Genomic DNA, 113,894 nt, shown 5'->3' on the forward strand with positions numbered 1-113,894 from the left:
ACCAGAAATATCTATGATTGGCACATCGAATGCTTTAAGCGATTACACTCCCCCTTCCTCTTTTTGCACCACTAGAATCATCGGACATGAACTGCTGGATGCTTTGATAAATCGGAGGCGATGTGAAAAAGTCTACCCTCGCAGGAGAGGCCCAGACTACAGCAGATGGCTGAAACCCAATCCTCCACAATGCTAGCCAGACCGGCTCGGTATTTTTCCTCTTCGCAAATGTACCATAGATTTGGAAATACAACAACGATGGAATCCTGGTGTCAGCAAAACATCTGAGAACTGGAGCATGGGAAGCACACAGGAGAGAGTGGCCAGGTTGGCCGTGTTCGCCACGCTGTGGTTGTGTGGGTTGGAAAAAAAATTCAAGTGAGTCTATTCAAGTGAGAATGTCCCTTGTGTCTTTTTATTCACTGAGACAAGTGTGTCTCCACCAGACCACAGGCATGAGCCTTTACAAGACATCACCCAAAGGGTTTATTTCTGTTATGTATCTTTTCCAAAATGCTAGTAAAGACAGAAAAGACATCAATCAGTAAAATACGACCCAAATGTTTACATGTTTCGTAATGATTTTTCACTCATTCAAGCATTAAAATAGCCATATCGACTGGCATTTGTCTTGAGTTTACATGTAATGCATTAACGCTATCAGATTAGATTAAGTACTTTCTACTGTGAGGATCAATGTATACACGGTACAGTCTGAGGCCACATTCGAAATCTAATTTATTAACAAATTTCAGGATTTGTAAACAATCAAACAAAGAAAGGGAACGTGAAGCAAAATGGGAGAAAATGGTTTCACATTCTGTCCTAGATGTAGCGCACTAATCAAATAAGTACACTGAAGCAAAATCTTTCATTCAGACATTAAATTCAATCAGACATAAATTAAAAAGACACAATAAGTATTACTGAACTGAAATTTGAAGTTTTCTGAGGTAAAGATAGACATCGTGTTTTCTTCTAAAACAGGGGTGTCCAAACCCAGTCCTGGAAGGTCGGTGTCCGGTATATTTTAGCTCCAACTTGCCTCAACACACCTGTAATGATGTTTTAGAAAGCCTAGTAAGAGCTTAATTAGGTAGTTCAGGTGTATCCGGTTGTGGTTGGAACTAAGCTTTGCAGGACACGGACCCTCCAGGACCGTTTGGACACCCCGTTCTGTTTACACCTTTGAACAAACTTTTTTTTTTGCAATATACATAGTAACACACTGATCATGTGATACTTAGAGACATGTTGATTTGATTTAATTGTTAATTTTGTCATGGCCACACGTTGATGTGTTTGGTCTTGGTGGAATAAATCTGCTACACTGCTGCAGCTGCTTTTATTATGGACCTTTTTGTTATCATAATCTTTAATCTTTGAAAGTTTTTAATATCTTGATTTTTAAAATTGTATGAAGATGTATATGTATTCACGAATGTGTTATATCATGTCTGCGTCAAATTACAAAAAAATTTATTACAGCTTATGCGAGATGTTTCTAATGCAGCGTCTATGGGGCTGAAAGTAAATTTGACATTATTCTCTCTTCTGGCTGCCGTCACAAAGTTTTTTTTATTTTTTATTCTTTTTCTGAAAGTCTTGACAACACCATTGTGCAGTTTTTCTTATATTATTTTAGAACATAGGATTGTAAAAAAAAAATATGTGTTGTACTCTCCAATTCACTGCACTCTGTTTACCCAGGTATGACACCTTTCACTAGAAATGAAAAACCTAGAAATATGAAAAGAGTCCATTGGTGCACAACAAGTGCAGAGACTTGATACTGCCAGTATATTCACAGACATGCTGTCTGAGAATATAACACAATACTGCAAACATAACATGCATGAAACTCCCATGGCAGATCTATACACAGGTGGAGCTGGGGTGGACGAGGGTATGGCGACAGCAACCAATCACCTGCACTATAAAGATAATGATGTGATTGGAAGCAGATTGGATTGGATTCATGAGAGAATTTTGTATTTATTCAGCTTTATTCTCAAACTTCATCAAACATTTATTTAATAAAAACATAATATGTATTCTTATTATTGTAATTTTTTTAGCATTTTCATTTGTGATTTTCAAATTTGACGTCCAAATTAATTATATAAATTATAATTTCTGTTTTATGCATAACTTACAATTCCCTGCCACAAATTCCGATAAAGTTTTTGTTTGAGTTGTAATTATTTAGTTGGTTTGTTTGTTCGCTAAATAAAATAATATGTATTTTCACTAGTGGTCTCAGAATTTTAGTTTCCACTACACTGTAACAAAAAAAAAGGTTGACAACTTAAAAATTTAGGGTAACCAGCATCAGGACATTTTTGAGTTTGCTCAACTTAAATCGAGTCAATAGCAGTACTTAGGTTGAAAGTTGAGTCAACTCAAAAATATCCTGAAGCTGGTTGCCTTAAAAGAGGTTTTTTTACAGTGAACAGAATGCGTATGTAATATTAAAACAAGGGTTTTTCATAACCTCATTTTCTGACTGCTTAATTTAATTTAAAATACATAAACATTTGATTTGCTGCAAATCATGTTAAAGTGATATTTGTTTGTTAAATGTAAAATAAGTATTTCCAATTGTGGTCTCCACCTTAGTTTATAATTGCATTTATTTGATTTACAATTATTTTGCTGACAGTAAAGCATTCAAAGTGAAATGCTAATGGTATTCTGCATGTACGCACATACAAACTTTAGTTTGCTTTTTTAATCTAGTCAGCGGAGAACAATTCTCAAGCTATAGAGACACCAATAATGTCTAAGCTTCAAAGATATATCATCTCAAACCTCAGCTTTTACATGAAGAGTGGAAGGAGAGGTCACCAAAAAGGTGTTTACTTGTCACCCATGTCCCCGGGGTGGAGAAGGCAGCAGGGTGTCAGGCGCAGTGTTTTGCTGCTTGTTATTGAGAAGACAGCTGGAGTACAATGGCACACTCACCCCTCGATTCCCACAGGTGCGCCAGTCTGTCACAACAATCCCTGCACTCATTCACTCAGGGCCAATGACCTCTAACATTTTTGAGAAACATTCACCTCCCTTGTCTTGACCACTCAAAATAGCATCTGACACAAACTATTCAACAAAGCATTTGGGCATTTGATGGCATCATGTTACATGTTTCAGCATTCCCCTTAAGAACTGCTTTTTTTATTGCTTTCGCCAGTATTTTTCTTTTAAGAGGAAAAAGGTAGCCTATATCTATAATTTACACTTTGACTCCACCCTGTGTTCAAAACAAACATTGCAACAGGGCGAACATTCAATTGAAGAGCGTTAATCTAAAAATGTTTTTCTATTTTGATCCACGGCTGAAACACACATAAGGTGAACATTAGATATCCTCGACTTAAAGAAAGAGTTCAGCGAAAAACTAATTATTTTGATATATTATCTCAATGTGGTCCTTGGTGATAGCCTCAAAATGAAACCACTTCAATTTACACACCAAACAAATTAAATGGGAGTTTTAAATATAGACAACCTTACCTGAGGCGATCTATATTAACAAAAGCGCGCGATATCATGTCACATATGAAAAAAATATATAGTCTGAGTCACATATTTACAGTGAGCCTGTGTTGTTTACTAATGATTTCATTAGTGAGAAATTTCTGATCTGATATGCAGACACAAATCATTCAGCATGCTGCAACATAATGTGTAAAAATATCTAGTTACAGCTAAGTATAATGTATTACGTGACCGGAAGCTTATGCTGCATAATGTTGTGAACACATGTAATAATGTTGAATCATAAATAATTTTAGTTTGTTGCAATCATTGTTTTGCAATCATAAAGAGCCGAGTATCAATTTTGTTGCACTTGTGTAGGTTATTTAGTCTTTAAAAGTGCAGCTGCTTTATTGAGCACAGTTACGCTAAAAATAATTTTAAATGTTTCCTCAACAAGAAAGTAACAAGAAAGTTTTGGGTTTACAGTAAAACAGAAACACTACATGTTTTGTGTGTGACACAACATGTTTAAAATAATTACTACTTGACATTAGCAGAAAATTCACTGAAGAATGGAAATCCCCTAGTGAAATACTTAATCTTATATGGAAATGTATGTTCTGAACCCAGTCAGTGTCTTGCATTTGTAAGCATGTTGACACAGGCTTTAATCTTTACGTTAGCCATGTTTCCTGTGCTGTCAATTCATTGTATCCTGGGACTGGATCCCATTATACTCTCACACTGCAATCAGATTTTTTTCCCTATTATGTCAGTGAATGCTGCAGGTATGCATTAGGATTATCCAGTGATTACACAAACTAAATGAAATTTTAATTAAATAATTTTTTGCATGATCTGTTTATTACTGGATTTGCAATAATTTGCATATGCACTTATTTGTTTAGAATTTAGGATGATTATTTTTCAGTGAATCTTATGCCAGGTCTTTGGCTGAAATTTACAAACTTCCCTACCCAGACAGCAGAATCATTTTAACCGAAAATCGACAATGATCACCGATGTTGATTCAACATTGTTTTGCTCATCACGGTAATGTTGAAACAAAGTCAGGCACTCTATTAAAATCTAACCTTAAATCGACGCAATTGTTACTTACCCAAGGTTGAATATGTGTTGATTTTCAGCTATTCGAAACAACTTCTTTTGACTTTTGTCTACCTAATATTGAAACAATGTTGAATCAACACATATTTAACATCAAATCAATCTAAATGGTTTAATGTTGAAATAAAATTCTTCTTCTCATGGGAACCCCGCCAACATTTTAAAGTGTTCCACTTCATCAGGTAAGTAAGGGAATCTAATATGGACATTCCCTCGACCCCTCGATTTTGCCCGAGGAAGCAAGTCTTCTTCATATGTACCCTCTAGCACATGTCCCAGAATGTTAGCTGATTATTTGAAAAAGTGGCAGAAGGTCGATTTTTCAGACGAATTATCTGTTGAACTGCATCCCAATCATAACAAATTCTGCAGAAGACCTAATGGAACCCTCATAAACCCAAGATCCTGAAAGAAATCAGTCAAGTTTGGTGAAGGAAAAATCATGGTTTGGTGTTACATTCAGTATGGGGGCATTTGAGAGATCTGCAGAGTGCATGACAACATCTAAAGACTGAAATTTCAAAACATTTGTGCTGCCCATTACATTACAAACCACAGGAGAGGGCAAATTCTTCAGCAGGATAGAGCTCCTTCACATACTTTCCAGAAGACTTCATTAATAAGTTATTTGAGTCATTGCAGGGTTGTATGGATGCAGTCCTCCGAGTTCATGGGAGTCATACACAATAATAATTCTTTTTTCCACTGCACCATGACTTTATATTCTATACTGTACATTATTTCTGTTCAGTGACAAGACTTTCTAAGCATGATCATATTTTAAAATAAACATAATCTGAGGCCTTTGCCTTTCATATAAGCCACTTCGGATACCTAATGATCAACTAGAAGTCAAGTTATTATTTGTAGTTCCTAAAACTTGGACAGGCGACAAGGCTTTTGTCAGGTAGTGTAGGTGCTGGAGTAGACATATGAAGCCGACTTGCTCCTTTGGTCAATATTGAGAGAAAGTCCATGTACACTTACATTATGAATTCAGATGTTCCAACAGGGGTGTCATGGTGGCGCAGTGGGTAGCACATTTGCCTAACAGCAAAAAGGTCAATAGTTCAAGCCTCAGCTGGGTCAGTTGGCATTTCTGTGTGCATGTTCTCCTCGTTTTCGTGTGGGTTTCTTCTGGGTACTCCGTTTCCCCCACAGTCCAAAGACATGCTATAGGTGAATTGAATAAGCTAAATTGTCCGTAGTGTATGTGTGTGGATGCAAGAGTGTATGGGTGTTTTCCAGTGTTGGATTGCAGCTAAAAGGGCATCTGCTGCGTAAAACATATGCTGGAGGTTCATTTCGCTGTGGCGACCCCTGATTAATAAAGGGACTAAGCTGAAAAGAAAATGAATAAATGAATAAACGTTCCACCAGTAGTGGACACTTGTGTAACATGTAAAATGACAGACAACCGAGTCAAGGAGATGGAAGGAACTTTCTGCAGGTTTCACCAAGTTAAATTTAAGACGTTTGTAAGACCATTATGAACGAAATTTTAGACTTATAGAGAGCTAAATGCTAAGGATTTTTTTGAAAATCCCAGTTAGAAAAGATTTTCATTTGCTCTTTCAAAAAACTATTAAAATTGAATAAAATTCATAATACAATTGTTGCTTTTTTTATTATTCATTTTCAAGTATATCCATTCACAAACCCTGTAGCTTTTACTTAGAATAGAGCAAACATAGCTGTCAATTACTTCAGTATGCAATAATGATAATTTAATAATACAAAAATTAGGTGAGGTCAGTATCTTCAACAGCAAAAAAATTGAGAAACATTTTTAATTTTTTAAGCAAATGTCACTGTAAGAAGAGTAATGAAATGCTATTTTCACATGAAAAGTTTATTTGAGGTGGATTGTTTGTGATTACATGGGAGTTATTGGCCAGATTGGGTAGCTAGCATGAACAAAGGAAAATTAAGACCTGTTAAAAAAGACCTACAGCACAACATTTCAGTAGATTTAAGACTTTTTAAGGCCTTAAACTTAGCTTTTAAGATTTAAGACTTTTTAACACCCCACCCTGAGGTCATTTTGCACATCATTCCCTCATAGCAAACTAATGGTAAGAAAGATTTGGTTGAGAATATTGTGGCTTCCAACCGTCAAACTGACATCATCAGGACCGCCAGTCCAAATGTGAAGCAAAAGGTTAGTCGTTGATTGAAGATTTGTCAAACCTATAAAAATAATAATATATGATTCAGTGGATACACAGATAAATTGCTCACCTAAAGAATAACAACGTGTTCTAGCAAAATAAACACTGTAAATATTAGATTTCAACTTTAGCTTTGCTGTGTAGCTGGAGTGAATCATACAATTAAAGATAGATCCGTAATTTGATAATTACGCAGAGCCTTTCTACACCGCCAGTCATTAGGAAGCCACAGTCAATGACACAGTCCCTGCTGATGTTCGGTAATTGGGGTCCTTTCAATTATCAGAGTTCATTGTGCTAGTAACTCTCATTTGAGTAAGAACCATTGTTCATTGACTCAGAACAAGTGAACCAAATGACATGATTCATTCATTTACTCCTCGGTCTCTACAAAGATGAGTGTATCAACTCACTTTATGAATTTTCACAGCTCACAGTAGGAGAGTGTTTTCAGAGAGACCGCAGTTCTTAGAACATCGTGCCATGCCATTAAGACGTAAACGAGTGAGGGGAGACCGTGAGACCGAGTTTGTGTTTAACATTAATATGTTCAGGTTGGAGAGAGCCAAGCTTCCACCACATGTTGCCACCCAGCAAATGTAATTACCTCCCTGCAGAGGGACACGGTCAGGCATGTAAAGTGAGAAAAGCAGGTTCATGCTGTCTGTAACTCATCAGATGTTCCTGGCATCATAATTAATGAGTTCCCTCTGGATTGTGATATGAGTCCCTGCGAAAATTGCATTGATAGAAGGTTTAATAGATGGGGGAAAACAACAGGCTCTCCATTCAAGGCAAATACCTTTGGGAAAATGTTTCTTGGGAGCAGGTGGAGACATTGGGGCAGTAATTAAAGTGTTAACATATAGCATTCTTATTCATCAGGATATACAGGTGACATTTTTCAATGGTACAATTTGTCATGCTTCATTTTTTAAACCTTTATGAGACTTCTTCCTCTGTTAAAGACAAAAATAAAAAGAAAGCTGGAAATCATTGACTTCCATAGTATTTGTTTTTCTTACTATGGAACTCATAAAGGTTTTAAACCACTTGAGGGTGATTGAGGGGTGAACTATGCCAATATATCAAGCACAAATTCCATGTTATATTATAACTGTCAGGTCTGTTAAAAACATATCCTGCAAAAATGAACAATAAATGATATCAAATAAAGCATATGTGTACAAATATGTGTTGTAGTTCGATGAGGAGGAGCAGCAGCTCTACTTTAAGCTTCTCCCGGAAGACAGAGCTTCTCACTCTATCTATAAGTGTGCTCTCTGCCACCCTGCAAAGGAAACTCATTTCAGCCACTTGTATCCAAAATCTTGTCCTTTCGGTCATGACCCGAAATTCATGACCATAGGTGAGAGCAGGAACGTAGATTGACCGTTAAATTGAGAGCTTTGCCATTCTGCTTTGTTTTGCTCAGCTCCTTCTGTACCAAAACGAACCGATACATCGACTGAATTACTGCTGCTGCTGCACCAGTTCGGCTGCCAATCAGCCACACTAGTGAACCAAACCCCAAGATACTTGAACACCTCCACAAGGGGTGAGGACTTTTCACCAACCTGGCTCTTGGGACATGTGTTGTAATTGTAGAGGAAATAAATAGAAAATTAAATATTAATAGAAAACTATAGTAATGAGGGAGGGGGGTGCACGGTAGTGCAGTGGGTAGCACAATCACCTCACAGCAAGAAGGTCATTGTTTCAAACCATATTCTCCCCGTGTTCACATGGGTTTCCTCCGGGTGCTCCAGTTTCCCTCAAAGTCCAAAGACATGCGCTACAGGTGAATTGGGTAAGCTAAATTGTCCGTAGTGTATGTGTGTGATTGAGAGTGTATGGTGTTTCATAGTGATGGATTGCAGCTGACAGGGCATTCGATGTGTAAAACATATGCTGGATAAGTTGCCGGTTCATTCCGCTGTGGCGACTCCAGATTATTGAAGGGACTAAGCTGAAAAGAAAATGAATGAATGAATTATAGTATAGGTTATAGTAAAAATTCTATAATTTAAATACAATTAAATTGAAAATTAATCAGTCCATTTAGGATGAAAAAAGAGTCACCACCTGGATTTAACAGGATTAGACTGGATTAGATGCTCCCATTGGATAATTACAACATCATGTTTTAGCTGGTAACAACTAGTTATTTATAACAAGTATGACAAGTAGCTTCTCATTTCTTAAACAACCATGTCAGAAGACACAATTGTGCGATCATGAAAAAGATCTGTCGTGTCTGTTTCATAAAAGTCAAATTGGGCACTTAATAGCACTTGATCAGGTAATCATCTGAAATCAAATGGAATTAAACAACAGTAGAACTCACTGCTGTTTAATATTGAAAGTAAGAGTATTTCCACATGTGCAATATGAAAGAAACTCAAGGGATTCAGACTAAACAGCGGTGTAGCCTTGTATTTGTAAACCATGTATCAGTGAAGCTAATAAGAACAAAGATTGGACTCTAGAGAAATGGAAGAACATCATGTGGTCTCATGAGTCTAGATTTACCTTGTTCCTGACCGATGAACACAACAGGGATCTATTCTTCATACACAGATAACTCGATTAGCTGGATTTGGATTTGCTATCATGGCAACAGTTCTGGTAGCTCAAACCTGCTTGTAAGCAGGCTTATTTCATATAAACAGGATTGGATTGGGTGATTTCAAGCAAAGATAATACTGAAAGTAGGCTATGTACCAAATGCTGGTATCTTCTTACAGTAGAAGTAATAATATACACTTGGAAATAGAATAAATAGTTAAAAATATATTTGCGACAGCTAATATGATGGTGATATGATGCTTTGCAAAAGTTGCAGACACCATTACCAAAATAAAAGTGCTTTTTTGATGCAAATTTAATTTAAAAACAGCCAGTTTTTCCTTAGGCTTGAATAGGCTTAAGCTATTATAACAAAGAAAATCTGCTAAAACTAAATAAATTGCTAAATACTCTTGACACATGAAAGTGTAAAGCCTGTAGCCCACAACAAATGTGTAAGGTTATTGCGTATCATATTTAACAATCCATTTACTGTGAATTTTATTTATTTTTGCTCACATGGTTAATTAAATATTAATCAGATGATGTCATTACCCTGCTATGCCGTCAGCCAATCATTGCATTTCTGATCATGATTTCAAGGATCGATAGATCAGTCCTTCACAACACACGCAGCGATCTCAGATCATTTCATCCAGACATTTTAATCTGATTTGCAAACTTGTTTGAAGAACCAAATTAGCTAGAGATCAGTTATCAAGATTAAAAGGATCTGCCAAATCATCTTAGATCATTTAAGCGAGATAGAATGGACCCAAGGGTAAGACGAGATGTTAGTAAAGTGGTGCACCCATCATAACAAGTGCCTACCATAAAAGCCTGTGGTGTCAGTGCTGTGATCTGGGGATGCTGCACTTGCTCAGCTCTAGATTAAGCAATGTTACGTGTGCAAAGAATGAGGTCAGCGAATATACTGAATGACAAGGTTATTTCAATGTACTATTTTAAGTATTTTTCTTCCCTGATGGCACACGTATATTCCAAGATGACAATACCAGGATTCAACAATTGTTAAAGAGTAGTTTAGAAAGCAGTAGACATATTTTTTACACATGGATTGGCCATCACAGAGTCCAGACCTTAACCTTACTGAGAATCTTTGAAATGTGGTGCAGAAAACTTTGCGCAGATGTCCGAATCTCCAACCATCAATCCAAGATCTTGCACAAAAATTAATGCAACTCTGGATGGTAATATATATTTGTGACATTGTAGAAGCATGTTGAAAAGTTGCTATGAAAAAAGCATGCTGTAAGACAAAGCTTAAGGGAGTCCAATTAATTTAATATTAATTTAATATAATTTAATAGTGTGACTTTGTTTGAACGCTGTTTATATAAATGCTGAAATGAAAAAAACAATGTAAATAAAATTTCATTATTTGCAACTTCTTAGTATGTTGATGTGATTTGGTGTGTGTGTTTTTTCAGACAGTTAAAATAATTCATTTCAATCAAGCACTTAATCAAATCCTATATGTGCAGACTAATAATTATTTTGCGCTAGTTAACTGACCATCACCATTAGTAAATTATGTTTTGTCCTCAGGGTGGCCTCAGGTAATGGTCTGCCTCTCTGGTTTTCCAAGGAAGCTCTGCATGTGGCATGCAGCACTTAAAAGAGTTGGGACATAGTCATCTATGTTCATTAGGATAATGCAGTCTGAAATAATGCAAGATGATCAAATCTATTCCTGCTTTACTGTGCTGCAAAAGACAGAGATGTCATCTGTAAACACAAGTAATATATTTTACGCCTCACTTGCTGTTTAGCCTAGGGATGGATTATGGACCGGGCTCAAGAGACGATTTCTCCAGGGATTCTCAAAAACTCAAAGAAAAAGCTATAGATGTGAAACTGAGCCTGATGTAGAAGTAAAATAAAGTGACAGCCTGAACATTTGTTTGGCGCACAGAGAGGGAGAAAAACTGACAGACAGTTAGATAGCTGTGTATTTGATAAGACACATTGTAGAAAGGTATGATTTTCAAAAAACAAGTCACTTTATCTACTATAAAACGGCTGGATTTTACTTATTGTAGAAGAAGTATAGGTTTTATATAGTATAGTCTTTATATAGTTGTTTTTTATATATACAGTGCTCAGCATATATGAGTACACCCCTCACAAATCTTTCTTTTAATTCATATTTTAATAGGAAGCTATACAATGTCATATTTGTGCATATACATTAGATTAGTCAGTACTGAAGCCAAATCTGAAGCTTATCTAACAAAATAATTTACGATAACGGTCTAAAAACTAGTACGCCTAAATGTTTATGTTATAGAAAAATACTGAATACAAATTTTAATAAGAGTAAAAATCAAGAGAAGCAGAAAAATGTAAAATAAAAAACTTTTTTTTTTTTGCAATATTTTGCTCGAATTTAATTGTATTATCTTTCACATTCTAAATATGTTCGGTGACTTAATATTATTTTAATAAATATATCTGCTTAATAAATCTGTTTTGTTCCAATGCACCTAAATACATATATTCACAGTCACCACACTCAATCACTATCCACCACACACCATACCCGTGAACCCTTACCAGACTATTAATCACCCGCACCTGCAATCACCAGCACACTTAATATACTCAACTTACTCATTCACTGACCGGCTGGAATAAAGGTCAGATGGTTCTCCTCGACGGCTCTCCCAATTTCTCCTGTGCTTTTTTGTGGATGTTCTTGTTCTTTTTCTCCTCCTCCTCATGTGGATGCAAATACACCTGTTTCAGGAAAGTGTGTGTCTGTGAGATCGCTCACCCTCTGCTACACCATTCACCTGCTTCACCTATCTGCTGTTGTTGCATTGCTCTAATAAATGCCCTCGAAGTTTATCCTGCTTTGTCTTCCTTGTGTGACTGTGACAGTCTGTCCCTAAATAGCAGTGAATTTTGTAAGCAATCTTTGAGTATATCATGATTTGTAATGTCAAATACTTAATACTTATATCAGTTAAAACCAATAGTGAGATGCAGTTGTCCAAAAAAATATATTTTTTATATACTAGTTGATATTTTGAACAAGTGCATTTTTCTGCTTCGATGGGAAATAAAACCCAGCTAAATCTCTTGATGAAACTGAATGAATTATTTTTCTGTAAGAAAGAGCCAACTAATTTTTTTTTAATGATCCAGAGACAAAGACAAATAAAAAATATTGAGAGAAGCCTCTCCTGCTATAGGCCACATTTTTTTAGTTTAGTTGCAATTACATCTACTGAACACTGAACTGGTTTAGATGTAGATATCAGCTAACGTCATCCGAAAGTTCCAAAGCATTCTAGTCGATTTTTGTGGTTAGATAGATAGATAGATAGATAGATAGATAGATAGATAGATAGATAGATAGATAGATAGATAGATAGATAGATAGATAGATAGATAGATAGATAGATAGATAGATAGATAGATAGTCAGCTGTAGATCAAATATGGCTGCTGCCGGAAGTTAACAACAATTATTTCTATTATTTTATACATTTCCAATTAATTGTATTTTATTGACCCAACCATCACAGCAATGTAAGAGCAGATCTGGATCTGGAGTCTTCTCTATTAGTATAGCGGATTAACCATGTAGATGGATGATAACAGCCTTCTGAGCCTACCAGTAGGCGCAGAAGGGCTCTCTACTGGCCCATATCAATCAGTTGATAACTACTGACAACGCCCATTTAATCGAGTGATAACATTTTAAGTGAGTGGAAAGATATGGATGGATGGAAGGATTGATGGATAACTTATCAATATCTGAAAATTTTATGAGTTGAACCATAATAGATGTTCTGTATCTGTCTATATAATTGTATATTTTGTTGTTGATTCTTTGAAATATCTGAAATGTTATTTCTCTGATAGTGAGGGGGATGCATCACAAACAAGCTGACAGGGATCTTGAACCAATGACTTCTGGAAGTTGTACAAAAACCTCTTTGAAGATGTAGCTGACGGCACATAAAAGAGCCCTCAGGCTTTGTGTATACCCATCTTGACACAGAGGGACTGATAAGGCGAACAGAATTCATCCCTGTTCAGAAAATTGAAGCACAAGCATAATAGTTTGTGACTCAGTAATCTCATGCCTGTAATCATTCTGCACTGAATGGCTTGTATCTGTCTAACATTGCACTTCTAAATGATTAACATTTCACAAATGATCTTATTATGCATAATTGTCATTCACTCAATGTTCACAAAAGTATTTTATCATAAACCAAACAGTTGTAAAAACTCTTATGTACTCCTGTTGTACTTTCCTTTGTAGGTGTCCTCTTAAAGGCAAGACACACCATGCTGATGGGCAGCATCACGCCATTGGTCAGCATCTGTCCAGCTAGTTGGTTTGGTTTGTTCTGCAACATCACCTCTTGTCAGTTAACACAATTCAGTATGTACAAACGCCATCGGCCATCAGTGAAAGAGTGCTTTGATTGCCTGTTCAGCTACAAATCGGAGCATAAGAACAAAAACTAAATTGACAAAACTAAGCAAACAACACAAGTAATGAAGTAGTACAAAGAAGCTAACTGTCACTTCACAGCATTTCTTATTTATTTGCAAATAATATGGATTAGCAGAGGCGTCACGGTGGCGCAGTGGGTAGCACATTCGCCTCACAGCAAGAATGTCATTGGCTTGAGCCTTGGCTGGGTCAGTTGGCATTTCTGTGTGGAGTTTGCATGTTGTGGGTTTCCCCCACAAGTCCAAAGACATGCACTATAGGTGAATTGGGTAAACTAAAATTGTCTGTAGTGTTTCCCAGTGATGGGTTGCAGCTGGAAGGGCATCCGCTGCGTAAAAAAACGTACGCTGGATAAGTAGGTGGTTCATTCCAGATTAATAAAGGGACTAAACCAAAAATAAATAAATAAATGAATGGATTAGCAGACATGTTTGCAAATGTCATAGGACAGGGGTTCTCAACTGGTTTGGCCCTGTGACCCACATTTTTGCATGGTCATCAACCCGCGACCCAAATTTTTAGAAACTATAATATAATTTTAGGAATTATAATTAATTTGTATTTATTTGTTAACATACACAAGTAGTGACAGATAAATCATAAGAAAATCATCAAGACTTACAAATAAACAATATTTTATTATTGTCATTTAACAAAACGTCTCAAATTATACAAATATTACAAAGTAAAAACGACAAAGGTTTGGTTTCTAAAAGTGCTCTTTTGAGCGCACATCACTACATATGACACACATATGACATGCATATGAGGTTTTAAGCCTTTTTTGTCATCAATATATGTAAATCCATACTTAACATATTCGGGGTCGTACTTGCGCTTCGACATATTTGTTGCTATAATTAAATTAAATTTCACATGTCAAACGGTACAGTTGCCGCTCTCGCATTTTAAAATAAAAGTTTTGTATGAGCAAAATAAGTTAAAAATTAAACATTTGTTTTTTTTTTGACCACACTCTGCGACCCACTGAAAATGTTCCCGAGACCCACTTTTGGGTTGCGACCCACCAGTTGAGAAACACTGACATAGGATATTAAATTTAGCTATAATACCAGCCCTGTTATATTTTGACACTTCATTGGCTAATTCGTACAGGTACAGTTGTACAATTATGTATGATTTTTAAAAGGAGGCGTTGCACCTATGCCATCGCAAACAAACCCCTAAACGCAAACATCATTGGACCATGAGGAAATTGTATGAATGGGATTGTTGGATTTCGTACAAATTATAGCCACTAAATCAAAAGTTACGATTTGCCATGAGATAGCTTCGATAATACACAACATCACTTTTCACTCTGAAATGGTTTGTACAAAAATCTAGAATCTCTAATGCCCTTTACAAAAGTCTACTTCTTTTAGTTGGGTCTGATGGTCTAGTCTTCTGTGATTGGTCGACTATTTACAACACATACTGGCAACTTGAACCTTATTGGACACCTGAATCTTGTTAGAAACCTGAATTTCAGTTTCACCTCAGCATTTGTAAACACAATAATATGAGTAGTAACAGCAGCAATGATGAATGTATAGATTAGAATACTCATACTTATGGATGAGATGCATGTAAAATGGGTTTGCTTACACTCAGAACTTTTCAGTGTGCCAACAAAATGAACCAAACATTTCAATGTCTCGAATACAACTATACACTTTTTGTGATAAAATCAAATATTGTAGGCAGCCAATGACAGTGTTGGGTGTAACGCATTACAAGTAACACAAGTTACGTAATAATATTACTTTTAATTAATGTGTAAAGCAACGCATTACTCAAAAAAAAAAATTATAATATTTAAGTTACTTTTTTGAAAATGTAATGCAAGTTAATTTTTAGTTTAATTAAAAAATAAATTGCTGGATTAAAATGAAAGTAGTCACATTAAATAATGCAGTCAATGAGAGAATGTGTTCATTATTTTAAATGCTTCGAATAAAAGGAAAGGGGGATTATAGTCTCAATGGACAGTGATTTTACTTAAGACACATAGTACAACAGTAGCAAACACATTGCTTTAAACATTCAATAATCTGTATATATGGCATGTATAGCTCTGGGGTTCTTTGATGACATTATCCTAAAATATTATTTTTTGATATGTTTTTTAAAGGTAAATGTAGGTGTAGGCTATACAGTGTGTTGTTCATTGCAGAGCTTCTCTATTAAGTTCTGAAAGAAATCAGGCCTCAGCCAGGTAATAAAACGTAACCCCGAAGTAACGTATCACATTGCTATAAAAAGTAACTAAGTAACGCAACTAGTTACTGTTTTGGGGGGAGTAACTCACTATTGTAATGCATTACTTTCAAAAGTAACTTTTCCAAACACTGAAAACCATATTATGTGAATTTGTTACAAACTGACACGGAAACCACTGATGAATCATGCAGTGTGTTTAAAATACATCAATATAGTGTTTCTCAACCACACTCCAGAAGGATCATCAACACTGAATGTTTTGGATGTCTCTTTTGTCTGTCACTCACACCCATTACAGGTCTTTTAGTCTCTGCTAATGAGCTGATGATATGAATCAGGAGGTTTGGTTAATTTTGGTTAATTGATCCAAAAGACATTTAAACTGATGTGTTTTCTTACATTAGCAAAACATTAGCAAATTTTGGGTTGTCAGAAAATCTAATTATTGTCTAAATATAGTGAAGAAAAAGAAGTTAATTTGTTAGAAGTTAATTTGATTTTCACTGACCCAAATTTATCCTTGCTTTAGCCAAGATGTCTGTTTGGACATCTATTATACACACACACACACACACGCACGCACGCACGCACACACACACACACACACACACAATGCTTGCATGGTTCTTTTATTCAGGAAACAAAACAATATTTACCATAAAGGGCAACTATTTTACCCCTTTTTCAAGATTTAAGATATGTCTTTTGATGTGTCTGTAAAGTTTCGGCTCAAAATACACATCATATCATTTATTCTACCTTTCAGAATATTGGATTTTCTGCTCTGAACACAATGTAGCTGTTTTTGTTGCCTGCACCTTTAATGCCAGTTCTCCCCCACCATTCCCTCATGCCTGTCAGAGTGTACCTCAATCTCCAGCTCAGATAAACAGCACAGTGACAGACATGAAGGAAGCAGATTTCACGTAACGTTTGTGAGAAATACTACAGTAAGAAAGCATCCCAATCATTATTTGATGTATTTGTTGTGGAGTGAATTCAAGCCTTTCGATGAGTCACACACAATGTTGTTAAGTTAAGGCATACACACACAGGCACAGACACACAGCGTGCGCTTTTAACTTTGCACTGTTTTTGCATGGCAAATGGATACACGTTAACATCCACTGCTGTATGGACATCCGTTATCCGTTAAAAAAAACAAAAAAAAAAACAAACTGATTTATCATCCACAAACTGGGATTGAAGCATCTTCTTTTATAATTGTACTGAGATGCGGCTGTGGTGATAAAGATGGTAAAATCATTGTAATTCAGTGCAAACATGCAATGTTTTAAAAACTTTTAAACTTGTAAAACTCTTTCTTGATCACACTTGATGATAAATGATGATCACAGAGAGCTGAACAGATCTTTTAATTCCAGTTGCACATCCTGTCTTGTGGATATGATTATATGCGTTATTACAGAGACCTATTAATACGCGGCTGTCAATCAATTCGGTTGCCGGAGAAACAGCACTCCTTACTCACTTTGCGGTGGGCTTCAAAATGGGAACGATTTGGATCCTATTTTACCATCAGGAAATTTAAAAAAGAGAATTATTGTCTTTATGTCACCCCAGTATGACTGTGGACACACTATACTTACACAGTTCAGTTTTAAACAGCTTAAAAAGTTAATTTTTATCATAGGTACCCTTTAAACTTAGATTTTTAAACTTTTCCAACCCTTTACATTCATAAACAGCTGTAACAAACTACTTGAATGATAAAATTCAAACAGCATAACACGTTTTGGCATTATATCATACAGCCATATCATCTACAAATCTATTAGCACTACCTTTATTTAAACAAAGAAGTATATATATATATATATATATATATATATATATATATATATATATATATATATATATATATATATATATATATATATATATATATATATATATATATATATATATATACACCATGACCAAGGGTATTAAATATCTTCACAGTACTTCTTGATGAAATCACACAACAGACGTCTCATCACAGATCTTGTTAATTCTTCATTATTCTTGGAACTAAAATTAGACTAATGAGCACTGGTGTCATGGCTGTCACAACGGTTTGAAAACAGATGAAATGAGCCATGTCAGGAACCATATGTCCTGTGCTAGCTAAGCATCTGTCATTGATGGGTCTCCTGATATTGATGCTGTCCACATGTGTGACAGGAGATGAACAAGTGTATAATGTGTGCATTACGCCTGACGTCTGAGCATGTTTCCCTACTGTCCACCACACTAACCGTCTGCCTGTGTTAAACACTGGTGTATGAAATGTTCACCCATGTCCTTATTTGTCACTGTTCCTTAAATCATTAGGATGTTTGTGTTTCTTCAATGTTTTTATATGTCTCCACTTATATTTTAAGGCAATGTTGTATTTTGGCTACACTTTACATTCATTTATTTTCCTTCGACTTGGTTTCTATTTCAAAGGTCGCCACAGAGAAATGAACTGCCAATTATTTTAGCATATTTTTATGCAGCAAATGCCCTTCCAGTCGCTACCCAGTATTGGGAAACTCAATCACATACATACTCATACACTACGGACAATTTAGTTTATTCAATTCATTTATAGCACATATCTTCGGACTAGAGGATCCTGGAGGAAACTCCTGTGAACACGTCACACTTTACAATAAGATTTCATTAGGTAATGTATTTACTTACATGAACTAATAATGGACAAAACTTGTACAGCAGTTATTAATCATTGTTCAACATTTACTACTGCATTATTAAAACCCAAATGCATGCTTGTTACCATTAGTTAATGCACTGTGGGCTACCAAGATCTAACAACAAACAACTTAATTTCCATTAATATTAACAAAGATTAACAAATACTGTTATAAATGTATTGTTCATTATTTGTTCATCAGTAAATACTTTAACAAACAATAACTAATACAACCTGACTAAAAAGTGTTGCCATAATTTTAACCAGAGATGGCAAAAATACACACATCCTTTTCTGTGAGTACAGATACTCTTGTTTAAAATGACTCTAGTAAAAGTTGAAGTACTGACTACACTACTTTTTGTACTCAAGTAAAAGTAATGAAGTACAGCCTGAAATATGTACTTAAGTAAAAAATTATTAATTTGCTAATTTAGTTTCATGGTAACTACACCGCACATCATGTATATCGATAGAAAGTAACTTGCATTTATGATTTTTTTGTAAATATTTTAATGCCAATTTGGACACAAAACTTAACTTAAAAGAACAACAGCTGCCATTCCCATTTGTATATTCTTACATAATTATTTTGCCTATGCTGTATTTATTACAAATAAACATCTTAAATTTAACACTTCATTTTGTCCAAAACATTATATATATATATATATATATATATATATATATATATATATATATATATATATTTTTTTTTTTTTTTTTTTTTTTTTTGATAAAATAAAAACTGAATTTAATTAACTACAAAGTGTTGTTTGCATTATGCTAAAGCTGCTTCATTTTCTTCAAACAGCAACAATCATGCAGCTCATATGATTTGTTTGTTTGTTTTAATGTTATTAATTCTGTTAATACATTTCTGCATTTCTTCCTGATCCTTAGCCATATATTTTTATTTATAAATGACCAGTATAAATAGTTTTGATGTTCTAAAACATGTATCTAACAACAATCTATCTAACAAATTTAAATGAAGACTACAGTCTATATAATATACATGTTAAAAACATTATACATTCTGTACTAGGAAATATAAACTCGTTGGAAACAAAGGAAATAAACGTAATTGAATGTATTCGATATTGAATTTAGTTAGTATTAACTGTACAAATTCTGACAAAAAAGCACATGATAGATGTTTTTGTTCGAACCCAAGCTCTTTCTGAAAACGTAGCCCCGCGGACATTTCTAGAGACCGCGATTTACAAAGCCGGAGGTATGTATGGCTGTATTTCATTTTTTCAAGCAAACGCTACAGGGCGTTGTGACGCCGCTCCTCTTCGCGCTCGCCGGGTGATGGCTCACCTCCGTGTGGAGGGCTTTCCCACCGTAACCAGTTTGTCCGGTTAGCTCGTCATGTTACGTCAGCGGAGGCCTGGAGGGGAGCCGGCCACGATGACCGGGTTCGAGTCCGGGGAAGAGCAGTGCCAGAAATCAGGTAAGACAAAAAACAGAATCCAAAAATTAAAGCCAACGAGTTTATAATGGGGCGAGAATGTGGTAAAATCCGAAAACGCGGTCAAAATCAGACGAGGGCTATTCTTTTTCTGGACGGCTTTTGTAAATCGTTGCTTACGTTTAGGGAATGAGGAGGAGAAAGAGGAGGCAGTCAATCGTTCAGTCATTCAGTCAGTCAGTCGGACAGATGGTTGCTCGACAGCAGCTTTCGGCGGCTTTACGTGAGAGAGGCATTCGAGATGCAAAATAGCACGCACAGCGGCCTCTCGCAGATTCCCGAAAACAAAAACTGCACAAATACGTACCTCCCGGGACGTAATTCGCTGTCTCCAGAAATGTCCTGTGGGGCTACGCTTCCAGAATGAGCCTGGGTTCCCCTGTGGTAGTAGATTGAGAGATCAGAGATGTAGCCTACACCACATGGTCGCAAGTAGACAAAAGCCTTTAACCCCATTTAAATGCCAGATTTAAACAGAAACGCGTCTCTTGTTTTAGCTATGATCCGATCGACCAAAACGCATCTTGAACCCTGGATAAACATGACATTAATCACAGACTCCCTTTGTCTCGTCCACCGCTCCCATGGTAAGCTTAAGGAACAAGCCTTTTTACCGTGCGCGAGCAGAGGTTGAAAAGGCCACGCAATGCCGCGTTCAAATAGTGCAATGACAAGAAATAATATAGATCGTGCCACAAAACACTTTAAAGCGAAAGTAATGAGCCTGATTTAAAATGTAAAGAGCACAAAAACAGATATTTGTGTAAAAATGTAAGAAGTAAAAGTAAAAAGTTGTCAGAAAAATAAATATTGGAGTAAAGTATTGATAGTATTTGCACTTCGTTACTTTCAATCTCTGACTTTAACAGTCAAGCTAATAAAGCAATTTTGAGTTGAATTGACAAACTGAGAGAGAGAATTGTTGAAATTTAATACACCTTTATTTAAAGGGGTGATCCAGAGTGAATTTTAAAGGCTTGGTTGTGTTTATAAGATGCAAAGCAAAGGGGGATTGGGGTTAGATGAGAGACGGTTATGAGCTGAAGGGGGGTGGGGGCAATTTAGTTCATTTTTGAAGGGCACTTTAAAAGAGAAAAAAAGGGCATGTGCACTGCAAAGTTTGAGCCCTATCTGCAGCTAACATGAAAACGACTATCATATTTCCTAGTTCCTCCTAAAGGCCTGCTCTCAAGAGGCTCTGATTGGTCAGCTAACATAATGTGCTTTGATTCGCGGATCGGCTCCACGACACCATGAAAAGTGACATAGCATGCGCTTTACCTCTGTTGTGTAAATACTGTCAGTCAGATTATCTGTAGATGTATCAGTTTAAGCCTGAATCAGACAGAAAATGACACAGAGGACACATCTGAACCTCACGCCTGCTCATCTAAAATGATATCATAGTGGACCACCCCTTTAATACTAAATTTTAAACTACAGCCTGTTTCATCGATTAAAACAAAAACATATTTCCAAATCACACAATGTTTTCCTCAAAAAACAATACACTATTTTCAACCCAACACAACATATTTTTACACCCCAAATGCCTTCAGACTTGTCCAACTGTTTCATTGATAAATAGATATTAAAATCATGCCTTATTCTTGCTCTTATAAGTCCTGTAAAAATCAGCTGAACATTAAAATTGGTCTCAAAGAAACGCCTCCTACTAATGTATATTGCCATTTTTGCTTGTAAAATTTAACAGACACCCCTTTCCTTTTTCTCCATATTTATTATAACTGAACACAAACACAGTCTTTGTAAACTGAGAGAGAGAGAGAGAGAGAGAGAGAGAGAGAAAGGAAGAGGAGGAGGAGGAGGAGGAGAAGGAGGAGGAGAAGGTGGTAAAGGGGTGGCTAGTGAACAAGTGTCCGCGAAGAAAGGAAGCTGTGGTCATATTCTTCTCTGGATCTTCTCCCTGATAACAGCGGGTTGTCTTTTTAACAGTAGGTGCAGGCGGTGATTCTTGTTCTGGTTAAAGGATTACAAATCTGCAGCAACTCTTTACTGACTGCATCTCAAGCCCTCGTGAATAAAGTGAGTGACTTTTCACTACAATTCATGGTTTTAATAATTGATAATACTTCTTAGAAAGAGTCAATTTCTGGTAAGCATCACATTTAGTGTTCTGGATGCTGATGGCATTTCACTCAGATTAGGACTTGCGTTATGTTAATATATTCGGTGAATGTACAGTGTTCTTTTTAATTCAATATCTATTTAGAAGAACTTTAGAAGAACACTGTACGTTCACTGAATATATTAACATACTGCAAGCCCTAAGGATATATTCAATGCTCAGCATATATAAGTACACCTCTCACAAATCTATCATTTATTCATATGTTTAATAGGAAGCTGTTCAATATCATATTTGTGCATATACATTAGATTAGTCAGTACTGAAGACAAATCTAAAGCTTATCTAATAATTTATGATAATGGTCCAAAACCACCCAAATGTATGTTATAGAAAAATATTAAATACAAATTTAAAAAAAAAGAGGAAAATTTAGTTGAAATTTAGTATTTAGTCATTTCTTTTTGCAATATCTTTCTTGAATTTAATTGTATTATCTTTCAGTTTCTAAAGATGTTTGGTGACTAAAATATTATTTTTATTAAATATATCTTTTTTTTTAAATGCACAAAAAATGTCCTAATTAATAAGAATTCATAAGAATCACTTTGTCAATGTAAAAAAAAATAACATAAAAAATAAAAATAAAGTAATGAATAAAAACTTAAATTAAGTGCTAAAATTACAAAAATATATTGAACAAACATGTTAACCCAGAGTGAAACAAAACTTATGTTTGGTTATATATATTCTTATTAGCTAAAAAAATAATAAAAGCATTAATATTTTTTTTTTTGTAATTTATATTATAATATAAAGCTAAAATTTATTATAAGTATTAGATAATGACAAAAAATTATTTTTTTTTTTTTGGTACGAAAATGACTTAATTAAAAATAAGACCAAATTAATTATAAAATAACAAAATAATACAAAATATACACTGTAAAAAAAAAAAAAAAAAAAACAGAAAATAACGGTTGTTAAATTACAGAAATGTACCGTAAAAAACAGACAATAATTTACAGAAATTTACCAGCAATAATATATTTAAGGAAATTTATGTAATTTAATGTCAATTTTTTTCCGTTTCATTTTTTATCACCACCCCAGCTGTCGGAAATTTAAAAAAAAACATAAAACTACTTTTTTTTTTTTTTTTTTTTTTTTACAATTTTTTAAAGTACTTAATTAAATTAAATTAAATTACTTTTGTTAACATCTGGTTCCATCATATACATTTTGAATGTTTATTATCATTTTTCTGCATTATTTTATTAATAGGTTATTCATTGATAATTATTATTTATTAAATAACTCATTCATTTTATTATTGTTGAATTTAAAAGGAAATTTAAATTGTTAAATTCAAGGTAGGTAAAACAATAAAAATGTAATTACTGTAGATATAAAGAAAATAAATGAAAATACCAGTGCTAGACAACTAAAATAACAAACATAAAATACATAGAGAATAAAAATGTTAAAAGAAAATACCTACACATAAATTATATACAGTAGAAGTCAGAATTATTAGCCCATCTTTGAGTTTTTTTTCTGTTTTATATATTTCCCAAATATGTTTGACAGAGCAAGGAAATATTCACAGTATGCCTGATAATTAGTTTTCTTCTGGAGAAAGTCTTATTTGTTTTATTTTTGAACAAAAGCAGTTTTAAATTTTTTAAAGCCATTTTAAGGTCAAAATTATTAGCCTCTTTAAGCTATATATTTTTACGACAGAACAAACCATCATTATACAATTACTTGCCTAATTACCCTAACTTGCCTAGTTAACCTTATTAACCTAATAAAGCCTTTAAATGTCACTATAAGCTGTATAGAAGTGTCTTGAAAATATAAAATAATATTTACTGTCATCATTCATTCATTCATTTTCTTGTCGGCTTAACCCCTTTATTATTCTGGGGTCGCCACAGCGGAATGAACCGCCAACTTATCCAGCAAGTTTTTACCCTTCCAGCCGCAACCCATCTCTGGGAAACTGTCATCATGGCAAAGATAAAATAAATCAGTTATTAGAAATGAGTTATTAAAACTATTATGTTCAGAAATGTGTTGAAAAAAATCTGATCTCCGTTAAACAGAAATTGGGGAACACATAAAGAAGGGAGCTAATAATTCAGGGGGGCTAAGAATTCTGACTTCAACTGTATCTACTACACCCCCAGTCACTGAAACTGTATGCAATATTAGTAGATTAAACAACAACAACAAAAAAGACACAGCAAGAAAATTTGGCCAAATCTACAATAATGTTTCTTTTTTTTTAATCTTTTTTGAGCTACTGTAATGGCCACAATGTCTCACAGAATATAATGAGAAAATGCTAATTTGTTCTTGCACCTGAAAGAACAGCACAAAAGCATGATGAACCAGAATAAACCACCCTTGAACATCACGCAGATATCAGAAGTTTCCCATTCAGCAGCTTCATTTCACAGATGCACTTGAGAGATTTCAAATAGTTGAGAACACTTGATGAGGACGCACAGTCATTGAGACTTCATAATGTGCATCTCTCTCTCTCCCCAAATGAGCCTTTCAATTATCCGAGCGCATGTGTGCTTGTCTTTTGTTGATGTGACTGCTCCATCACTAATATCCTGATGAATTGCTCATGTCATCTTGCATCTGTGAGAAAATGCCCAGATTCACTTCAGGGAAGAATCGCATTGTCCTGTGGGGTCTTTTGAAGAAGATGTCATTTTAGGCTTTATCTGTTATGCAGCGGTGAAGTCTGAATGGGCTTGGAATAAATTACACAATCTGACTCTCAATGTTGCATCTGTTATATGACTTCTGAAATGAAAGCAAACATGTTATAAGATTACAGAAGCACAGTTTAGTTTAACAGCCCCTAATGTCCACTCAAAACAAATACAACATATACAGTTGAAGTCAGAATTATTAACCCCCCTGAATTATTAGACCACTTGTTTATTTTTCCCCCAATTTCTGTTCAATGGAGAGAAGATGTTTACAACACATTCCTAAACATAATAGTTTTAATAACTCATTTCTAATAACTGATTTATTTTATCTTTGCCATGATGATAGTAAATAATATTTGACTAGATATTTTTCAAGACACTTCTATTCAGCTTAAAGTGACTTTTAAAGGCTTAACTAGGTTAATTACGTTAACTAGGCACTGTTATTGTATAACAGTGGCTTGTTCTGTAGACTATCGAGAAAAAAATATAGCTTAAAGGGGCTAATAATTTTGCCCCTAAAATGGTGTTTAAAAAATTAAAAACTGCTTTTCTTCTAGCCGAAATAAAACAATATTATAAAAAAATATATAAATATAAATATTATTAGAAATACTGTGAACATTTCCTTGCTCTGTTAAATATCATTTGGAAAATATTTTAAAAAGAAGAAAAAAATTATAATAATTCTGACTTCAACTGTATATTATAAGATTATTGATGACAAATACTTTCCATTTTTATTAATTCGATCAAAAACAAAACTGCATTTGATCACACCGTTCATGTCAAAACCATCTACGGTGTTCAAATATCCAACCCTTTATGACTGACAATAAGTGGTCTAAATTTGGATCACTGGCTGTACTTCTTAGAGTTTTCTGTGGCATGCTGACCATTTTATTCCAGGCTCGTTCTATTAAAGGTTAAAGTATTTTGAGTCCAGGGCGGTCAAACAGACCTCATTAAAACCGCCGACTTTCTTTCTCGTTACAAAATTGGTGTTGCCCTCAAATTGATTAAAATTATGCACATTTATATTTGGCTCTAGAGAATTCAATCGGAGAAAGTCATAGTTACTCTAAGTAGAAACTAAAGAGTCAGTCAGATATGCACTGATTGCCTAGTCAAGGTCATCATTTTCACCCAATTTTATTTCTCGTTAATATACTTCTAATCTTAATGGATACAAATTCTATATCTAAGCATCTCAGTTTTAAATATATGGTAAATGCTTCACAGCATATACAGTGCATCAGGAAAGTATTCATAGCGCTTCACTTTTTCTACTTTTTTTTTTTTTTTTTGTTTCTGCCTTATTCCAAAATGGATTAAATTTATTTATTTCTTCAAAATTCTACACACAATAGCCCATAACCACAATGTGATTTTTTTTAATTGTTGCAAATTCATAAAATTTTTTTTTTTTAAATTATAAAAAAATCACATGTACATCAGTATTCACCAACACAATCTCACGGCAATTCGTAACTTTTTCATTTAGTGGCTAATTCGTACGATCTAATTCGTACAATTTAGTACGATTTGCTTATCCCCCAATGACGGTTGGGGTTAGGGGTGGGGTCAGGTGCCACGCCTCCTTTTTAAAATCGTACCATTTCGTACGACTGAACTCGTACGAATTAGCCACTAAACTGGCAATACGTAAAATACTTACGTTTTCTCGTGAGATCAGGCTGGTATTCACAGCCTTTGCTCAATACTTTGTTGATGCACCCTTGGCAGCAATTACAGCCTTATGTCTTCTTGAATATGATACCACAAGCTTTCACACCTGTTTTTGGGAATTTTTTGCCCATTCCTCTTTGCAGTACCTCTCAACCTCTATGAGGTTGGATGACAAGCGACGGTGTACAGCCATTTTCAGATCTCTCCAAAGATGTTCAATAATATTTAGGTGTGGGCTCTGGCTGGGCCACTCGAGAACATTCAACAAGTTGTTGTGAAGCAACTCTATTGATATTTTGGTGGTGTGCTTTGGGTCATTGACCTGCTGGAAGATGAACCATCGCCCCAGTCTGAGGTCAAGAGCACTCTGAATCAGGTTTTCACTCAGGGTGTCTCTGTAGTACATTGCTGCATTCATCTCAAGAATGATCAGTGGAAACAGAATGTACCTGAGCTCAATTTAGAGCTTCACGGCAAAAGCTGTGAATACTTGTAATTTTTTATTTTGATTTTGTAATTTTGATTTTTTTCAGGTTTTTTATTTTTAATAAATTTGCAAAAATTTCAAAAAAATCTTTTTTTACATTGTCATTATGGGTTATTGTGTGTAGAATTTTGGGGAAATAAATTAATTTAAACCATTTTGGAATAAGGCTGTGACATAAAAATATGTGGAAAAAATGAAGCGTTATGAATACTTTCCGGGTGCACTGTACATTAAAAAGCATGGGATATTAGATTTATATTTGAAACATCATTATTCACTACTCATCATTATTCATGATATACACTATGATATTGCAAAAGAATCTAAAATTGGTAAAGCAATGATGAGATTCTTTTTTCTTTTTTTTCCTTTTGACACCCATTAACACTCTGTCAGGGTAGAATGATCGCTGTTCACCTCCTTTGACAGTCTATCTTTCTGAAATCAAAACACATTATTGTGGCACAAAATCAGTTTCGATCATAATGTTATGTAGAGTAGTGTGAGAATCTATTTGTCTATCTCCATGAAGCAGTTGTTCAGCCTGAGTGTTTGCTGTTTAATAGTTGTGAGTTCAGCACATGGGTCTGACAGCTCAGGGTGCTTCAATGCATCTGTTTAAGACGCTTTGCATTTTAATCAGCTTTTACACACTCAATCCTTGAGGTTAATCAATTAAAAAAAACTGTTATGAGTGCTCCTATCAATTACAAAAGGAGAAATGTAATATTATATAACGTAATGTGCATTAATTAAATTATTGAACCAAACACTTTCTGTCATCATTTGCTTAGCCTCATGTTTGCATCTATACGCAATTAGTATAATTGCGTATAGATGCAAACAAGATTCAAAATCTCTCTCTCTCTCTAACTTTCTTTCTCTTACACACATACTTGTACAGCTGTCTTTATAGGGTCTTCCAAATGATGTAAAGATTTATACTGTACACTGAGTTTATACCCCTAAACCCAACACTCACAGAAAATAATCTGCATTTTGACATTTTTAAAAATCCACAGGGTAACAGGGTGGTTCAAGGGGTTAGCACTGTCACCTCACAGCAAGAAGGATGCTGGTTCGAGCCCTGGCTGGGTCACTTGGCATTTCTATGTAGACTTGGCATGTTCTCTCCGTGTTCGCATGGGTTACCTCCGGCTGCTCCGGTTCACAGTTGAAAACATGCGCTATAGGTGAACTGGTAAGCTAAATTAGGCCATAGTGTATGTAGTGTTTCCCAGTACTGGGTTGCAGCTGGAAGGGCATCCGCTGCGTAAAACACATGTTGGATAAGTCAGCGATTCTTTCCACTGTGGTGACACCTGATGAATAAAGGGAAGGAAAATTAAATAAAATAAAATACAACATTTTGGATGATTTATAAGCAGTTTCCTAACAGGGACAAAAATGTCCCCAAAATGTCTAAATATATTGGTTTTGCCATATTTGTATTACTAATACAAGTACACTTACAAATTGTGAACACCCACTCGGAGCAGTGTGCTGCCATGAGAGCAGATGGGGGTTTGGTGCCTTGCTCAAGGGACTCACCTCAGTCATGGTATCGAGGATCAAAGAGACTTTTCACTCCGTATTTGTGGTGGTGCCGGGACTCATGCATATGACCTTAGGATAGCAAGTAAAACTTGCCAAATAGTTAGCATGCTAACCATTATGTCACATCTGCCCCCATTGTTCCGAAATTGTATGACTTCAGTAACTTTCACCCTTACAGGTTTTATATAACCAGTAAATTCTCATAAAGAGATCATGTGGGAGCAACCCCTTTAACAAAAAATACAAAAATATTTTAGCATATTTCCCCTCATAGCAAATATTCTCTGGCCTAGACAATCAGCTTTTGCTTAACCCACCTGCCACAGTGAATTACGGTACATGATTGGACCAAGTCTGGCTTGCATACAAGGGCCAAACATGGACCATATCTATGCCAAGTCTCAGCCAAGTTGATAACCCATAACTGGGTCTGAACTGGTCTAGTTATGTTAGTGTGTCAGGACTGCAATGAATTTGATAAAATCATGAAGCATTTTGCTTTAGGTGCATTATGGGCAAGCTTTTTCTCAAAGTGACCTGGTCGATTTTTTTCTTTACTCAAAAAATAATTTAAATGTATTTTAAAAGTAGGTCAAGATATGCCAAACATATCTGGTACAAATACTACATTTGATATCTAGCTCAAGTTTTAAAGATGATGCCACCTCTGCCAAACCTGGGCCATGTTTGGCCCACATGCTGTAAGCCAGTGCTGGACGAATGCCTATTATTCCAGCTTTATGCCAAATCTGGGACAGAATTCTTGGTTTTGTATGTACCTTGTATCCATAAAATTTCCCGTAACTGTTACAAAGACCTCTGAGAAATCTGTATGTGTGAACATAACATGCCTTCAGATGCTAGGGGCAACATTTTCTCATGTAGTTCAGTATTTTTCAAAAAGAAAGTGAGCTGTAGTGCTGTTTTGGACACACTTTTGAGTTTCACTCTCTGCAGTGGCACTGCTAAGAAGTCTGAGTTCCATGAACAGGTTTGTTCTTCAACAATGAAAAAATGCATTCTGTTTTTGGTCCACTTGCTAAAGTTCACTTTCAGGTGATAAAACAAATTCAAGCATTATTCAAAATGAGTGAAGTCATACTGGTTTGGACTGAAATGAAGATGAATAAATGATGGCAGAACAAAGTTTTGATTTTTGCGTGAGGTATCCTTTTAAATCAGACTTGACCAAACCTCATCCTAAATGTCCAATGACCATTAGATTGTAGCTCCCACCCAGGAATGTTTAATCCTATTTCTGAAGAGCCACTGTCGTTCAAATTCCAACTTTAACTCCTACAAACTCCAAACATAATTTCCTGTAATTTTTTAGTGTGACCGAAGACAGTAGATGTGTTAGGCTCTAAGCTGCACTGCACAGACCAATCAGTGAATGACATCAAAATACAACAAGAGTGATTTAAAAACATACATAGCCATCTGCTCTTCAATTGCTCGTGTGGTACTTTGACGTCATTGGACTGTGGAGCATCGCTTTAGGTCGACAGACCTCTTGGTTAACTGGCTTAGTTGTGTGTAATTAGGATCAGAGATATATTCTGCATTACATTAGCTATGCTTTCATGCAAAGATGCGAATTAGATTTATAGGCAAAACTGGAATATCACGTAAATTATTTGCTGTGGAACACTGTGGTCCTTATTGTTATTACTGTTATTAATTATATAATAAATTAATTGCATCAGAAAAGATTACATGCAATGAACGTGTTGTGGCTTTTGGAGGCACGAGAGACAGAGAGAGAGAGAGAGAGCACAGCTGTATAAGACAGTTCACATGACTTGAACATGGAATTTATTCAGTATTTTATTCTTGTATGCTAAAAACTTTATCTTACTTACAAAGTTGTAGGACAAACTATGTGCATCTTGGTGTTTCCATTAAGCATTTTATGTGATTTCCTCAAATGCGCATATAAATAGGTGGATGGAAACAGCTATTGGCTCTTCAGGAAGTGGTTAGGGTGCCCCATCCTATCCTAACTACCAGTGAACTAGGGTCATCAGATTTAGTGGAAACGTCTGGGCATGTGTGTTAGAGTTAAAATCTGCAAAATTCTGGCAAGATTAAACAACTTTCCAATCTTGATCTAATGATGGTAATACTGTATTTTAATATTGTGTTATTTCAGATATTATTTCCATTCTCTTTCTCTTATAACAGGTGTTGCAGCTGTGCTGTTATTGGTAAGACTAAAAAATCATGCTCATGGACTGGAGGAAACAAGACTGCGCTGGACTAAACACGTGTGAAAAACAAAGCGTGCAAAAGAAAAAAAAGAAGCAAGATCCCTAAGGACTGACTCTAGGTGTTAGTGCCATGGATCACACAAGCCCAGGCAGCCTCCATAGCTGAGAGACTGCCATGAAAATGGAGGTCTTCAACCCAGGCTCCATCTCTAGAGGCAAATCTTCATGGATGGCATCTACCAAACATTAAGCATACATCAAGTTGCCGTCACAATGCGAATGCATCCTAAATGAAGGACCCTCATTACAAAGTGAACTGGGCAGTGACACAGATGAAGTATGTAGCACCTTTTACAGCATCTAAAACAGAGACCTGGTCAGCATGGAGGAGCAGACTACCAATGTGATTCAGATTTATGTGAATGGCACCGAGCAGTTCAATGCTTCGTTTGACTTCAACATAACTGATGTGAAAGAAAGCACAGACACCTATGAGTTTTACATCATCGGCCTGTTTCTCTCATGCCTGTACACCATTTTCCTTTTCCCAATTGGTTTCATTGGGAACATCCTCATTTTGGTGGTCAACCTCAACCACAGGGAGAGGATGACCATCCCAGATCTGTACTTTGTCAACCTGGCTGTGGCAGATCTTATTCTGGTGGCAGACTCTCTCATTGAAGTCTTCAATCTCAACGAGAAGTACTACGACTATGCTGTACTGTGTACCTTCATGTCGCTTTTTCTCCAGGTAAACATGTATAGCAGCATCTTCTTCCTGACATGGATGAGTTTCGACCGCTACGTTGCTCTCACCAGCTCTATGAGCAGCAGTCCATTGCGAACCATGCAGCATGCCAAACTCAGTTGCAGCCTCATCTGGATGGCCTCCATCCTGGCAACTCTGCTTCCTTTCACAATTGTGCAGACGCAACATACCGGTGAGGTGCACTTCTGCTTCGCCAATGTCTTCGAGATCCAGTGGCTCGAGGTGACGATTGGATTTCTAATACCATTCTCCATTATCGGCCTGTGCTACTCCCTGATTGTCCGCACTCTCATGCGTGCCCAGAAGCACAAGGGATTGTGGCCTCGACGACAAAAGGCCCTGCGCATGATTGTGGTGGTTGTCTTGGTGTTCTTCATCTGCTGGCTTCCCGAGAATGTCTTCATTAGCATCCAGCTACTCCAAGGCACAGCCGATCCATCGAAGCGTACTGACACAACACTATGGCATGACTACCCTTTAACCGGGCACATTGTCAACCTCGCTGCATTCTCCAACAGCTGCCTAAACCCAATAATTTACAGCTTCCTTGGGGAGACCTTCAGGGATAAGCTGCGTCTCTTCATTAAGAGGAAGGCAAGCTGGTCTGTGGTCTACCGCTTCTGTAATCACACTCTGGACCTGCAGATCCCTGTCAGGAGTGAGTCTGAGGTGTAGCACAACCAGTAGTATTGCAACTGGATGGTAAAGAGAAACATGGTGCACAGGGTTAGAGTGATTTCACCAAGTAGGACATGTTCCTGGATCAACATTTTTGTTTATCCTGGAACGACATTGGATTGGATTTAAGGCAGAGGTGTCCAAACTCAGCCCTGGAGGGCCGGTGTTGTGCAGATTTTAGCTCCAACTTGCCTCAACACACCTGCTAGGATGTTTCTAGAAAGCCTAGTAAGGCCTTGATTAGCTAGCCCATGTATGTCTGATTGGGGCTGGAACTAAACTTTGCAGGACACTGGCCCTCCAGGACCGAGTTTGGACATGCCTGATTTAAGGGGTACATTTGCAGTTTATGTAAAGTTTAGACTATCACTTAGGGTTATGTGATTCTACATTATTGTTATCCAACTAATACTGTCCTCTGATTTTGGGTTAGGGTTAGGTTTGGGGGTAGGGATAAGGTATGGATTATATTTTTGAATAGGATTGATGTTTCAGGATCAACATAGATGTTAATCTAAGATTGCATCCTACTTGGCAAAAATCACATAAAGTACAGGGCATTATGCTTGGAGGAGCCCACAAATGAACATTATTTAAACAGGTGGAGCCAGAGCAGAAGGCTATCCATAGGGCACAGAATCCCTCGCACCACTAATGAGCGCAGACTTGGCAACCTGCCGTTCCTGAAGTTGGCATCTGCTTTGCCTCACTTTCCAGAACTTGATCAAGTAGTGACATGGTTTGACGTAATGAACACTGCTTAATGTTTAAGGTCACCTAAGTGAACCAAGGATTATTCAGGCTGAATCTTCTTCTGATGAAGTGGATTACAAGATGTGAGTGCTTGCCCTGCAGCTGGCTTTTGCAGATAACTGAAACGGAGATGTCATGTCAAAACGAAGACTTTCATAAGAACGAGCCCATTCTAAGGGAACAAATAAAGTCATCAAAGCACACGTAACCCCTTTCATATATATTCTCCTGCTCATATATTCATGTTATTGAAACTGATGCAATCGACGACTTGGTCTTTTCTGTTTTAAGGCTAAATAAATGCATATTTTGTAGTATTCTTTGTAGATTGTGAATATCTTCACTGAGATGATAAAGCATGAGAATCTTTCAACAGTTTTTAGAGTGTTAGATCTACTTCAAGCCACTTTTAGGGATTCCATAAACAGCTGTAAACACTAAAGATGTTAGAGAATATGAAGTTCATGTGTAGTCTCCCTAGGTTTACACAAAAACATCATTAGGGAAACATTAAAGTAAATTCACTTTGGTGCAAACATATTTGGTGGATTGCTGCTCATTTGGACAAGTGTTAGTGACACTAAACCCAGGTGTTGGCTCCTGTTTCCCTGAAGTTGGATTCATAGGGCAGGTGGTGTGCAGAGAGCATAGCGCCATATAAACACATTATTCAAGACTTCAGAAGTGCGGTGTCCAGAGCTGCTGTTTACTCAATCTGCTGCATTCCCATTCCTGTCACTTTATCATGAGTGCACTCTATCAAAGATGTTTGCGGTAGATTACTTTGAACCCTGGGAAGTAATTTCTCAATGTCTAATTAGTTTAGAATCAAATCATCTATAGTCAAGATGGTGTGGATATTAATATGGATGAAGAGTAAGACTGCGGTTTGGTTTCACTGTCTGTCGGAAATGTGTCAGAACGATTTGAGTAGGCTATCAGTTAAAAATACATTATTTTTGTACACAAAAACGGCAAATGATTATGAAATAATATTGAGCGTCTTGATAACAGGAAGCTGAAATTCTCCCCCAGACAGAGCCCTCTCATGCCCAGGGCTAAAACAATATTTGACTGAAATTATTCATAAACACAGTGGCAGTCTGAGGGCTCTTTCCCAAGTTAAACAGAACAAACATCAACAAATACAAGGAAAATGAGAATTGGAATAATAATTCCAGGGTTGGTCCCATGATGTTTCATCAATACAAAGGTCTGGGTTAATATGAGGTAATGCATTTGGGTATGAAAGTTTACATTTCATGAATGGTTGAATGTTTTTTCTCAATAAAGTAAATGAGAAATGAGAACACATTTTGTAATGAGAGCACAAGGTTTTCAATGTCAGTTTGGAGACAGCTGTCTGGCATGCTAAAAAGGAGGCAGAAAGGTGAGGGGATAGTGATGAATAATTGATTTTTACCCTTCATAGAGGGAAAACAAGACCACAGTACAATCAAACATTGGTTAGATTTTACTCAAAAGATAAATCGCCTAACAACTTTATCTCTGGTAAATGCCACAGGAAATTGGCTGGCCTGCACAAACATTTTACTTTATGCCATATTGTGAATTAGGACTACTTTTTTATAACATGACAGGCACTGATTTAGCTCCATATTTATATCTGGACATCTTTTGTAATTTTGGTCAATAAAAGGTCATATTGTTTATAATTCTGTTGGCGGTGATAAAGTAAAGTCTCCTCTCAGGAGACAGTAATCGCCTGTAAGACAGCTTTTGCTCCACAATAAAGAACCTTTTGTGCAATAGAAAGGGTTCTATGGATGTGGAAGTTTATTCATGGAACTGTGCCAATACACAACCTTTCATTCTTTCATTTGAAGTGTGTAACGAGAACTATTACAAATGTTATAAAATTGACAAAAGAGAATAACAAAAGCACTGAAACTTGAAATCAAAAGAAAAACGAAAATTTAAAAGTTAATTAAAATGAATAATAAATGCTATGATTGGAACTGTTGTGGAGCCACAGAATGTCAGACCGTTTTTGATAAGAAATCCATTTGCTGAGGTGTTTTTGGCTTTACTTTTTAGGCTTTTTCCAAATAACAAAGTTATTTATTCACATTGGTCGATACTAAGCACATTTCAAGATTGTGAGTTGGGTGCTGGTACAGAGAGATTGGTTTATTGGATAGGCTAATATGGACCAGCACAACAGAACATGCCGTCCATGCAGTCTTAAAAAAAGAAAAGTAAAGAAAAGATACAGCCTGGCAAAACCAAGAACTGTTTTTCCAGCTGTGACAGTCCAGCTTGGGAAAAATATGTAGGCTAAGTGTAGTTTGAATGACTATTAATGAAGTTTTTATGTGCAACATCAGGAAAATTATAAGAATGTTATCACAGAAGACAAGTGACATGTAGAGAAAAGACACTGCAAGTAAATAAGATAAACAAATCTTTAAGAATTAAAAATTGCTACTAGTACTAGTAACTATGCGAAATAATTTGAACGCTAGATAAAGTGAAGGGTTCAAATTCAAAATACTTGTTTATACTTTTTTTTACATATTCCACATTACCTTTTAATGGATTCTGTGTATCTTTTTTAGCAACACTTATAAAAAGAAACAATGCTGCATAATGACAGTTTAAAGGATTTTGTTTGAAATCTTGTTTGAAACACCTTTGGCACCAATTGCAACCTGATGTTACAAGTTTGGTGGAGCTGTTTTTGGCCAGTTTCTATCATTTCTCTTTGCAGTACCTCTAAAACATCAGGTTGGAAGAGGAGTGTCACTGAATAGCCATTTTCAGATCTATCTACGGAGGTTCAATTGGGTTTAGGTCTGAACTTTGGCTGGGCCATTTAGGGCCTACTCACACTATACTATCCGAACCGTGCCCAGGTCCGTTTCCCGGATTGTTTGAGAAGTGTGAGTGCTCTAAATCGGGCAGTTCACTCTGGCGCAGTACGCTTGCAGTGTGAGTGCAAAACGCGCCTAAGCTCGAAATGGATTTATTAGTCAATCTTACTGTTCAGTGAACGCAAACTGACGCCGTTTTTAAAGAGGCAAACCCCTCACTGCATGACAGCTGTGTACCTTCAGCAAACCTCCTAATTCCTGCAGCACGAGTACTCTATGGTTGTTTATGAGCTTCAAAAGTGGCTGATCTGTTCAGCAAAATATTTGACTGTGTGTCACTGTGTATCAAACGACTTAGACAACATAATTAAAGAAATCTCCACAGTGCTGAGCGAGAGCGCTTACTGAACAGTGCAGCATCGATGACGTATCCGTGCCCAGGCCCGAATGTAATCGTGAGTGCGGGCCTTCGGGAGAGGGTACAAGCGTGCTTTGGCCCGGTTCAAGGCAACTGTACATAGTGCGAGTACGCACTTAGGGACATTCACAGAGGCTGTACCGTGGACACTTCTTTATTATCTTGGCTCTTGCTTACGGTCTTTGTGCTGTTGAAAGATGAACTGTTGCTCCAGACTAAGGTCCAGGAGCAGATTTTCATCAAGGTTACTTCTTTGCGTGGCTATATTCATCTTTCCCTTCAAACACACTACAGAGGTCTGCTGGTTTCTGCTTCTGGAATACATAACCACAGCGCTGGACCACCATGTTTGACTGTTTGGTATTGGTCTGGTGATCAGTGGTGCTTGTTTTTTTCCAGGCAAGCAGTCCAAACTTTGTTTCATCATCCCAGAGAATTCTGTTGTATGATCCAAGAGTCTTGCCATTTTTAAAACTTGTCTTGCTGTCATGTACCCCTTGTTTTACCTGCATGAACCAGTGATTAGTTTGGAGCCAGCGCTATTGTCTAGCTAGCACATATTTAACCATGGGATATTTTGACAGGTGTGTGCAGGGCTGAACTAATCAATGGGCATTATGCTTACCCATAGAACTGCCTTAAAGCAAGAAACAAAGAGAAGCTCTAACAGACAGGGTCTGAGTAAGTTTGTTTGTCTCTAATAAAAACTAAAGGATCTATGTTGAGAACAGCGTTAGGATGTGAGCATCAAAAAGACACAGGAAAGTGAGATGAATGAAAAAGTGGAGCTGAGCAACAGACCCCCACAGTAGATCCCTCGGGAAAGAGCCAGTGAGACATGATAATTTTGTATCTGTATAAATACAAATAAATAGACATGGGATGACTCCGAGAACGATAAAGTCCAAAGGGTGAGGAAAAAGGTTGAGACAGAGCCTGTGAGAAGAGTGTGTGTCTTCAGCTGGGACTGAAACGGGGCTCGGGGTTGAGGAGTCTGACGTCATTGCGTATGTCTGTCCTGTTGGTCTCTGAGCTCTCTCTTTTGATGCGGTTTAATGAATCTATTTATCGGAACTCTTGCTGTCTCATAGTTTTCGGCGTTAGCATGCTTACTGTCTGCATCCACACACATAAAACAAACATTGCAAACCACAAATATACTTTGTAATAAATTTGAGCAAATAAAGAGTTCTTCTTAATCAAATCAGTCCATTAAAATGATACTTTATACTATTTGTGGTTGGGAAGATAAAGACCAGCTGAAAGGTTATAAAACACAAGACTTACAGCATTCAACACCAAAGGTTGGCTGTCTTTTGTCCAAAGTAATTAAGGTAGTGAGAATTAATGCATGTGCTTAGGTAATATGGGTTTGAATAAAAAATCTGATTCACAATTACATTTACATATTAAAATCTTTCCTGTGAAAAAAGGGAAAACCATGGTGAGTTAGGTAACAACAAGATTGATAAATGATGGCGTTGCACAAGAGTGTTTAAGTCTGTTTTAGGCTTTAAACGCCCTATACCTTAAGTACTCGGGTTACTAAATCAAAAGATTATTATCATTTATAAATCTGACAAATGCAACGTCTCTATGGACCACGAGAGGGCGCCAAATTTGTCAGTTAATTGTTTATACTAGAGACATCCGATTCATAACCAGCTTAAATAACTAAAATTAAACAGTGTGTGTAGTTATAATAATAGATTATTACTATAACAAAACCAATTCAGCCTAAAAAGCAGCATAATAGCCTGTGGTATAGGCAAAAAAAAAAAAAAAACGAGTAACACCGGATTCCTCTCAGGTTACAAATACTAAGAAATTATTCTATTCATTTATTATAATAAAATCATGGTTCATTTTCATAAGGGAATTAAAGGGATAGTTCACCATTTTTTATTATAATTTTCGCAGTATACAATTTCTTAAGCAGTTGCAGATCTTTACATGTTTTCTTCTTCTATTAAACAAAAAGAGATATTTTGAAGAAAGCTGGAAACCGTTAACTATAGACTTAAATAGTAGGAAAAGAAAACACTGGAAGTTAATATTTACATGTTTCTATTTCTCTAAATATTTTTTATATATTCATGTGCTGATGTTTGTGCATATAACTGGCACTGAATGGGGCGTAAATAATGTACATGCATAAAAGCAAGAGGTTGAAGGTGATTTTCTTTGTTATTTTTTTATTGTATAAAAGAAATTATTTACATTCCTATATAGATTCTTCAAGTGAAATAGTGAAGCATTTTTTAAATAGGTCTATCCTCCATTTTGCAACTTTTCTTAGCAAATGCACAATATATTGTGGTGAAAATTTCCCCAATTTCCAGGGGCCAAAACTAAACTTTGGTTTTATATATATATATATATTTATATATATATATATATATATATAAAGATTGAGAGAGAGAGAGAATTCCTTTAAAAGGAAATGATCAGTGTGGCATCATGTTTTCTGTCTCTTGAATTCTGAATTAGAAACTAAATTAATTTCTAGCAATCTATACAATTCAATTCAGCTTTTGTATTTTATATTATTTGTATAGCGCTTTTACAATGTAGATTGTGTCAAAGCAGCTTCACATAAATGGTCATAGTAACTGGAGCAGTGTAGTTCAGTTTTTAATGTTTAAGTTCAGTTCAGTGTGATTAGCTCAGTTCTAGTGAGGTGGTAGCTTGCCATCCACAACACAAACTAAATATTAAATTTATCAACAATCCTAAACAAGCGTTTTGCTAAATACCAGTCAGTGTTGAGAGATTATTAGCCATGCTATAAGTTTAAGTCAAATAAGTTTAAAGTCATGCATCAACATACAGGGCTCATACAAATTTTTGCTATTAAAATTCCATGACTTCTCCCCACAGGCCATGTCTGGAAAACGTAATGTCAAAAATTCCAACTTTTTCATGACCATATTTTGTAGTGTAAAACGACAAAAAAATAAATAAATAATAAAAATATATATATATATTTTATTTATATTTGACGTGGTTTGTACTGGGTAAGGGCATCAAGCTGCTTGGCTTTACATGTTTACCTCTGAGTAACTTAGAAAATGCCTCCAACTTTTAAAAATTGATTAAATTAAAATGGCTAAATGCATCTAGGTAAACAGTTTCTAAACTCAAACAAATCAGCAGACTAAACAATATGCTGTGAGTAAAAGTGTGTAAGAATGATGAACAACATGCAGGCCACAACACCAATTTACTCAATTACAAACCTTTATCTCTCCATTTATGGTAAACAAAAAAACTCAATCTTTGTCATTTTTAAATTAAGCTGTACAACTAAAACCAATGCCTAAATAATAACCCAACAAACAAGCATTGATTTGAGGTAGAGTAAATTTTATTTACAACCCAATGATCGATGGAAAAAGAAAAGAAAAAGGAAGAGATAAATACTAAGCATGCAACTAAAGCTGCCTTACAATGAGCACTACAAATGTAAATCTAGACACACTCACTTTAAAAACCTGAGTCTGTAAGGAATGCTTTACAAAATGACTCCAATGTACAAATCCATTGCTTTTACTTATGAGTGTTTCTCTTTAAAAGTTGAAATAAAAAAAGTAAAAATTAAGCCCTCTCTCCTCTGATTCGCCTTGCAAGCTGGATATCCTTGGGCATGATTGTTACTCTCTTGGCATGAATGGCGCACAAGTTGGTGTCCTCAAATAGACCGACAAGGTAGGCCTCACTTGCTTCCTGTTGAAATAAAATAAATAAGACATTAATCGTATTTAACCTCCTATATACATTCCTATAAAGTTATATTTATATTCATTACAATATAATCTCACCTGAAGAGCGCCAATAGCAGCACTCTGGAACCTCAGGTCAGTTTTGAAATCCTGTGCGATTTCTCTGACCAGACGCTGAAACGGCAACTTGCGGATGAGCAACTCTGTTGACTTCTGATAACGACGAATTTCTCTCAGAGCAACAGTTCCGGGCCTGAAATGTAAAAATTTAAACGTGTAAAACAGAAGATAGACATCTTTGTGTCTGTTAATGTCACTCAGCGCGTCTCATTCGCTCACCTGTATCTGTGAGGCTTCTTCACTCCTCCAGTAGAGGGCGCGCTTTTCCTGGCGGCTTTAGTTGCCAGCTGTTTTCTTGGCGCCTTTCCTCCAGTGGATTTACGCGCGGTCTGCTTAGTACGGGCCATTGTTTTTCAATTTCTAGGTGAAAAACACAAAAATGTTATAAATGCATTCATTTGAGGTTAAAAAAGAAAAACAGCAGTGGACTTAAAATGGCGGCATCATCCGGGTATTACAGACTGCTTGCACCACTTCCGCTAAGATGCAGCTACATAAATCATACAAATTACCATATTCTAATATTGTGCAAAGTAAATTGAAACCAGTAATAAAAGGTTGAAATTATTATACATCAGCTAAACTTCATGCACGTGTCCTAAAATAAAACAAACGCTACTGAAATAGATTTGCGCCAAAACACGAGCGGTTATATTCGGTCAACCTCTCCGGCATCAGCCTCCATCTGCAGCAGAGAAACAGTTTCCCTCTCAAACCTCAACACAACACCAAGCACACTTTCAAAGGGAATAGCAAAGATTAGCTGACTTAGAAACGGCGGGAAAATGCGCAGAGGCACAAGGGAGAGTTATTTGAATGCAGCAACAATGCAACAACCGGCAACTCGACCCCGTCAAGAACAAGCTGAACAAACCATTGTCCAAAATGGCGGGCAAAAACGTAGATTGATAAAGCAGCACATAATTACCACATACCACATGCGATACAAGGCTACGAGGACAAAAAGCCATACACGTGATAATAAAAATTCCATACATTATTCAATTAAGTATTACTGAGATATCCACAACATTAATCTAAGCTAATAATAAATTAGCCAGAAAAATATCTGTCATTAAGCACGAGAACCCAAAAATCCGACCAGCTCTGCAAATAACTCGAAGATTAGTTGAAAGTTAGCTTTCCTGTAAGTACTACTATTACTGTCTTTTACCATAATTTCTACCAAAATAAAATACAGCTTACTTACACAAACCTCTTTGTACCACGATCTTCTACTCGGCGGATCTTGTATTTGAAATATGAGGGCTGGGCTTCTATTTATATATTTCTGAGGCTTGTCCCTTAGATACGCCCACGTGTGACGTTTCTGTTTCTCATTGGTGCAACGCAACACAGCTCCCCCTCTGATGTTTCGCTTCATCTGCATTGTTTACCTTTCAGAATAGTGCAATTTAGCTTTATTGTATAAAATACAACTTTGAATATTTCATATGCCCTGAAAAAATAAGTGTAATAATTATTACCACTGAAATTCTTTTCGAAAAATTATTTCGAAATTCACAATTCTTGGCAGATGTTTAATACACATTACGTTATATGTTCACATTAAAATTCAAAACGTAAGGAAATAAAAAGAACTATAAACACAGCCGCTACATTAAACTACACGACACTCAAATAAATTTAAAATGATTCGGGGAAATTAAAAAGCGTACATTAATTACAGATACGCAAATACTTTTTTTGTTTTATTGTGTTTTTCCTATGCTTGTTCGAACGTCGTGTAACTGCAAGCAAATAAGCGTGTGGTTATTGTGTGAGGATGAGGAATCGTGTTACAGCAGTGGTGCTATGCAGCATGGCCATTGTCTTTTATTTGTTTGTCCCGCCAGTTGCTCATATTGGCCTTGCAGCGGCGCGCGAGAGCATGAGTAGACGAGAGGGTCCCCGCGCACGCGCTATTATTGTTTTGACTGAAAATGCCGTCGGTTTCGAAAACGGCGGCGAGCGCTTCTCCTCAAACCGAGAAACCAACCCACTATACGTAAGTAAACATTAAACGGACTAAATTACATTTCTGCGCAACGCGATGACTATTCGACAGTCGCCTGTCGGGTTTATAATCGTAAGGCGTGCTGTTTCCTCTCCCTCTGTGCGTTTTAAAATGGTGCTTTTCCTTTTGTAAATTCTTCCGAATGCACGCGGCTCTCAAATCTCAATGTTGATCAAATCAACAATCTCATCTCCGCTAAACGCGGACTTATTTTCCGTTTTAATGCTTTGCGCGCGCTATGTGCATTGTAAAACTTAAGAAAGTGCTCTTTGCTTATTTGGCCAATGTCTGCTTGTGTGAGAGCTCGAAGACATGTACACTGCACAGCAGTAAAGCGAGCGAGTTGAGACGCTCGCTAGATGTAGCTAGCAGGCTGGTTTGTTAGCTGCATCCGCCTCCTTCCTCGGCCCGTGTTTCTTGCTCTACGTTCTTTTCGCGGCGTACGCACCATTGGTTTGAATGGAACGTACGTCGAAGATTTAACGTAACTCCGAACGCTAATCGCGGAGTACTTGGCGTAAGCTTCTAATGTTATGCTGGAGAGCCTCGATAAATGGCTCACGGTGGAATTTTAACACTACGAAACACAATTTGTTCCTGTGTAGATGTTCACAAACACATAAAACGATCATTGTATGTTTCTAGCTTCTGAACGCGTCGCGGAATGTTTATCTGGGGCTAGTTTTGTTGTGGAATGGCAGCGTGTAAGAAACTACGCAGTGAATACAGCCACAAACTTTGAACGTAGTTTGACATTCCTGCGTCCCATTCTGTCCATTCTGATTTGTTTACATCGGTCCGTAGTGGTGTTTGGCGCGGATGTGATTGATTATAAAGCGTTTGACCGTGCCTTTTCTGTCTGAATTCTAGATATTTGAAGGAGTTCAGGACCGAGCAGTGCCCACTGTTTTTGCAGCACAAATGCACACAGCATAGACCCTTTACATGTTTCCACTGGCATTTTCTAAACCAGCGAAGACGGAGACCCATACGGAGAAGAGACGGGACTTTTAATTACAGCCCAGATGTGTATTGCACGAAGTATGATGAAACAACAGGGATATGTCCCGACGGAGACGAGTAAGTTGCTTTATATATCATTTTTACACACAATGGTCACCTTTACGCGCCAACGCGCGCTGTGGACGTGCTTCTGTTTTGGTCGACAACGTGCTTGAGAAGAAGACGGTGTTTTTATCATTGTGGTTTCTGTAAGATCAGACTATTATAAACACATTTGACACGAGACATTGAGACTTTTCAGTAACCACGAGCATGTAGAAATGTTTTGACTCGTCTTTTTTGAGCAGCACACACCCTCTTTGTGAAATATGTAGCAGATGATTGCCTTGTAAACTCACTATGGTGTTTACTTTACGTTAATGTTTTACTCCCCGTGTATGTCTGAGATTGACTAATGGATATCACTTTCCCTTGTAGAGCAAGTTGTCTTTCGCCCTTTGTGTGTGTTTTTATCTCGAGTTTCACTTCCACTTTTAACTGCTGTATCGTCTCTCGGTTCCTAGTCTAATCTGTCTAACAGAAATGTGTAACTTCAGTTTGGAAATGAAGGTCAGGCTGATGATGATGATGATGATGATGATGGTGATGATGGTGACAGTGGGGGTGGTGTTTGTTGCTTTCCTTGTGTTTTGCTCTTTAGGAGCCCAAAGACACGCCCCCCGTTTTCTGCCTTTTGATTGGCTATCCTGTGCACGTACTCTATTTTTGATTGGCTCTTTGCTGTTACACTGTTTACAATTCCCTCGCTTCTTAAAAACTCATGTGTTTACCAAGCACGCCAAAAGTTGTTAGAATATTCGCAGTCTCCCTTTTTGAATATAAAAACGTTCATGCAGCCTCTGAATTACTTCAGTTTACTCCTGATATGGGGTTTTATCTCAGTTAAGTTGTTAAAAACATTGGGCTCAAGTTATGTTGTTTGCTATATATAAATAATGCTAACTCCTTAGTTTAAGTATTAACTAGAGGCTAATTATTAGGGCCAGACAGAATCTGTGGACATTTTTTTGCGAATAATTTTGTTAAAAATCTGTGGATTTGTGCAGAATGATTTTGGGAGTATCATAGCTAAAAACGTAATATATTAAGTAAAAAATAATACCTTTTTAACTTTTATTTTATGTTTACAATGCAGGTCCTATTAGAGCCACTTTATTTGGTAAACAAACCACGTCTTTTATATAATATATCTACTAAAAGACAGAAAATATTACTTTACGAACTGTGTTGTAAATAAATCATGAATATGTTCATAGTAGTCAATAATTATACTGAAATGAATTTAAAAACTGAATAAATATAAATTTACACACATTTGCACAAGTAAATGAACAGAATCAATAATGGGCTAAAAGTCTGCTGAATTCTGCACGCTCAGATTCTGTGTGGGGGCCTACTCAATACTTGTATATTAAGGACATATTTAGCATGATCTTATTCTACTTTTCTAATCCAATCAGATATCTGAAATAGGGCTGCATGATATTGTAAAAATCTAGCATTGTGATATTTTGTTATCTTGCAATGTATATTGCGATATGATGTATGGGACATTCAACCAAAAACATATATTATCTGTCTGTGAACATAAATACAGTGAAGAAAAAGTATTTTGTTACAAATTTTTTTTTAAATGGACTGATGGTTGGTTGTTCTGTAAAGAAATATGTAATTTTTTTGGTTCACAGGTTTTTGTTCTTTATTAAAAACACTTTACAAATGTACAAATCCTGGCATTGTCCTTGTCTTCAGCTCAATTGAACCCAGACTTCAAATAGTTTTGTTATGCAAGTTTAACTGATCATTCCCATCAATTGATTAAAATTTACAATTTTAGACAGATTGGGATGATTCTACAAGCATTGATAAAAAACAATAAAAAAGCGTTACAATTGAAACAAACGTCTCTTACCATTTTCCGTTTAACAGTATTTAGAGTCAGTAATTGAATAATAAAAATCCAACTAATTCAATGCATTTGTTCATTTTTAAAGTTACTCACGACGATACAATTTCTTGTGCCTGAATGCTTTTAAAATCATTATACAGTCACAGGCCTCAAAAGCACAGTCAAACTACCAACTATAATACAGACTCAACATTGCAGATCCTGCGATGTGACTATTAGGCAATGGGACGATAACTGTTTTCAAGCTGTACAGTGGTTTGGAAAAGTCAAGATTTTAAAGCCGCCACATTTTCTGTTATACCATTCCTACCGTAAATGTAAGATTTTTTTATTCTTTTTTTTTTTTTACATTTATTTATTTATTTTATTTCTTTTTTTGAGAAAAGTATCTCCAGCAGAAGAGATATCTAAAGATGTTGTTTTAAATTGTAAAGAAATCTGTGTTTTTGAAACTTATAAATGCAACAGAATTAACGATTCATCTGAATTATTTAGCCTGATGTGTTTGCTGGTGCAAAATATTTTAAGTGTTTCTCAAAATAAAATATATTGTGTTCAAAGGGGGAAAAAGTTTCAGTTTTTATACCCAGACATTTAAAAAGAATATATTTTAGAGCAGTAAACACAATTATGTGAAACCGTCATATTTTTATTCAAGCCTATCACACTGTCAGAATCTTATATCGGTCCATGCCTAGTGACTATTGCAAATAATAAGATGGCCATATTGACGCTGAAACATAACTACTACATTAATAACTATTAAATACACAGCAAATTAGACGTTTATGGAATTAAAAGTCATAGTTAATAGTTTGTTAATTGCGATAATTGTACCTCAAAATAAAGCAAGACCTAAATAATATAGGCTGTTTTGATGGTATATGCCATTGGTTTTGTGATTAGAGTTCTTTGCTCATTGAAACTAGGTTTACACTTTGCTGTAGTGGTGTAACAGAAGAGTTCAAAGGCTCTATAAATGGATCATATAATTATTGTTGTGTCCACGTGACTGCTAGTCAGGTGTCATATGCAGATTCTTGCCAAGTTTTTTTTCTTTCGTTTTTCCCTAAAGTCATAAATAACGGCAAGATTTTGGAAATGTTGCCTGAGTGTCATGTCAGGAGGTGTCTGAGCAATTCCAGCATTATGGATGTGACATTTGCAGTGAAAATTCAAAACATAAATTCACACAGTAGCTATATGTTAACATTATATTGAAACATCTGTTAATATTTTCTAAAACAACTAACCACAGAGTTATGGCATCAGGAAAAAATCAATCTGTAAACTTTTTTTGTAGTTTAATTGAGGAAAATAAACATGGGTTATGGATGTGACCAAAAAGTATTCAAGTTTACAGTATACAACATACTTTGTAGAAATTCTGTGAATTAAACTGCACAAACCAAAAGAAACAACACTAATCAAAAAGATAAGTCTGTTTACTATAGAACAAAAGTGATTGATTTGATTTGATTTGATTTGACATTTTTTGCATTTATGAGGTAAAAGCTTTGTTATAGATGTGAAACACAAGCCACTTGTATGACTTTGGCAAGTCAAATATGATAGTTTGAAATCTCGATCATTCATTCATTCATTCATTCATTCATTTATTTTCCTTCAGCTTAGTCCCTTTATTAATCAGGGGTCACGGAATGAACCGCGGAATGAACCGCCAACTTATCCAGCATGTTTTACGCAGAGGATCCAGCTGCAACCCAGATCTCGATAATTATTTTACATATTGAACGATAACTACATATATTTCGATATAAGTTGTTAATGCTTCAGGAGTTAAAAGAGCATCACTGAAGCCACAAAAATTAATGGGTCCAATAACATTTTTGGCCGATAAATCTTCGGTGACCGAAAATGTATTACATTTCCAATATCAACACACTTTTAGATACCCATTGCACATTTATGCAGTGCGATTGGCTTTTGTATCAATATAGAGTAAAAAGTCCATAGCTTATCAGTGTTATTGACAAAAAAATTTATTGTGATTCAAAAATGTATACAATATATAAATCAATACTCTAGTAAGATATTTGCTGATGCATTTTAAATGTAATAATGATATAGTAGTTACTTGTAGTTGCAGCACTTATTTTAGCTTTCATGTGTGAAATTGAATCTTATTAACCAGTCAGTACTTTGTAATTGACATAAATTTTATTGCGATTCCATATAATATTGTTTATCGGCCCAACCATAGTTTGAAAACATTAAAAGATATTTTTGAATAATTTTGAAGTACTATAAAATACTTGCTCATACAAAATATGTAGAATCGGCTTCGCTATTTTGGTGAAAACGGCATGGTTGACATTTGTATGGAATTTCTCACCTATAATAACATTATGGGTTTGTCCAAAATATGAGACACCACCTGTTAATATTCTGTATTTATATGGCAATTCATTTTCATTTGATTTGTTATTAGGGGATATTATTGGTTGTGGCAATTATGTACAATACATGGTAATGCATGATGAATTGGATACATTTTATTTTAATGCTGTTGTTAATGCTAATGTTTCTTCATATATTATTATTATTATTATTATTATCATTTATTGACCTGTCTCTAAATAAAAGACTCGCCCAGATAATGACTACAAATTAATAATTCATGTTCATCTATACGTTATTTAACTTTTATATAGTATAATTACCTTTTAAGAGCAAAAAGTACATTTATTTTGGATATTGGATTTAGTTCTGCATCTTTTCTTTCTTTTTCTTTCTTTCTTTCTTTTTCTTTCTTTCTTTCTTTTTCTTTCTTTCTTTCTTTCTTTCTTTCTTTCTTTCTTTCTTTCTTTCTTTCTTTCTTTCTAAGCTGTAGATTTATAAGTGCATTCTGGTCATTAAAGTGTTTTCTACTATAACATAAAAATACATGTATAAATTTTTTGCAAGCCGCCATTAGTATATTCTTCCCTTTTAAGTATCATTTTTTAAAGATATTTTGATCTTTTAGTGGTTGTCTGCCATTACATGTAAACAAATAGACCTAACATAATAAAATGTTTTGATCCTTACTAGTACTTACACTTGAATTTAAGGTGGATTATTATTTATTTCCTCTCTCTTTTATCACACTTTGTGTTTTGACTAATTCAAATGAAGTGTTAATGTAAATGTTACAATCATGACTAGTCCTGTGTGTCCTCTGCATCAATGTATGTCACATGGCTGCAGTATAGGCATAGATCACACGTTTATTCACCCAGTAGCTGCCGTCCTGTGGTGACATCATTGCAGTTGCCATAGTTACTGTTGCTACCTGAACGAGATGCAGTTGCTATATTTGAGAAGATTATTGGGTATGTAGCATTTTCAGTATGAATCTGCTCTCAGGGAGCTGTGTGATTTGGCACGGCCCCATTTTCTGTGTGCATTCAATCCTGTCCTACAAATTATACATTAAAATATGTTTCTGTTAATATGATCAGTTGCCATGTATCAAAAATATGCAATATTTCTATTGTAGTTACAGTATGTGAAAATGGATTTAGTTATTGTATAGCCATTAATGCTGGGCTGACAACACCAAACATACACCTAATATTTCATAATGTTATGGACCCATTATTCTTGCTTTCATTATGTATAAGCCAGCACTCTCTGATAGCATATCTTGCGAAACATTCGGGAAGTATTACACAAGTGTTTGACTGTTTTACTGTTAAGAACGCCCTGCATTTATAGTGACATTGGTAGTTTTTGTTCTCTTTTAAGAAATGGGACATTTAACATGTTTAGGTGATCAAAACAAGCAAGGAAAAAAAATATAAATACAAATTCTAGTTTATTTGCTGATGGGTTTTAAATGTAATAATTATATAGTTGTTACTTGTAGTTGCAGCATTTATTTTGTCTTTTATGTGTGAAAGTGAATCTTATTATCCAGTCAGTACTTTGTATCTAAACAGCAACAGATGTTCGAAAGCATAACTTGTTTACTCTGATTAAACATATTTTGCCTGTGGAAATGGAAATGTGAGTTGTTATTAGCACTATTGCTCATATATTTAGCTTTTTTTTGCTCTGTCTGCTAAGCCAAGGGTTATACTTTTGAGGAGGACTGTGCATACCAAATAAAGCATCTTTTTGTCTGTTTACATCTCACTCTATTGCTTAGTCATTTTGTGATTTATCAGAAATAGTTGTCAGACAGCAGGTGAACGCATTCCCATATTTTTGAACATAACGCATAACCACAAAATCTAAAAGTTTGTCTGTCCAATTTTTTTCTGTATTATCTTTTGTGGCTTTGGGATATGCAGTGTAGACACACATCTTTTTGTTTTAATGTTTTGAAAGCCTTCCAAGTTTTGAAGATATTTGTTTTTTGCCTTGTGTTACTTTATTTTGTCATTGTTACCTAAAATTGTAGAAAAATACACTGTCGTATTTGTTTGTGACAAATTTAAAAATGCATTTCTTAAACCCAGTGTTACCGTTTTTCCTTTTACAGTTGCCCTTATTTACACCGGACCACCGGTGACACGGAGCGAAAGTATCATTTACGCTACTACAAAACCGGCACCTGCATCCATGAGACAGATGCCCGTGGACATTGTGTGAAGAATGGCCTCCACTGCGCTTTCGCTCATGGACCACATGACCTACGGCCACCAGTTTATGACATCAGGTATCTTTTTTCTGCTCTGTTTGTCCACATACAAAGTAGCATATTGGGGTGTCAGTTTAGAAAAAAAATATTATAGGAAATACAGTAAAAATTTCCTTGGTCTCTGTTAAATATCACTTGGAAAATATTTGAAAACAAATTTAAAAATATTTGATGGAGGGCTGATGATTTTGAATTCAACTGTGAATGCTAAGTGAACCTGTTCATAGAAAATACAAGACAAAACGACATTGCAGTGTCTGATGAAATTTTGCATACTTTAAAGTCTAGTAGTACTGCTAATTTACTTTGATTTAAAGTATTCTGACACCTGCTCATCACATAAAATCCAGGAAATTTAGCAGCATTTATGAATTCGAACATCTATTCAGATTTTGCAACAGCTAGGAAGTTTATCAAACTAAAATTATCGCATATATGTACATATACATGCATCGATATTGTAATATGTGCATCTGCAATAGTCTCATTGCAGATTGCGTTTATAGATGACTAGAAGCCACAGTTGAAAACACCTGATTTGTGGAGTCCTTGCAAAATTTCAATCCTAGAGTTACCAACAAGTTTATTATTTGCATATGTTTTAAGGCCTATGACTGTTTGAGCATTTAAAGCCACAGCATTTATGTTTAAAGCATTCTGGAACAAGCAATTATCGTTTTTTATATCTTATAGAGAGATTAATTGTGTTTATATAAAAAAAATATGTAGACTAAAGTGTGTTTTTACATTTGATTATTCAGTTTGTGTACTTTTAGACTTCCCAAAAATCACTATTTATTTCATTTGTGTCTTTGCTCTGCTGTTTTTTTTTTTTTTTTTTTTTTTTAATGATTGTGATTGGTTTGATAAATTTGATGCTGATGCACTCCCCTGCCGAAAAAAAAATCATCTCAATCAATTTAAACTAATGTTCTTTCCAAATAGAACTATTAATTTCATCTGGTGAAATTGTATAAAAATAAAATATTGCAATGACAGTTTTTCACCAATATTGTGCAGCCCAATACCAGTACCAAAAGTACAGAAAAAGCCAGAAAGTCCTGAGTTATTTCGCTGATAATTATTTGTGTGGTTTTCAATGTGCCACAGTTCTAGTGTTATGTAAAAGCAGCGGCTGTGAGCATGTGACTAAATGTGCCTATCTTATGGGTTGACAAATGTGTTTTGCAATACAATGGAAAAGTGATCTGATGCATTGCAAATCTTGCGTCTTTAACAGCCATTCAAATTAAAATACAGCTCTGAATATTCATTTAGGTCTGAACAAGCTTTGGTGTAAACAAGTAATCCTCGCACTAAAGGACAGTTGACAGAAAAGGAAGTTCTTTGGCTTGTGACACTGTTTTTTCATTGGCGGGGGATTTCTGCAGGATTCCCAAGCCTCAAATAATGTAAATGCAGTGAAAGCCCGAACATCAGCAGTTCACGCTAGACATTGTTTTGTTATGATTACTGCTTTCAGTTGCAAAAGGATTTTGAGGCAGAATAGGTATTCACTTGATTAGCATTGTTGGTATTTGCGTGCAAATTCAATTCATAAGAGAGCAGACAGTGCGAATGAGAGGACACTTAACTTAATTTGAAAGGATGTATCTTATTTATTGTGATACTAATGACGTTTAATTGCTCTTGCATTGCAGAGCAGTTTGCACAACATAGCCTCAAACGGTTTGTACTGGAAATGTGGCTTACCAGTGATTAAATAACAAGAAATGTGCCATCTCAGCAGTTGCCTAGCAACGTGTATGTGGAAATAGCTGTTGTATCAAGACCAGTCTTGGGTGTTTTTTTTAGTTTGCATCCACTGTTCACAGCCATTGGTGCTCCTGAAATGAGTGATCTGACTTGTATTATCATGTATGCAGAGAGATCCAGGCACAAGAAGCTCTGCAGAATGGCCAGTTGGGATCTGGGGAGGGAATTCCTGACCTGCAGCCGGGTGTGCTGGCCAGCCAGGCTATGATTGAGAAGACCCTGAATGAGGACCCGCGCTGGCAAGGTGAAACTAAATCTGTACACACTAATGCAAAATAAAAACCACAATGGTTATAAAATGTCGCTCATCTTCAGCTTTTGTCTCTGTTTTTTTTGTAGACACCAATTTCGTTTTGGCCAACTATAAGACCGATCAGTGTACCAAGCCTCCACGTCTATGCAGGCAGGGCTATGCTTGTCCCCACTATCACAACAGCAGAGATAGAAGAAGAAATCCCAGAAAGTTCAAATACAGGTGAGAAGGAATGGAAATAGATTTTTAAATAAAACAGTAGTCAAAATATGGACTCTTTTCACAAGCATGTTATTACGCATTTACAGTCATCAGCATGTTAAATCCTTAAAAAAATTTAAATTTAGATTTTTTCTTAAAACGTATGAACATTTATATGTATTCACATATGCATTATATCATCTTTGCATGATATCATCTATATCATCAAATGACAAAAAACTAATTACCGCTTGTGCGAGACGTTTCTAATGCAGCGTCTATGGGACTGGACAGTAAATTTGACGTTATTATTTCTTATGGCTGCCATCATCACAATTTTTTTTTACCTTTTTCTGAAAGTCTTTATGACATCATCACAGAGTTTTTCTTTTATTATTTAAGCAAATAAGATTGCAAAAAAAGGACTTGCTCTACTCTCCCATTCACTGCGCTCTAAGTTTTGCCAACTATGAAGACTTCCGCTGCTGAGAAACTCGGAAATGTGAAAAGGGTCTATTTTGAGGTGGAAGTGACACTACTTGACATTATTTGCTCTTTTTGTAGCTCCTGTACTTATATTTGATTGTAATGCAGTAATGTGCACCTTTTGTATTGAATTATTTGTAAAAACTTGAATAATTTGATGTCAGTTTTTTTTTCTGTTAAAATATGCATGCTTTTTTCACTGACCAACAATTTTTTAAAGGATGCTGACATTATTGAATCAGCACTTTCTTCAGTGGCTTAATTTTCTGCACAAATAAAAAAAAAAAAAAGAAAATTGTTAAAATTTGTTAATATTGTGTTATGTTAAAGGGTCACCCCAAAATTTATGATTTACTCACCCTCAAATGGATCCAAACCTTCGAGTTTCTTTTTTTCTGTTGAACACTTAAGAAGATATTATGGAGAAAGCTGAAAACCTGTAACCATTGACTTTCATAATAGGAAAACAAATACTATGGCAGTCAACGGTTACAGTTTTCTAGCTTTCTTTTAAAATTTTTCTTTTTGTTCAACAGAAGAAAGGTTTGGAACTACTTGAGGTTGAGTTAATAGTGAGTCAAGTTTCTTTTTTCTTTCTAAACTGTCTGTTTAACTAAAACAAACGTAACAATCTAATGGAACCAAATATTCATTTAATGTTATTATGTTAGAAATAACATTAAATTAACATAATAAAGGTATTATGTTCAAATAATTGTTTAAATAATATTTTTTTCACAGTGTTAATAGCTTCTATATTTAAAAAGCTATATAATTCTACATAGATGGGCTCTGTAGCATCTAAAAGATTGAAATCTCCTGCCTTATTTACGTACTAACATGGATATTTTGGGTTTACTCCATGATAGAGTACATAGCAACTGTAGCATCATTTTTCATTGTGACCAAAAAATATATAGGCAACAAGATAAGTAAAATAGCGTAACTAGAATATTTTAAGGCTGAAGAAACTTGATTATCATTCGTCAGTATGACACCCATAGCAGCATAAAGGGCTCTTTTACCAAAATGTAATTGTCAAAAATGTATTTTCTATTTTAGTTTTTGGCTAAATGAGGAAAAAATGTTTACAAATGTTTTTGATTTATCAGTTTTTAAAACCCAAAACTTATTCACTGTTAAATGTGATGGCAGATCGACGCCCTGCCCGAGTGTGAAGCATGGAGATGAATGGGGCGAACCCTCCAAATGTGAGAGTGGAGACAGCTGCCAGTACTGCCACTCTCGCACCGAACAGCAGTTCCACCCAGAGGTCAGGCTCACACACACCTGTACAACACTCTCCTTCAATGACTGACTTCTTCTTTTTAATCTCAATAACTTCCTTCTCTCTTTTAAGATTTACAAGTCAACTAAATGCAATGACATGAGGCAAACCGGATACTGTCCAAGGGGCCCGTTCTGTGCTTTTGCACATGTGGAAAGTAAGCATGTTCACAATGATGATCGGTTTCAATATTTTGGTGTGTTGTCAGGGTTCAGTGCTAAGGATTTTTTCTACTGGTGCGATCGGGCCAATGATTCAGATTTGTACTTGCCCTGGCAATATTTTCACTGGCTCCACCAAAAAAAAGAGAGAAGTTAATAGCTATTTTTGCCACATATTTTAAATAATCTGTCAAAAAATAATCTAGAATTTGTGAATTTAATAATCTAGAAAATGTGAATCTAGAATTTAAGTTATTTAAAAAATGTTAATAAATGTTTAATGAGCAAAATTTGAATGTGTTATGCAAACAAATAGAGCAGTATGGAAAATATGCAGGTATTTTATTGCAGTTCGAAATTAATTAACAAAATCACTTATCATATTGACGGCAAATTGTGCAAAACATCACTTAATTTTTTTTGTTGTGTTGTATCCACGGTAATGTCTGCTTCCAAGACGTTAGAAACAGTCATTTCTTTTATCCTCATAATTTGATGTTGCCGCCATGTTGCCTTCACTTCACTATAATGGTTGTTACCAGGTTACAGAAAAAAAATGCATGCTTAAAACATCAAATCAGATGAGAGAAACCAAAAAGCAATATGGTGTTTACGACATCACAGAAAAGGTAGCATTTAAAGATTTATAAAAACAAACTTAAAATGCACGAAATTGACAAATAGTCACAGGGTTCCTGGTCATAAGGGCAGTACTTATTGTTGAGCCCTGGTTGTAGTCCAATACCTGAAGCACTGTAATTCCGTTTTATTCATGTGTGGCTATGAGATTGATTCAAATAAAACAGACGTCTTGAAGAATTAATCAGAGAGAAGGCGCTATATTTTTTGACACAGTTTTCTATGCTTTCTGATTGAATGACTTGGCTCACAGTATGATGCTGTTTCCCACTAATGTAATTAACATTTTCAAAAGAACATGAGTCCATTTCTGTAAGCAGAAATATGAGAAATGTCCAACATACTTGGGTGCGCACTAAAGGTTAAAGCCACCTAGGAATACTATGCACGAACCATCTTCACACATTTGTAAAGAACAGCACTTTAAAACGATGTGTGCATCTTCATAAATACGTACTATGCACACACTTTGTTTTCATGTAAATGAACAGACACAATGAATAAAAAGTTTCCAAATTTCTTTTTCTCAAACATTAAAACCAGTTCTATTGTTTGGAAATGAAATGAAGCGATAAACACTAGGGCTGCACGATATTGAAAAAATCTGCTAGTGCAATAGTTTGTTTTTCTGTGATAAATATTGTGATATGAATACTGTTTTACAAGATAATTTGAATAGCTCTAGTTGACAGTTTTCTTGGTCATCTAACAGTATGCATTTACAGAAACTTGTTTCCATTTGAAATTTTAAACAATGATTAGTGCAAGTAATAATTGTTTTGTTTTCACCATCAGAATAAATAAGTAACAATTAAGATAAATAATCTGGTTTTCACTTTGAAAATGTAGATATTTGGACGAAAAACAGAACAAAAATTCTACACTGTAAGACCCAAAAAAGTTAAAGTGACTCAAACCATTTGAGGAAACCGATTGCAGCAAATCAAATAAGTTAAAAATCTAACCCCAATGAGTACTGTGAACGTAATCCATTTGAGTAAATGAAGCAATTTGAGCACAGTAAAACCCAATGAACGAAGAGAACTCAAACCAACTGAGTGCTGTAAAACACAATAAGTTGCTACAAACCATTTGGGTTAAATATAAGTATATAAGTCTTTATAAGGACTGTGAACTTACTTCATTTAAGTTGAAGTAATGAGGTACACTGTGAAAAGTGATTAGTTACTTAAAGCGTTACTTTTCAGATTAGTTACTTTCAGTCTGACTCAATTGTGTCTTAAATTGTGTTTTAAATTCAATATAGGCTATACTTGTAGATTTTATAGACTTAATGAAGCACCAAATATGTATTATTTTAACAATTGTAGTAATTATTTGAAAACAGACGTGCTAAAATAGTCTGACACTGTAAAAAAGGGATTAGTTGACTTTAAAAAAGTGAGTGCAATTAGCATAATTAAAAAAATTCAACTTAACAGTTTTAAGTGAATAGGCTTACTTCAACCAAAGTTCAACCAAAACTGTAAATTCTGTCCTCATTTACTTATCCTTCACTTTTTCCAGACCTGTTTGACTTACTTTTTTCTTTCTATTGAACGCAAAAAATATATATTTTAATAAACTTCAGAAACCAGCAGCCATTAACGTCTATAGTAGAAAAAACAAATACTAGGGAAATTGTTGGTTACCTGTTTCCAACATTGTTTGCAATATCTTATTTTGTGTTCAATAGGACAAATAAAACTCAAACTGGTTTGGAACAATTCATGGATGAATAAATGATTACAGAATTTTCATTTTGGGGTGATTGATCCCATTAACGTCAAGAGTACAAAAGATTTGGATTCAGTTTTGTTAAATTGAATTTTGACATTGTGCAACTAGCTGTGTGAATTATTAAATTCTAAATATTTTTGGTTGTGTTTATTTGTCTGAAGGAATTCCTTCCACAGAAGAGACCATGAGCACGTTGCTCTCAGCAATGCAGTCTGGTTCTCAGTCTAAGCTGGGCTCTCAGTACCCAGAGTGTCCAGTCAGTGAGTGGAGCAACAACACCAATTCCATCACCAGCAGCGCTAGCAACAACGGCCAGAGCGGAAACGTATGTCTGCGTTCCTCTTCTCACACCTCTCCTACATCTGCCCTGCATCTGTGCAAGACAAATGTCTGTGATTTAGGAAGCAGTTGATTGTTTCGTTGTTAAAGCTACTGCTTTTATTTTCATTTCGGCAGTGTTTCCTTTTGTTGACTTTGATTTGCTTTGCATTCATTTCTGCCTATTGCAGTCTGTGTTGGAAAGGGAAAGTATCCCAAATTCAAATCAGAGCTTTGTACTCGAAAAATTTAGCTAATTATTCTGAGCTTAACCCTTTCGCAATTGGATTTACTTAATGAAGCAACCAAAAATTCACCTATTTGGCCGCGTCTTTAAGCTCACTTGTGCTTTTCTCCTTCAGGTATCATGCTCTAATAGTCCAACTGTAACACCAAGCTCAGGGAGCAACAGTTCTTTGTCCCCAATTGGACCCATCGGCAGGCCAAAATGCTTTACTAATGGTAGCTTATGTTCAGAGTCCACAACATCCAGTGTTTCCTCTCCAACGTCTAACTATCCCAAAGCGCCGGGTTTTGAACGGGAGGATCAGGTACACGTGACCGCTTTCTCTGACCCTTTCTGAAGGGATTTCCTGCAGGACTGCAGGCATGACACACACTGCAAGCTTTCACTTTCATTTCTTTGCCTTCGAGTCATTTCATTTCACCACTTTTTCTGTTGGTTCTGTTATTTTGTTATATTTATTTTTATTTGTCAGATTGAAAGCAATTGTCTTAGTTTTCAGTATTCATTTGTTGAAGTCTTTTCGTCAGTCTTTAAGGGTTCCACCTGGTATTAAGATGCATTTTCAGTCATTCAATTACAATAGTTTCCACCTTTACAGGGCTATAGAGCGATGAAATGATTGCATTTTGCAGCCTTTTTTTCCTGCTAGTGTGACAGAAGGCCGGCTCACACTGCAATTTCAGCCATGATTGGGGTCCGATCTGAGACAGAATTGGGAAAAGACTCCTAAAATCTTGATCAGTTGGATTGACATGTTTATCGTCAGTCACTTATTGGCCTTTAAGGTCAAATTTGCCCCTCCGAAGTTCTGTCAGTCACAGTAGTTTTTCCTGCAGTGTTACTTCATCTGCGATGACCATCAGTCCAAAAACCAATTAGAGCACTGTATGTGATAATGCAATCAATGCGCCCTTAAAAGCCACACAGAAAATGTTAAATTATTGAGGCACTCTGCCAGCAAAATTATCACTGTTTATGTTTGCGGTGAGGTATTATTTCAGAACACGGTTACTTACAGTGTCATAGATGAATGAAGTCAATCTTCAGGTGAGTTTTCTTGCGTGAGAATTTGAGAAGCAACAGGAGTGTGCCTAACTAGAGCCTAAAGGCTGATTAAAATCATGTTCTAAATAAAAGTAACAGCACGCAATGGTAGGGATATTATCATATTTAAAGGAGTTTTTGTCCAAACTGAGACCTGAAGTTTATATTTTAAAAGCTGTTTCTATTTTTTGCAGCTGAACAACAGCTACACTTTACATGCTTTATTCAGTGTTAAATGCTAAGAATGTAAGTTTGAATGCCATTTCACATTATGTTTATTGCCATACTACTGAAAGCAGCAGCAGATAGTTCACCTCAGATCTTAAAAATAAAATAAGCTGTTTGAAATTGACACAACTTTAGAACTGTGAAATAATGCAAACCAAAACTTTACAGTGATTCAGCACTTTAATACATTTAAATCTAAATGCATTTAAATACATCTACATTTAATAATGTTAAAGGGATTTAGTATGTATTAGATTATAAACCTTACCATGTTGTTGGAGTGCAGTAAGTGCACTATTCTGTGCTTCTAAAGGACTGTATTTAAATGTTTCGTGTGGTGAAATTGCTTATTACTGCAAATCTCGTCACATAGTGTGTTGTTAGGACATGCGGTTACAATGTAACCTGCTCACCTAATGTTTATTCATTCATTCATTCATTTTCTTGTCGGCTTAGTCCCTTTATTAATCTGGGGTCGCCACAGCGGAATGAACTGCCAACTTATCCAGCACATTTTTACGCAGCGGATGCCCTTCCAGCCGCAACCCATCTCTGGGAAACATCCACACACACATTCACACACACACTCATACACTACGGACAATTTAGCTTACCCAATTCACCTGTACCGCATGTCTGTGGAGGAAACCGGAGCACCCGGAGGAAACCCATGCGAAGGCAGGGAGAACATACAAACTCCACACGGAAACACCAACTGAGCCGAGGTTCGAACCGGCGACCCATCGACCTTCTTGCTGTGAGGCGACAGCACTACCTACTGTGCCACTGCCTCGCCCTACCTAATGTTTATGTTCACAATATTTATATTATTAGCTAAGCGATGACACCATGTGAAACTCTGAATCTGCATGTCCTTTTGGATTCTGGTACTGTCCACCAGATGAATTTCGGTCACAGACGCATGCTTTGAGAACCTTTTTGAATGAACGAATGAAATGCATGGTTTTCCAACATGTCAACCCACAATGCTGAAATATAATTGGCTAAACTGGCAGTTGGCAGGTTAAAAGAAACAAAACAAAGACAGACGCTCCAGCACAGATCCCACTTTTTTCAGAAAAGTCAGAATATCTGACTTCAGCAATGTTTTTCAGATAAACAAGAATGTTCACTTGGCATGTTTCTTAAATATCTGCAAACATGTTAGAAAAGTCAAAAACTTACATACAGCACCTTTAACAGGTTTAGAACAAGTGGAGGATGAATAAATGAAGACAGAATCAAAATTTCCAGCTGAACTCTCTTTAAGGGCCAGGACACCAAGCCAACAATCGGCTATTGGGCTTATTTGTTCTGTCCATCAGGCTAGTTTGTTTCGGCTCTCATCGAGTTAACATCAGAGCAATTTTGTGTGTAGAATCAGCTGAAGAGCGCGCTCTGATTGGTTACTACAAATTGAGCGTGATGTAGTGAGGTGACATAGCAAGTAAACAAATCAAGCCAAGAAGGATCACAAACAGGTCGGCTCTAATTTTGGGCGTAATATGGATTTTTAGATTACCAGCCACATTTGCATGAGCAAATCCCTGCGTTAGGAACAATACTGTGATGATAATGGTACTAAACGCTACACTTTGTCCGGGCATGCCAGAAATTGGGGTTCCTGAATGAGAAACAAGAAAAACGACTACTGACCACGTGGACCAAAAAGACATAGTTCTTCACATTTGCAGAGCATGTGCATTTAAATCAGTTAGCTATTTTTGTTGGTGTGTTTACATTCAGCTTTTTGGTCCAGACACAATTAACGCAAAACGACAAAACAGTTGGGTTTTATTGGTGCTAGTTGTTTTAGGCATTGGCTAGGTGCGTCCCATCCCTACGAGAGAGAACTGAAGTACACGCAAATGAAAATGCAACTCTGATTTTAGTCTATCTGTGTGTTTTCGTTAAAGGTCTGAATACCTTATTTTGGTGCACTTTCTCACATTATGTCTCATAATGGTCACATGTTCCGTCAATAGCAGGTAGCAGGGTTTTTTTTTTATGGCTGTTTGAACATTTGACCACATGAACGCCTGCTCTATTAAAGCAATCCACAGGAAGTGGTCAAATGTTTATTTAGCACAATCCACTACTAAACAAATGCGATATATACACACTGACTGGACAGACTTTTAATTTCAGCCAGCCAGCCTTAGCGCTTCAGTGAACTTTCAGTCTTTTCATTATAAAGTTGCCATGTTTAAGGTCTTATTTCCTTAAAAAAACATATACATTTGAAAATGATCACATTAAGCTATAACTAGAAGTTTATCATTGGCTGAAAACACTAGCTGTGCATTTACCCCATTGACAGGACATCTTAATACCAGGTGTAATCTGGGTGAGCCTACTATGCATAGATATTACCACATGAATTGATTATTCTTCCCAATCTTTTTTATTTATTGTTTATGTTTTAAGCTTAAAATATCATATGTGTTAGCCAGAGGCCACATGACCTCATCATATGATATCAAAAGGAAACTAAGTGTAACGTTAAACTTGTATAAACAGCAGAAGGGCGTTTTACTTTTTTTGTTGTTCTTTCTCGGGCAGGTAGCAATTCCCTACATAATATCACCTTTGGTTGCCTTAACAACATGGGGTCACATGATAGGATGTATTGTATGATTTCAGGCAAAGAACCTGAAGAGCCAGTCTGGGGAGAATAATCAGAAGTTAATGGACCAAGACAAACAGGTAAAGCAGCCTTGTTCTTACATTCACATTCATTTTAGGATTTTACTATTATGGATTGCGCAGGAACTGAAGTGATTACAGCAACAGATCGAGTTATTTGTCTGTGTTGCCAAGAAAAATGCAATCAATGTTTCCATTAAATCTTATACATTTTTGCAGATTTGAAGCAGTGTTGTTATTCTTAACTCAAACAAAACAAAAAGCTTTTTATTGATTTAAACAAAGATGGATTTAAATGTTGGGTTGAAAATGTTCCGTTAGTTTGCAACATTTCTTTAAGCATCTATTAGTTTTATTTAACAGCGTTGAACAAAAAGGTTTGTATCATTGTGAATTTTTTATTATGTTGTTTTTATTATATTTAGAGTCAATGTAAAATACCAGATTACACAAAATGCTTATAATAGTTTTTTTCTTACAACAAATGCTATGCACAGTTAATAGAAGTTTCTAAAATGAAATAAATCTTAGTTCCATTTTTTATTAGCTGTTATATAAATCAAAATGCTTGCACACTTTTGTTTTGTGCATCTTTTGCAGTTTTGACATTAATTGGGATTATATAAGGAATAGTAGTCACATCATGTTTCAATGATACAAAAAGTGACTTATATTTTACTAAAAATGACTAAAAAAAATATTTGTGTACATTTACATATTAATATTACAAATATATACAGTCTATTTTAGTTAATGAAACTAAAAATAGAATAATAATAAAAATAATATGTAGGAAATTATGCATAACAAATATAGTAAAGCAAATTACAATAAAAAATGAAGGATAAAATTTCAAGATAAAAATAATATATTTATTATTGATATTACATTACATACACAAGATTATTATTAAGAATGAATTATTATTAGAATAAAAAGCAAAAGTCCATGGCACTCGAAAAATGAAATCTTTAATATTTTTCCTCATTTTTCGAGTACATGGACTCCTTTACCCAAACAGCAGCAACACATTAATTAAGCAACCCCTGAGCACTTTTTGTTAGATTTTGGATTAAATTGTTATTAATTAATTTGATATTAACTTGATTACTATTTAAAGTTAAAATAATAACAACATTACTAGTAATAATAATAATAATAGTTTACTAGAAAGTAGTAAATAATAGTACTATAATATAGTAATAATAGTATAATAACGATAATGATAATAATGGCAACACGATGGCTCATTGATTAGCACTGTCAACTCACAGCAAGAAGGTCGCTGGTTTGAATCCCAGTTGGGTCAGTTGGCGTTTCTGTGTGGAGTTTGCATGTTCTCCCCAGGTTTCTGCCGGGTGCTTCAGTTTCCCCCACAGTCCAAAGACATGGACTATAGGTGAATTGAATAAACTAAATTGTCCGTAGTGTGTGTGTGCATGAGTGTGAATGGATGTTTCCCAGTACTGGGTTGCAGCTCGAAGGGCATCCGCTGTATAAAATATATGCTGGATAAGTTGCCGGTTCATTCCGCTGTGGCGACCCCTGATAAATAAAGAGGCTAGACCGAAGGAAAATGAATGAATGAATGAATATTAATATTAAATATATAGTTTTTTTTTTTTTTTAATAACAGTACTGTAATAAGTACTATAATAATAGTATACTAATAAGTAGTAAATACTAATAATAAGTTAGGGGGCATGAAGTAAAATAATCAAGAAAAAGCTGAGTATTTTAAAATAAATGCATTTATAAGTAGTAAATTTTCACTCAATAAATGAATGTTGCCATATCAATAACACACCTTAAAATATAACAACAAATTTAATTTAATGAATGCCATCTGAACATTTCTGATTCCTTAAAATGCTTTATTTATTTATTTATTTTTGACATCGATCCATGCCCTGACGGATTATCTCCTCACACAGGCTCATGGCAGCGTGTTCTCCGTGGTGAACCCACTAGCGTCCAGCATAACATCAAGCATAACGTCCAGCTTGGCCTCCAGCATCGGATCTGACAGTTCATCGCCCACCACTTTATCAACCATGAATGCAAAAGCCACGCCTTTCTATCCGGGCAGCAATACTGTGGAGTCAGTAATAGGTAAGCTCAAGCTTTCGTCTTCCAGCCGCTCAGCCAAACACCACATCCAAGGGTAAAAGTACACGAGACACAGCCCAGATAAAGCAATACGCATAAAAGCTGTATTTTTGGCAATGCATTAGCCATTAGTCAGTGAGTCCTTTTCAACTCACCAGCAGCAGCAATGACTCAGCAGGACACCGCTAAATGAACGGTAAGTGCTTTCGCCTTCACGGCTGTCTTTGCGTTGAGCTAATTCGAGTTGGATATATGACCATTACCCAAGTCTTTGATGTATGGTTATTATAGATTGAGAGTGGATTGTAAGTGGATGTTGCAGGATGAATAACCGAATTATAATAAATAATAGTTTATTTTATCCACTTGTTAAAGGGATAGTTCACTCATAAATTTAAATTTTCTCAGCCTTTTACTCATCCTTTACTTTCTCTAAATATGTTTGAGGTCCTGTTAAAAACAAAAGAAGATATTTTGAAAAATGTTGGAAACAGAAATAGAATAAAAGGAAACTTTTATGAATGTCAGTGGTTACTAGTTTTTAACTTTCTTCTTTAGTGTTCAACAAACGTTAAAAAGTTTAATGGGTTTGGGACATGTGAAGGGTGGGTAAATGATGATAGACTTTACATTTTGGGTGAACTATCTTTTTAAATCTGAAGTCATGTGTGACTTTCCAGGCTGAAACACTTTATTAGATGCCAAAATTCAGTAACAAATGGTAGTAATGTACGCATGCAGTGTGCTGTAATACTGTTGAAGGATAATATTTCAATCGATGCCTAATCTCAGATGTTCAGACAGTGATTCTTCTCCCCAGATACAAGATATTGGTATCTGGGATGCAGAAAGTTCAGAGACTTTAGACATGACAACAACATGATTTTGTAAAAGATTTGGTTTCATGTGCGATATGACTAAACTGTAGCCATAAACAGCTTTTGAGATGCTTTTAGAGGATTGGACCGGAGGAGTAACAGCCTTCCATATTATCCCTTAAAGTGATATGTACCCAAAAATGAAAATGGTTTCTCACCATTTACTCACTGTTACACCTGGCTCAAAGATGTAACATTGAGGGAGACGACACACGGAAATATAGTAAAAAAAGAATATTTATTTTAACACAGTAGAAAATTTCATAATCAAAACATCAGTATCAGAATGTTCAAGCAGTGAATGGATGCCGTAAGTGTTGTCAGTGATAGTGTATGGATACAAAACAAAACATAAAGCCCAAATTCGAGCACAGCTCTGGCCAACTGCTCTACAGAGAGTGAACAGCTGCCCGACAAACTCTCACACAGAGTTAAAATAAGGGCACTGACCAGCATCAGATGCGCTGAAGGCACGCCCTCAACCTAGAACAGACCAGACACACTTAAACACAAACCAATATAATGCAGTCCTGACACACCCCCCTTAAAATAAATCCCACATCAAATAAGTTAAATCAATTTATAACATACATACATATGCCTCAGGTGACTCAAACTTTTTGCGTTTCCTCCTCTTAAACTCAAAAGTAGATATTTTAAAGAATGTTAGTAACCTGTAGCCATTGATGTCCATTGTATGAAAAATACAATGGAAGTCGATAGCCTCTTTCACTCAGCAATGATAAATAGTCATAAAGTTACAGCAACAGAATTTTTAAAAGTATGCTGTTCACACAGGCAATGATGTTCTGCAAAAAGCACCATTCACACATCCAAGCAAACTGTCAATTATGTGATATTGTTAACCAGAAATGAATGACCACTAAACAGCTGTGCTTGTATTAAAGGGCACCAATTTAATTCTTTTTTAAGATTTAAGATAAATATTTTGTGTCTGAAAAGTTTCAGCTCAAAACACCCATGAGATTATTTATTATACCTTTGTGTATATTGGAAATTTGAGCTTAGAATTGAAGCTGAAGCTGAGAATTTTGACTTTGCAGCTGTTTTTGTTGCCTGTGCCTTTAATGCAAATAAGCTGGTTCTCCCTGCCCACTGTTTCCGTGTGTGTGTCAGAGCCTTTGCTATTGCTATGATGGGTGTAGCTTCTCCTGCTGCGTCTCATGCATAAGCAGCACAGTGACAGACAAGAATGAGGCAGGTCTCCCTTACTACAATAAGAACTTTACCAACAGTTATTTGATGTATTTGACTCGGGATGTGGAGTTAATTCAAGCTTTCCTGCAACAAAGATCACACACAATGCCGTTATAAAGTTCGCTTACACACACACACGCGCGTTTAGCTTTGTACTGTTTATGCACGGCAAATGTGACTGGATACACGTTAATATCCACTGCTGTATGGACATCTGCAGAGCTTGACATTAACACCCGCCAACCTGTCAAATGCGGGTAGATTTCAGATGTGGCAGGTTAGAAAAACACACCCACTAGCCACTTTGGCTAGTTGAAAATAATTTTTAAATTGTAGTTTTTTTTAAAGCACGGTTCAACAATAAGCATGGCCCAATACTCATGCAAATGTGATCTTAGAATCGAGAAGCAGCACGACTGACAAACATAACTGTTCACACGAGCAAAGGAAAGCAGGTAAATATGGAATAAGAGGATGATCACTCGCACCACAGGTGATGTGATGTGCGCGACTGTTAGAAAGCGTGCATGTTCCCAGGGCCGGAGTGGGACTCCTTTTCAGCCCTGGAGTTTCAAGCTTTAGACCGACCCACAGTTCACGACTGACTATATTAAAATAACGCCATTTCCAATTCAGTTTCTAATGACACTATCTTGTCTTTTTTCAAGGAAACAGCTGCTTTAGAACTTTAAATGTTTTTCATAAATATGAGAACATTAAAGGGTAACTAAATCTCCAACATTCATTCATTAATTTTCTTTTCAGCTTAGTCCCTTTATTAATCCAGGTCGCCACAAAATCTCCAACACTATTCTTTAAAACATCACGATGTCCTTTCCTGCAATATCTCAATTCATATTCTGTGCAAAATTCTTTATAGATATCCAGTCCTTTGTAACGGTGGTCACACAAAAACTAAAATATGTAAACCTACATTAGGAACCCAAACAGTATTATATGTCTTAACACTAAAAAAAAAAAATAATAATAAATAAATAAAATTAATCACTCAGGTGAGGTTCGAACTCAGATCGGCAGCGTTGTATCGCAACATGCTGAGCACTGGACCACAGTAGCGCCATTATACCAATGCATTTGGAAGATAAAATAAGTATTGCACTGTTATCTGATGGCTTAATCTTTTTCTCCCCTTATTGGATTTCTGGTTAAGTTATTTCAGATTTATTAATGTAATGAATTATCTGATTTTCATTGAGCAGGTATAATATTTATTAATATTAATTATTCAAATTCTTATTTTCACTAAGGTGCCGTGCCGCTGTTTGGGATCGAATGATAGTTACATCATCATTAATCTGCAGGCTGCATTTTGCTCACAGGGCTCAGAGAAAATAAAATAAAATGAGCGGAGCTGCAGCAAAACAATGAATAAAAAGAGTGAGGCTTTGGTCAAAGAATTAAATAAATGAAACAAGTGCGACTGCTGAGAGTGCAAGCAGCTAGGTACACCGGCCCTCACAGCCAATAAAACAGACCGGCCCACCGGGAATTCTCCCGGTCCTCCCGATTAGCCAATCCGGGCCTGCATACTCCGGTTTACTTACTCAACCGTGCCTAGAGGAAATGCTGGTGTGATCAGTTCACTTTGAAATAGACTGGACAAAAAGCAATGATCGTGCACCCACAGTCCTGCTGCTTTCATAAGCTCAATAAATGTTTTTAAATATATCTTTTTGTAAGCAGCACTGGTTGCTTTCGCTTGAATTATTCTTTGAACAGATTGTTAACAGGCCTAACATTAACCGTGTGTGTGTGCTGATCTTTTCATTATCACTTTTTTTTTTTTTTTACCTGCTTTCGTTTGCTTACAGATATTTTTATTTTTGGTAATATAGTTTATTCATCTTTTGTTTTACAATAACATTGCTTTAATATGAGATTAACTCTTTGTTTATGTGTAGTTAACTGCTGGAGCTTTGGTGTTGCCGCCTTTGATGAATATTTAACTGCTGATCTTGGACCTTTAGTCAGGACAAACTAATTAGCATATTTTTGAGACAATTTCAATTTATTTTTAATATGTTTTGTTGAATTAAAAAGCACATGTATACAGCTATATTTTGATACTTATTTTTGGTGTGGTCAGAAATTTAAATTTGGTAAATCCTTAATTTTGAGCCCTGAAAAGTCATGTGAAATAAAAAGTAATTGCAATGCAATACTAGCCCCTTTCACACAATTTTCTGGAAAGGTCTGTATGTGTGAACTGGCCCTTTTTTGAAAATACCGGTAAATTCATTCTGGCTATTTTCCGGAAAGGGAAGTTGTAGCATTACCGGTAATTTGCTGGAATGCTGTGCTGTGTGAACGCAGAAGGAAGATTGCCATGAGACGTCTACTTTAGCCAATCAGAACAGTCAGACGCATTTACATCCGTGCGATTTATGAAAATAAAAGCCTTTGAATATTTTTCCTGAGACATTTAGCTGCTAGATGTCAGTCAGATAAAGTTTTTATGTTCCTTCTTAATGCCAACTGTGTAAATAATTATCGATAAGCGTGTGCCATATTATGAACATCTTGACATGCAAAAGTGTTTCTCTATTTTTCATTGAAGTTGTTGACAAAACTGATCCATCCACAGAGTTTTTAATGTAGTCAACTGTTTACAAATACAAGTTCAGCCATTTAGAGCTCATTTCTGGTTAATGATGTCAGAATTTACCAGTATTGTGGAATGGATGTGTGAACGGTCTTTTCCTAAAATATTGCGTAACGTCCTTGCCTGTGTGAACAGCGCTTTTTTGAATTTACCAGTAAAGTTGTTCTGGAAATTTTCCAGATATTTAACGTTATCACTGTGTGAAACCACAACCCATTTGCTCATGCACATTGGGCAAGCTCATACACAACACACAAAAAAAGTGAAATGAATGAGGAGGCATGTGGATATAACACAAAATTTAAATCAAGCAAGTTTAGCATGTCAAATTTATGCATATAAAATATATTTTCCCAGCAACAAAAGTGTGGCTAGTGAACTCCTACATCACATTGCGGTGGGCCTCAAAATAGAAGGGATTTGGATGTGAAAATGAAAAAAAAAACCAAGGCACTTACCACTATTTCAATTTAAATCACCCCAATATGACTGTGGACACACTACACCTACACACCTTCTGTTCAAACAGCTTTCACGATAGACGATTTTCACGATAGGTGCCCATAAATACAATTTTTGGTTTTGGTATTTTTGTTCTTTTTGTTTGTTTCATTTTTGTTTAAAACTTAAAACTTATTTTTTATATACAAGAGATGAACCAAAGTAATGAACAAAGGAGAAAACAAAGGCAGAGACGCTACATGCAGCTGAAACATGTTTACACATATGACTACGTAGAGGTCTGTGTGACTGGCATGCATACATGAAAAAACAGTTTTGAACTCCAACGTAGAGGAAGGAAGACTTAAACATGTCATGGGTTACGTTTGATTATGTGCTACGGCTTTTGAGACCCTTTTTGAAACTACTGCTGCAGACTACTTGTGTTGTACCTAAATCTTATCCGACTCCCCAGTTTCCAAAAAGCACTTACCATACACATTCATGCGTGTCACAGGTAAACTCGCAGCAGTTTATTAGAAACTATTTATTGATTAGTTTTTTTTTCCGCAGTTAATAAAATGGCAGCAAAATGTATTTGGACAGAGGATTTAAAGACTTAATTCCATGTTTCTTCAAAACATCTTCTTTTGTGTTCAACGATGACAGAATGTTAATTTGGGGTGAACTAGCCCTTTAAGAAGCTTGTGCTTTGTATGCAATTTGCAACGATTTTAAAAGCACTCCTGTTCTCTTTGCTCTTAGGATCTGCACTTGACCTAAATTTTAGTGACATCAATGTTGCCTCTCTCGACAAAGAGCTAGAGGACCAAGACAACAATGGCCTTGCTTTAACAAGTAAGTGTTCTTTGTCAATGTTTGTAGTTTGGTCCTTGGTTTAGGTTGATCTTCACTGGACTCCTTTTGCTCTGCAGGTCAGAGGTTATTAGGAGGCTCTGCTCCAGTTAATATTCCTGGCTCTCTGGCTCGGTCTTCCTCTCTGCACTCGTCATCGTCTCTGTCTGCATCTCCGCTCAGCTCCCTGTCTCAATCCCTGTCCCAGTCACTCCTCTCTGGAATGGCCTCCCAACAGAGCCAGACACAGCCACCACCTGTTAAAACCGAGCATGGCCTTCTGGGAACACCCACATCTACACAGAACTCCTTAGGTAAGGATAAGGACTCATTTTGAAGATTAAGTGTGTATGGCTCCAATAGACTTGTAGACACATACAGTCAAGCCCCGAATTATTCCTACTCCAGGGGGGAATTTTGTTCCTGGCGACCCAAGTTCGATTCCTGGCTTGTGATTCTTTGACAATCCTTCCCCTCTGTCTCTGATCCACAGTCTTCCCTGTCTACATTCTCCACTGTCCTGCCCAGTAAGGTGAAGAAAACTTTAAAAAATAGTTAAAGATTAGCTGAGGAATTAATTAATGTTAAAAATGCTTCTACAAAATAGATTAAAAGTGAATTAAAGTGCTTATTTTTACTGACTAGTTTGTTGTCGGTGAAATTTTGTAATGCTCTTTAAAGAAGCACTTATATGTTCAGGAAGACTGCATTTATTTGATCAAAATGACAGTAAAAACAGTAAATTATTACTATATAACATTACACTCTTCTATTTTAAAATAGGATTTATTTTTTGATGTCTTTTTATCATTGTTATTTCAGTAGTCAGCGTTACTTAATCCTACTATAAATAAACATGCTATATTTTTAAGAAAAGATAAAGAGTCCAAATAAAAATTTACAGAGGAATGAACCTCCAACTATTCTGGCATATGTTTTATGCAGCAGATGCCATTGCAGCTACAACCCAGCGTATGGAAAACACCCATACGCTCTCACATTCACACCCACAATCACACAATACAGTCAAGGTAGTTGATCCAATTACACACATACCCATGCGAACAAGTGGAGAACATGCAAACTCCACACAGAAATGCCAACTGGCTCAGCCGGGACCTGAACGAGAGACCTTCTTGCTGTGATTCGACAGTGCTAACCATATATATAGTATAGTATAGTGTTTTTGGAAAAAAATTGTAATAGTAAAACAATACTGACTCCAAAGGTTTGAATGGTTGTGTTAAGGTGTGATTCTATTTTTGTAATTTGTCTCTTGGACAATTTAATGCATTTTTGGAACTGAAGTAAATTGTTAAAAATAAGATAATAATAATAATAAAATGTTTACATTTAAAAATAAATCTATTGTTAGCACCAATATCCTTGTGGGCAGTGCACCGATATGTAGCACAACTGCAATTCGGGTGTTCGAATATGGGTTCAAGGACCTTTCCCGATCCTGTTCCTCTTTTTCCAATTTTGATTCCTGTAGAACTACTGTCCAATGACAATAAAGGAATAAAACATATACATAATGTACAGCAAGGAAAATAAGTATTGACCAAGTCACCATTGTTTTCAGAAAAAATATATCAAAATATTTTAGAAATTTTCCCCAGATGCTGGTAACAACCAAAGAAATTCATATATGCAAAGAAAACAAACTAATTAGTTTGCCAATTAAGTTATGCATAATAAAATGAAATGACACAGGGAAAAAGTATTGAACACGTGAAGAAAGGGAGGTGTAGAAAGGCTGTGAAAGCCCAGACAGTAGCTGAAATCTTTCAGTAGTTATTCAGCAATGATCTGCCCTTCATCAATGCAAATTAATATTAGCTGCTTCAGTCCAACATGTACATTATCAGGATGATAAAGATGAATCAGGGTGGACATTTCAGCAAGACAATGATTCAAAACACAGCCAAGGAAACTCTTAAATGCTTTCAGAAAAAGAAATTGAAGAGTGCAGATTCGCACTCGACCCTTCCTATCTGAACATGCAGCTCAACTTGTTCAAGCTCTTGTTCTCTCCAGACTGGACTATTGCAACTCTCTACTAGCCGGGCTTCCAGCTAACTCTACCAAACCTCTTCAGCTACTTCAGAACGCAGCAGCACGATGGGGTTTTTAATGAACCTAAAAGAGCACATGTCACTCTGCTGCTCATCCATATGCACTGGCTGCCAGTTGCAGCTCGCATCAAATTCAAAGGTCTGATGTTTGCTTACAAAGCGACCTCTGGCTTTGCTCCTTCTTATCTGCTCTCACTTCTGCAGATGTATGTGCCCTCCAGAAACTTGCGTTCTGTGAATTAACGTCGCCTCGTGGTTCCATCCCAAAAAGGGAAGAAATCACTTTCCCGAACTCTCGCATTCAATCTGCCCAGTTGGTGGAATGAACTCCCTAACTGCTTCAGAACGGTAGAGTCGCTCGCTGGCTTCAAGAAACGACTAAGAACTCAACTATTTAGTCTCCACTTTCCTTTCTAGTCGTCTGCAGTTGCCTCTCTGGTTCCACCGCTAACTGTTCTTAAAAAAAAAAAAAAAAAAACTTACATTACTAATGCTATGCTTCTTACACTTTACACACTACAGCACTTATTCATTGTTGCTCTCATAGTTGTGTAAATTGCTTTCTTGTCCTCAATTGTAAGATTTGCTTTGGATAAAAGCGTCTGCTAAATGACTAAATGTAAATGTGAGTTGAACTGAGGAATGGCCCAGCCAATCACCTTGAATCTAACAGAGAATCCAAATTAAAGATCAGATTTGGTAAACGAGACTTACAGAACCATTAAGATTTTTACACTCTGTTGAAGTCTGCGGAAAAACTCACACCTGAGCGATGCACTTGACGTCATTCTCTATATGAGAGGATTTTTTTTCAGATTTTTTTGTTTTGATTAATTTTTGTTTGTGTTGTTTGGGTTTTTACCAAAGTCAATTTCACGTCAACAGCTCCTTTAGAAATATTATTTACAGAAAAAAACATGATGTGTAACATATAACTTAATACAATTACATTCAATTAATAAACAATAGTTTTTGAAAAACACACTGAATGCATTGTAGTGTGAAAATATGTATTTTTAATTTTTAGCAATATATTTATGGCTTGTTTTTTTTTTCCTTTTAGAATATTATTTGATAATATATTTGTTATTATATCTCAAATGGTAAAAAATAAAAAAGCATAGTAGAAATGTGTGGAAAATCCATGTAGATTTATCCAGTCTGTGCAAAATGTTAGTTTTTCACAAACATAAGATATATCCTTAAATGCTCAGAACTACAAAAGCTCAAACTGTCAGCAGGCTGGTGACACCTGCATCTCTTACTGCCCAGCAGATTTGAAATGTGTAAGTTGTGTAGCAGCCTGTTGAACAGATTTGCACTTTTCATGCATACAGTAGGCATCAGGTGGTCCGTGGGTGTGCCATCTGAGGCTGAGACTTTTATTCCCCCTGAAACTTTCAAGTACGTCACAGTCTTTTTTGCATATGTGAGTTGATGCATTACTCCTTTGTCTTAGGTCTGAATGGCGGAGCAGGGGGTATATGGGACTTTATGAGTGGCAGCTTCTCTCCCAGCCCGTCTCCAGTGTTCAGCAGCCTTACTTCCAACACGGTCGGCTCCAGCAGCGCAGACATCGGCCGACTCCTCCGAGAACTGGATGAAGCCAAGCGTAAGATCAAGCAGTGGGAGGAGGCCTGGCACCAAGTCAAACAGGTCAGATCTGCTCGCTTTTTACAGACCTCATAAGATGAGTGACGCTTAAAAACAAAGGCTTTTATTCGGGAGCCATTTACGGTCCTCTGAGAGATTCAAGTCAACTTTTGTTATTGAAAATAGTGGCTGACACCTCAACGCCTCAGGGTATATGCAGTGCTGAAGTGATTATGCATATTTTTTTAGGCCACCTATTGCCTCCCTAGTCTCTCAACTGAAAACCAATGAGATTGTTGCATTGTTCTTGGGATTAATAAGCTCTGTGAGCTTAATTAATTAAATTGATTAATTATATAATTCTTACATGTTTTGTTCATCAAGATAGTCTTTACCAATGAAGACAATATTTATAGTTGTTTTAGAGCATGAATTACAGTTGGCAGAGCTAACGTCAGCATCTACCTTATTGTTTGCATATGAACAGGCACAGCCATTTGAGTCTTTTTGGCTCGAGACTTCCGGTCTCATTCACTTCCCCTCATTTTAGACATTAAAAACAGCTTGTTACGCTGCTTGATGTTGCCAACTGTTTCTTTTTTAATTATATTATTCTGCTTCTCTTCTCAAAGTCAAAGTGAAGTCATGCACGCACTTGTTTGTAGAGCGAGTAGTTTGACTGTTTTCTACCGTTTATTATTCCTAGTCATTCCTCCTATAGGCAACTGAATTGGAAGTTCTAAACAGCTGCAAAAACGAGCACACTTCCGCATTGAAGAATAAGGTCAATACTCTATATTCATAATAAAGTCTAAGTTAAATTCATAATTTTAAACACAATAAGGTTCTGAAAGTGCTCTAAATGCTCTGATAAGAAGCCATTTGTTCTCATAACATCTACATTAGAATTTTCCGAATCAATTAAAATATGCAAACTCTTTTTTTTTTTTTTTAAACCAAGCCCTATTACCAACTAAAGCCAGGGTATCCGTGGTATTGTAAAGGGTAGTAAATGAAATATGCCAACATATAGGGCATTAAAAAGAATTCAAAAGTAAAAAACGTCATCGGACGAGGCATTTTTTTCGAGCCCAATTTTTTTTAGAAAAATTTTAAATTTGTGTTAAGTGCAGGCCTTTTTTAAAAATTTTGCGTGGATTTATTTATATGTTGAGAGTAGGACCTGGGCACCGTCATATGAGGTGTTTGCGCGCGCACTAAAATAAACCAGGTAACATTACCCGGCTGGCTTTCTGCCAACCATATAGGCGAGCTTGCTTCGTTTACTAATTAAATTAAAACATGGGGAAATGCAAGTTTTCTGACCTCTGGCTGAAGGACCTATGCCTGTAGTTGGCAACAGCTGCGAGGCTTATAGCCAAGTCTGCAAGAAGACGATTATACTGGCGCTATATTGGTTCATGTCGGCTGCAAATCACTGAAGGCTTTCCGCTGTCAGATAACTGGGAGCTTTTATGATCGCGGCAAATGCAGAGATTTCGTGAATGTTGGTGAATGTTGATCCGCCAGGCGAAATCAATCGAGTGTTTTCGGAGAAGGTGCTTGAATCTTGATGCGTCATTCACTGCATGTTTAGCGCAAATGTCCGCTAAATGTATAATCTAACACTACACATCATCGCCAAACAAGCTCGCCTTTACTGAGTTTGAACTGAAACGGCTCATAACAAAGAACAGTATTGCGCTGGTGGTCATCGCGAGAATTATGCTCTGCCCGCTCATATATTGGGTCGGCTGACTCACCTGCTTTTCACAAACACAGAGAAATGAAAATCAGCGCATAATGAGACCTTTACAAAAACCTTTAAAGAGTGATAGAAGTGAGACTGTTTTTCCTTTCATGTGTCCATTTTTTCTTGGGGTATAATATTTTTCTATTTAATTACTGATGACTGCAGCTTTCAGCCTTGAAATTAAATGATTCATTATAATCTTTTGTTTATTTTGTAGCAGAAATATTATTTATTAAATTGACATTCATATAAAAACAATTATGCAAAATAAATATTTCTTACTGCAGTGCTTAATTTTTGTTATTTTTCATAAAGTAACAGTAACATCACAGCATTAGTTAGATGTTTCTGTTTTTTGTTAGTCCTAATTAATGTTGTTCTCAAATACAATAAATCCCTAATATACAATTTGCAGTGGTGCTCATTCAGTTTTGGTGGGAGCTCCTAAATTTTTTTTCTAGTGCTCCTAAATATTTGAAGATGGAAGCAGCAGTGCTACCAAGTAACAAAAGTTCATTTCAAGCCCTGACACACAAAATTTATCGGCACAGTTTAACATGGTTTTCTAACCATGCTGAGAATTCTGGCCCGAGAACGGTTTGTATTCGTGCTGCCCTGTTCCAGGCTCAGTGGAGAAATGCACCGAACTCTTCTTACAAGAGCGACTATTGACATTGATGACATATATGACACTGATTAAAAACTATGGACAAAGGCCCATTGTGACACCTTTATTAATCCCTCTGCTTTACTGTAATGTATATGTTCTCTGCATTATGTTATTTCATTTGAAAAGATATTTCATTTACGCCACTACAGTTGCAGCTCGTACAAGTCGTGCTGGTATAATTTTATTTTAGGTATTAAAAAGGTAGTAAAAGGTATGAAATTCAACTTAAGAAGTTCTGTATATACCCTGAAAGCAAACTTTATCAAAGTTAGCTTAGTAAAGACATTACAAACTCATAACATCTTCATGTTGGCCTGATTTAATTTGGTAAGACATGAAGCCAGTTCATTGTTCTTTATTTCTCTTTGGGGTAGGGCTGTGTGTTTTGGGTGGGATTTAAATCTTGCTTTTACGTCTGATTTAAACATGTTTGCTCAAGCATCTTCATAAAACTGTTAGAGAATTTACATAGCATTAGATCAACTGTACATCCAGCAACAGTGTCTCTAGGCATGAAGAGTGAACATTGAGCACTCTGTCAGTCTGTTAAGGCGCAGACAAGTGATGATATATCTGAATTGAATTTATTTTAAACTCAGAAAGAAATCTGTTTCTATAAGCCCTCTGACTTGGCAGACACAATCATTTTGCTAATCGCACCATTTCAAATTGCAATTGAGATTTGATTTTGATTAATTACAAACTGTCCCTACTGTTCGCCATAATATATTATGCACTGTGTTTCTTATAAAGTTATCTGTAGCTCAAATGATGGCATTCTGTATTTAGCTTTTCGCTTGTACGGTGGCTCTGAACTGTCAAAACACCTCGAAGTGCATTTTCTGATGCAAAAAGTGAAAAAAGCAAATCTTGTTCAAACGAAAGTTTTGAAGGCAGTGTGTCAATACGATTCACACAATGTGAGGTCTAATTTATTTTTTAATGCATGAAAATCACGGACAAAAATGTCAGATTCAGTGTGCAATAACCTTAAAGCACTTGCTCTTGTGTGTAAATTTGTGTTATACTTATCACGCATTCATATCACAACCTTTTGTGATTTGATGGTTCAACGATTCAATTTTACTTAATCGCACAGCCCTTCTGGCTTATGTCAAGGCCTTGAATCAGACATCTCCTAGCCAGACACAATGCCACAACATTGATTCCAAGTTTGGTAACAGGTTTTGGCTAACAAAGATGTCATCTTCAGCTTTGCACCTTGCCAGAAAGCCTAAAAGGTGGAGAATCAGTTATTCTGGTCGACTCACTTTAACATCTCTCTTTAAAACAGGCCTGTGAAGCATGGCAGAAAGACGCTCACGAAGCGAAAGAACAAGCAAAATCGGCAGAAGCAGAGCGTCAGCTGGCGGAGCAGAAGCGGGAGGACGCGGAGCGCAAGCTGAAGGAACTGCAGGGAGACTTTGACGCTTTGTGTCGTTCGCCCAACACACCTCTTCTGCGCAGCTACGGCGAGCTGGAGCAGCTCCCCCTGCCAAAGCTCCGCTCCATCCAGAGCCAGCTACGCTCTGACCTAGACCTCATAGAAGGGGTAAGAAGGACCAGGTCCCAACACACATACGTCACCATGTCACATTTACACACACTCTAAGTAGAGCGTCGTACTCTTCTAAGCGGCAACATGAGTCAGTCATGCATGACGCACTGCATTGAATCTGTCCAAGTGTGACTGATGTTAACTCTTCTTTTTCTTAACACAGGTAATATATCAGCTTCAGTCAAAGAAATGTATAGTTTGCCAAAAGCATGATCGTTCCATTGTCCTGCAGCCTTGCCAACATTATGTACTTTGTCAGAACTGTGCGTCTGGTAAAAAGGAATGTCCTTACTGTAAGACGAAAATATCCAAGTGGTGATGTACAGCCATCCAAGGTACTATTTAATGATTTAGCCCTTTGAAGAACTACTAAATACATATTATAATTATTATGCTTAAAAGTTTATAAATAGCATTTTTTTGTGTTTCAGTATTTCATAGTGATTGGATTGATCGATAGTTTTATTAGATTCTAATAAGTGGTGTTTGACTGATACAAAAATCAACTTTAATGCAATACCTGTTTTTGTACAAGCTAGATTGTCCATTTTCATAAAGCATTGAACAATTTCCCCCTTTGTTATTGCTTTTGGAATTTATAGTCAGTTTGGCCCTGATTTGACTGTTAGCAACAAAATCATCGGCCATTATTACTATTATTATTATTATTATTACTACTAGCTGTGTGAAGAGGATTCATTTCTTGTTAAAAGCACTTTGTTGACTTGGAAAATTGTCTGAGGGTATTTTGTTTTCTTTGTAGAAATTTTGCTTTAAGCTGCTTTGTAGTTTGTTTTTTATTTCCTTAGATTTATATATATTTTTTCCCAAATATGCTAAAGTATGAAGCTTTTGTGTGTACTGTGAAACATAATAGAATATTTCATTTTTTTCTAACTGTTAAATCATGGTATAGTGTATATATCTTGTTAGTTTTCATATAAAAAATAGTACTAAATAGTAGTTATTACTTTCATTGTTACTTCAATTTTTCAATCAAATAAGTGCAAACTTTGAATGCATTTTAGGCATAACCAGCAGCTGTAATATCAGTAAGGCACATACTGTATGCTAAGGCATTTAGTAAATCAATTTCTCTGTCTTATAGTGACTATTTAGATAGACTTTATGTAGTTGTTAGATGAGCACACGTGTTCTGTGGTCCTGTGCGACACAGAAATCGTTTCGTTTCTTTGTTTTTTGGACTTTAGCCTTGCAGATATGTTAGAACATATATCTGATTCCTGGCCACTCCCTCTTAAGTGCCTTGCCTTAAAATAAACACACATTCGAAGCATCTGTGAAGAGTTTAGGATTGTAGTGAAACAAACATAGCTTGTGCAAAGTATGTATTTTTCTGTAGTACCAAATTATTGGCCCAGTTCAGTACTAAAGTCTTCACCCTGGTCGGTGCCTGAGCTCTGAGGTTCAGTCAAAGAATCGTCGTTCCCTCTTCATTAAAGACGGTGCTTTTTGGGTGCAGCTTAGAAACGTTGAAATATCCTTAATTTGAAACTTGTAGGATGTGCAAATCAGGAAAGCGTGTGTTTCTTTGACGGCAAAAACTAAACTGGCTTAGTACATTTCTGTTTTATTGAAATGTGTAGAATTGTAGTGCTCTGTAGTGTTTACAGAAAGAAATCATTGGTGTTTTTTCGTATCCAGATTCGACAGTGTAATGTGCTTAGGTAATCTAATTGAAATGACCTGCTACTGTGTTATCTGAATCTTTTTGTTTGTTTGTCTGTTTGTTTTCGGGGGGTTTCTTTTCATATTTACAGCATTAAGTTTGTGTGGTGAATTGTCAGGTACACAAAGGTGCAAGTTTTTTTTTTTCCTTCTCTCTTTTAAAAAACCGGGATTAACAGTTTACTTCAAAAGGGATGGTTATTGAGGATCTAATTGTCAAAGCCTTCGTATTTCTTTCAGCTTGACGAGGCGGAGACAGTGTGTGTGTGTATATAAATATATTTGATTTCTCTCTGCTTTCTTGTGTTCGTATCTGAATCCACAAGGTCTGTATGTAGCTCTGATTTGTCACTGCATGTCAGTGTGTAACTTTCGTTAACCAGCTGAAGCTCTAGATCACACTGCCAAATGTATTTGTGTTGAGCAGACGTATCCAGTTGTTGGTCAAAGTATTCAAAAAAAATAATAATTCAAATGCATTGACTACGTGCTCATCTTTTTCTAGTCCGATCAGCAAAAGGCTTGTTGTTTTTTTTTCGGTTAACTTTGATAGGTTGAAGTGGATCAAAGCAGCTTTGGGTTTTGCGATGTTTCCAACACTCAAGTGTTCAAGAGCTTTTGCGAACGTGTCACTTTGTTGAGGAATTAGTTCCATTGTTTGGTTTTTGGACCATGACGTTGAGGTTTGTGTTTGACGCAACCATTTATTTCTCAAACGAAAGAGTGCGGTCGAATCAAACGAGCGTGGACTTTACTCAAATGAACCAAAGTGGTATTGTAGTTTATACTTGTTTCAAAGTTCAACAAGAAGTGTACAATTACTATGTCAGTTTATTTTTTTCTTCAATGTTTAATTTGACAGGACAACTATGCCAACTGCTTTTTGCTGACAATATTAATGGACTAAATGCCCATTTTTGTAGTTTCTACCAAAGACCTTTAATATTCTTTGTGCTCTCTTCAATTTTATAACTGCGTTTTCATTTTAACATTCTGAGGAAATAGTCAGAAAATGACCAAATCTAGTATCTTATTTACATAATACGTGCATTCAAAACAAACAAGCTCCTAACGAACCATGATTCTTGATCAACTTCATATGAAGATTGTGTTTCTCAGTGGAAAAACCGATGACATAGTATTGAATTGGCTGTAATCTACAGTGAAGGAATGTCACAGTAATGAATGAATATTTGTGTTAATATTCTTAAGTGGCCATATGAATTAGTGCTTATTTGAAGTATGTATTTTTTTCTTCTTTTTATACTAATAGTACTGAATCGTAAACAATTTGAAACATTAGTTGTTGTGCACTACTTGGGATTTCAAAGTGTATACTCAGCCTGTAAGGTGCTCTCTTTAGTTTCCATTTGACTGGTGTTTGTTTGTTCTGCATATGAATTAAGAAATCTTCTAACTTATTGTTTTTTTTTAACCTTGAAGTCTATTATTGTATTGTCAATTGTTGTCTACCATTTTGATTGTCATGTAAAATGGGTCCCTTGTTCACACTAGTTGAAATGGCTGAGACAGACAGTGGGTTACATTTACTGGAACAGTTCAAATATAGCCTTAAACATCACTTTTTCGCCTAGTTACGATTGCCTGTCATAGTAGTACGTAAAAATTGTTCAAAAGTGTAATTTAAAGAATAAAATAATGTAGCTTGCACTTAAATGTCTGATTTACAATCAGTCATTCTGCTTGAGAACATTAAGGATCAAGTCTCCTTGGAACAAATTTGTGCCTTTCATGAAGCCAGATTGAAAGTATTCTTTGAGCAAATGGGTAATTCCAGCTAACGAAATGAGCCGATTTTTAGTGCCTTGGGACGTTTTAATCTGTATTTCTCAATGCACGAGAGTCCTGTCACGGACTTGTGTATTCAAATAATATCTAAGTACTCTGCCATGCCTTTGAACATTTGACTTGGACTAATAAGCGATCCTGGAAAATGTATTAATGTTGAGAAGACAGCATGACGATGCATGTACACGGTGTCAGAGTAACAGTTGTTTTGCGATCGTATTCTCCACAAAGCGTAGCAGCTCATTTATGAAGTTTGAAATTTTTAAAAAAAATGAAACTAGACATTTAAAGTTTGTGCTTCCAGCGGAAATCGGTTTGCCTATCAGTGAACTTCTGTAGTGTAATGGCAAATCTTTTAGGACAGCATGGTTTTACAGACACAAAAGCCCTCTGTCTGCATCAGCCATTTTGATACTGTAATCTTTAACAGAATCGACCATTTAATGTTGACGTACGACCAGGCATCTGCAATTAAAGAAGCACCAAGGACTCTTGTTCAGCAATGTGTAATGTATTGGAAGTTTACCATAATGCTCTGCAGTGGAAATAATCGTTTCTTTCTTTTTGCATTCTTGTGGATTTTTCTTATGTCCATTTGTTTGTTTTTTCTAATTTTGTTCTCTATCAGTAGTGTGATTTATTGAACCTAAGGATTTATGCAATCTTGTATATACATATTACATATGAAACTGGTTAAATTTAGCAAACTAGCCAGGGGGGTCTATTACAACAGTACATTTTTGTAAGAGGCTAAAATGATAACAAATTATATATATTAAAAAAAAAATTTAAAAAAGTTTTTTTTTTTTTGTTTTTTTTTTTGTGGAACCACTGTTCCCTATAATTAATGTTACGGTTAATCGAACATTAAAATCCCTTAATATTGAATGTACCATTCAAATTAGATTTCAAATGGGTCACTGGAATAACATAGAGAACCGTTAATCTATAATGATGTAGCACTAGTTTTGTGAATCGCGATACATTACAAATAAATTTATAAGTTAAACGCAATTGCAGTTTTGGAGTTTGTGTATTTATCCGTGTAACAATTTGATGGAAATACGAGATGTATTTTTCTCAGGGTTTTACAGGAGAACTGTAGAATAGAGAGAGAGATGTCCAATTTTCAAATGAAACTGCAACTCACAGATTTATTAGCTCAATAGTCAAAACGAGGAAAACATTTATATATTACGAGGAAAGAAACATATCCCTTATTTTGGTACAGTATGCATCGATATATAGAACAGCTTATATTCTAATTAGTGTTGAAATACTATACAATTTTGCTGTCAGTATAATACTTTGTGTATGTGTTGTCAACACGAGACCTTAAAAAACATTTACTGGGAGTTCTGTGTTTAAGTTATGGAGGCTTCTTTATGGAATAGTTGTATGTTTTTTGATGGTCAGAGAGGATTTTTCTTCACTAGAATTACTTAAGATGGTATTATTTATAATGCATAATCTTTCTCTTGTAGTGTATCATTTAAAAATTGTTAACACTTGTCTACACACTACAGCAGTTATGCAATGGTTTACAGAATTCATGGAATTATTTTTGTCATCTTGGGAATTAAATAATTTTTGATCTTTAACCTGCCTTGAGTGTTTTGTCTTCTTATTTCCACCATGAAGATTGATTACAAAGTACGCTGAACCATTCTTTATTTGGTTCTTGGTGTATTTGGGTGTGTCATGACATTTTAGAACTCTAAAACGTTTTTGTGTCATTTCATTGTGTAAATACAGTTGAGTGATGAGAACTATAGAAAATGAAATGTTCACCACTGAGTACCTATTGTCAAAATCTTCTGGTTATTGTAGTGCTATGCGGTGATGGCTGTCAAGACCAAAATCGTCGAACAGGTAACACAGCAATTTCACAGCCTGCAGACACAGAAATTTAAGGGAAATCAAGACGAACTCTTTAAAAAAAAAGTTGATTAAAGTAACAAAAGTAATGGCATTAGACATATGCATATATACTGTGAATCTTGAGAGTGCTTTTTAAGAATATTCACATTGTATTTGCAATGGTGTTTAAAACAATTCCAAATGCTTTGAGACTTTATCTTTACTTGAAGGTTATGTTTGGCAGTCATCAGCATCTTAACCTCCCCCAAAAAATTGAAAGTTACATTCACATAACTTGGTGGACAGTTGAAGTCAGAATTATTAGCCTCCCTGAATTATTAGCGGCCCTGTTTATTTTTTTCCCAAATTTCTGTTTTATGGAGGGAAGATTGCTTCAGCACATTTCTAAGCATAATAGTTTTAGAAACCTATTTCTAATAACGGATTTATTTTATCTTTGCGATGATGACAGTAAATAATATTTTACTTGATCTTTTTCAAGACACTTCTGTACAGTTTAAAGTGACATTTAAAGGCTTAACTAGGTTAATAAGGTGAACTAGGCAGGTTTGGGTAATTAGGCAAGTAATTGTATAACGATGGTTTGTTCTGTAGACTATCGGGAAAAAAAAAAGCTTAAAGGGGCTAATAATTTTGTCCCAAAATTGGTTTTTAAAAAAAATAAAACTGCTTTTATTCTAGCCAAAATAAAACAAATAAGACTTCTTCCAGAAGAAAAAATATTATCAGACATACTGTGAAAATTTCTTTGCTCTGTCAAACATCATTTAGTAAATATTAAAAAAAGAAAAAAAAATCAAAAGGGGGCTAATAATTCTGACTTCAACTGTATATATAGCAAAACAGTAAAAAAAAAACTGTTAAAAGTAACATTTTGGCAGATTAGCAAATTGACAATTCCATATACCATAATAAAAAATAAAAAAAACTTAAGCAATTAATCACAAGAAGAAAATTTGACACTATCTTAATTGTCATCTACTGCTTAGACAAGACATTTTAATGCACTGAAAAGGGTTAAACAAATCTTTGTTAAAACATGAAAATCCTTAAACTAAACCAATAAGCGATGATGTTGACAGTATTGCCAATTTAGATTTGAAGCAAAGGATTAGATTAAACTAGACAAAATGATGAAGATACAATATTGTGTACTTAAAGGCCTCATAGAGGGGAAGAACTACATTCATATGAAGCATTGAGGATGACACAAAAGCTTTTCAACCAGAGAAACATTAAATGTCTGTTAAAAACATTTGAGTGACTTGATTGCTGCAATTCTTATTTGTAGAATTTTCTGAACAACAACACGGATAATTTCCTTTTTCCACACAAATTCTAGTGTAGAACTTCTTTTTTAAATACATTGAATCGATGTGAACAGAAGCATAAACAATAGAAACCTTACAACAACTCTATCTTTTAAGGTCCCATGAAATAAAAAAAAATATATATTTTTTTAGAAGTTACTATCAGTATTGTTAGTTTTTAGGGTATCTATAAGCTAGTGTGCACCAAAACAGTGACAATTTGCGATTAGAAGATCTAAAACTGATATCAACATGTAAGGCTTGTAGTTTGTCACTTCCGCCTAAATGAGTCTACAGTTTTATTCACGTCACCTCATACTTCAGTTTTTCATCACATCATAACCGATCAAACATAGGGCTCTATTTTGACGGTCCATGCGCAGGGCGCAAACGCTTTCAGGGCGTGTCAGAATGTATTTTTGATCATTCTAAACAAAATCTGCTTTGCGCCGCGGCGCATGGTCTAAAAAGGTTGAGTTTATTTTCTTAATGAGTTATAGGTGTGTTTTGAGAATAAACCAATTAGAGTCTCATCTCCCATTCCCTTTAAGAGCCAGCTGTGTCGTGCCATAAGCGCATTGCTATTAACATGACATAAAGTAAGTTCACTTTCGCTTTTGCTCTCGTGGATAGGGAAACCTTACCGCACAGACATCAATTAGCCTATTAATAATTAATTTGGTTTGTTAAGCGCAAATATTTTCAAATTCAGTTCTAATTTCCAGCAAACAAATAAATGAACATTATTAACAAAGTGTGGTCAAAATACTGAGTTATTTCCACATACACCTGCTATGCCTCATACGGTCTAAAACCTGACAGGTGGACAAATCTAAGCTTGTTTTTAATAAAACAAATATAAATATGGATATAATAAATAATACTGCTAATAATAATAACATTAAACAAAAGCCTCCCGAGATGAAGAAAGTATGACGGCAGTGGTTTTTAAATTCATGTAGGCAAGAAATTAACATGTTTTGTAATATTTTAATCATTTATATTTATATCCTATATATATATATATATATATATATATATATATATATATATATATATATATATATATATATATATATATATATATATATCCTTATTATATATATCCTTAATATATTATATCTTTTTCATATGTAAAGATATTTGCGTATTGCTCTGCATCTTGTTTGTAGTGTGTAAGCCAGGCGCACTTTGCGCCAGACAATAGACCGATTTTGTTCTGGTCTAAAGAACAGACTATTTACAGTTTCTCAAAATAGCAACGCGCCAAAACACGCCTGCTTTTTTAGACCAGAACGCCTATGGGCGCACATTTTAGCACAAATTAATTTGCTATTTAAACAGTGTGGCGCAACACCCCAAAATGACCCTTGCGCCGAGCTTTAAGTAGCAAAAGACTATTGCGCCGCGCCTTGCGCCACATTGCGCCGGGGGTATGATAGGGCCTATAGTGTCTGACATGTCCCACCCCCCTCAATATGCTTCTCATTTACTTTTCATTTGATTCCTGAGCTCAACCATTCACACTGAAAGAGCAGTGACAAAACAAAAAGCTATTGTCTGTTTTTTTTTAAAAAGGTGGAGCTACATTATGACCCACCCTGTCGTTATGTTTCTCTTGAGATTGTCATTGTTAAATAAAAGTGCTTATTTTAAAGCACTTCACAAGACCTTTAAAGGTTGACCATTTTTGTTTTTCCCTATGGAAAAACAAATATAATCTGGAACCCAATTGTACCCAAACTCTACTGGAATGAATAAAGCAACATTAAACATGACCCTACCCTAATTTTCAACATCTATTAAACCTTTACGTTCCAAAAAACAAACCTAAATTTTTTTTTTTTTTTTAGATTATGAAAAATTATTAAAAATTCAATCAAGAAAAACATTGGCTCATTTAAGGTCTGTTGACTTCAAGTTCTTTGTGACACTGTTGTGAAAACCCTCTTTTGGAAATTTTATTCTTCAAAGTGTAAGATAAAAGTTACTACACACCTCTTTTTTGAAGCGTGGGTAAAGAAGTTTTCTTGTAACTCTCCTAAAGTCAGGTCTCTCCCTACAAACTCTAGAGCAAGAGGAAGAAACTAAATGTATGACATTGTATGAAACTGCTGAAATATGTTATTTCAGCACCGCTTGTACCTCTCAAGAATGATGTCGAAGCATGTCGCAGCATTGTCGGCTTGCAAAACAATGGCAAGGCAGGGACCCTCATGTAGAAGTTCTTCCCCAGCAGAGGCCCTCAGTAACTCACACATGTGGCGTCTTTGTTTTTTATCTAGCATGCAAAGCCTTCCGGCCAGCAGATGGCAGCCTGTCCTAAACAGCCTCTGCAGCAGTTCTGAGAACAGAGGAGGCTGACTCTGCTGGAGGAGGCTGGATGGGATCAGCAGGCAGGTGGTCTGACAAAGAGCAGTGCAGACCAAAGGCCCTGCTGGCACTGAAACACAATAAACAAAAACAGTTCCCATTCTCATTACAAAGGTCAATCGCAGCTAGTAAAACATCAACAAGTTTGGGTTTATGTTTGTCAATGACTGTGTTTTCTGATGTTTTGATAGAGGGGTGAGGAAAACACATTGCCTTGACCAAATTCTGATGAAAATTTGACAGCAGTTTGGGAGGTGTGCAAATGGTCATGGTCCAAACTAGCCTCGGGATCCGACTGCAAACTTGATATCTGGAAAAAGGTGAAAGGGTTTTAATTATAACAACACTGTTGCGATATATTGTCAAAGATAAAGCAAAAGTTACAATACCTGCTCATATCTCATAAGTGAAGTTTCAGCGCAACACACACCGCTTGGAAATAGCAGCTTCATGTCTTCTATAGCATTTCGATAAGATCGAGATCCTGTATAAGAATGTTCAAATAACGGTAGTTAATGTATAGCCAGTCTTTTACAGCAGTTTACCATTTCTGTTAAGAGTCTTACCATAGATGCCATTATGGAGTCTGTCAGAGCCAAACTGGGCCCTCCATAGTGTCTGATCTACAGTACGGGCTTCAATGGGATCCTCAGGACCCATCAGTTCCCACAGCCTCATTACGGCATTCACTCTTAGCAAACCTAAAGCTAGTGAGGGCCCAGATCTCAAATATTCCAACTCCTCTGTGGGATCCTGAACAGATGAACATGAAAAATGAACAATAAACACTTTATTTTGATGGTCCATTTGAGTATTAGTAAACTGTCTGCTTAATATCTGTTGATACAGCTCCTTCAACAGACATTTAACTGACTAGTACATGTACTAGTCAACTTACACTACATGTGAACTTACACTAACTTTAACCCCAACCTAATGCTGTTTTACACCAGACACGAAATGTGCGGATAAATTGCACTATGCGCACGTAAATAGACACGTGAACATTTGAGTTTACTCGATTAATTTGTGCGTCAAATTCACTTCAGAACAGACGCGGATTCTTGTCATGGCCAGGGCTTCTGTCTGCCTGGTGACTGTAGCTTTGTTTCTAAATGGCTAACATGGATTTTATTGAAAAAAATAACTGCTTATGTGTTTTATGAAGGCTGAAAAGCAGCATCGATACGTTTGGAGCAATTTCTGAGTCCACTAGATCCTTTCAGAAACGCACCCAGCTCTGTGAGCTCATAAACTCCTCCAAAAACTTAACCTGGATGATAAGGATGATAAAGGCTTTCAGCGGTGCTTCTGACTGAGCCGGGCCCAGTTTGATGAACTGTTGTCAGTGTGTGCAGGAGGTTTTTCCCCTGGGACACCAACAACAGCCGCTACATCATAATCACGCCCCCACAAGAGCAAGCCCCTGATTGGTTAACTCAGCGTGAATGTCCGAAAGTTCAGATATTTTAACTTGAGTGATTCGCACAAAACGATTAATTCACGTCACTGAATATCTATTCGCGTTTATTCCTTGATTTAACATGTAAATCACTTGAGCTGGTGTGTGAACACAGCATAACAGTCTATTTGTAATCTAATGAGAGTTGGTTAGCATGTAGATGCAATGTAACTTAAATTCAACAATGGACCATCAAAATAAAGTGCGACTAAAATGGCTTCCAACACAAAGCCAATCTGAACTAAATCAATAATATATAGATATATTGCCTTGTAAAAAAAAAGTTCACATAATTGTGTTGAATGTGCATTTGTTGTGCATTTGAAAGTAGGGCTGCATAGAAAAATATGCAATATTATCATTGAGTATTGCGATAATATTTTTTGCAATGTAGCAATGTGTCACGCTAACAATATAGTCAAACTTCAATAGACTAACTTAAAGATTGCAGGAGTTGTAGATGTGGAACTCAATGAAAAGTACTATGGTGTATTTTTTTGCACAGGGGTCTAGAATAAAGAGATGTTTTGCAATATGCAACTTAGAAGAGAAGAATAGTTTAACCTGTTTCTCTGGTGAATGTATCAGTGCGCTTGCCATGGTTGAGTCCAGCAGAAGTACACGTAAGCCCACTAGAGTATATCCGTTCTGTTTGATTAGGGTTAGAATTTTACCAAAGCATTGTCTCCAGGCTCCAGGCTTGAACAGAGCCAGAGTCAAAAGTGGCTGTGGGCCTGAAGAGTTCAGAGGGAAGAAGCTGCAGGTAAAAACCTTGAAAGACAGCTCCGACAAGGACATGTACTGAGAGGACATCACTTACCCAGTGTCATGTAACTGTAAAGCGAATGACCTGAGGGGTTGTTGGAGATTGACAGTCAGTTTTCAGAGTGCATAGGAGTGAATATATATATATTGGCTTGGTTATGTGCATACCTGTAGTGTCAATGTGATGAGGAGGCAGGAATTTCAACAATGGACGACTGCTGTGATCTGAAGAAGGGATGGTTATATACACCACTTCTGTTCCACAATGAAATCCCAAACTGTTATCTAAAGTAAACCTCACCAGGGACCAATTCTGCCTCAGAAAAGAAGAGGCAGGTCTGTCTGAAAGCTGTCTCAGGAGTGGGGGACATCAATACACGAAGGCTTCCTGGATAATTGTGCGGTAATTGTTGGCGTAGAGTGATGAATGCCCTCACTCTTCTTAGAGCCAAGATCAGGGCAGGGGTAGATGTCAAACTTTGCACACTGTTTTGCCACTCTCTGTCCCCAATCTCAAAAGGATTCAACTCTTGTGCCTGTCGCTGGGACAGCTGGGACACCCACTTCAGTGCCAGCAACTCAAATTCCTCTTGTCCTATTTGTGCAAGATAAGGTAAATTCAGTAGACAGACACTGAAACTTACTAACAGTGATTTACTCAAGGTGCATAGATACTCATTTGAAATGATAGCTTAGCTAAAATCTAACAACCTGGATTTTCTATTTGTCCTTAAGAGCTTGATAAACTGGTTCAGATTAGCTTAATTAGTACTGGAGCTAAACTCAGGATTGGACCTGTTTAAGTAGATATTGTTTACCTGCTGGATCTCTTAGAACTTTATGAAGAAACTTTATTTCATTCTCCATAATGTTTTGACCAGTCAGTGTGAGAATCACCACCTGCTCTGCATCTGGACAAGAGGGATACGCATACTTGGACAGGACCATGTGGCTAGACTCTGGAACTGTCCACATGTGGCCACCTGTAAGACATCTTTGAAATGTCAAAACTACTGTTGGCTCCTAGGTGGACAGATAATCAATATGAAAGGTTTTGTGCGTACCCAGAACGTTATGATGGTTTTTAGAGTAAGGTATGGTGTAAAAGCAGACTTCTGGACCAACAACATCTGTGAATCTTGCCTGGATTGATCCAATAAGGCCTTCTACGACAAGCTCGTTCATCAGACCTTCATAAAATGAAATACATGATTTGACTCAGAGAACCTCTGTGCAGCTAAAGAGTGACTGACACAATTGGCCTGTTTCCACTGATTTGTACGGTACAATATGCTTTTTTGGCCGTTTCCACTGTCAAAAGGTACCTAAAATGGCCCGTTTCCACTGACTTGTACAGTAAGGGTTGGTACGGGTCACCCTTATCAGGCTAGCATCTCCACTGCTTAAAGGGTACCAAGGGAAAGAAAGTTTCAGTCGATGTCATATTCTTGCTTGAGGAAATGTCAAAGAATCATTCGCTCTTTCAGTTTTTCAGGCTTCTCCTTTGTTTTTTTCACGCTTCACTCTCGTGTTTGACTGTTTACAAAAGAATCGGATGTCAGAAGCGCTTCAAAAATCTTGTGCACGTTATTATCATCAGCTCAAGAAGTTCATTATTTTAAATAATAATAATGGAGAAAGTGAAACTGCTTGCACTTTTAGACGGCCTCGTAAAACAAAAACAGGACAAGGCATATTTTGTTCCTCTTGGCCTTCGTGGCTGTACATCAAGACAACAACAAGGTTTGTCTGAGCTCGGGTCAACCATGGCTTGTTATATGCATTTAGACTTACAAAATAATGTCTCTGCTGTGTATTTAAAAATTGTGGTTTCTTTGTTTTCATTCTTCTGCTTCTCTGTAAACCAATAGCGTTCAGCTGCGCGTCTAGCTCCTTTCGAAAGGGTACCAAGCACATCAAAATGGTACCAAAAGGCAGAGGAGAATGCTATTTATTTAAAGATAAATGTCACCAGTGCGTGTAGGAGTATGAAAACAAGGAAGAGCCATTTTTAAATACAAAGCCAAGACATTTCACCATCATAATATATACATATAATAACAAACCATGGTCAACCCGAGCTTAAACAAACTTTGGTGTCATCTTGATGACAGCCACAAAGCCAAAAAGATAAACCTGTAGTCCTGTTGTTTTACGAGGCTGTCTAGAGCACAAACGGTTTCACTTTCTCCAGAGCTCACAATCACTCGCTGCGCTTCAATATTTAAAATAACGAACTGCTTGAGCTGATGATAATAATCTGCGCATGATTATTTAAGTGCTACAGACATCTAAATCTTTCAGAGACGGACAAACTTGAGAAAGAAGCGTGGGAAAACAAAGGAGAAGCCTTAAACAACAAAGGAGCAAATGATTCTTTTAGCCTCCTAAAACATGAACAAACTGCCATGTTTACCTATTATCATCGCCTTTTAGACTATTATGAACTCGGAATGATGCGTACCGTACCGTACCGTATCACTCTGTGGAAATGGGCCAAATGTGTTCTCTCTGAACACTCTACCTATTGGAAGTCTGGAAGAGTATCTAACTGTGCTTTCTCTTCTCATGAGCAGCACCAGGCAATGAGAGGACAGCTCAACCTGTTCTCCATCCAGAGACACTGTGGGAGCATGACAAAACGCTGCAACCTAATAGAGACAGACAGCATTTCCAGACAAATACAATCAGCATCAGTGTCATGGTAGTGTCCTACTATCAGCTTCAATATATCTCTGCACTTGTACATGCTCACTGTTGGGTTTATTTACCTGCCTAGTGGTGAGACCCAAAGATTGAGCTTGTTTCCTGGAGAGCTGCACTCTCTGAAGTCCCAACAGACTGAAGCCTGTTTTTGCGCATGCAGATAGTATATAGCTGTAACAGCATGGTCCAACCACAGGAGACACAAGGAGAAATAAATCCCCTGTATAGGGACGAAAGGAAAGGGGAAGGAAGGTTTACTTTTTAAACAGCATTATAATGATGTTTTTATTTTCTAGTCACCTTTCACTGTGGCGCATAGACTTGCTGTAGAAGAGGTCTGAATATGAGAAACTCTGTCTTCTGTTTCACCAGAGTTTTGAATCCTATAGTAGGGATAAGAGCCGGCTAGTTCAAAGGAACAGTTCATCAAAAATAAAATATAGCCAAAGAAGATTTTGAGGAAACTTTTATCCATTTTTCTTTCTATTACATGAGTCAATGAGACCCAAAACTGTCAAGTACCAAAAGCTTTAATGGTCCATGACTTAAACTTCTAAAGAAAGATGATCACTTTATTCAATGAAGTGTACATTTAAGCTTTTATTCATTCTCAAATTAAATTAATTTCAACAAACCGAAACTGTGAAATGTCGATCTTGACCAAATGGCATCTTTTACATTATTTGTTGTAATCTTTCAAACAATATTTTGATTTAATGAGAAGCTAGATCTTCACGTTTGATTTCATCATCCAAAGTGATCGTCTTCTTTAAAAAGACACAAGATATTGGTTCAATTAAATGTTTTAATTTCACTCATATAGAGCCCCTATTATGGGTTTTTGAAAATGATCTTCTATGGAGTGTGTTACAGAGCTCTAAGGTAGTAAATTTTGAATCCCGCTCCCGCCAGGTTTTTAGTCCGAACCCGACCGCTCCCGCTTATATTCAGCATTTCTTGTCCTGCTGCTAGCCCCACCCCGTTTTCTACCCGCTAACGAGCAGGGAGAATACAAAACTGAGAACAGCCAAGCTATACAGAGTCCAGGCTATAACAAGCTGTCTATATAAACGCACACACACATAAGCACCAAGTAAGCGACACACACACAGACAGCATCATACTCTCTCTCATTCACACACACACAGACAGCACAAAGCTCTCTCATTAGCACACACAGATACATAGACATCAACAAACAAGCTAAATTCACACACATATAGGGAGCCTCGGGAGCCGGGAGCGACATTGTTAGACCGCCCGCTCCTGTCCTAAATTACACCAGTGTAGGAACTCATCGGCATTTTTCAGTGGTCAACACAAGTTGAATCTTAAATCTTGGGCATCTCCAATGGTCTCATTCATTGAACTAGCTTGAGGGCTTATACCATCAGGATAACAGAGCGCCAATTGATTTCGGCTCCTCTGACCAGTACTTCTATGCAGATGTTCTGGTACTGGTTCTGGCTAACTAGCCAATGATTAATTAAATCAGTTAAATAAAAAACAATGGCCCTTACAGGATCTTCAGCGGAAACCATTTCACGAGACTTTTAATTGACTCCTGGTCATGTGCTCGCCTTGGGCACATCCTGCTAGAAGCACAATTTCGTAGAGACAAAGAGATCTCTAGAAACATTAATGCATATGAATAAAAGCGAATCTCTTAATGTTAGAACTAAGGCAGATGTATCTTTGAATAATATGCCATAATGTTCCTCATATGCTGTTTATTCCAATCAACTAGGTTAATCAATGTGTTGTTTTAACCCTTATAACAGAGTAAAATAATCTGTATGTGTCTGAAATGTATGATGTCTGGTATTGAACGAAAGCTAGTGACATTTGCAATACGTTGGTGTAAATGAAAAACTAGTAGTACAAACAGTATTCATCTTGTAACGTTTGATGTAAGATAGTTTCAATCTTGCAAGAGTTCTACCACGTGAAATCTACATGCAGTCTGTTAATTAATGACCTTTCCTACGTCAGTACGGGGCGTGGCCCCACCCTTTATGGCAACTGCTCATTGGCAGACAGTGCCATGGGGACGAACCAGACCAGGTCACTTAAAAACACCCTGCGACAATGAAACTTTGCTTTTTGCATCAGCTAGCTTGCACATGCTTTTGCTCTCTGTCCCCTTTCGCCTGCCCGGACACCGCGCCGCCACACGATTGGGTCACCACGAACTTCCACGCAAACCTCTTAAGTTTCGGGACTCACGAAACTGCACAAACTTCCGCAAAACCGATTCTCAGCAGTCTGTCACCTCGGTAACCCAGGACAACAGCCATTCACGAGCGTGTGAATCCCAAAGATGTCATCGAAGCGAGAAACCACCCAATCAGGAGCACCGTGTTTCCCCAAGGCCAGCCGGTGAGGGAGATTCGACTTCAGCAAAAAGGGCGCAAGTAACACAAACTAATGTTGTCTCTTGCTGATCTTGTGCAGATTGAAATCTTTAAGCAGTTAAAGATAAGCCATATCTCTGCTTTTGTGGTTTCTCAGGTGTTATTCTAAGATCTTGCAAGAAGTATTAGAATTAATTTGGGACGTTGTCAACTCATTTTGCATCCTCTGAACTGCCTTTGTGTGTATGTGTGAATGTGTGTGTTTTGTTTGTTGTTTGCTTATCACGTAATTAGTTGCATTTATCGTAGTGTAGCTCAATAAATCTTTGTACTCATTTTGTAAGAAATGTGATCTTGTTTATGTGCTTCTAAGTCATTTCCTCGAGCTGTAGATCTTGTTACCTTGCTAAAAGTTAATCCAATACTGTGTTATGTTATTATCGTTGGCCACGTAAATAATATAAACAAGATTGGTAAGATACAATGTCTTCTATTTGCGGGACAAATGGTAGATAAAGTGTGAATCTTTTGATCTGATTCAATCTGACTCATTTGAGTCAAATCAATGAATCAAATCTTCAGGATCCGATTCATTGAAATGAGCTAATTAATCCCTGATCGATATTAAAACGTAGGTTGATCCCCTACACCAGTTACCGACGCGCTTTATCGGAAATTTATTCCCGCGCCGCAAGAAATCTAGTCGGGTCCCACAGCTCCCGTAGTACAGCCGCAGGAATGCAGACCTCTACTCTAAGGCTTAAATCTGAAAGTGCACTGTGTTTAAAACTATTGATTCATCTATAAAAGAGTCGACTCATAGTGGTTCCAATAAATCGCCGCGGTAATGAGTCTCTAGCCGTGCCGGCGTGGCATCGATTTGGAACTCAAGCCCCGCAACTTTGTTACACGCACAAACCTGGGATAAGTGTGATTAAAATGTTTGCCTCCTTGTTTTCTGTAGCCTGCAAATTATGTACTAAATTATGTTTTGTTACTTGTAATCGCTTGTACTGTATCTGGTTAACTCTTTATATTCTCATATCGCGTCAAAAGCCACGTTAAAAACACGATGTGTGCCGCTTTGTTTACAGATTTAAATGCTTTTGTGAGCTCACAATCTACTGCTGTTTGTCCCTGCTATGGCCACTTTCAGCCGTTCCTACACACTTGCGGCGGTTAAGTTTCTAAATAATTCTGCTTTTACCACTGTGTGCGCTAACACTGAATGTTTCTCACTGTTTTTCCTTATGATTAAGAATAGAGCTATATGCTGGTGTTAAACTGCATTGCTTTAATGCACTCCTGCATTGGGTTCACACATACACTCTGCACTCTGACTACTTGTTAATAAGCCTTGCTGGACATTTCTTTCTGTCTCAAGCTGAACGCAGTCGACCAATCACAACGTACTGGGTCATCAGAGATCAGCGCATATTAGCATCACGCTAAGGAGGGGTTTGAGAACAAATGAATTGCTGAACGTATCATATGGGGGTCGTTGGGATAATTAGGTAAATATAAATGCATATTATAAGATAATGTCGTTACAGACCCCCCCTTTAAAGCACAATAGGGGCTCTTTAAAGTTAACCTTTTTTTATTTATTTATTTTTCTAATTTTGGCTTCTACTGACCTATGTACAAATACAGCTGAAAAAATCTTCTCTAGATTTTGCACTGTCACACCAAATTGGAATGTCACAAGGACAGAATTTGGGAACTATAAGTATCACAGTGCTTACATTGACACTGCGTTTTCTGCTGTTCTACCACCAAAAAACAAGCAGAGCCCCAGATGCACACGATTGGCAAGACGGGGTGAGTACAGCAGGGGTGGGTCCTGACTGTGAAGGTAAAGGGCGTTGATGGATGCTGGATCTGTCCGCCTTGCCAGCTGGAAATCTGATGGCCCTGTGATCTCCTGCCACACAGAGTTAGCGTAAGGCCCCCGGAAAGCCATGATTAGCATTGGCTGATGAGTATGTTCCTCTCCATGCATAACTGACTTGTTGACTAGAAGAAAGGATATTTTTTAACCCATGCAAATTGTATAAATGCTGTATAGTTATAGTGGAAGATGATACCTGTAAAGTTTGTTAATAGCTCTTGGGGCGGATAGAGGAAACGGATACCACACACATCTAGGCCTGATTTGGAGACTAGATCAAGTGTGTGGTGCATTGCCAGTGGGTTAAAAAACAAGGTTCTGCCTATCAGAACAAGTGCTGTCTGAAAAGAAAAATAAATAATAAAGAAACCATAAAATGAGAACACATTTACTGTAAGATGCAAATACATTTGTCTTTTACCTCAGTATGACAGTGTTGAAAACTTGTAGCTTCTGTCCTTTTACACTTTTGGTCCCCTGTTTCCAGAGTTTGCCAGTAGAATCCTGGGATCACACTAAAGATCTCTTCAACAGCCTTTAAAAATAGATATAAAATGTTGCTAGCACATTTATTCAAAGTACTGTTGTGAGTGCATTTATTTTGTACTTAATAACAACAATTAGGTAATAATAGATACTAAAACCAAACATGAAACATTTAAACCTAATCTTAACCCATGTATTACCTTTTATTGCTCAGTGTTTTTTAGGTAAGTAAAGTGAAATGTTGTGCTACCAAAATGACTCAATAACAGTAAACATACTAAATAAAACAATACCTCTGGATTTGGGTTGACAGAGATGAAGCAGTCCAGGTAGGATGAAGGCAAGTGAACAAGTGCAGGATAAGGCTGTTTCTCCAGTAAATTATTAAGCTGAGGTACCCAGAACGCAACAGTCTTCAATGATGTCTGGGCAAAGAACTTGCAAACTCTTCTGTAAAATTTGTTCTCGTCCATTTCAGCCCCCCTCATCTATAAGAAAAATATAAGAATCCAGTATAAACTTCAACTTTAATCCTTAGTCCAAATTTATATTAGGTGACCTTAATAACTGGAATGTGTATTTAAATAGCACATTTTTTGGTGTAGGCCATAAACCCAAAGCACTGTACAATAAAGGGGGGGGGGTGGGTCTCTCCACACCACCACCAGTGTGCAGCATCCACTTAGATGATGCGACGGCAGCCACTGGACAACGGCGCCAGTGCGCTCACCACATGCCAGCTATTGGAGGAGTGGCGAGACGGTAATAGAGCCAATTCAGTGGACAGGGATGATTGGGAGGCCATGATTATAAGGGCCGGTTGAGGGACTTTGGCCAGGACACTAGGGTTATACTCCTACTCTTTACGAGAAGTGTCATGGGATTTTTAATGACCACAGAGAGTCCGGAACTCGGTTTAACATCTCATCTGAAAGAAATTATTATTATTATTTTTTTGGTGCAATGCACTTATTATGTACATTCATGCTTTTCAATTGTGACTTTATTCTTAAAAAATGTGTATATTTATTGCGTGTAATTACATCTATAATTACTTTCTGTAATTGCGTTTATAATTACACTGTTGAGCCATTCCTTACAGCTTATCTACAAGGTACTAACATCAAACATGTTCAATGTACTTATTGTGTTCATATTGCACTTCACAATATTTAAGGTGCTATTGAGGTGGGATACGGATAAGTTTGGGTAGGGTAAGACGTGTAAAAATGCAATCTGCAGAAAATGATAGGCTAAAAACAAAACAAAAAATGTGTCATTAAACCACTTAATTTGTTCACATTTATTTGTGTGTGTTTGCGTTTCATTTTCTGCAGATTACGTTCTTTCCCACTAGCTGAAATCATAAATAAATGATCCATACATTAATTAAACAAAGTTGTGTATTGAACTCACCTTCCTACTGCCAGTCGGACCACCCTCAAGAGATGCAGCACAAATGTACAAAACCAAGCTGTCTTCTATATACAATTGCTGCAGTCCAGCCACCCAGAAAGGGGCATCAAACGTATTGCCTTTTCCCATACAAGCCTTAGGATTGGTCTATCACAGAACAGGTAACCAAAATGTACATTAATTGGTAAAACACTTGCAAAGACTACAGTATTTCTGTAAAAAAAAGAAAAAAAACAAACACACCAAAGACATGAGCCATGCTATGAGTGCATTGTAAACATGCGATTTGATTAGGATTGAGTTGACGGTCTGAGTTTTCCGCTGCGTTCTTCCAGCCACCACGCCAGGACTGGACAAGGGCACAGTCAACAGCAAACAGTCCTTCGTGTGGAGCTCTGCAGGTAAGGCGTTCACAGAAGGAAGGTAGGATGCTTCCTAAGGGGAGAGAGTACAGCAGTGTTCACTCCAAAACTGAAAGCTGTCTCCTTTGTGTATGTTATACATCAACTGCTAGTTACTCACAGGGTCATAAAGAATATCAGTCCTCTCAGCCACGTCATCCCTGTTATTTGCCGAACGTTGAGGTCTGGATGTTTGCAAAAACTTGAGATCTTTCTCATATCTGATTTTATGATTGTGGTGATCTCTTTGCACATGGGGATAAATGTAAATATTATGTTGTGTTCATGTCTTAGGTTAAGAAATAAAAGTAAGATTATTACGTACCTTTGTTTGTTTCCAGCAACTGGAAAGTGAGAAGATTGAGAATTCTGTTTATGGTTATATTTTGGAGGCGAACAGCAGACATTGACCCGCTGAATACCTGGTTCACTACAGCAAGATTCAGAATCCTGAAGCTGGTTTTCTTTTATAGTTTTCCCTGAAGAGTTTCTCTGCCTAGCCTCAGCCAAACCTTGTGGATTTCTCAAGCTCACGGACATCTCTGACATACTTTGTTTTGACTGACTTGAGTTGTGCAGTAGTAATCGCTTTCCTGCGAATTCTCTAGAAATTTAGAAGAACATGAATTATAGCTGAATGCATGGTTGGTTTAAAAAAAAAAAGAGTGTACATTTAACTTTACGATCATGCTGTTGTATTTATTATCTGCAATACAATGGGTTATATGAACAGCTAGTGTTTTTAAGCCAATGATAAACTTCCAATGAAAGGTTAATGGGATTATTTTCAATTTCATGAGGTTTCTTTTACAGCATTGATGTTGTAATGTAATTAAATACAATCAGTAAAATAGACTGAAGCATTCATTAAGTTGTTCAGGCATAAAAGGAGATGAAAGACAGTGTAAAGGCTAGCGCAGAAACTCCATTAATAAATACTGGGGTAAAATAAATTTTCATAAAAACATGGCGGGGTAAAATGGAATTTAATGCAGTGATTCTTGCAGTCTGAGACCCACTTTAAATTGAATAGATACAGTCGAAATGAGAATTATTTGCCCCTTTTGAATTTTTTTTTATATTTCCCAAATTATGTTTAACAGAGCAAGTAAATTTTCACAGTATATGCTTGATAATATTTTTTTCTTATTTGTTTTATTTTGGCTAGAATAAAAGCAGTTTTTAATTTTTTTAAAAAACATTTAAGGTCAAAATTATTAGCCCCTTTAAGCTATACATTTTTATCGATAGTCTACAAAACAAACCATCTTTATACAATAACTTGCCTAATTACTCTAACTTGCCTAGTTAACCTAATTAACCTAGTTAAGCCTTTAAATGTCACTTTAAGCTGTATAGAAGTCTAAAAATATCTAGTAAAATATTATTTACTGTCATCATGGCAATGATAAAATAAATCAGTTATTAGAAATTAGTTATTAAAACTTTTATGATTCGATAAGTGCTAAAAATGTTCTCTCCATTAAACAGAAATTGGGAAAAAATAAACAGGGGGGTTATTATTTCGGGGGGGCTAATAATTCTGACTTTACCTGTATCAGGCAGTGAAGATCACTGATTTTTAAAGAAGTCGGATCTTAAACTTAACGACTTTGTAATAGAAAAACAGGCGGGTTGACAGAAAATTAAAAGTCTGTGCATATACCCCATTAATCCAACAGTATATTCATTCAAATGACTTTTTTTGTATTGTATTTTATTATAACAAGATCCTCAAAACATATACAAATTATAGAAGTTGTCATTTTATGTTAGGGTAGATATATTCCAAGCACAAGATTACCTTTTCTGTCCATTTGCTATTGGAATTGTGGTCTCTTTAGAGGAGATAATTTCCTTGTCCAGGTTTGTAGGACATATAGCACTGTCACTCTGGCTAACGTCTGACAGTGTTGTTTGAAATTCATTTGTGCGCAAATCAATATATATAGTGGGAGAATCGTCATTGAGTTGTAATTGTACTGAGCTCCTTTTAAAGTCCACCACGTCTCTCCCAGTTGCTCTAGAAAAGTCACAAACACATTTAATCTGCAGCACAAAAATCTGCAAACATGAGAAAATGCAGTTCCCCTTCGGGGGGAACTTCAGCACTATAAGTGGATTTGATTGTAAAATCCACGCATTGGGAGGTTCGGTTCAGAAGCTACTCGTCTGAAAGAGTATTGAACGGGCCAATTAAGAATGAATTGGCAGCGCAAGCCTGCGCAGGTGAGCGGCATAAGCAATCAACTGAGTATATAAGCTCACCTGGCGCAGCAGACGCTATCCTTTTCGCTTCAGAGACTTTCTGATCGAGTCGATGAGGGTTCCTCCTGCTGTGACCAGCGATTCTGAGCGAACGAGAGCATTCTCCCGGTCCAGAGTGTGTACACGCAGTGGCAGACGGTCGAGCTGGGTTTCTCCCTTGCCTGGCGTTCTTTGGGTCCGGTCCTCCAGAGCGGTGCGTATAAAGTTGCAAACTTCACAGAAAGAGCAACACAGTCGTGCAGCACGTCCTTATCAGGACGGCGCTCCGACTGTGCGTTTCTGGATGCGGTGGTTTCCTGTCCTCGGATGATGGGCGCGGGCACTGTGTTACATGTCTGGGGGTCCAGCATGTTAATGCGCTGCTCGCGGGCAGTTCATGTCGTCATTGCGATGCCATGACTGTTGCGCAAGATCGCGGTTAGCCTTTGCAAAAAGGCGAACCACCCCAGTTGTCCCCTGCTCTGCAGCGGGCACTCGGGCAGATCTGAGGGTTTCAGCGAGAGATAATCCGTCGCCCACGGGCCCGCGGACCTCCCGCTCCTCTAAGCGCTCCATCCAAGCTTCGGGCGGAGGAAGCGATCCGTCTAACAGATGGTAGCCCTTACGCCCGATGACACCGGAGACCAGATGTCCACCGCGGCATCGGAGGGTGGGCTTTCATTGTCCGATGATGATCCAGACCCGCTCGCCCCCTTCGGGCTGGTGAGCGCTGTCACTACGGATCCTGAAACGGACATGTTAGCCGTGCTTTCCCGGGCTGCTTCGGCCGTGGGTTGGAGATGGTTTATCCCCCAGCTCCGCGGCCGGACCGACTAGAGGGGCGTTCCCTTCTTCCCGGAGGTGCACAGTAGGCTCACGCGGTCTTGTAAAGCACTTTTTTCTGCTCGTGCTGCGTGTTCCTCCACCCTAACCACTCTTGACGGTGAAACAGCCAGGGGGTATGTGGCGATTCCTCAGGTTGAGTGCGCGATGGCGGTAAATCCGCGCGGCGCCTCTTCTTGGCGGGGTCCGCCTCGTCTCCCATCCAAAGCCTGTAAGTTATCTACCTCCCTCGGAGCTAGAGCTTACATAGCTGCGGGCCAGGCTGCTTCCGCCTTGCATGCGATAGCCACCTACCAGCGCTACCAAGCGCAGGCGCTGGCCGAGCTGCACGAGGGTGGGTCCAACCCAGGCTTACGAGCTTCGCACCGCCGCCGACTTAGCTCTTCGGACTACTGAGTCCGCTGCGTGTGCGTTGGGGAGGACGATGTCCACATTAGTGGTCCAGGAGCGCCACCCCTGGCTGATATGCGCAAAGTCGACAAAGTCCGCTTTCTTGACTTCCCCATATCCCCAGCCAGGTTCGGCGACACTGTCTGTGAATTCACCCAGGAATTCAAGGCGGTGAGAGAGCAGTTGGTGGGTGATGTCTTATCGGCGGTCCGTAGCCCGCTCCGCCCGCCGTGCCATTCATACCTGCTCCTCGCCGAAGGCGTCCGCCTACGAGAGCTGCTCCGCCCCCGCACACGCCTAAGGCGAAGCGAGCGCGTCGGGCACCTCGGAAGCAGGCAGCCCCCCTGCCCAGAACGCCGCTAAGTCCGGCAACGGACCGCGAAGCGCCCCTGGGACAGGCCATCTGGAGAAGAGGGAACTTGCTCTTTCCCCGCTGGAGGGCGGGGCCCCATTTCCAACGGCACTTTTTACTGCCATGAAAACATTATGAAAGGGCACTTTTCACTTCCCCAGATGTGACAGCCCGAAATCTGCCAGTCTGGGACGCTATGCTTTCTAGCTTGCAGATTCGGTGCGTTTCGCCAGTGGCTCACGAGCGCTGGGAGGACGGTCTCCTTTCTCCCACCCCTCGAGCCTCCCCTCCGGAGCTCGGGTTTGGAGTGAGAGCAAATATCCCACCTCCAGCTTTTCCGTGGGACCCGCGAGCTTCCCGGATCAGCACACCCACTCCGCGCTGCCCCACTGCTGGTACGTCAGCGATTGTAGCGATGAGTCCATTAGCGAGAGCTCTGCCTGCCTGGTTAGCGCGGGCCAGCTCTTCGCGGTGGCTCATACGCACAATCAGACTCGGCTATGCGATTCAGTTCGCGAAACGGCCCCCCAAGTCACGGGTGTGTATTCACCAGGGTCAGCCCCCTGTCCGCCCCTGTCTTGCGAGAGGAGATTGCTGTCCTCCTGGCGAAGGATGCAATCGAGCCGCTCCCTCCAGCCGAGATGGAGAGCGGGTTTTACAGCCCACGCTTCATCGTGCCCAAAAAGAGCGGTGGGTCACGGCCAATCCTAGATCTGCGCGTTTTGAACCGCTGCCTGCACAAGCTGCCGTTCAGAATGCTCACGCAGAAGCGCATCCTCCGGTGCGTTCGTCCTCTGGGTTGGTCTGCAGCATTAGACCTGATGGACGCGTATTTCCATGTCTCCACTCTTCCTCGCCACCGACAGTTTCTGCGGTTTGCGTTTGAAGGTCGAGCTTGGCAATACAAAGCCCTCCCCTTCGGGCTCTCTCTGTCTCCGCGGGTCCTCACCAAGCCCGCGGAGGGTGCCTCAGCGCCCCTTCGGCTCGCGGGCATCTGCATACTCAATTTCTTTACGACTGGCTGAATTGCCCTCTCTTTTGATTATGCACAGAGTTGATTATGCACAGAGACAAAGTGCTCTGGCACTTCCACCTGTGGGGGTTTCAGGTCAACCGAGAAAAGAGCAAACTCGCCCCCGTGCAGAGGATCTCTTCTCTCGGGCTGGAGCTGGACTCGGTCACCATGGCAGCGCGCCTCTCCGGAGAGCGCGCTCAGCTGATGCTGTACTGTCTGAGAGAGCTCGACAGTAAAATAGTGGTCCCACTGAAACAATTTCAGAGGCTCCTGGGGCATATGGCATCCGCAGCCGCTTCATGCCGCTCGGATTATTCTATATGAGACCACTTCAGCACTGGCTTCACGATCGAGTCCCCAGACGCGCATGGCACGCGCGCGCACACCGAGTCTCTGTTACTGCGCTGTGTCGCCGCGCCCTCAGCCCTTGGAGCGACCCCTCGTTCCTACAGGCCTGGGTGTCTCTAGAACAGGCGTCCAGTCTTGTTGTCGTTTCAGCAGACGCTTCCAACACGGGCTGGGGGGCTGTGCGTTGCGGGCATGCGGCTGCGGACCTGTGGAAAGGTACCCAGTTGCATTGGCATATCGCCTGGAGCTGTTGGCAGTGTTCCTCGCTCTCCACCGTTTTTTTCCGGTGTTGGAGCGGCAACACGTGCTGGTCAGGACGGACAGTACGGCGGCGGTGGCGTATATCAGCCGTATAGGGGGTATGCGCTCTCGCCGCATGTCTCAGCTCGCCCGCCGTCTGCTCCTCTGGAGTCATCCGCGGCTGAAATCGCTGCACGCCATTCATATTCAGGCAAGCTCAACCGTGCAGCCGATGCGCTCTCACGGCAGCCTTGCGTCCTGGAGCATGGAGACTCCACCCCGAGTCTGTTCAGCTGATATGGGCGCGATTCGGGGAAGCCCAGATCGATCTGTTGCTTCCCCCGAGATCGCTCATTGCCAGTTGTTCTTTCCCTGACCGAGTGCTCTCGGCACGGATGCACTGGCTTACAGCTGGCCTCGGGGCACGCGCAATACGCGTTTCCCCCAGTGAGCCTGCTCGCGCAGTTACTGTGCATGGTCAGGGAGGACGAGGAACAGGTTGCTGGTTGCGCCCCTCTGGCTCAACCGGACCTGGATGTCAGAGCTCTCCCTCGCGATAGCCCTCCCCTGGCAGTCCCTTCGAGAGAGCACCTACTCTCTCAGGGACAGGGCACCACCTGGCACCCTCGCCGATCTTTGAAGAGATTTTTAGACGCGAGGAAGACTTAGGTAACCTCCGATTGCGGTGGCTAATACCGTCACTCGGGCTAGAGCCCCCTCCCCGAGCGCGCCTATGCCCTGACGTGAAGTCTATTCACTGAATGGTGTGTCTCTCGCTGAGAAGACCCCCGTAATTTGCCAGATCAGCGTTGTGCTTTCTTTACGCCGAGAGAAGTTGGAGAGCAGGCTGTCGCCCTCCACACTCAAGGTTACGTGGCTGCCATCTCCGCTCTCATAACGCGGTGGCTGGCAGCACCGTGGGAACGCATAACCTCATCATCCGGTTCCTCAGGGGCGTTAAGCGAATTAATCCACCCCGCCCCCCTTCATGCCCTCTTAGGATCTCGCCCTCGCTACACAAGCCGCGTCAGATCCCTTCGATCCTCGACTCAGTATATTTCTGTCCCTGAAGACAGCTCTGCTGGTCGCGTTGATATCGATTAGAGGGTCGGGGACCCGGAGGCATTTTTCGGTCAGTGACTCGTGCCTGTAATTGGGCTGGCTTCTCTCACGTATGAGACCCCGCCCGCGATATGTGCCCAAGGTTCCTACCACTCCGTTTTAATACGAGGTAGTGAGCCTGCAAGCGCTGCCCTCGGAGGAGGCAGACCCAGCCCTTATTTATTGTCCAGTTCGCGTTTTGCGTATTATCCGGACCGCACTCAGAGTTTAGATCATCTGAGCAGCTCTTCGTCTGTTATAGCGGTCGGCAGCAGGGAAGTGCCGTACCGAAATAAGTTCCCACTAGATTGTGGATGCCTTTCTTTCACTATCAGAGCCGAGATGAGCCGCGTCCCCCGAGAGCGCGTGCGCACTCCACTCGGAGCTTCGCATCCTCTCGAGCGCGCGCACGCGGCGCCCCTCTAACAGACATCTGTAGAGCTGCGGGCTGGGTAACACCCAACACATTTGCAAGGTTTTACAATCTGCGAGTGGAGCCGGTTTCCTCAAGGGTATTAGGTAACCCTTGGTGATTGAGGAAACAACTCGGTAGGGTGTTGAAACACGCTTGCTGCGCCATTTTCCCTAACACGGAGATACGTGCGCCTTTTTATCTGTCAGTAAAGTTCCCCGTCAGGTGAGCCCTGCAGATTCCTCCGTGGCCCCCAGCACTGACTCAGCGGAGGAGTCACTTGCTGGCCCACTACGTTGTAGGTCTGCCCGCTGGTCAGCCCGCGTTTTGGGTAAAGGTGTCTGCTATGCGTGGTCCCCACTAGGCGATCCCATATGCTTATTCAGCCACGGTTAAGTCCCCCCCCCCCTGGGCGGACCCGTGTCTTCCCTCCCCGCTAACCACTCTTTTGCTATGCGTACTCCCCCTTTTTAGGGCTAGTCCATATGTAAATTCTGCCATCTATCCCCCCTTGGGTAACGGATGGCCTCCGCAGCGTCCTCCCTATCGGGATTGCACGCTTCCCAACGTACTGTCGTATTTCCTAGAATTATCTAGATGCTCACGACACCCCAAAAAATATATATAAATCCGTAAAACTTCTGTTGAAGTAGGATAAATTAGGGCCAGGGACACGTTGGAGGACCGCGCCCCCCATGATGTGGGTGCGTCACGCTTGCTTGACTATCTCCTCATCGGGGGTGTTGGTAAGGTGCAGTCATTATGGCGCTTTCAATGGGCTCCCAATGCGTGGATTTTACAATCAAATCCACTTATAGTGCTGAAGTTCCCCCCGAAGGGGAACGTTCGAGGTTACTAAAGTAACCCTTCGTTCCCCGAGGAGGGGAACGGAAGCACTATACTCCGTCGCCATAATGACTGTCCCTTAGCTGTTGAAAGTCTCTTCAGCTTAAAAAGGATAGCGTCTGCTGCGCCAGGTGAGCTTATATACTCAGTTGATTGCTTATGCCGCTCACCTGCGCAGGCTTGCGCTGCCAATTCATTCTTAATTGGCCCGTTCAATACTCTTTCAGACGAGTAGCTTCTGAACCGAACCTCCCAATGCGTGGATTTTACAATCAAATCCACTTATAGTGCTTCCGTTCCCCTCCTCGGGGAACGAAGGGTTACTTTAGTAACCTCGAACGTTCTGTTTAGATTTTTTTAATTATTTTGAAATATGTCTCACAGCAAGGCTGTGTTTAGTTGATCAAAAATACAGTAATAGTTAAAATAGCAATACTTTTGTAGATATGCGAGCAATTTAATCTACGTAATAAACCTTAAAATGTGATGTCTGTCATCCAATCATTGTTGAATAACAAACAGTGTAATGAACTTCAGAAATCATTCTAATATTCTGAATTGCTAAAAAGGAAAAATGTCTTAGCATTGTCAATAAAGAAAAAATTAAAACAATATTTGATTAGGATTTTTGAAGACTTTGAAAGCATTTATTTGAAACAGTTTTGGGTCAATTCAGTGCATGCCTGCTCAATAAATGTGCTAATTTCTTTAAAAAAAAACACTGACCCCAAATTTGTAAGTGTAATTTACTGCCGTAACAACAAATTAGATAATTTGACTGTACCTGAGAGATAATTCTTGTGTATTATCAGATTTGGCAGGTTTTATTTCCGTTTCATTTACTTTCCTCTCACAAAAAGCAACCAGCTGCTCCATTAAATCATTTTCATGCATTTCCCTTTCATTGTCTATAAAAAAGAAAAGATCATTTTGTGTTATTCTGAAATGTAGCGTAAATGTTAATGGATAAAACAGTGGCTGCAATCCAACCTTTTAGTATATCAGCCTGAATTGGCTTGACAAGAGGTTTATGTTGCTTTAGAGTCTGAAGGACGTGGTCGAGATCCCAGGTATCAAGAGGCTGTTGAAATAATAATTTGTTACATAGGCCTTTATTTAGTATCCCTTGGCTGAAAATGTGATTAAATACATCCTAACTTACTGCCAGTGACAAAAAAGAACAGAGCTGGTTTTCAGTCAATTGTGTCTTGTTTGCTGAAGGATTGCTTTCTGTTTTATGTTTCACTCTTTCATTAATAGGTCTTTCTGTATTGTGACCCATTGGAAGCAGATGATTATAATCACCTTTTTGGTCATCAGCAGTCCAAGAAGGCAAAAACTGCAACAGATTTGAGTAAATATTTTGTCAAAGACAATGTGATCTGATAAATTATTATATTTTCTCGCACCAACACAAACACACACCTTGACTTCTGACTTTTCTAAACTGGTCCCTTCCAGAGAGTGACTCACTGGTGGATGCTGATGAAGAATAGACATGTCTTCTTCGGTGTCAGACTGTAGTGTAAAATGTGAAGTTCAGTGCGTTTCTGTTAGTACACCAATACCATTAGCAAAACATCAATATGATTGTGATGAAATTAATAGTGAAAAAGAGGCTACAATTCACATGGACCCTCACTCGACGCTCCTTTATTTGAAAAAAAATGGCCATGGTTATATATAACGTTAATAAATAATTAAAAACACCTGTTAATCTGATCAACTTTCAAAAGCAAAAGCTCTAAAGGATAACATTTTCATTAAAAAAAATATTATCAAACCAAGGCTAATCTAATTCCATTACGTTTGTTTTATTTTATTTAATGTTCGTTAGTTTTGATAAGGTTTTATCAATCGATCATCCCGTTTGATACGACGACAGAAGACACTAGTGAAATATTATCTTCAGAGAACAACTTACTGATGACAGGTCAGAGTCAAGGGTTGGTATCTTGGATATAATGTCGACTAAAGTCCTCTGCATGTCTGAAGGTGGGTGTCTTTTCTCTTCAAAATGCTGTAGTAAACAGGTGGCCGGTGTTCACTCTGAAAGTTGGAACGCGGTTCTCACGACTCCGGCAAACAGAAACTGTAGTTGACATGGCGACCACATACGCCGTAGACACGCTTTGTTGACACTGCGGTTGGCTTCTCTGTCACAGTTTGACGCGACATTTGCTAGTTAACATAAAAGTTGTTTTTGTAATGATATAAACGAGTAAAAATAAATAGGCTGTGTATTACTTAATGTTAATATGGAGGAAACAATAGTATTACTGTGTAAAAATTAATAGGCTATACATTATCTTTTATGTTATGAAGAAAACAATGTTAACCTTTACGAAGTTAGCCAAGTTCATAGTAAACTAACGTTATAGTAATTGTAACAATAATATATAACAATAATAATTTCCTGGTTTAACCTCCAAACCTCAGAAAGCTTGAGGTGGTAAATTAACATTTTGTGTGTATTTTCCAATAGTCTGGACACATGAAAATAAATCATGGTTTAATGGCAAAAATCTAGCAATGCATATCTTAATTATTTATATGTGTGGCAAAACCATTTAATCTTCATATAAGAGTTTAGATACAAAACCTAAATGCCATCGAAAATTCAATCGAAAAGAAGCAGACCCCTTTATTTCAAGCTATAAAGACCATGAAAAGGCTGTATTCTTTGCCATGAAAGTTAAATTATTGAACACGCACAGGAGCATGATGCTCAACATCTGAATTCTTCATTCATTTATTTTTTTTACTTAATTTAATTAATTAATTTTATTTATTTTGTAGTATGGCTAAATTATTGCTTTGTTCATAACATTATTTCAATAATTATTTTATTTTCCCCTATAGACATTCTGTCGATTAAGTAAATTTTCATCTAGACAATTAACAGTATCTTTAAACCAGTATGTGGTTCCCAAAGTGGGGGTCACGGGACAATGACAAGGAGTTGCTTGGTGATTTCCAAAAATCAAATAAATTTCATTAAACTATTAGAATTACCATATTTTAACCACAACCCACATACGATAAAAAATAGTAGTTTTTAATAAAAAAGAAAACAACAACAACATGCAAGTAAAAAGCCATCAGCCTTTAAATTGTTATTATTTTTCATAGGATTGGTGTTTTTACAGATTGATTTTATAGCACCAGGTTAAACCTTTATGGCAATCAGTTACATTAAAAAAAATACAAGCCACAGCTAAATACTGAGAATGATTTCTGAGTGGTGGTCTCCAAAATTAAACCAAGAATAGACATTGTGTCCACAGGTCTCTTAAGTTGAGGATAATATTAAATCAAACAAATTTGCACTATTTGTGTTGTCAGTATGCTTGTGTTTATGTTGGCCTATTGTATGAGCAACGTTTGTTTATTTATAACCACCTCTGAGGAATTGGGGGGTCGCGAGTCACTTGTATTGTTATTTTAGGGGTTGCAAGCTGAAAAGTTTGGGAACTCCTGCTCTAGACTACCTGCTTAATGCTAACAGTGTATTTTGATACTCCATAAACTAACATTTTACTAATAAGTAACTTTGTGTGTCAATAACCTTAACCCTGACCTCTAAAGGCTTGTACTAATGAGACTTAGCAGACATATAGTTGCATTAGTCAACAAACTACCTAAAGGGGACAAATAAACAAACAAACGAAACAAATCTAAACTTCATCAGAATTGCAACATTCCACAGGAAATACAATTTAAAATGAAATGTAAATATTATGTTGATTTACATTTACTTTCAATCCATTGTTGTTCTTACTTGCTTTATTAGTGGTCAGAAGTGTTGCTCAGCAGGTCTTTGGACTTGGAACATGGATCAGTATTATGTACATATCTCCATATTTGGGTTTGGTTTATCGGAATGAACATTTGCTCAATGTCCCTTTTTGTGTTTATGCAAAGACCATAAACAAACAATTTGTTTGATTTTGAAGGATGAGGCAGAGATTCTCAAAAAAGTATTTTAGGGATAATACTTTCAGTACATTTCTCAGATGTTTGATGTTTTACATTTTGTGACTTAGTGTAACCACTTAATTCTTTTTAGTCACATGAAAAAAAAAGTAATTTTAAAAATATATATTTTACATGTCACATTTTACAGTCTAACATTTGTTCAGTAGCATTTATTCTAATTTACTTCAGCATATCAAAACAATCTCTCAAACAGCACTGTTATTTTTCATTCATTCATTCATTCATTTTCTTTCCCGCTTAGTCCCTTTATCAATCAGGGGTCGCAACAGTGGAATGAACCGCCAACTTATCCAGCAAGTTTTTACGCAGTGGATGCCCTTCCAGCCGCAACCCATCTCTGGGAAACATCCACACACACATTTACACTCATACACTACGGACAATTTAGCTTACCCAATTCACCTGTACCGCATGTCTTTGGACTGTGGGGGGAACCGGAGCACCCAGAGGAAACCCACGCAAATGCAGAGAGAACATGCAAACTCCACACAGAAACGCCAACTGAGCCGAGGCTCGAACCAGCGACCTTCTTGCTTTGAGGCGACAGCACTACATACTGAACCACTACTTCACCCCACTGTTATTTTTATGTGACTTAAAACAACAACTTATCCTGCTTCTTTTTAAAAGAACATATTTACAAAAGTAATCAGTGATGTAGTTAGAAGACTTCGTTTGTAGATTTAACAGTCCCTAAAATGTTCAGCTGCAATATTCCGCAGATCAAGTCCAGAAGCACTAGATGGGCTAGCGCATGTGACATTATTGTATACCGTGATAAGCGTATGAGGCTCCTCACCTTCCCCAAGCATTTCAACCTGCAATGGCACCACCTGTGGCTTCTGTAGAATGAAATCTCGAAATGGTTTTGCACTACAGTCACATTTCCAGTTGTTACCAGAAAGCCAGAGCTGGTCCAAGCTCTCAGGTATAGACACTGGGAGGTTGACCAGTATATTGTCTTTCAGGTTCAAATATCGCAAACGTGGCAGCATGTATATCGTTGCATTAAGTATGAGCTCCAGCTTGTTTCCAGAGAGATCCAGCCAGGACAGGTGTTGCAGGGGTAATAAGGCCTCAGCAGGAAGATTGTGCAGTAAATTGCCAGACAGCAGCAGGTAATCAAGGTTCTTCAGGCCATAAAATGTGTTGGAGGTGATGGTTGTTAACTTGTTGAACCTCAGATCAAGCTGTTGCAGCCTTTGTAGCTCCACAAAACTCTGACGCTCCACTAGAGAGATGTTATTGTGTTGCAGGAAAAGGCGACGAAGACCTGTTAGACCACTGAAACTCTGGGATGAGACTTTTGTTAGACAGCTTCTATCAAGGTGAATACTGTGGAGCTTTGACAGACCCTTGAAAACTTGATCCGGCAGGCTGTGGAAACAGCTGCCAGTGAGTTTCATCACAGCAAGATGATTAAGGCCCATAAATGTGCCCATGCGTGCCTCTTGTAGCCGGTTGTTCTCCAAGTTCAGCACCTCTAGATGACCCAGCCCCTCAAAAACTCTCACCCCCAAGGCTCGAATCTGGTTGTGGTAAAGGCAGAGCTCTTCTAGATACTGCAAGTCACGGAAGGTCCCAGGTCTTAGGCTGTTAATCGAGTTGTTTGAGAGGCGAAGAACATGTAAGCTTTGTAGACCGATGAAAGTTTCATCATGAAGTACGGTTAGGCGATTTCTGCTGAGGTCTAACCATCTTAAAGATTTCATGCCCACAAATGCTCTAGGTGCCACAGTCACAATCTGGTTTTGCCCCAGATAAAGCTTCTGCAGCTTGGGTAGTTTCAGAAACACATTTGCCTTGATGACTTTAAGATAGTTCCCAGTTAGGTCCAGTTCTTTTAGCTCATTCAGACCTTGAAATAGCTGTGGTTGGAGGTACGCCAGACGATTCCCGGCAAGAATTAACTCTCGTAATCCATGTAGGTCCTGAAAGCCTGTCTCTGGCAGCACTGAAAGCAAATTCCACCCCAGGTTCAACAACCACATGTGGCTCATTCCAGCAAACAACCTGTCATCTATTCGAAACATCTGGTTATTGTTGAGACTAAGGGTCGCAAGGTTTGATGTGCCCTGAAAGACCAAGCCAGATAACGAACGGAGATTGTTCCTCTCAAGGTGCAAGTGGGCAAGGGAATTCAGACCTCTGAAGGCATGGGCATCAAGGGATACCAACAGGCTGCTTTGTAGGTTCAGGAACTCCAGATTGGTCAGCTTTTCAAAAGCACCCGCTGGCAAGTTGCTGAACAAATTTCCATCGAGCCACAGGGAGCGTGTAGACAAAGGGATATCAGAGGGAACCTGGGTGAAGTTACGTGTACTGCAGTAGACATTAAGCTCCAGGCTGTAGTCATCTTGAAGACAGGTACATCCCTTTGCGCAGGGCTCACTTTTTTGGCCAGTGGGTTCCTCAGAGGGCTTTGGATCTCCTGAGAGCCTGGGTTGGTCTGAAGGTTTTGATTCGGGGTTCGCCAGCACTACTGATGTGCCCAGTGTGTGCAACAATAGCAGTACAAAGGGGCTCATCCCAACTACGAGAGAATAATTAAAATTTTAGCATTACTTTAACAAAGCACTTTCAGTTTTAACACATTCAAATGTCAAAGTACTATATCACTTTTTACATTGGAGCCTGAACATCACTGGAAAAAAAACAACAGATTTGATTAATTTCAAATGTGAAATTTTGCATTGGTTGTACCGTTTGATTGTGGCAGCAGTCCAGCAGGCGTTCACTAAAAGAGTGGCATGTGTGTAACAGATCTGAACCACCTCTCCCTCTATATATCACCTAGAAAAAGGACAAACAGTGCTCTGCACACAGAATTAACCTCTTCATTTCTGCTGTTTTCATTTTCAGTTTCTTGTGCAGTTTCAGCACATCAATATAACAAATGAATTACAGCAAAAACTTATTTACAGTTACTATTATTTTTCCATTAATAAATATTTATTGAGAGTCATAATATAAATATGCGTTAACAAATTTTTAGTAAAATAAGCATGTTATAGGAGATGTTAAACTTTTTGATTATAATAATAAAATTTGTAAATAATTAGCACTGCAATTTGATTGTCAATGTATTTTCAGAGAATTTACTAGCAAATACTCCCACTCATTTTAGACGAAAATCCTTTGACTTTCTGTGTATAGTGTTCCAAAGTTCATGAAAATCTGCCGAGCCATCAGTGACATTTAGCAGATGGTACTTACTCCAGTTGTGGTTATCTGTTGGAAGACATCCAACTCCAAAAACTTACTGAGAGTTTAAAAAGCTACTGTAAAGAAAGTTATTTATTACTGTTTTCTGATTTTAGACTGAAACATGTGAGACCACAAGAGTCCCACATTAACATGTAAGAGTCAATGTTTTAATACTGAAATGTATACATAATCCGAAAGCTGAATAAATAATATTTGGGCAAGATAAAACTTTTTGAAAATCTGGAATCTGAGGGTTTACCCATCTCTTTTATTGTTGTCTTTATTAAACAAAATCTTTACTTAAATAAATAAAAGAAGATCAAGCATTTTTATGCATACCGTTTATTCAATGCCAAAAATATACTTGGGCAATATATTCTTGGGTGATACATGTTACAGTCAAAATTTTACAAGATTTGTCTAAAAAAGAAAGATACTCTTGATTAACTGTTAGTACTGAAGGACTAGTCATATTATAGGTCGAATATTCAATGGTATTTAAAGAATGTAGGAAGTGGCAACTACTGTAGAGGCAAACAAAGATAGGACCCTGCTCTGGCAAACACTGCAGTCCTCTTTCCTCATACTCTTTCCTCAAATCAATACATTTCATTCACATTTTTTAAACTGATGGTCCATTCTATTTTCAACGCCGTTTAAATGCTTTTGCTGCTTGAAGGAAAAATGGATTTGCAAAAGTCAAGACTCTAGACTTAAAATAGTTAACCCAGGGTCACTCTAAACTATAGTAAACGGAATCGGGAAATGGAATGGGTTTTCTTGCTCATAATTTAATGAGGTTACCTATTAAAATTCATGAGCTGAGGTTTCACACTACAACAATTCTAACATTTTAAACCCTAGGTTGATGTCCTTATGTGTGCTGTCTGAGTCATTGATTGGGCAAACACACCACACGTTTGCATAAGGGCCCTATATTGCACATTCTCACATTATCTATAAGTTATTGCAGCCATGATGTAATATTTGGAAGTCTGTTTCGCTGCTGCTTTCCTTGAGATATCTTATTATGGGCTTTTATAATTAATGGGGTCTGCAAAACATAAACTGTTCTCAGTCACACATTAACTATTCTTATTATTTACATTTATGTTTTAAGTGTGAAATGAACCATAAAGGAAAACACACATACCCTGCAGGCACACTATGTCAACATGACGTCATATTGACATTGTACCCCAACATACCCCAACATCATGGGGACGTTTGATTTTTTTTGGTAATGGAAATCGTCAGAACCCAACATCAGACCGACGTCAGTGTCCAATGTCTAACCTAAAATCAACCAAATAGCAATGTCTAATTAAGTTACACCTTGACGTTTGTTGGGTGTTACCACTATGACATCTGTCAGACATTGGATTTTGGTTACTTTCCAACACAACCAAAAATCAACCGAATATCAATGCAATTTGACATTATTGGACGTCAAAATACCATAGTCCTTAGAAGCTGGCTAGACATTGAATTTTGGTCACCTGACGTCACAACCTAAATCTAACCTAATATTAACGTCTTATGGTGTTAGGTACCTGCTGGGATCATTTAGTTTTTACTATGGATATGGGTTCAATGTTTTGCTGGTTTATTGTGTAAAATAATTATGTTATATGACTCTTCTGGA

General features: G+C 37.4%; 5 protein-coding genes across 13 annotated transcripts; 2 read left to right on the plus strand and 3 right to left on the minus strand.

Moving 5' to 3' along the window:
* Nucleotides 1-20,043: 20,043 nt before the first annotated feature.
* On the plus strand, nucleotides 20,044-33,529 carry gper1 (G protein-coupled estrogen receptor 1). 2 transcript variants are annotated; one of them, NM_001128723.1, is given in 3 exon segments: nucleotides 20,044-20,227; nucleotides 22,202-22,291; nucleotides 30,987-33,529. In NM_001128723.1, a coding segment is annotated over 1 exon segment (1,062 nt). In that variant the 5' UTR covers nucleotides 20,044-20,227; nucleotides 22,202-22,291; nucleotides 30,987-31,394; the 3' UTR covers nucleotides 32,457-33,529.
* A 6,284-nt stretch (nucleotides 33,530-39,813) lies between these two features.
* h3f3a (H3 histone, family 3A) lies at nucleotides 39,814-41,563 on the minus strand. 2 transcript variants are annotated; one of them, XM_073938190.1, is made up of 4 exons: nucleotides 41,523-41,563; nucleotides 40,526-40,666; nucleotides 40,286-40,439; nucleotides 39,814-40,190 (listed from the first exon to the last, which is right to left on the minus strand). In XM_073938190.1, the coding sequence occupies exons 2-4, from the start codon at nucleotides 40,651-40,653 to the stop codon at nucleotides 40,062-40,064; spliced, it is 411 nt and encodes a 136-aa protein (XP_073794291.1). In that variant the 5' UTR covers nucleotides 40,654-40,666; nucleotides 41,523-41,563; the 3' UTR covers nucleotides 39,814-40,061.
* A 678-nt stretch (nucleotides 41,564-42,241) lies between these two features.
* unkl (unk like zinc finger) lies at nucleotides 42,242-81,810 on the plus strand. Of its 2 annotated transcripts, XM_005164231.6 has the most exons (16): nucleotides 42,242-42,314; nucleotides 43,194-43,403; nucleotides 49,745-49,921; nucleotides 51,790-51,923; nucleotides 52,019-52,154; nucleotides 53,775-53,892; nucleotides 53,980-54,064; nucleotides 56,609-56,772; nucleotides 57,128-57,316; nucleotides 60,928-60,990; nucleotides 62,865-63,042; nucleotides 68,965-69,057; nucleotides 69,135-69,368; nucleotides 72,592-72,788; nucleotides 76,443-76,700; nucleotides 76,870-81,810. In XM_005164231.6, the coding sequence occupies exons 1-16, from the start codon at nucleotides 42,250-42,252 to the stop codon at nucleotides 77,023-77,025; spliced, it is 2,457 nt and encodes an 818-aa protein (XP_005164288.1). In that variant the 5' UTR covers nucleotides 42,242-42,249; the 3' UTR covers nucleotides 77,026-81,810. The 2 variants fall into 2 exon arrangements, with proteins under 2 accessions (XP_005164288.1, XP_005164289.1); XM_005164232.6 differs by lacking the exon at nucleotides 57,128-57,316.
* On the minus strand, nucleotides 69,831-107,115 carry LOC101882899 (dynein axonemal assembly factor 8). Of its 6 annotated transcripts, XM_073944953.1 has the most exons (30): nucleotides 106,968-107,115; nucleotides 106,469-106,561; nucleotides 106,206-106,382; nucleotides 106,034-106,124; nucleotides 105,828-105,951; nucleotides 99,054-99,272; nucleotides 97,575-97,853; nucleotides 97,371-97,494; nucleotides 97,092-97,283; nucleotides 96,849-96,995; nucleotides 95,726-95,920; nucleotides 95,368-95,481; nucleotides 95,143-95,287; nucleotides 94,801-94,979; nucleotides 91,002-91,084; nucleotides 90,767-90,921; nucleotides 90,520-90,646; nucleotides 89,060-89,185; nucleotides 88,814-88,978; nucleotides 88,297-88,590; nucleotides 88,164-88,220; nucleotides 88,051-88,080; nucleotides 87,795-87,964; nucleotides 86,335-86,521; nucleotides 86,158-86,252; nucleotides 85,982-86,078; nucleotides 85,541-85,838; nucleotides 85,394-85,463; nucleotides 82,006-82,097; nucleotides 69,831-71,588 (listed from the first exon to the last, which is right to left on the minus strand). In XM_073944953.1, coding segments are annotated over exons 14-29 (2,028 nt in total). In that variant the 5' UTR covers nucleotides 94,803-94,979; nucleotides 95,143-95,287; nucleotides 95,368-95,481; nucleotides 95,726-95,920; nucleotides 96,849-96,995; nucleotides 97,092-97,283; nucleotides 97,371-97,494; nucleotides 97,575-97,853; nucleotides 99,054-99,272; nucleotides 105,828-105,951; nucleotides 106,034-106,124; nucleotides 106,206-106,382; nucleotides 106,469-106,561; nucleotides 106,968-107,115; the 3' UTR covers nucleotides 69,831-71,588; nucleotides 82,006-82,025. The 6 variants fall into 6 exon arrangements, with proteins under 6 accessions (XP_073801054.1, XP_073801053.1, XP_073801052.1 ...); XM_073944952.1 differs by lacking the exon at nucleotides 69,831-71,588 and having other exon boundaries at nucleotides 81,859-82,097; XM_073944951.1 differs by lacking the exon at nucleotides 69,831-71,588 and having other exon boundaries at nucleotides 81,859-82,097; nucleotides 94,801-95,071; nucleotides 106,469-106,593.
* A 1,013-nt stretch (nucleotides 107,116-108,128) lies between these two features.
* igfals (insulin-like growth factor binding protein, acid labile subunit) lies at nucleotides 108,129-111,803 on the minus strand. Its single transcript, XM_003198155.7, has 2 exons — nucleotides 111,746-111,803; nucleotides 108,129-111,575 (listed from the first exon to the last, which is right to left on the minus strand). The coding sequence occupies exon 2, from the start codon at nucleotides 111,568-111,570 to the stop codon at nucleotides 109,726-109,728; it is 1,845 nt and encodes a 614-aa protein (XP_003198203.1). The 5' UTR covers nucleotides 111,571-111,575; nucleotides 111,746-111,803; the 3' UTR covers nucleotides 108,129-109,725.
* Nucleotides 111,804-113,894: the final 2,091 nt, after the last annotated feature.

This window comes from Danio rerio, chromosome 3 (genome assembly GCF_049306965.1).
Source record: "Danio rerio strain Tuebingen ecotype United States chromosome 3, GRCz12tu, whole genome shotgun sequence".
Lineage (NCBI taxonomy): Eukaryota > Metazoa > Chordata > Actinopteri > Cypriniformes > Danionidae > Danio > Danio rerio.

Excerpts from the sequence above, each read along its gene's own strand:
- gper1 (XM_009299734.4), top strand. The coding sequence starts at position 31,395 with ATGGAGGAGCAGACTACCAATGTGATTCAGATTTATGTGAATGGCACC.
- h3f3a (XM_073938190.1), bottom strand. The coding sequence starts at position 40,653 with ATGGCCCGTACTAAGCAGACCGCGCGTAAATCCACTGGAGGAAAGGCG. Across the intron at positions 40,440-40,525 it reads AAGAAGCCTCACAGATACAG|GCCCGGAACTGTTGCTCTGA; the intron begins GTGAGCGAATGA and ends TTTACATTTCAG. Across the intron at positions 40,191-40,285 it reads CTGCTATTGGCGCTCTTCAG|GAAGCAAGTGAGGCCTACCT; the intron begins GTGAGATTATAT and ends TTATTTCAACAG.
- unkl (XM_005164231.6), top strand. The coding sequence starts at position 42,250 with ATGCCGTCGGTTTCGAAAACGGCGGCGAGCGCTTCTCCTCAAACCGAG. Across the intron at positions 60,991-62,864 it reads TAATGGACCAAGACAAACAG|GCTCATGGCAGCGTGTTCTC; the intron begins GTAAAGCAGCCT and ends CTCCTCACACAG. Across the intron at positions 76,701-76,869 it reads ACCTAGACCTCATAGAAGGG|GTAATATATCAGCTTCAGTC; the intron begins GTAAGAAGGACC and ends TTCTTAACACAG.
- LOC101882899 (XM_073944951.1), bottom strand. The coding sequence starts at position 106,543 with ATGTCTATTCTTCATCAGCATCCACCAGTGAGTCACTCTCTGGAAGGG. Across the intron at positions 91,085-94,800 it reads GCAGAAAACGCAGTGTCAAT|GATTCAAAACTCTGGTGAAA; the intron begins GTAAGCACTGTG and ends TCCCTACTATAG. Across the intron at positions 86,253-86,334 it reads ACTCCATAATGGCATCTATG|GATCTCGATCTTATCGAAAT; the intron begins GTAAGACTCTTA and ends ATTCTTATACAG.
- igfals (XM_003198155.7), bottom strand. The coding sequence starts at position 111,570 with ATGAGCCCCTTTGTACTGCTATTGTTGCACACACTGGGCACATCAGTA.